At 43.5% G+C, this 119,656-nt stretch overlaps 1 protein-coding gene across 2 annotated transcripts; it reads left to right on the top strand.

Annotated features, from left to right (window-relative positions):
- Positions 1-37,576: 37,576 nt before the first annotated feature.
- On the top strand, positions 37,577-96,381 carry pkn1b (protein kinase N1b). Of its 2 annotated transcripts, XM_060904402.1 has the most exons (23): positions 37,771-37,859; positions 55,585-55,735; positions 59,600-59,897; positions 59,989-60,134; positions 69,842-69,962; positions 72,000-72,145; positions 73,087-73,300; positions 73,459-73,626; positions 74,284-74,393; positions 74,487-74,630; positions 74,935-75,010; positions 75,501-75,630; positions 75,709-75,781; positions 78,746-78,822; positions 80,019-80,091; positions 80,206-80,297; positions 80,636-80,812; positions 83,597-83,659; positions 83,751-83,827; positions 88,264-88,406; positions 90,367-90,474; positions 94,141-94,221; positions 95,550-96,381. In XM_060904402.1, exons 2-23 carry the CDS (start codon positions 55,733-55,735, stop codon positions 95,751-95,753), a joined length of 2,724 nt encoding a protein of 907 aa, XP_060760385.1. In that variant the 5' UTR covers positions 37,771-37,859; positions 55,585-55,732; the 3' UTR covers positions 95,754-96,381. The 2 variants fall into 2 exon arrangements, with proteins under 2 accessions (XP_060760384.1, XP_060760385.1); XM_060904401.1 differs by lacking the exon at positions 55,585-55,735 and having other exon boundaries at positions 37,577-37,859.
- Positions 96,382-119,656: the final 23,275 nt, after the last annotated feature.

The raw sequence follows: 119,656 nt of genomic DNA, 5'->3' as shown, positions 1-119,656 counted from the left end.
ACTCTGGCTCCTGGTCGTCCTGTTTGCTGATCCTAAAGGAATGTTACATGTAGACCTTCAAATAAGGCTCCACACACAATCTGTCATCAGCCTGAATGAATCTTCTTTTGCCTCCTGGTAGTGGTTTGGAGGTCTCTCTGTCTCTTTCCCCCCACCCTCTCTTTTTTACTCTCTTTCATCCATTTTCTCCATAAAAGCTCTGCACATCAGTTTCAGTTTGTTGCCTTACCCTCATTCACCACAGTTTTAGTCATTTCACACCTACCTTGTGGTACAAATCAATAGACCAGCACCGGATCGTGTTGCACCTTGTGTCAAAATAATTCAGGTTTACCTCTGACTGCTACAAAGCACTGACAGTGGAGACCCCTTTCATAGATGTTCAATAAATGTCTCCTTATAGAAAACTATGCCATGGGTGGCATGGTGGTGCAGTATTTAGTGCTGTTGCCTCACAGCAAGAAGGTTCCAGGTTTGAACCTCATGGTCGATGGGGGCCTTTCTGTGTGGAGTTTGCATGTTCTCCCCGTGTCTGTGTGGGTTTCCTCCGGGTGCTCCGGTTTCCCCCACAGTTACAAGACATGCAAATTAGGTAAAATACCCAGCAACTCGGGTTGTATAAGTCAGTGCATACTTAGTGCTGGTCCCAAGCCCGGATAGACTGGGGAGGGTTGCGTGAGGAAGGGCATCCGGTGTAAAATTTATGCCAAATCAAATATGTGGAACAGATCTGCTGTGGCAACCCCAAGTGAACAGAAGCAGCCGGAAGAAGAATAAGAAGAGAAAACTATGCCATATTCAAATATTACACGTTTTTAAATGTAATTATGTGGATCGTCTGCCATAAATACACTTTCACTATACAAACCATAAATTTAAGTGCCTATGATTTGCAGATGTACTATTGTCAAAGCTGCAGTGATAGAAAATTAATCAATACCACTGTGTTGTGTATATATTATTTGTCCTCAGATTGGAATGCCTGCTATTTTTGAATGTATATCTTTAAATATCCCCCACCAAGTAGCTGTACAAAGTAAGCGCCAGTTTGTCTGCAGAAAAGTGGATCCTTGTTAAAAGCAGATCCTTCGAGGACCTGTATGTTCTCTCCAAATAGAAAGATCTTCTGTTTATTAGTATAAATGTGATCCCATGTAATTCTTTTCTGGAGAAGGCAGTATTGGCCGGCTGTGATGTTAGTAATTTAGTTTGCTGAGTAAAGCTCCTGATAAAAGGCTTGAGGCTCGCATTTGGAAAGTTTTTTGATCTGATTTTGCTTTCTGTATTGGATTAAATTCCTGAAAAGGAAATTAATAGTTAGCCTTCAGGAGACAGCCCAGAACAGAAACTACTTGAAAGAACAGGCCATGTATGATGAAAGGATGAGCCAAAATATTTTAATCCGAGTACTGTAGACATTACACATTGTATAGTTATTTTTGCAACTTAGTCCATTTCTAATGAAGGACTTATAAGTACATTAGGTCAAAGGCACTGGAAAATAGTTCATTACAATCTATGTTTCATTTATAGTGAAGATTTACTTGCAGATACTTGACCATGATGAAATGGTTATTTATTAGATGAGCAGGTTGAACAATCATGGTTTTGTCCTGTAGAATTATTTATTTTGAAGTCATGCAGTGCTGCTTGACCATATTCCTCTCTCCATGGTCTGTATCAGTCTTTCACATTTTATTTCTCCTTCTTTTCCCTTTGGTCAACCCCTCTCTCTGTGATATGCTTCTGTATCAGTAACCAATATTGCAAGTGCTCTTGACTGTTCCACAGGGTACAATAACCCTCCGCTACCAAGCCGTCAGGAAGTAAAGTATAGTAACCTGCCATCACTTTCTCCAGAGGTCAACGGCAATCAATACCTCACTCTGGCGCAAAATCCGCATCAGCAATATATGCCTCTTATGCCCTGTCCTCAGCAGAAGCAGCCTACCAGTTGGGTGGTAGAACTGATCAGACTTCCTTCTGCTTGTCCACCACAAGCCCCACGAGCAGGTCAGCTGAGGCGCCTGGAGCAGCACCAGCTCCACCTCCGCCAGATCCTGCAGCGACAGGAGCAGGACAGACAAAAGCGTCTATGGCTGGAGGGAGAGAGACAGCGACAGGAGTTCCAGAAGCAGCTGGAGAGGCAAAGAACACTGCGGCAGTGGCAGAAGCAAGAAAGGCAGAGAATGGAACGGCAGAAGCAGTTGGAGAGGCAACATCAGGAGCTGCTGCAGCTTCAGCTTCTTCAGGAGCATAGGCAGCGGCGGCAGCTCCTGCAGTGGCAGCTTGAGCTAGAGCAGCGGCTTAAAAGGCAGCAAAAAGTGCAGTCAACCAAGCGGATTTCCTCCTCACATGGACTCTGCACCATCTATGAAGTTATGGAAACCAGTGAGGACGAAGATGTTGAGAGGAACAATGCTTCAGTGAGAAAAGAGTTGGGAGGGCAGGAGAAACCAACCAAGCTTCCTCTTCGTCGAACAAATGGAAACCTCCTCCAACCACCTCAGCATGAGCATGACTGGAATGCCAGGATGGTCATGGTGCAGAAATTGATCAACCAGGCCTTGCTGCTTGAAGGTGAGGATGGCTGTCCACCACTGCTTTACCTGCCTGGGCAAGGAGGGGGCACCCTCAGCCCTCTGGAGAGTAGCTCCTGGCCCCAGATCCTGCAACAACTTAGCTATGCCTCAGCCACCATCACCTCTGTTAGTAGCTACTCCCCCACAACAGGAAGCTCACCACAGGGTAACTGGACCATCGTTGAGCTTGAGACGTACCACTGAGCTGAGAAATTAGCTCAGAGCTTCTAAATTGAGAACACCATATCACTGTAGTTCTTTTTATGTTTGTCTTTGTGCATTGCCCAATGTGCTTCTCGTACAGTCTCAATGTATTTATAATAATGATACGATGGCAATTCAGGTACCATATGATTCTGACTGTAGCTTATTGATGAGCCCCATCATTCCCATTTGTCAGTGGTAAAAGACTATGACAGGACAACAGCTGAGCCAATATTATTTCACTGCATTTACATGGAAGTGTGTGTAAGTAATGCCTGTACAGCAGTGGTAAACAACTCAGTGTCACTGATGGGTTTAAAAAAAAAAACATACAAGCCTGACTCTCCAGCTAACAGTGGCGCTTTCTTCAGAAACTGACCCTGATGAAGGCAAGAGGTCAATTAATACATACTGTGCATGTAAAAATGAGCTCAACTGTCTATTTGGGGAAGCCATGGCCTAATGGTCAGAGAAGCAGGTTTGGGACCAAAAGTCAAGTTTATTTTTATAGCGCTTTTAACAATAGACATTGTCGCAATGCAGCTTTACAGAATTTTAATGACTTTAAACATGAGCTAATTTTATCCCTAATCTATCCCCAATGAGCAGGCCTGTGGCGATAGTGGCAAGGAAAACTCCCTCAGATGACATAAGGAAGAAACCTCGAGAGGAACCAGACTCAAAAGGGGACCCATCCTCATTTGGGTGATAACAGACATGATTATAACATTTTTAACAGTTTTAACATGAAGTCTGTTTTGTTGAAGTTATAAACTCTTCACTGATGGAAACTTGAGTGCAAAACTGTAAGTTAGCAAGTCAACTGTAGTCCTCAGCCATAAAAGCATTACTGTAAGTATCCAGAGCATCTCTCAAGTGTGACTTTCAACTGTCCACATGGGGCCGTCCTCCACACGAGCGATGTGATGAGACTGCAGCCAGACGTAGGGCATCAGGATGGATCAGGCAGGTCCGAGGAGCAGAAGAGGTCAGCATCTCGATCTCAGGATTGACAAAACAAAAGGTTACCAGTTCGATTCCCTAGACCAGCAGGAATGGTTGAAGTGCCCTTGAGCAAGGCACTGAACCCCCAACTGCTCCCCAGACTGATCTGGGTACATTGTACGTCACTCTGGATAAGAGTGTCTGATGAATGCCTGTAACATAACATTTGGCATCCTACTGGTTATTATTATTATTGTTGTTGTTATTACATCTGATGTATTACCAACCCATAGACTGTGTCAAGATTTGAGCTCAGGAAGCACAAACATCTACACCTCACAACTAATCAACATATAAAACTCCAGAATTTAATGTGTGAACTTGTGTAGGAAAAAGCACATGAATTCATAATACTGTATGTGAATAATGTGAGTGGTGTCTGCTAGTGTTTGTGCCTCCTCTGAAAAGGCGCTTACTATATTTTGAAAAAATGCACTACCTTTCTAGTTTGTTTTTTAAAATTGTTGCACTCATGGTTGAACGGGATCATTAGTTTTGTGAGATCTCTGAGTATATTGAGCCTATTGTATCTGGTTTGTAAGAAAAGACATGGACACTGAAGGCTTATGAGCATTTCAGACACAATGACTGCGCTAATGACTGTGGGGTGAAGAAAACAAGATGCTATGGATGCACTCTCTCTCTCTCTCTCTCTTAGAAAAGGGGGATTTCTGTTCTATGTCCTTTCCCAACATTCCACAACCATTACCTCATTTCCTGGGTCCTTTTGCCTCAATAGGTTTCCCGGGGTTACCGATGATGTCATGGCAACAGTCTGAAAGACACAAGAGATGGAAACAAAGCCTCAGAAAGAGAGAATGGGCTGCAGACTAGGGGCTGATCCCAAATCAAACCCTACACCCCAAAAGCCCTTCAGCTAGGTCCGAGCAGGCTGGCTAGGTAGAGACCAAAGTTACTCATTAGTTTATGTTCAGCCTTCTGATCTAACTATTTGGTTTCTGTGTAGACTTTTGTACAGTTTTAGTAAAAATACCAAACTTAGAGTGCTTTTTGGAAAAAAAATTGCATGAATTCATAACTCATTTTTGAGAGAAGTTACAAAAAAATTTTATTGCATGTTAAGTGTTTTCCTGATTGTTCTAACATCATTTAAATGTCTACAAACCATCCTTTGCATAAAAATTACATCTATTCACAATGAGGAACATAGGAAGGTGCATTTCAACATGTCTCCTGGGAATTCAAGTCAACTAATGTGACATCAAGTTATAACATGATCAATAAAAACACACCCTACACGGGCCTACTTTATCACTTACCTTATAGCAGCAATAAACAATCCCTGACCAGCCTTTCTTTATTCTCTTTCTTGAAGCTAATAAGGCAGCAAACAACCAAAACAAATTTGTCAGGTTACTGTGGAACCAGTGAACTGTTTCATAAAACAAAGCATTGACACACTGGAGACTCTTTCAAGAAACATTAAATAAATCCAGAATTCAACAGAGCATAATTCCCTGATAGGAATTTCAGTCTACACCCCCAGTTTACTCTTAAAAGTTATTTAAAGTTGATAGAACATGTTCATCTTCTGTTTCTTATGTCGGATACGTTATTAGGCAACGTGTCTTTCTGCATGTTTGATATACTAGAAGAAGACAGACAAAATTTTAGGTTTTGCTCAGTTTATGTTTTGTGATACTTCCTTTGTTCTGATGGACCCTATTCAAGCTGTGCAGCACAAAGACACCAAGCCCTTTTTCTGCATTTCTCCTGTCATAGTCCTGCCACCTACAGGCTGAATAGGGTAATGACAGAACATCACATCCCTGAGCTCAGGTTTGCGGGTACAAATCAGAACTCTCAGATGCCTGGTCCTGGAGTATTCCCTGTCCTGTACATTGCAGTGTTTTTTCCTTCTCTCTGCTTGGTAATTCACTGATTGGTTAAATTCGGTGTGTTAGAGCAGGGGGTTCTCCAGGACCAGGGTTGGGAACCTGTGCCCATACTGCAGGTATTGTTTTAACACATCTTTCCCCTCACCATTTCCCCTTAATCGTATCTCCATCACTACTTTAATGCAATATGGTACCCAATCCTTGTCTTGAAGAAGCCCCACCCCCACCCCTTGCTGTCCTTTTTAGTCTTTTTCTGGAGCAACTTTCTTTGTTGGCCCACTTGGAGCAAACAGTTCAGCATTGCTATAAGACAGGTCAATATATGGTTGAACCCCCCCCCCCAAAAAAAAAGATTCAAAAGTTTTTCTGATAGAATGTTTAACATGCTAAACAACATACTAAAAATCTAGTTGATTCTGACCCGGGGAAATGGGTCATTTTCAAGATGGCATTCAAGATGTCTGCCACAAATTTAAAATGGCTGTAAAAGAAAAAACACCAAGTGAGTGAGCGACAGTTCTGTGGGTGGAAACAAATGCCTTGTTGATAAGAGAGCTCAGAGGAAAATGGCCAGATTGGTTCGAGCTTTTTTGCCAGGAAGGATATAGTAAATCATATAATCACTCTTTACAACCATGGTGAGCAGAAAGCATCTCAGCATACAACAGTAGAAGAACACATTGGGTTCCACTCCTGCAGCCAAGAATAGGGATCTTAGAATCAAGAATGGACTATTAAAGTGGCCAGTGAGTGTGTATTTATAAGGTATCAATTGAAAAAACATTTGTATCAATTATTTTAGGGTTATGGGATTATTTTTGGATACTGACCTGTCTGGATAGACATCAGGAACGAAAGCTATCAAGAAATCATTTCAAATTTTATCACTGAAAATAGCTAAGGAAGAAATAAAAAGTGAAATGGTTTATACCATAGATATAAATGTTTGCATGTGTAATTGGAGCTATACAATAATAAAATACAAATATGTTCACTTGAGTTTGTTGTTAAAATTCGCTTTTATTAATTCAATCTTCCTAAAATTACTTCATTCATTTATTCTTCTCACAAAACGTACAAATTCCCAATAAAATCACTTCACCTACTGTACATTAAACTCACTGCCATGGTCAGGTGAGCTGTGATGTGCACTTCCTCTCACTTCCTGTGACAGAAAACAGACAAGGGTGTGTTGAAAACAGTGTGGGGAAGCATTCTGTATTTAACACCACATTAATAGCCCTCTAGACACACAGTTATTCAGTATATTCAGGATCAAATACTGATTATTCATCTATCTGAGAGTTTAAATACAGAGACTGTGATACTGGTAGCACAATACAGGCAAAAGCTATGAAAAGAAAATATGCAGAATGTAGGTCTGTATATTATAGATGGAGTTTTTTTTTCCTGTAGAAATTTAAATCCAGGTTAATTGTTTAACTGTAGCACAGTAATTTATAGGCATATTTTCAAACATGGTATAAATGCTGTTTCTGCAATCTCTCTCTCTCTCTCTCTCTCTCTGGTTGGTCTGCTTTGCTTTTATTAGGGCCCGAGCCCGAATGGGCGAAGGCCCTATTGCTCTTGTAAGAGTTCACTATTCTTCTTCTTCTTCTTTATTTTTCTCCGCTGTTGGGCCATTTTCGGGGCGCTTGCCATGGGCGAAAACGCACGAAATTTGGCACCAGTTCCGAGAATTGCCACCGCTACTCAGAACCAGAAGCCCAAACTTGGCCGGGGCTCAGGGCCTCTATAGCGTCCCCTAAGTCGTTGTGATTTTGGCCTCCCGCATTAAGGTGCCTGGTTGCCATGTAGTTTGTTGTAGTGGCATGCCATTTGGTACGCATATGTATCTCACTAAGCCGGACAAAAATGTAATGCCAATGCATTAGCCACGACCAACAGGAAGTGAGGTAATTTCACTTTTGTGCGAAATGCATGGCCACGAAGAGGGCGCAACTCCTCCTAGACCGTTCATAGGAATGTCACCAAAATTGATACACATCATCTACAGACATGGCTGACAAAAGTTACTAAATACGTTTCACGTAGGATAAACCGTTCAGAAGTTATACGTCAATCAATTTTCAGTGCTCAATTTTACATGCTTAAAAATTCATAACAAATCTTCTAATTGCTCAACACTGCTCATACTTCACACACAAATCACTCATTGGGCTTCTGACATGTTACCCAATTTCTGTGATGTTTTGCCACTGGGGGTGCTATTTTTGGGCAAAAAATCCAATCTTTCCTCAAATTTGGTCAAACTTCACGGCCACCCTCTTACTACCTCCCATGTCATGTATACCACATTTTGGGAATTTTCGTCCATGGGGGGCGCTGTTTTTGGCCGACGCAATTGCTCCAAAACGGGTTTTTGGTACATAATTCCATAATGCTTTTCCTTCACACCACTACCTTGTGATAGTACGTTGCTGTTGTAGACACTTATTTTTCCAACTCATAATCGCTCATGTACAGCATAGCGCCACCTACTGACATGGGAAAAACCAAAAAATTTATTCTTCACACATCTATATCTCATCTTCTATTTACTCAATTGTCATCAAACTTCATACGCAAACTCTTCATAGCTCACCTGACATATACGCCAACTTTTGTGCACTTTCGCCCCTGGGGGTGCTGGTTATGGCAAAAATGATATTGCAGCTTCTGATTTGTCAAACTTGGCAAGCAAACTCTTTACAAGACCCTTATTGGGGCGCTTGCCATGGTCGACAACGCATGAAATTTGGCTCCTTTTTCTTAGACTGCCACCGCAGGCGGGCCTCAGGGCCTCTATAGCGCCCCCTAACGTGTTGTGATTTTTGCCTCTCGCATTAAGGTGCCTGCTTGGCATATAGTTTCTAGTTATTATTATTATTATTAGGGCCCGAGCACCGTACAGTGCGAGACCCTATTGTTTTTGAAGGATTATTATTATTATTATTATTATTATTATTAGGCCCCGAGCACCGTTCAGTGCGAGACCCTATTGTTGCCATGTGTCCAATTCTGTGCTTTGTCGCCATTGTGGGAGTAATGTCTCTTGCCGAAGAAGCTGTGGAAGGTATTTCGCGGGGACGCATGCCCCGCCCCCCTTGGCCGCTGGCGCGAGGGCCCGTCAAGGCCGCTTGCGGCTTTAATTCCAGATTACTCCTCAATTTTTAGTGAACAGACTGATACAGGGACTGACTGGATGCTGAATTTCTGAACTTTCCACTTCTGCAGTTTGCCCAGGACTTGTTACACTTCTATACTTTAACTACTGATCATTTTCTGAGAAGTAAATTATAGCTGTAATTGTGTGATTATTTGGGTTTGGATTGCATTACTTGAGTAATCATACCACTATGGATCATGCACATGAATTTTTTTTTAAAGAAAGTATTAAAAGTGGCCCTTAGATGGAGCTCTTACCTAATCAATATTATCATAAAACCACACTATGAACAAATTGTCAGTGTGATTAGCCCTGAGTATGGGGACCCTGTTGTGATAAACAGTGTTAGGGTATAACACTACAGTCCTCATCAGCTTCCCTGTACGGTTTCAGCTCTCCCTGTTCTTTAACTTACACAATTCGGTTCTAAAACCTTGTGAAAAAGCGGCGTGTAGGCTGTAGACTCATGTTCAGTTCCACTGATCACATGCACGCAGATACATCATGGTGCGTGACGTCATCTTACAGAGAGATGACGTGAGTTTTTAGGGCAAAGAGGGACACTTCTTTAAACGATATGGTATAAAGAATGTCACTTTATTAACAGTGTAATAGAACAAACAAACAAACATAATTACAATTTAACTGGCATCAAATCCAATGATAAAAGTAGAACAGTTTTCCAACAAGTCACTTTTGGTTTTTTTACAGTACAGCCAATTCCTTACAGGTGAGGGGCAATAAGCTACCAACAGAAGAGTCCAACTTTCTGTTTCTATTTCATTTTACTGGGTTCCCACTGGCTCCTGAGTAACCTGCAATAATGTCTGACATGCTGGGGATAAATTTCATGCATTTACAATGGAGTGGGGCCAAATACCACACAAGGCCTAATACCCCACAGGGTCTCATGCCCCACAGGACCGAATACCCCACAGGGTCTAATGCCCCACAGGGTCTAATGCCCCACAGGGCCTAATACCCCACAGGACCGAATACCCCACAGGGCCTAATGCCCCCCTTTGCTCTAAATATGCTAGAACAAACCCACTGTAATAGGTAGAGGGGACACAGAGCCACAATGGGTAGAAAACAGGGGAAGAGAACACTGAGGGGTGGATGCACATAAAAAAACACAGAATATCTCATTTGTTTCCTGCTGCAGAATTATTACTACTACTACTACTAATAATAATAATAGGGCAGCACGGTGGTGTAGTGGTTAGCACTGTCACCTCACAGCAAGAAGGTTCTGGGTTCAAGCCCAGTGGCCAACGAGGGCCTTTCTGTGTGGAGTTTGCATGTTCTCCCTGTGTCTGTGTGGGTTTCCTCCAGGTGCTCCGGTTTCCCCCACAGTCCAAAGACATACAGGTTAAGTTAATTGGTGTCTCTAAATTGACCGTAGGTGTGAATGTGAGTGTGAATGGTTGTTTGTCTCTATGTGTCAGCCCTGTGATGACCTGGCAACTTGTCCAGGGTGTACCCTGCCTCTTGCCCATAGTCAGCTGTGATAAGCTCCAGCTTGCCTGCCACCCTGTACAGGATAAGCAGCTACAGATAATGGATGGATGGATGGATAATAATAATAAGCCATGGCCTAATGGTTAGAGAAGTAACTTTGGGACCAAAAGGTTGCTGGTTCAATTCTCTGGACCAGCAGGCATGGCTGAAGTGACCTTGAGCAAGGTACCTAACCCCCAACTGCTCCACAGGCTGCTTTGGGTATGCTGTGTCACTCTGGATAAGAGCGTCTGCTAAATGCCTGTAATGTAATATAATAATAATTCTAAAGGCACTCAGTAGAGTCCATACCTCCACCAAGCCACATATTCAGATTTACATTAAAATCTATTCTGTTGTTCTTTGGCCCATGGCTCACCTTCCCTCCAAATTTTATCAAAATCTGTTCACTACTTTTTGAGTTGACAGTAAACAAACAAACAGAGGTGAAAACAACATCCTCCAACTGAATTGGCATGCTCTATTAATATCAATGCTGAAGTCTCATCTCATCTCATTATCTCTAGCCGCTTTATCCTGTTCTACAGGGTCGCAGGCAAGCTGGAGCCTATCCCAGCTGACTACGGGTGAAAGGCGGGGTACACCCTGGACAAGTCGCCAGGTCATCACAGGCAATGCTGAAATGATTTGGTTAAAATATCTGCAACACTAAAGAAAGATGTCTGTGAAGATTCTCATTCATCCAGGTCATAGTAAACTGTGGGTGGTACAAGAGAGCAACTGGACTTGTTTGAAGATTCTTGAAAACATTTCACCTCTCATCTGAAAGGCTTCCTCAGTTCTGTCTAACTAATAGGGAGTATCAAGTATTTATCCTCTCATGGATCATAATAGAATCAGAATCAGAATTCTGATGGCTGCATAGTAGGTGGCTGATAAAAGATGTCTTAGACCCCCACCTCTGTTCAGTGATGGCCGTTCCAGGTTGACAAAAAAAAAAGAACGATCATCTTTGGCTAAAATGTCTGCCAGTTTTCTGGAAGTCCTCTCATACTCCTGCACCAGTCGAAGGGATCTCATCCCAAAGTGCATAGAAACATGTCTGTGAAGATTCTCAGTCATCCAGGTCATAGTAAACTGTGGGTGGTAGAAGAGAGCAACTGGACTTGTTTGAAGATTCTTGAAAATGTTTCACCTCTCATCCGAAAGGCTAAGATGATTCTCAGTCATCCAGGTCAGTTTACTATGACCTGGATGACTAAGAATCTTCACAGACATGTTTCTATGCACTTTGGGATGAGATCCCTTCGACTGATACGGGAGTATGAGAGGACTTCCAGAAAACTGGCAGACATTTTAGCCAAAGATGATCGTTCTTTTTTTTTTTTGTCAACCTGGAACGGCCATCACTGAACAGAGGTGGGGGTCTAAGACATCTTTTATCAGCCACCTACAATGCAGCCATCAGAATTTTGATTCTGATTCTATTATGATCCATGAGAGGATAAATACTTGATACTCCCTATTAGTCAGACAGAACTGAGGAAGCCTTTCGGATGAGAGGTGAAACGTTTTCAAGAATCTTCAAACAAGTCCAGTTGTTCTCTTCTACCACCCACAGTTTACTAAAGAAAGATTTACATTGATATGAGAGGAGTAGGCCTAATAGACCTATCACAGTCAAGGTCAGATTTGGGATGGCCAATGGGGTGGCAAGCTTTATTTAAAGGGGTGATGAGGCCACCCTGTGTCATCCATGTGGCCACACAGTTGTATGGAAGTTAGAACAGAGACATATCTTCATGAATCACATATTTTTTATTATTATTATTATTATTATTATTATTATTATTATTATTATTATTATTATTATTATTATTATCAGCTTTGATGTGACTAAATAAAACTCAGGATGCTGTTTGGGCCAGAAATAAGATTTGCTTCAGCAGCAATACTACAGCCACCAGATAACTCTACTACATGAGAGTATCTGTGGACTAATACCATAATATTTCTACAGTAACAGTGATAGTAGGTGTTATATTTATTCACACAGTCTGCCTCAGTGGTGTAGTCCTACTGTCTCCAAGATGACAGAGCAAAGATACAATAACATTCCAGCATGTGGCCTTGCATAATTCATAATCCAGTACAAGCATTGCATCCTTGACTCATTTGACAAACATGCATGATTACTAGACAGCCACACAAACACTATATTATGATTAAAATGGAATTTCCATGGATTAGACAAATATTTGGTGTAGCTGGTGATAATATCCTTGGTTGTGGACTTTATATAGAAAGTATAATAGACAAGACAAGAAGCCTTTATTTATCACATGTACAATCAAGCACAGACTTAAGCACAGTGAAATTCTTCCTCTGCATTTAACCCATCGGAAGCAGTGCACACACACATGCATACACAAGTGAGCAGTGAGCACACACACATACCCAGAGCAGTGGGCAGCTATGCTACAGTGCCTGGGGAGAAGTTGGGGGTTAGGTGCCTTGCTCAAGGTCACTTCAGCCCAACCTTCAGGCCATAACCTAATCGCATGTCTTTGGACTGTGGGAGAAACCAGAGCACCCGGAGGAAACCCACACAGAAACTAGCCACTACAGCACCATGCTGCCTAATAACACTGATGTGATATGTGATATGATTTGCAGAAGAATCGGTTCTTTATGAATGATTCTTTTACTCTTTGAAGTGAGTTGGGTGATTAATTAACACTAACAGCTGTATTCATAAATCAATCAATCAATTAATTAATGCATAGATAGATATCTAGATAGATAGCTCAAACAGGGTGGCACAGTGGTGTAGTGGTTAGCACTGTCGCCTCACAGCAAGAAGGTCCTGGGTTCGAGCCCAGCGGCCAACGAGGGCCTTTCTGTGTGGAGTTTGCATGTTGTCCACGTGGGTTTCCTCTGGGTGCTCCGGTTTCCCCCAAAGACATGCAGGTTAGGCTAATTGATGGCTCTAAATTGACTGTGAAGGTGTGTGAATGTTTTTTTGTGTCTATGTGTCAGCCCTGCGATGACCTGGCGACTTGTCCAGGGTGTACCCCACCTCTTGCCCATAGTCAGCTGGGATAGGCTCCAGCTTGCCTGCGACCCTGTAGAACAGGATAAGCGGCTGCAGATAATGGATGGATGGATAGATCAAACAGCACTGTCCCAAACCCCATGAATCGATTCAGTGAAGTGAATCATTCTGAGTGTCCAACTCAGCTGCATTAGCTTTGCTTGATTCCAGAAATTATAGAGTCGACTCTGAATCGGATTCCAATTTCGATTCCTCGGCTCCAAAACACAGCCCATATAAAACAATCAGTTCTAATAGTGTCCATTTATACACTGTTATTATCAATGACAAAGGGGTTTTGTTGACTTGTTTATTAACACCCTGGGGAAACCATGGCCTAATGGTTAGAGAAGCAGCTTTGGGACCAAAAGGTTGCTGGTTCGATTCCCTTGAGCAAGGCACCCAACCGCACCAGCAAGAGTGGTGGTGTACCTTGTTTCTGATTAGCCAAAGAAAGCACAACTTTATTCATCACACACTTGTGAAATTCCTCTCTGCATTTAACCCATCTGAAGCAGTGAACACACATGTGAGCAATGAGCACATACCCAGAGCAGTGAGCAGCCATGCTAACAGTTCCTGGTTTGGGGAGCAGTTGGGAGTTCAGTGCCTCGCTCAAGGGCACCTCAGCCCAAGAAGAAGAAAGAAGAAACCTTTATTTGTCACATGCATACTTCAAGCACAGTGAAATTCATCCTCTGCATTTAACCCATCTGAAGCAGTGAACACACGCACACATACCCAGAGCAGTGGGCAGCCACACCATAGCACCCAGGGAGCAGTCAGGGGTTCGGTACCTTGCTCAAGGGCACCTCAGCCCAAGACTGCCCCATGGTGACAGTGCTAACCACTACACCACTGTGTTTGCCCTGTTTGATCTATCTATCTAGATATCTATCTATGATCGATTGATTTATGAATACAGCTGTTTGTATTTCTTTGGCTAATCAGAAACAAGGTACACCACCACTCTTGCTGGAGCGGTTGGAGGTTAGGTGCCATGCTCAAGGGAATCGAACCAGCAACCTTTTGGTCCCAAGGCTGTCCTATATTAACCTAACTGCACGTCTTTGAACTGTGGAGGAATCCCGGAGGAAACCCACGCAGTCTTGGGGAGAACATGCAAACTCTGCACAGAAAGGCCCCCGCCTGCCCGGCCGCTGGGCTCGCTTACACCACTGTGCTGCTGATGAATATATATATATATATATATATATCATCTCATCTCATTATCTCTAGCCGCTTTATCCTCTTCTACAGGGTCGCAGGCAAGCTGGAGCCTATCCCAGCTGACTATGGGCGAAAGGTGGGGTACACCCTGGACAAGTCGCCAGGTCATCACAGGGCTGACACATAGACACAGACAACCATTCACACTCACACCTACGGTCAATTTAGAGTCACCAGTTAACCTAACCTGCATGTCTTTGGACTGTGGGGGAAACTGGAGCAAACCCACGGGGAGAACATGCAAACTCTGCATAGAAAGGCCCTTGCCGGCCACGGGGCTCGAACCTGGACCTTCTTGCTGTGAGGTGACAGTGCTAACCACTACACCACCGTGCTGCTGATGAATATATATATATATATATATATATATATATATATATTACCGTTCAAAAGTTTGGGGTCACTTTGAAATTTCCTTATTTTTGAAAGAAAAGCACTGTTCTTTTCAATGAAGATCACTTTAAACTAATCAGAAATACACTCTATATATTGCTAATGTGGTAAATGACTATTCTAGCTAAATTCTACTAAATGTCTGGTTTTTGGTGCAATATCTCCATAGGTGTATATATGGGGCGCCCAGGCCCATTTCCAGCAACTCTCACTCCAGTGTTCTAATGGTACAATGTGTTTGCTCATTGCCTCAGAAGGCTAATGGATGATTAGAAAACCCTTGTACAATCATGTTAGCACAGCTGAAAACAGTTGAGCTCTTTAGAGAAGCTATAAAACTGACCTTCCTTTGAGCAGATTGAGTTTCTGGAGCATCACATTTGTGGGGTCGATTAAATGCTCAAAATGGCCAGAAAAATGTCTCGACTATATTTTCTATTTATTTTACAACTTATGGTGGTAAATAAAAGGGTGACTTTTCATGGAAAACACAAAATTGTCTGGGTGACCCCAAACTTTTGAACAGTAGTATATATATATATATATATATATATATATATATATATATATATATATATATATATATAATAACTCTTGGTTTAGTGAGTAATGATTTGTTTGGTTTGTGGTGTGTGGTGAAAAGTAGGCTGAGAAGGCTGAATGAGAATCATACTGAATCGACTCGCGTGGCTTGGAGTCGACTCTTCATTCCTGAAATGAGGGAATCGACTCTTTTTTGGGATCGACTCCGAGCCCGAGGCGTCAGCGCGCGCGGACAGTAGTATCTCCGGTGGCTGTGTGGCTCAGTGTTCCGGCAGCAGCAGCAGTTTGTCCGAATCCTTTTCTAATTTATTCCTCCTGTGGGGCAAAAACCCTGAATAATCTCTACCACAACTCAATAGCAGAGGTGGGCTGATTTAGTGCCGGTTCCGGACGTAGTCATGGAGACCCTGGAGACCGCGACGGCTGGTGACGCTTTAACCCCGAAACCCTGTTCAGACTGAACAAGAGCGTCCAGGGGTTTTATTATTTATTTGCATTATTATTGTTCATGTTATTTTGTTGCTTTGTCGCTCTTCTCTCGTCAGAATGACACCTTGTAGACCTTTCATGAAGCTCCCTTTCATCTTTCAGCATGTTTATGATTGTAACACGATACAGAAGGTAGTGTTTCACCTGCTCCGGGTTAAAGCAGGACTCCATTAGTTACAAACCTGCTGAAATTGTTCACTTCAGGACACCTGAGATGGCTAACGTCATGGACTCAGCTCAGGTAAGCTGCAGAATGACATTTAGGACTCCTTTATTCCTGTAAACACACATTCTATAAAGCTGCTTCCAGTGAAATACTGGGTATGTTTATTCTGTCAGAAACAGGGGGGCAGTAGGAGTCCATTCCTGACCCTCATGGTACAATCTACAGTGCAAAAACTAGCCATCCTAATATAAGGAAAATCATAAATTTGAGAACATTTAGACTGTAATCAAGTGAAATAATCTGCCAGTGCAGTAAGATAATTACACTTGGTAAGACATCTTAGAATAAGTTGGTTGCAATCTAGAACTAGGTTTAATAATCTCAAAATTGGTGTCTTGTTTTCTTCTAATAAGAAATGCTAGATCGTTTCAACTATTTTCAAGATATTTTCACTTGCTAAGATATCATACACTAATGTACTCTAACCCCTAGGGCTCATTATTGGATCTCAAGGTGTACCTTTTTTAGGGCCAGAAAGGTACTGTACATATGTTACCAAACAGTATAGCCTATAAATGGTACAAATAAGTACTCAGTAACAATCCATTGTACCCCTAAAGGTACAATAATGTACTTTATTGTCTGAAAGTGTACCTCAGACAGTTATAATCTCAGGAATAAAGGTACCAAACTGTACTAGTCCTTGTTGCTGCCTTATGATGTCATCAAGCGTACATTCTCTCTACATTTAGATCATTTCTTAGGACATAACCAAACCTTGAGGACCACATACACCATCCTAGGCAACAGACACACACTAAAAGTACACAACATGATGCTTACTACCCCAGTGCCAAGTACCTTTATTTCCGAGAGCCTGTCTTTGGTCATTTTCTCAAAGCTACCATGTTTTATTTAAAGCAGAGTATTGTATGATTGAGTATAGTAACTAATTTTTATGTTTCATTTTGCATTAACCTTGACTCCTTGTCCTGTTTTGACATCGTTACGGTTGTGTGCAAGATCGAAATAATGTCAGTCTGTCAGCTGGACATGACCCTGTACCTGAATGGCATGTGTTCAAGTGTTCAGTCATTCCTTTCAACAACATACCAATATGTCTACCAACACTCGGGCTGTGTCTCAAATTACGCTTTGGCCTTGGACATGCTACAGCTTGTGATGGGTTTGCGAATACTTGGCGATGAAAAATTGGTAGCATGGCCACCAATCGTGCAATGCACGGCGAATGTTTTCTGAGTTTCACGAGTTGTTTTTTGGTGAGTCTCCACCTTGTGAGTGGCCAAAAATGTTGTATGTGTTGAAATTTGGTGGCGATGTTTTCGTCGGCAGACAAAGCAACGAATACTCACAGATGGGTTTAGGAATACTTCCCGAAGCTCGTGGAACCTTCGCTGAGCCTCTTGAGATGTATTTATCTTGAATCCATATCCCTGATGCTCATGGGGGCCTTGAAGTATAGCCCAGCCTTTGCTGAGACTTGAAAAGTGCATTTACATTCAGCGATCCTTCTCCGAGGTTCATAATTGGTTGGGTGAAGGGGTCATGAATATTCAGCAAATGTTTGGCAATGGTTAGACAATGCATTTGTGATCATTGCAGATTGGTTGGCGTTGATGTCGCACATTGTTGAACTCTATTGAGCAAGGCATCAGCGATCATTCTCCTCCCAGAAGCCGATACGTATGTACAACACACTCCACCATGCCTCCTAGGAAAAATGCCAGGTAGATCTCCTCAAAAGAAAAGGTCTAAGTGTTTGCCTGCTGTGTGACCACAACTTTTAGCTCACCTGTACAAAGTACACACCGCCACCAAAACGCCTCATTTTCATCGATAACCCATTGCAAAGCATCGCAAGCTGTAATGTGACCATAGCATTATGCCTTATTTATTAATTTATTCGGACTATTTTTAAAGTCACAGCTTTACCTTTGACTGTTACAAAGCATTGGCGCTGACTTTGACACTGGATACTCCTTCCATAAATGGTAAATAAATGTCTCCTTACAGAAAACGTTACCACACATGCTAAATAATAACGTTGCTATATATATTTAGGCATTGTATGAAAGCAGAGCTCCCGATGAGTATAAAATTTGTTAGTAAATAATCCCACGTTATTTATTAAAAAGCAAATTAAAAATAGGCACTGGATAAAAACCAGTCTATCTTATGGAAATAAAGATACAAATTTTGTTGTCTGGTGGTCAAGTGTTTATGAGATACGTTGCCTTGCACTTACACTCGGGTTCCCTGTGGTGTATGAACATATGTACAGACGTTGTACGGTTGCAAAAACCATCAAAAATCAGGTCAATGCCATACCATATTTTCTTAAGTATGGAGCGCTGTTCTGTTAAAATGACTGGTTTATTATTAGCCTTAGATCATGTAGCTCATCTTTCCTACAGCTCATCCCTGTGAATGAGCTGTTACTATAGAAACCATATAATATTAGTACGAAGTATTCATGTATGTAGTTGTCACTGTTGTCAGAGCTGCTGTTATCGAAAATTAATCAACACCATCTGACCAATCGGAATCGAGAATTCAAAATCACCATGGTACTGTATAAGAGGGAATTAAACATTTCCTCCACGGCTGTTTATATCTGTTATCAGATCTATAGCTCGTCTGCTCTTTAGCAGTGAGTGGCAGAGTCGATCATAAAGAATAGATGATGTACGCTGCAGATCTGCATTTTATCCCTCGGTTGTGGTTCATTGGATGCATTAAACTTGCTGTGTAAAATCAATTTCCCTGCACTGGATGAAATAAACATCTGATCCTGAGGAGAATGAAAGTGCACACAGCACTGTAAAGATGGAGGTCCTGCTCCACTGACAGAAGTGTTGTGACAGTCAATGCTGGCTGTTTACAAATCCAGAGGTGTCCAAGGACAGTGTGGTTGTACTGTAACTGTGTCTGGATGGCTGGAGTGTTTTTATAGGGGTCTGCTGAAGTGAGAGAAAGGACAATGTTGCACTAATGGCACCCAAACACATTAGTATTTTGTAAAATATTTTGCAGTCCTAAGTGCTGGAGATACAGTCATCGGTACTAACTCATTGACACTTGGCTCCTGAGTGTAGGTTGAGTTCATGTATGAATCTTATTTATATCATGTTTGGCAATAATACACTATAACTGCACTTTGTAGCTAAGTTGTAACTGTCTGACACGTGGAATGCTGGACACTTTTTGTTCTCTTTAGTACAAATGGTGGAGCCTGTAACTCGGGGGGTTGTTTGGGGTTCCATTTAATGAAAAAAGTTACAGGTTCGATTTAAGACACATCCATAGTAAGAGATAATCACATCTGTAGTACATAGTGTAACCCAGACAGTAGTGTTGTAGTCAAGACCACCTAAAATGAGACCAAGTCATGACTGGGACCAGAATGTATCGAGACAGAGACAAGACCAAGACTTCGAGTGGTTGAGCTCAAGTCAAGACCAAGACCAAGGCAGGGCGAGACTGAGTCAAGACCAAGACTTTGAGGGGTCGAAATCTAGTCAAGACCAAGACCAAAGTGTATCAGGATGGAGACAAGACCAAGACTTTTAGGGGTCGAAATCAAGTCAAGACCAAAGCAGGGCAAGACCGAGTCAAGACCGAGACTTTGAGGGGTTGAGATCAAGTCAAGACCAAGACCAAAGTGTATTGAGATGGAGACAAGACCAAGACTTTGAGGGGTCAAAATCAAGTCAAGACCAAGGCAGGGCAAGACCGAGTCAAGATCAAGACTTTAAGGGGTTGAGATCAAGCCAAGACCAAGGCAGGGTGAGACCGAGTCAAGCCCAGAGGGATGGGAAGAAGAGGGGTGACAGCTGTTAAAAGTAGTGAAAATTTCAAATTAGCATTGAGTCATGTTATTGGTCACATTTGAAGCAGGAAATTTTACATCCAATCACAGTAACAATATTCACAAATAAATCAGACAATTTAGTGAAATCCCTACAGTTGTGGTCTTGACCAGTCTTGAAATAAAATCCTGAGTCCTCTATGTCTGATTCTGAGACAAGACCAAGTAAAAATGCGGTCGATTCTGAGACGAAACCAAGACCTTCAAAAAGTGATTTTGAGACCGGTCTCGAGTACTACAACACTACCAGACAGCATAGATACCTTAATGACCTCATTTGCTAATCAGACATAAACTCATCAGGTTTGAGACAGCGCTGTCTCTAGCCATATTACTTTACATATCTATTGTTGCTCTGTAACAGAGAAATTTTGTTTCCTCCCTGCAGCTTTCCTCTCAAGATGAATCTGTAGTTTTTTTTAACTTTTTGAGGCATCATCTAGCTACGTAAAACATGACTGATTACAACATGTCTCAAGCTAAGAACATTGGCTAACAGTGATTCAAAGTGGTGCAATGTTGAAAAGTTTATGGTTTTCACAAACATGTGATGTAGTAAACAAGATTCAGAGATTCATCCGTCCGTGTCAAGCATTTCTGTTTTACACATTGTTGTCTACCTGCATGGAGGAAAATGTGAGACAGAGAATGTATGGAAAGATACCAGACACCACACACAGGCGTTGTTCTACAGACAGTGTGTGTGAGATCAGGTAAGGTAGATGCAACATTTTTCATCATGTCCTTGAGCAGCTCTTGAAACCTCACTGCTGTAAGAGCCTTCACCAGGAAATCAGGAATTCCTATAAACCCTAGATTCCTCAAATTAATTTATTCTCATGCAAAGTGCGAAAGCACGCTCTGATGTTTTTCAGTGTGATGGTGTGTTAGAATATTACAGGAGTGCAAAAGCTTCATTCTCGACACGTTCACTTTCATCTCTACTTCTGATTGCTCTCTCTCTCTCTCTTACTGTTTCTTTCTCTGTTTCTCCTTTTCCCTTCTTTGTATGTGTAAAACACACACTCTGGTCTACTACCGAATAAAAGATCAAACAGTGCTTTTCTCTGTCTCTTATTTTCCATCATTTTCTCCCTCACTCATCCGGTCCCACACTCTTTTTTTTTTTTTTTTTCTCTCCCTGCACTCATTCATTTTTCATATCTCTCTCTCTCTCTCTCTAAGAACCCTGTCATTACCCACGCTGCACCTGCTCCATCTCATGCTGCCTTTCTGCTTTTTACTAAATGACTCCGTATCGATCCGCATGAGTGAAATGTGCATGCCGTGTTTTTCCTCAGAGCGTTCCCACCATCCGCCCCTCGGCTCCGGATTCATTATAAATCCACACGCCTGCTGTCCAGGAGTGCTCTCTCTTTCATTAACATGCACGGCTGTCATCACCGTCATCCAGGGATTAACCAGATTAGTTGCATCCAACATGCTGTGTCCTGGATCACTCTTACCTCCACCACAGGGGGATTAATTTTTCTTGCCTGGAACATTCATAGTTTTTTTTTTTTAAACAACAGTAAGAGGGGCTTAGCTGTTTTGGAGGTTGTCTATCAAACAAGGAGGAAGGGGAAGTAAACAAGAAGTATCCATAGGTGAAGACACATTTTGGAACATTGAAAATTTGGAAGGTCCAGTGGTGTAGATAAATGACTAACATGACTGAATGGCAATCGCATGGATATAAAGAATAAACACAACAATTTGAAGTTTTGTTTAATTGTTGTGCTTCACGTTACAACGTTTCACCACAACTCATGCTATGGACTCTGAAATAAAGGACTGTGCAAGACTGCTTTTTAAATCCCACTCAAACCCAATGTACAAGATGTCTGAGCAATCTCACTGTACCTGTCGGTAATACACTTCTAACAAACATAGCTAGCTCTAGCTACCAAAAATTAGTAATTTAAAGGAGAACTGAAGTCATTTTTAAACTTGCTTTATTTCTTAATTAGTATTTTATTCAATTACGTTTTCGGTTTTAGTAACCTTATATCGTGACTCGTATTGGCAACTAATTGCAATTAAATATCATACTTATCGGCCTATTCGGTTTTTAGCCATGTTGAATTTAGTTTGCTTGGTCCACGGCAAGCATTGCTTATCCGCGCGATCTTCACAAGACTTGTATGAGACTTCGAAACGTGAAGTGTCAGCCAGGTGTCGGTGCCGCCATTTTGAAAACTGTTTTCCAAACGAAATATTGCACAAAAATGAGCTTAAATGACGATTACTGCCTACTGTTTTCAAACTTTCCTGATTGCTATCAAAACAAATAAAACTTCCGGCTTGATTACATCAGCATTCGAAAGAGGGCGCGCACGTCTTTTGACAACGTTGGCAGATGTTGGTGACTTTGATTTCCGCTGTACATTTTACTTCCGTCCTACGATGTCTCACACAGGTCTCAACGAATCTCATTCGTTGGCCCATTGCTTTGCCATATGGTCTGATATATTACATAGCATATTTCAAACACTCATAACTTGCTATAGCAGTGACAAAATAGCAGTCAAAAATGCATTCCTATATTTAATAAAATGAGATAAATAGAATTTTGATAATAAAAAATTTGCCTTCCGTTCTCCTTTAAGCTGTAAACTCGGGATAAAGCGGTTACTGAAGATGAACGAATTAATGCAATAAATGATGAAAGCATCATATCTGACCTTCTCTATTAAAGTATTAAAGTAAAAACTACTGCCATATATCCTGATACACAACACTACTCTGAACAGGTGAGACACAGAAAATAAACAAACCCTGCTCTGTTCTGACATCTTTAGCTTAAACAGTCTGTTTTTGTCATCACCCAGGAACGGGTACATGAGAATGGCAAAAAAAAAAAAAAAACAAGAACATTTTTATGACTTCTCAAACCCTCTCTAGCTAGTCTCTGGTTCAATGTTCTGCCTTCAACTAAATAATTGATATAGCAGTGTGTGGTTTGATCAACTGTAGCACAAGATCTTCTACAAAAGCTTGAAGCACAATATCTATGGATACTTTCATACATCGATCAATTCTGCAGTACCTTTTTTTTTTTTTTGAGTGCTTATTTTGGTGAAATTCTTTGACCAGTGTCCGAGAGTCTCAACCTTATTTATCTTGTCACAGCAGTAGAATCAAAGCCACAAACATTACATGATATTACATGTCATTTAGCAGACGCATCTCTTATCCAGAGCGATGTACAATGAGCGCAAAAGTCAGTGCTGAACTTCTAGATAAGAAAGTTTTAGTGCCAACTGAATAAGTGACAACAATCCTCAGTGTAATATTCTGTTGAAATATCAATACTCAAACAGCCAAGGAAACCAACCAACCATACAAAGTAAAACTAAATAGAGAACTCAAACAGCTAACCCCAGGTTAGACAGTCAGGGTTGGTCTAGACCAAAACACAGTTACACAGTGGGCAGGGAGGAAAGCAAGAGGTGCAGCCTGAAGAGGCGAGTCTTCAGTCTGTGCTTGAAGGTGGTCAGGGAGTCAGCAATTCTGACCTCATTTGGAGGGTCATTCCACCAACAGGGACCAGGTCTTGAGTGGGCTGGGCAGGAGCAGAGAGGAGGAGGGGCCAAGCGACCAATAGTAGTGGAGTGTAGGGGTGGATCAGACTCTGGAGGTGTGTTGGCTCTAACCCCTTGACAGCTTGGTAAGCTAGCACCAATGTCTTAAATTTGGTGGTTCCTACCTCTTAATATGTCACTACTGGCCAATCACTGGAAAAAGTGGGCATCATAATCTGATGTTTCACATTCAGATATTGAAATTTCCCAACTGCATCTCATGGTCCTAATTTGCCATTTTATCTAGATCTACAAAGTCAAGGTCATGGAGACAACCACCACCCATCCACCTGCTCTCTTTTTACCACTGATCTTAATCCACAGGGGAGCCATGGCCTAATGGTTACAGAAGCAGATTTGGGAACCAAAAGGTTACTGGTTTGATTCCCTGGACCAGCAGAAATGGCTGAAGTGCTCTTGAGCAAAGCACCTAACCCCCAGCTGCTCCTCTGTGTGTGTTGTACTGTATGTTGTTCTGGGTAAGAGCATCTACTAAATGCCTGCAATATAATGTAAAAATCTTGAGCATTCATTATTTATTCACATATTAGCTACATTATATTTTTAGACATTGTGTTTTAGTACTTTAAAATGGTTTCTTAATTTTTTTTCTTCCAGAGCTGTATGTTTAGTGAGGGTAATGTCTGTCTTGTGGACTACAGCTTGCACTACAAAGCCTGGATAGATGTTAGTGCAAGTTTTCAACCTGGTGAGAACTGTACGGACTCTATATGTCCTAATTCTCCATGATTGTGTTTAGGGAGTCTCAGACAGAGATGTCAATCAAGCATGCTTGTTAGAATATTAGGCCACACCCACACAAAGTGTCAAAAATGGTTTTATTACATTTCTTCTTCCTCCTCCTCCAGCACTGTCACCAGGTCAGGGTCCATAGTTTTATACAGGATGCCCTTCCTGTCACAACCCTCCCATTTCTGGGCTTGCGAAACAACCATTCACACCTATGGGCAATTTAGAGTAGCCAGTTAGCCTAACTGCATGTCTTTGGACTGTAGGGGAAACCAAAACCAGAGCAAGCCCACACAGACACAGGGAGAACATGCAAACTCCACATAGAAAGGCCCTGGTTGGCCACTGGGCTCAAACCCAGAACCTTCTTGCTGTGAGGCAACAGTGCTAACCACTACACCAGCATGCCGCCCTTTTATCACATTTCTGTCTTGGTATTTTTTCCCCATTCAGACTTTATTTGAATGATTAATAACTTGCTATCATACTGAACATGAATATTTCACACGCTTTTCCCTGGTAGCTGTCATTCAGAGAGAAGAACCCTGTCTCAAATATCCTCCACTTACAGTAGTGCCTGGTGTAACTTGGTCATTACCCATCACTTAATTACACTCTTGTCTGGATGTATCACAATAAACACTGACATACAAGATCATAAGCATTGTCCGCTGAGCTGACTGGGTCATGTGACCAATAGGATGTGATGTCAGAATTCACTCAGTCTGTTTAAATTGACATTGAGCCTTCGTTTGATATTCATGACCTATCATTGCTTTAATCGACTGGAATTAGACATGAATTAGACATGAACTTGTTTGTTTAACAGGATAAGCAGCGAGTATCTTTATGGATCCTGACATCAGATTTATAATAAAGTGAGATAACATTCCAGCAGAGTTAAATCTCTGAGCCCCAGAGTGTTATGGAGCTTACAAGCATCACATCAGCTCTGTCATTAATGCAGGTTGGAGTTATTGGATCGTTGGATGAGTTTGATTGGGTCCAAACCTGAGAGCCACTTGGTCAGGGAGCTCACATGAGAAGAAAAAAACGAAAGTAACTCATAACTCGAGAGAACAAACCACCATACTGATGCAGTATGGTGCATCGGACCTGGGATCCGCACTTTATTCCCAGAACTGCCTGGATTCTTCACGGCATGGATTTCACAAGGAAACATTCCTTTGAGGTTCTGGTCCATGTTGGCATCACTGCATTACATGATTGCTGCAGATTTATCAGCTGCACATTTGTACAGTAATGCATGAGATGCTTTTCTTCTCACCACAGTTAAGAGTGGTTAATTGAGTTACCATGGAGAACCAGCATGGTCATCAACCGCCTGCAGACCTGCTGCTCACTGGATGTCTTTTGTGTAAACTCTACAGATGGTGTGAAAATCCTAGGAGATCAGGAGTTTCTGAGCTCCTGGACATGGACATGACAATAGCCTGTAGTATTTGCTCTAGATAGATATATTCACCAGCCACTTGGGTATTAGGAACACCCATCCATCCACCTACAAATCAAGAGCTTCAGTTAATGTTCACAGTGTTCAAACATCAGAATGGGAAAAATTGCGATCTCAAAGTGTGACTTTCTTTCACTGTGGCATGGGTGTTGGTTTGAGCCAGATGGACTAGTTTGAGTATTTCAGAAACTGCTGACCTGGGGTTTTCACACACAACAGTCTCTAGAGTTTACACAGAATGGTGCCAAAAACAAAAAACATTGAGTGAGTGAGTGAGCGACAGTTCTGTGGGTAGAAAGTAAACAAACGCCTTGTTGATAAGAGAGGTCAGAGGAAAATGGACAGATTGGTTCAAGCTTTTTTGCCAGGAAGGATAGGCTATAGTAACTCATATAATCACTCTTTACGACCGTGGTGAGCAGAAAAGCATCTCAGCATGCAACAGAGAGAGGAGAACACATTGGGTTCCACTCCTGCAGCCAAGAACAGAGATCTTTGAATGAAGAACAAGTTCCTATTAAAGTAGCTGGTGAGTGTATAATCAGGGATTATGGATATAGATTATCGATGAGATTTGATTGATATTCTCGTCTCCTCCTGGAGTGGATTTGATCTTGGATTTGTCAGTCTGCCGTACAGCTCGAGCGTTTGTGCAGGAGCGTGTTATTAGTGAGTCTGTTCTAGTTGACAGTAAATGTGTTTTTAAGCTTCACAGCCTGGCTCTTTGATCAGGCTGAATTTTCTTTGGCTTTTCCCCCCTGCTCATGCTGAAAAGACCTTTATCCACGCCGAGACTCAATCCTCATTCTGCCTCAAGAACCCGGCAAGCGCTCCAGTGCCTCTTCAATCCAGTGTGTGTGATAATACAAGCTAACCGCTAGTACTTCTGCATGTTAATGTGCACACATGCTGATAGGCATAGCTCCATCAAAATGAAAACCCAGTGCTGATGATTGCTGCAAACACACACACACACACACGCTTGAGCTGATAGAACTATGTTTAATCGTCATCTCCAGCAGAGCTCCCTTCATCCCAGCATTCGTAATCATATTTAATCTGCTTTCGACGTCCATTAAAATCATCGGGTTATTTTTAAATTTCTGTGACCTCAGCCGGTTGGGAAACAGAAAGACAGATGGAGAGAGAGAGAGAGAGAGAGAAATCCAGTCATGCCATAATTACACTCTCGGAAAATATAAACCATCACCTGAAATTTAGCGTTAACTTATTTCCAAACAATGTACATGAAGACAGAACAAAGAAATAGCCTCACTGAGGCTGGCCGTCATACCGGCCACTGTTGTGTATGAGTTTGAAATCTGATGAATCCTGTGGGAGGAGTAGCAATTTTCGTGAAATTGCACATGACCCCTGTGTAGCTGCGTCCATGGCAGGTGGCGCCACCTGGTGAACAACTCTTGTTGGAATATGTCTTCAGAGTCTTCTGGGTGAGTTTCAGCTAAAACGTCCCAGCAGTTTACGAAGAGTAGCGTTTAATGTGACGAGTCACCCAAAAATTCCAGACGCCCATAAAATCGTAAATATGACAAGTGGCGCCACCATCTTGACAACTTTTATTACATACCAACCTGGGGAACATTTGATATGAATTTGATCAAAATCTGATCACTCCTGTAAAAGGAGTAGCGATATTTGTAAATTGTAGGCGGACGACAACGACGACGGACGGACGAAGCATGATCGCATAAACTCATACAGTCTGGCCCACGGCCCGATGAGCTAATAAGAAAATATGTTAAGATATTGTGATATATCTGAAAAACATCCTAGTGTCTGTTACATCGTTTAATTCAGCCATTGTACTGTTAAAGGGGTCATATTATTAAAAAAACTTTTTTTTTTAGGGTTTGTGGACACACATTTGAGTATCTGGAGCCAAAAAGCATGAGCTTCAACAAGCCATTCAGATTTGGCTCCTCTGTCACAAAAGGAGCTCATTAGAATGATCCCGCCTCCTCATCTGAATATTGTATCTCGAACTGCCTTTCCGAATGAATATTCATGAGGAAAGTGCTACCTGATTGACTCGTGGAAGAGGGGTGGGGTGTCATTTAATCAGCTGTTTTGAACAGGGCTGTTTTGACAGGATGCGAAGGAGCTGTGGTGTTTTATCCTTGTGGTATTTTGACCAAAACATGTCACAGACATTTCATTAAAACCTCAGGGAACTTGTGGAAAAGGGGTATAAAATGTCACCTTTAATGCTTAGCACTAAATCCTTCAATCTGTAGGTCAGGGCAGTATGTTCATCATATGAAATGAATACAAAATACTTTTCTGAGATATTGTGAAAGAATAAGATAGCTTTTTATTTTAACTATCTGACTACTAAAGGAAGGCTCTCTCTCTCTTTTTCTCTCTCTCTCTCTCTCACTCGCTCTGTCTGTTCACCTATACAAATCGACATGGCTGGATGCACATACTCCATACTTTGCACATGGATTGGTGACACCCCAGAGGGGCCCAAGACAACATTTTCGATTTTCCAAAACATGGGATTAGTGCTAATCCAACACACTCCTCATTTCCCGTGGGCTAAATGCTTGCGCTAACACACTGTGCTAATCCCAGACACTACTGTTTCCCATAGGCTACATGCTCACACTAACACACCGCATGCAGCCTCAGCAGGGAATTCCCTCCCCCATTCGCCCAAGAGTTTCAATTGTACAGGACCTCGCAATCAGCGCTCCTCACCGGCGACTTCCGCTAGGACTGAGTGTACGTCACTGAGGAGACATGGGGAGCAATTTACGTCATTTTGACAGAACAGAATGAAAACAGATCTAACGTGTCCACTCAACTCTCCACTGGGCCCTCTAGACCTGCGTTATACAAAGGTATTTGACGTTCCAACACAGCCCCTGTGAAGAGCACCAGTCAGAGGAAATCAGGTTCATGGGCCATAACCACTAGTTACAAACTAATCCAAATCTTTCACTTTTTCTTCTCCTTTTAAATATATATTTTTTGAGAAGCATCATTACACTGAGCAGTTTCACAGGTTTTCACAATTTCTCAGAGAATTCCAACATGTTCAGGCTTTCAGTCATAGTAACGATGCAGACATGTCTCACTTGTCCTTTCTCTTTTACTTTCCATCTCTCTCTGTTTATCCCCACACTCTTCCAGTCTCTGCCCATATTTCTGAAAGCTCAGTAATCCTCCAGTTATCTCTGCGCTAAAGCTGGAGCTCTGCTTTGCTGCTTTCCTGGCTGCCTCTTTCATCTCTCAGCTAAAGTTCTTCCTGTTTTAGAAAGTCCAGACCCTTTTCACTTCTGCCACTTCACGTTTGGGGAAAGTAAACTGTGTGTTATGTAGTTATATATTTAAGGACGAAGATAGAGCTGAGTGTGAAACAAGGCCAGTGTAGAATGCCTGAGCTCAAGCTTTTTGTTTTTTTCCAGGTGTTTCTCCTGAGTGGCCTGTTTGAGAAGCCGTGTTTAGAAACAGAATTGCATCTTGTGAATCAGTGTCTCAGAAAGCTGTGTGTTGATATCTCCAAAGATGTATGTAAGGATACAGTTTGAGACATCTGAAGGAAGGATACATCATGGCATCACTAAAATATCCACTTATGAGCCAAAAAAAGTCCATTTTGCGAGATGGATGAATACCTGAGTACCTTTGAGAAATACATATTTTTTTCACCTCAACACATTTTCTCTCCAATGTAGTTTCCCGTCCAACAGTCAGCTCTGTCCTGTCAGACAGACGCATCAAGCTAACCACGTCTCATTCTGCTTCACACTCAAAGGAAAGCACTATCCACCCTCTTCCACTTACATGCGCTAACAGATGCCCAAGATCTTCTACAAGTCGCTGTGATTGACAGGGGAGAGAGAGTATGCCTGTCCTACCCAGAAAGTACAGACAGTTGGATCCCAACAATGGATAGCTGTGACATGAATCCTTTTTTCTTCTTTCATGGAATGAATATTCTGTAAATAAACCAACAAACAACAACAACAAAAAAACAATGACAAATTGCTCTCTTTCAGTGTCGCCATTTATTGACATGCTGGCTGACATTCAAGATGATGGGATACGGATAAGAATACATGTACACTGCCTTTAACCATCACTGTTCCATTCAGACGTGACTCAATGCAATATAAGGATGTGCAAATAGTGTTGTCGTCGAGTCACTAAACCTCGAGTCCGAGTCCAGTCTCGAGTCCCCAGTGTTTAAGTCTAAGTCATTAAAGAAAATTTTGAGTCCAAGTCGAATCCACTATTGAGCCGAGTTGAGTCCGAGAACAAGACTCCAAGTGCACCATTTGATGGTGGCTGTTGCTGCCTTTATGTGAAAGCGTCTCTGCTGCTGTGTTGGACTAACTTTACTGCTCGACTGCCCCATTTTAGTTAACAGGCTACAGATAAAAAGCTTGTTCATCACTCAGCAAGCCCCGCCCACTATCAACAGCGCAATGAACATAGCGTGTCACTTCCTTTCAGAGCCGGCCCGTGGCATAGGCAATATAGGCAAATGCTAAGGGCGCTGCGTCCATCCAGGGGCGCAGAAACGGGGGGAGAAAAATTATGACTTCCACTATTCTGAAAACGAGTCAGCATTATAATGTCTTAGCCTAATTTAATTGTACAGCAAAGCATGTAGTCAGGGTGCAATTTGTCAAAAAAAAGCGGGGTGGGGTGTGGTGGTGGTTGTTAATCATGAAACAATAAGCGCTCAACAGTGGTTCACCCTGTCTATAGTGTGTCTTCGGGCGTGCAAGTGCGCATCCGCGGCTATTCTCTGTTTTGGCCATGTAATCATAGCCGGCGATTGCTATAGATAGTTTTCACATGACGTCACAGAGTCGGGGATTCCCTGGTGGCGGCCATCTTGGAGGGCCAGCTTACCGCACGGGTCACTGAGCACACATTGTAGCGCGCGAGTTACATTCATTTATATATTATTTACATTTATAGTTACATTACTACTATTTAAAGCTAGCAATGGTGCACACCTGTTGTATTCACGGCTGTCGTAATAGGTCAGATGATGAAGTCAAGCGGAGCTTTTATGGAATTCCCACTGTACGGGAAACCGCAAGGATTATCAGCCTTCCAAACACAGCAAAGTCTGCTCCGATCATTTTATAAGTGGTAAGTTGTTTAAATAAACAATCAATTGTGTTTAAGTTTGTTTTTGGAAACCAAAACATCATGTGAACAATCACATGAGAATGCCTAACTGGAACCGCTGAGTGTACGTTTACATTGTAATGTACACTTAATATCGCTCGTTTGTCACGTTTCTATTTGAAACTTGTCACTTCACTCACGCAAGGGTCATTTTTGAAAAACATTTTAGGTCTATTCTGTATGATTTGATTTGTGTTTGGGATGCAAACAGCGCGCCTTTTGGCGGATGCCGCCTGAATCGTGCAGATCCGTTTTTTTTTAGGGGGGGCGTTGGAGTGTCTGATTATAATTTCAAAGTAAATTCTGTATTAAAATTACTAAATAAGCAAATCCGTTACAGTCCATGAAACAGGAAGTATAAGGATGAGAAAAAAACAGTTTAAATCGGGAAGCTGCGCACATTTGTGCAGCCTGAGCGGTGTGCAGGACTGCGCAAATGTGCGCAGCTTCCCGATTTAAACTGTTTTTTTTTTTTTTTGTTCTGCGCGATTCAGGCGGCATCCGCCAAAAGGCGCGCTGTGAATATATAAAGTTGTATATATCAGACAGCCTTTAAAGTTTGATGAAGTCAGTTTCAGGCTTTGGAGCAGGCTTTGGCAGTTTCAGGCTTTGGCAGCCCTGCATAGTCACTTGAAAATGCATCTTTGTCCACTTCGTAGGGGTCAATTCCCCCAATCAAGGCCAGTTTGGCTGCATACCGTTGTCGTGAGATGTCGTCTAATGTATCTATATACTTCTGTTTGCTTGATTTTGCCGACATTGATCTTTATTTTAGAAAACTGACTATATAACTTCATAAATTCGTCCGATATTAACGTAGCCAGTAGTGGCGATGGTCCGTTTTGTTTGCCACCCATCATGGCGGCTGGGGGGCGTTCCCTGGAATGCCGTGACGTCAGTGAAAACTATCTATAGGCGACCTAGGCAATTGCCTAGAGCGCAAAGTGTGCCCAGGGGCACCAAGGGCGACCAAAACCCCACCAAAAAGGAGGGATGGAGTTATTGAATGGAGATGTTACCAAGTGCATCAGTGGTGTACAGTGTTTTCAACCACTGTGCTGCCGAACTCTAGTACCGCGGAACACTAGTGTGCCGTGAGAGATCACCAAGTGTACCGTGGAAAATTATAGAATGACTGTATATTGTAAATATTGGCAACAGCGTTTTAGTTTCAGTCAACATTTTCTATTGGTGATGTGCCTTGAGATTTTTTCATTGAAAAAAGTGCACCCTGGCTCAAAAAGGTTGAAAAACAAGTGTAGCCTACGCAGTAGTGGTCGGTGATTTCCTTATGCCTACTAAAAATGCACAATGATAGCTTATAAGGGGGGCGGGGGGAGCGGTGCTCATCGGGGAATGAGAATGGCTATCCACTGCAAAAAGTAGCCCAGACTACAAGTGCTTAAATGAAGAAATCCAAACTCTCGGGTGCGCAAGGGTGCAAACGAAGGCTACAGGAAGAAACAAATAGAGCCAAGTCTGATCTAATCTCTCATATCAACCATTATAGTGGCAAATTAATATTTTAGACGTCTGAATCAATGTCTGCCTAGCTAACTAGATGCAAACAGCAATAGACTTTAATAACAAAGTACCCATAATAGCACTTTTGTTTGAAAATACAGCCCATTGATGTCCTAACAGGGTGCTTAAGCTTGCACAATTTAGAATTGTAGAATTTTTTATTCATTTAATTTGTTAATTCTTCAGAGATGACTTAACTTTTAATAGCAAAAAAGAAACTAAAAATAATTTCTTGTTTATTGTCCATGCACTACACTTTGAACAGGGTGCGGAAGAGTTTTTGCCCATTATATGGAGATATGTATTGAATTTGTGTGGTCATTTTACTTTGTGACACTTTATGTTAATAATGATAACAATAATAACAATAATGAAAAAGATAAAAATGACTTCTTGTTTATTGTCCATGCACCGTACATTGTTTAATAGTAATAGAATAGAGTGATTAGATTAAAGTGTTATTTAGATGTTATTAGAGGGGTTTTTTTCTTGGGGGGGGGGGCGCCAAAACTCAATCTTGCCTAGGGCAGCCAAAGACCTAGAGCCGGCCCTGCTTCCTTTTCTGGGTGGAGTCTTACCAAATGACAATTGAAGTTAGTGGTTGTCCCCGTCGTCTCCTCGATAGTTCTTCTACATATGGAACACATAGCAGGGCATTTTTTCCCACTGCATGAGAAGTCTGTATAAGCAAAGCGGACAATCCTAGCGGCGTTCTCTCCAGGCCATTATCATCCTAGCGCCATTAACGTTAGTTTGTTCCTGAACATGATGTACGAACAGGTGAATGTGCATTCTTTTGCATGAAATTAGTATAAAAATTCTCATCTCATCTCATCATCTCTAGCCGCTTTATCCTTCTACAGGGTCGCAGGCAAGCTGGAGCCTATCCCAGCTGACTACGGGCGAAAGGCGGGGTACACCCTGGACAAGTCGCCAGGTCATCACAGGGCTGACACATAGACACAGACAACCATTCACACTCACATTCACACCTACGGTCAATTTAGAGTCACCGGTTAACCTAACCTGCATGTCTTTGGACTGTGGGGGAAACCGGAGCACCTGGAAGAAACCCACGCGGACACGGGGAGAACATGCAAACTCCACACAGAAAGGCCCTCGCCGGCCCCGGGGCTCGAACCCAGGACCTTCTTGCTGTGAGGCGACAGCACTAACCACTACACCACCGTGCCGCCCAGAGATAAATATCTTATGCCAAATTATTATGGCATGTTAAAAAAAAAATAAAGAAAAAAATTCATCATAAAGAAAAAAATCCATCCGAGTCCTCGTCTCCAATTTACGAGTCTGAATGCAGTTAATGCACAAGTCTGAGTCTGAGTCATCAATGCTCAAGTCCAAGTCAAATCATGAGTCCTTAAAATTAGGGCACGATTCAGACTCGAGTACTACAAGCCTAAAGCTGAGCAAGCTGGGCTTGAACATTAGTAGGTCACATGACCATAATGTTTTCTAGAATCGCATAATTGTTTACCTTAAACCTCCAGATTGTTTTTTTTTTTTAATTCATATATATATTTTATTGTCCTGCTGATACTTGGTTTTGGTTTGGTTTCACTTTGGTTTTAGATAGAAAAAAAAAAAGCGAGCACTTCCTGGAGTGTCTTTATACACAAGAAAAAGCACACAGTGTAGCACAGCTATAATGCCGTCTTTACCAGCATCTCACTGTAGCTTCATAAGTGAATAACAATGAATAATGAGCTCAAAGTACAGACTTTCAGCTTTAATCTGAAGATATATACATCCAAATCAGGTGAAGGGTGTAGGAATTACAGCAGTTGTTATATGTGGTCCTTCTCTTTTTAAGGACAAACTAACAATCAATTAAATTCTCTTGCACAAAATTAGTATAAAAATTAATGTCGATATAAATATCTTATGCCAAATTATTATGGCATGTTATAAAAAATAAAGAAAAAATCCGAGTCCTCGTCTCCAATTTACAAGTCCGAATGCAGTTAGTGCATGAGTCCAAGTCCCAGTCATCAGTGCTCAAGTCCAAATCAAGTCACGAATCCTTAAAATTAGGGCACGAGTCGGACTTGAGTACTACAAGCCTGTGTGCAATAAACACTTGGATATTCAGTATGTAAAGGCGATGTGAGGAAACATGCTTCGTCTCCTACTCTTGCATCATCACCTTCGTCTCCCCACACTGTGATACTTAATTAACTTTTCTCTCGTCCTGCCTTACATAAGCTTATCAGATTTCTGCAGACTAAATGCTGAGAAGCTGCGATATCAAAGGAGAATTATTACTCAAAATAATTTAGCAGGGCGGCACGGTGGTGTAGTGGTTAGCGCCGTCACCTCACAGCAAGAAGGTTCTGGGTTTGAGCCCAGCGGCCGGCAAGGTCCTTTCTGTGTGGAGTTTGCATGTTCTCCCCGTGTCTGTGTGGGTTTCCTCCGGGTGCTCCGGTTTCCCCCACAGTCCAAAGACATGCAGGTTAGGATAATTGGTGGCTCTAAATTGACTGTAGGTGTGAATGTGAGTGTGAATGGTTGTGTGTCTTTGTGTGTCAGCCCTGCGATGACCTGGCGATGTCCAGGGTGTACCCTGCCTCTCACCCATAGTCAGCTGGGATAGGCTCCAGCTCACCCATGACCCTGCACAGGATAAGCGGTTACAGATAATGGATGGATGATTCATACTCAGGATTAATTTATCATGCAGTGTGAGCTGTGAAGGACCGTAAGGATTGAATTAGTGGCTTAAAGATCAAGTCAGAAAGTTTAATGGCTGCCTCAGGGCTTGCTCTGAAATTTTCATTTTCATTATATGTTCTCATGTATCAGGCGTTTTTATATTATCCAAAGCGACTTGCAGCTAAGACAGAATCCAGTTCAAGTCTGTGGGTGTTTTATAAGGTTCATCTCACGTACAGGTCACGTTGTAGGATCCCTGTAGGTTTATAAACTCTCCTGTAGTCTGTACAGGACCACCAGGATCCTGAAGGCTACAGGATGATAACAGACACAGACACACACACACACACACACACACACTGCTCATGGAAAAATTACACGCTCTACCATCACCACCCAAATCACTGCTGCCTTCACACTGGGGTAGAATTTCACACAGAAATATTACTGGATAACTGATAAAGGTGACAGCCAATCACAGGGCTCAGAGCAACAAAAAAAAAAAAAAAAAAAAAGAGATAAAAGACTGACTACAGAAACAGCAGTCCTGTGCAAAAGTTTTAGGCACGTGTAAAGAAACGCTGTCGACCAAAAATGGCTTAAAATTAATGAAATGAAATGTTTCAACATTTAAAAAATGCTATAAACAGTAAGCAGTAAGCCATAATAAATGAAACAAAGTCAATATTTGGTGTGAGACGACCCTTTGCTGTAAAAAAAAAAATCCGGCTCAGGTCCAGTGAGTGCAGTTTTATGCGGAAATGAGCTGTAGGTTTTACTGAACATCTTACAGAACCAGCCACAGTGCTTCTGGACACTTTGACTGACACACTCACTTCTTCATTTTGCACCCAAACCCACCAGCCTTCATTATGTTTTCTTTTATAATCTGAAAAGTGCTCTCTTATGGAATATGCTGCTCAGATACAAACACTTTTTTTCTGTGCTGTAAAACGAATGTTTGGAACTCTGAAAAGTTTTTGTAATGTTGCGACTCAGTAATGTAGAAATCATGAAATAGAAATCTATCACAAAGTTTGGGTGCCTAAGACTTTTGCACAGTACTGTATGTGCGACAGCTTGTTTTAGCTTGAAACATCTCGGATTATCAGGTTTGGATAAATGATAAATCCATTAACTATCCCTCCAAACCAGTGAAAGATCCCATGTGCTGCCCAGACCCCATGGAATCCTTACTAATGGGGCTAAAAAGTGGTCGCTAACGTAACGCCATGCTCGCAGTCCCGTGCAGTCAGTGATCAGCGTTTACCATCATCACATGTTATCGTGTATAAGGGCTTGTTTTAAAGCCTCTGTGTGTCAGGCCACGTCACTGAACTGTGCCAGGAGGATGATTTTACAGACTGATACTGAAACTGAAGGCAGATGTGAGAGTGATACACGACAGATGTTTAAAGAGTCAAAAAAAGAGTGAGCAAATGAAATGAATGAAGCACAGGAGGAAAATAGGAAATAAACAGACAACAGCAGTAGCTGGGGGGAGGAAGGAGGAGAGAGAGAGAGAGTCACAGAAAGACAGAGAGAGGGAGGAAGAAAAAGGAGAGAGAGAGAGGAAGGTGAAAAAGAGAGAGAAGAAGAGAAAGAGAGGGAGGGAGAGAAAGAGAGGGAGGGAGAGAGAGTCACAGAGGGAGAGAGAGAGGGAGAGAAAGAGAGGGAGGTAGAGAGAGGAAGAGAGACAGAGTCACAAAGAGAGAGGGAGGGAGAGAGACAGAGAGAGGGAGGGAGAGAATGAGAGAGAGAGAGTGAAAGGGTGTGAGACAGAGAGAGTGTAGAGGTGTGTATTGTGTTTTCTCGTTCTGGCTGAGACAACCTGGAGCTATTTATAACTGCACCTCAACCTACATGCATTAAAACTTCAACACACACACACACACACACACACACACACACACATTTCCACTGACTTGTGTATTATTGCAGGCTATAATAATATAATAATGCTAAATCCATACTTGTTAACCTTAGTGTAGAGAATAATTATTTTTTGAATAAATGAAATGAAATGTAAGTCCATGTGGATGAAACATTCGACGATTAAACTGTCATAAATTTTTGCCCCCACTGGGACGTTATTATTCGTCCGTCTTTCAAGTTAACAGCAGGAAGTGATGCGGTTAGTAAGAGCTCTGGCTTCTGAAATCACTTGCTTACATTTTGTGTGTGTGTGTGTGTGTGTGCTGAGAGTGTGTGTGTGTGTGTGTGTGTGTGTGTGTGTGTGTGTGGTCAGGCAGACATGCAAGCTGGCAAAGACCTTCCTCTAGTTCACATATGAGCAGGAAATTGGGGCGGTGACATCTATCTCTGTCTGCTCTGCTCCTTTGTGTGTCTGTCTTTTTCTTTTGCTAGGCGGAAGTGAGTGCAGATTCAGACGAGAGAGAGAGAGAGAGAGAGAGGGTTTGTTGAGTCGAGTTGAGTCGAGTCAAGGAGGTTAGAGGAGAGTTACGCTCCAGGAGGGTGAGGGGTGATTTAGAGAAGGAGCAGCAGGAGGTGATGGCGAGTGAAGGAGCACTGAGTGAGAGTTTGGAGGAGCACAAAGGAGACGCCTCCTTCGTCCCTGACACCGCCGAGAACGAGACTCAGGTACGGACTCACTGGTGTCGAGAATCTCTCTCTCTCTCTCGATATATTGATATGCTTCTGATATCATGATAAGTTCACATCATCATCACTACTTTTATAACCCTGACCTTTTTCATCAGAAATACACTTCAGCACTCGTTTATTTTCCTTCCTTTTCCTACATTATTAAATTATTATTGTGCCCTTGAAAGAATAAAATGTTCACCATTTTTTTTTCAAAAACAAGGTGCATTCCTGGCAAAATATCATGATATCACAATAAAATATGCTGCACATCATAAACTCGGACCTTTTTAGGCTACACGGCACCCAGCGTACGTCATTCTAAGTCACTCCTCATGCTGTGTTTTGAGTCAGGTGTGTATTAGGGACATTGTAATGGTCTTGTAGAACTGTGTGTGTGTGTTTGTGTGCCTGTGTGTGTGTTTCCTCATTCAGCCTGTGTGGGCGTGTCTTCTGTGTGGTTGGTGTTCTGCAAAGTGCAATGTGCTGCAGTTTAACACTTTGACCTGGATCAGCATAGATGCCATGTGATCGTAAGAAAGTTCCAGTAAAGTACAGAAAATCCCCCATGGGGTAACTTTTTAAACTGCGAAGGCTAGAGCACCTGACAGTTTGGTCACTTCAGTGTCATACTGTTACATGAAATATTCAGCAGTTTGCCAGCTATCCATCCATCCATTATCTGTAGCCGCTTATCCTGTGCAGGGTCGCGGGCGAGCTGGAGCCTATACCAGCTGACTATGGGCGAGAAGCGGGATACACCCTGGACAAGTCGCCAGATCATCGCAGGGCTGACACATAGACACACACAACCATTCACACTCACATTCACACCTACGGTCAATTTAGAGCCACCAATTAACCCTAACCTGTATGTCTTTGGACTGTGGGGGAAACCGGAGCACCCAGACGAGGAAACTCAGACAGACACAGGGAGAAAATGCAAACTCCACACAGAAAGGCCCTCGCCGGCCACTGGGCTCGAACCTAGAGCCTTCTTGCTGTGAGGCAACAGTGCCAACCACTATGCCACCATGCTGCCCAATTTGCCAGTTATTTATTTATTTATTTATTTATTTATTACAGAATGACGTGCTTTTATCCATTTACAGTTGCATTCAGTGTCCTTGAAACAAATCCTTGTTATCACGTAAATTACAGCAGACATTCCCTTAAGTTACCCCTTGACACTGGAGACACTTTAACATCCATAGTGTCCATTTTGCAGGTCACTGAGAATGAACTGTTACTATAGAAATGATGGCATTTGTGAAGCATGATCAGGGCACAGTGCAACATCTAGAACACTGTTGGCCATCTGCTACATCCCAACATACGGTAGCTCCAGCTGTCTTGATTCTGTCTTGCCCCTGGACCCAGTTAGATCAGGACGAGAGAGTGAGACTGACGGCTGGAGAGAGGCAACTGTTCCTCACTCTAATCCAAGTCACACACAAGTCATGACTTCAAATTCAAGTCCTGTGGTGATGGGCAAGTGGCGAAGTAGCAGGTGTGGAAACACTGGAAGCTGTAGTTACGAACCTGCACACGGACAACCCAGAGTGTAGGGTTGCTCGCTGCTGGAATGAAGCAGCAGCAGAGTTCAGCAGCCCCCTGGGTATCTGAGCAGCCCTGTTTAGGATTCGCTCTGCTCATATGCATGGAGGAAGGGGCTAGAAAAGGTGCCTGCTTCACCTCACTCTGGCCAGCACACCATGGTTGGCAGGGATCCCACTCAATGGTCAAAATACAACTAAAAGATAGTGAAGGTACTCAATCTTGGCATATGGAATGTGCGCACTCTACTGGGGGCTGGACTTTCCAGTGTTAACACCCTTCTGCAGAAAGCCCAAGCCAGATGGACCGGCCATCGGGGGGGGGGGGGACAGAAGAAACGCTTCAAGGACAATCTCAAAATGTCCCTCAAAACCCTAGAAATCGATCTCAACTCCTGGGAGTCTCTTGCTTAGGATCATCCAGCATGGCGACCAAAGCTCACCAGTGGCACAAATGCAAAAGAGATGAAATGCATCACCGAGGCCCAGAAGAAACGAGTTGCACGGAAGGCTTGAACTATCACCACCCTCAATACTGTACCTACCCATGTGTGCCCGACATGTGAGTGTACCTTCAAAGCCCAGATTGGCCTCATCAGTCACCCCTGGACCCATAACTACCACCCACCAAATTGAAGTCATGATCATCTTCGACCCTGAAGGACAAATATCATCATCATCATCATCATAAAAACGATGTCAATGATGTATTATGGGGCTTCGCATCCAGGAGGTTTGTGGTGACTTTGCAGAGGCTTGTGAGACTGTGATGAAAATGTTAATGACTTGTTACACTAAATTTACAAGCGAAAAATGAAATGAATTCAAACTGATAATACTGTAGCATTTTCCTGAAACCTCATAAATAAAAAGCGAGAGACGTTTGTTGAATTAGTTATAGTTCATGTCAGGAGGTACGAGTTCTTAGTATGTACAAGTTAACCGTAAATTACTATAAGCGAGCACAATCATTCTTTGTGGATAAAAGCGTCTTCATCTGCAGAATGTCTTCAAATCACTTCAAATGGACGGACATGTTATGAGTAAAAGAAACATCTGAGCACAAATCAGACAACAAAATCCGATTTCCAAAGAGTAACATGTTCTCGAAGTACGGGGAGGAATAGTTCATGTTTGGATTTATGTGCATGGACAGTGAGTTACAAGACCAAACCCCCAAAGCCTTTCCTAAGTGTGTGGTATGCTTGAAGCAGGTTTTGGATGATTTTTTTTTTTTTTTTAATTGGAAGCAGATCATGAAGACATGCCTGTAAAACAAAACAAGGTAAAGCTGCATAGCCTAAAGCAGCACCAGATGATGTAAATGAGTAAAACAAACATTTCAACAACCTTGAAAGCTAAAGATTCAAAAAAGATTCTAAAGATTCACTTCATGTTGAGCTGCTTAACATCTCCAGGGGTACTGGAGCGAAATGATTTAGATAGAACCGGTTCAGGTGTTTAAAAGAAGAAGGAAAAAAGATTGAGAACCCTGGTTATATTAGAAAGTTCCTTTAAAGGATTAATGATCCATATTTAGTGATTTTATGTATATTAAAAACAAAAAAAATTCTAAAAGATTCTAGTGCGTGTTTGTGGAGCAGCGATGCTTCAGATCGATCACTGAACAGGAATGATGGATCATTAGGTGATACCAAACGTCACTGAGGTGCCAAAACTTTTCGCTTTTCTTGACTGTTTTGAATATTTCAACCAACAGGTGGTTGTGACGGTACGTCTCTCTCTCTCTCTCATCTCACTCTCTTTTTCTTCCTCTCTCTCACTCTCTTGCTTGCTCTCTCTCTCACTCTCTCTCTCACTCTCTCATGCACTCTGTCTCTCTCTCACTTGCTCTCTCTCATCTCTCTCTTTCTCTCACTAGTTTTCTCTCTCACTCTCTCACTTGCTCTCTCTCTGTCTCTCTCATTTGCTCTCTCTCCATGTCTCTCTCTTGCTCTCTCTCTTTTTCTCTCTCTCTCTCTCTCTCTCTCTCTCTCTTTTTTTCCATTACACAAAGCAAACATTATTGATAGTACACTATACCCCATACCACAGAGAGGGGTGTGTGTGTGTGTGTGTGTGTGTGTGTGTGTGTGTGAGACTCTCTTGTACCTGAGTATGATTGCTGAATTCTTACCTGCCCAGACACCAGGGTCCCATTCAAACACAATAAATGTTTGTAATATCAGCTAGCGTCATCGACGAGCCGCACTTCCTCTGTAGATCAGGTTTGTTATTATTATCATTATCAGAGGTGCAGGAGAAGGAAAGATCAATGTAACTCTACTGATGATCAGGTTGTTTGACTTCGCTGCAGCTTTTGAGGCAGAAAATTACCAGCTGCATCTGCACTCATAGTTAAAGTAGGACATCACATGACATACTTCTAAATGTCCCAAACATATCCGATACTTTTTTACACTGATATTTTTAGTCATGATGGATTATACAGTACATTTTCATCATGGTGTAAATCTCCTCACATTCGTGACTCATTTTTTTCACCACCACTTTGTCCTCCATGTTTGTTTTTTTCACTTGTTCCTCATTGATTGTCAGGAGGTTAAAAAAAACAACAACATTCATTGTAACTCAGCACTTTCCCCAAGCTGCTCTGGGAAAAACTGGGTTGTGGTGGTATGAAAAAAAAAATGTGGAAACAGCCTTAAATTCCAGGAAACAGGTCACTGACTAGTCTGAGAATAGATCACTCTTTAGTTAGTTACTGGCTTACATTTAGCCATAATAAATCTATATAACAAAGTCAGTATTTGGTGTGAGACGGCCCTTTGCTTTTAAAAAAAAAAGTAGTCTCGGGTCCAACGAGTGCAGTTTGATAAGGAAATGAGCTGTAGGTTTTACTGAGCATCTTACAGAACCTTCTGGACACTTTGACTGTCACACTCACTTCTTCATTTTTCACTAAAATTTTGCCAGTAGCCTTCATTATGTTTTCTTTTTTAATCTGAAAAGTGTTCTCTTATGGAATATGCTACTCAGATACAAACATTTTTTTTTTCTGTGCTGGAAAACAAACGTTTGGAACTCTAAAATGTTTTTGTAATTTTTTGACCCAATAATTTAGAAGTCGTAAAATAGAAATCTGTAACATATTTTGGATGAAAAAAAAGGGGTGGGGTGCCAAGACTTTTTCACACAGTGTGTGAAAGTGTGCCAACTTTAGCAGTAGACAAAGTTTTCAGTGACAAATCACCTGTCTGGGCTTTGCTCTGTGTGTGTGTGTGTGTGTGTGTGTGTGTGTGTGTGTGTGTGTGTGTGTTTATTTGCAATAGTTATGTTCTAAGTTTAGAAGTTCATCCTTCTAACCCCTGTGCTGTGTCATCTGCTCACAATCACACTCTTTAAAAGGGAAGTCACAGTTAAAGGCACAGTTTACCTAAATTACTCATCAGACCATAAATAACAATGTGTGTGTGTGTGCGCGCCTCTGTATCTCCGTCAGCAATAATTAACAATCTCAACGGAAGCTGAAGCGAGAAATCACGTCCCATACAGTATCGCTGAAGTGAAATGAGTTCACATTACAAAGCGATTACTCTCGTAGAAGCAGCCTTTTTCTGTAGGGGTTCCTCAGAACGTGCAGAACACGCAGGCCAGATCTCCTGAATAAAATCAGATTTTATTCTTTTATTTGTCAGTTTGTTCGTGATTTGTTAATGTTCTTTTTTTGTGACCAGGTTTTAATAAGCGGTTTGTAATTTTTAGAGCCTTTAGAGTGTCTTACCCTTTCCACTGAACTATTTCCACCCTGTTTATTAACCTCAATGCTGAAACTGTGTCTGCTTTGTGAGTTTACAGAAATGTCTTCTTCTTCTTACTGTTAGGGATGAAGATAATTATCATGTCAGCGGTGCACAAGTCACTGAGGATGAGCAGATTTTGTCTCTGCGCTACTCATTTTTTATTTGCACAAGTAGGTTCAACAACCAGAATAGAAAACTCGATAGATACTGTGACTAAAGTCAAAGTAATTTGCGCTAGCTGTTACAAACCGGGACGTCTGGTCACCGTACCCTATAGTTCCTGAATGGTAAGAGATACAGAATGATGCTTAGTGAGGAAAAGTTGCACCCTGCTACCCTGAACAAAATAAAACAAAAAAAGCCCACTGATTGAAAAAATAATGAAAATTGACAGAGTTATAAGTGATTTTTTTTTTTAAATCCCATTTTTCATGGACCATTCCGGATCAGTGATCCAGATCAGCACCAAAAGTCATAGCAACATAATTCAGCCCAGAGGTATTCTTCATGTGAAATTTGATGATGATTGGTTGAAAATTGAGGGAGGAATAACGTCCTAAATAATGTTATGATAATAATAATATCCATCCATAGCCACTTATCCTGTCCTACAGGGTTGCAGGCAAGCTGGAGCCTATCCCAGCTGACTATCGGTGAGAGGCGGGGTTCACCCTGGACAAGTCACCAGGTTATCACAGGGCTGACACATAGACACAGACAACCATTCACACTCAGATTCACACCTACGGTCAATTTAGAGCTACCAATTAGCCTAACCTGCATGCCTTTGGACTGTGGGGGAAACCGGAGCACCCGGAGGAAACCCACGCCGACACAGGGAGAACATGCAAACTCCACACAGAAAGGCCCTCGCCGGCTGCTGGGCTTGAACCCGGACCTTCTTGCTGTGAGGTGACAGTGCTAACCACTACACCACCGTGCCACCATAATAATCTCATCTCATTATCTCTAGCCGCTTTATCCTTCTACAGGGTCGCAGGCAAGCTGGAGCCTATCCCAGCTGACTACGGGCGAAAGGCGGGGTACACCCTGGACAAGTCGCCAGGTCATCGCAGGGCTGACACATAGACACAGACAACCATTCACACTCACATTCACACCTACGGTCAATTTAGAGTCACCAGTTAACCTAACCTGCATGTCTTTGGACTGTGGGGGAAACCGGAGCACCCGGAGGAAACCCACGCGGACACGGGGAGAACATGCAAACTCCACACAGAAAGGCCCTCGCCAGCCCCAGGGCTCGAACCCAGGACCTTCTTGCTGTGAGGCGACAGCGCTAACCACTACACCACCGTGCCGCCACCATAATAATAATAATAATAATAATAATAAATAGAAGAAGAAGAATGAAGTAAAAAGATCCTGAGTGAGAGTAACAATTTGTGCCACTGCTGCTAGCAGAAATAAAAAGAAAAAAACCTCCTTACTGATGGCTGCAAAGCAAAAGATTTCATTTGGAGGCTCTCGATTGGTGCAACAGAATAGCCTTATCTGGAGTAGAAGCAAAACTGGATGTGCTGTCTGGGTGGGAGGAGCAACCTCTCTCCCCTGTCAATCAGAGCGATATTAGACAGCTGTGAGCTCACATTATGTGGAAGAGGGCAGATAGCTCTGTTATGATTTGGGACATTTTTTTGGTCTCTAGAATCCATCAGGGACTCTTTTGGTTTTTAGTTTGCTGTACCATGTGCCTTGTATTTATTTTGTTATCCATGTGCTCCTGACCCCCCTTATCCCATTCTGCCTGCTTTCCTACCATTTTTCTATACACACCTGTAACTCTTTATCAGCGTATTATGTGATTAATTACAGGGATGGATCCAGCCCAAGAATCTGACAGATGCATATTTGCAGAAATATTTTCACTAATTTTACCAGATCACTGTGGATTTTCACAGGGGCGTAGAGCACGCCGAGCCCTTTCCGAAGAGGGCAGGGCAAGTCCTAGCCCTGCCAAGCTTTATATGCACCTCCCTCTCCCCGAGACCTTTCGAAACAGCCCAGGTACGGTCAGCTATGACTGCAACTTGGCCCATTATTCACAGCAAATTTTGAATTTCTACCTCTTTCTGGAGCATTTTATTGGTTTGACCTAGATTCTTTGTCTCGGGTCACGCGATACAAAGCATCATGAGAATACAGATAATTAGGTCAGGTAAGCATCACCACTTACCACAGGTGGTCGGATACTGAACTATTGGTCTGTTGGTTGAGCGTAGTTATAGCCTATGTAGCCAGCTAGCGGTAAAGTAAACAAACACCCCATGATCGATGCCAAGTGGTGCACATATATTTGTCACTGATGCATGTGCATCAATCGCATCAGTTTGGATCCGTCCCTGAATTATTTTGTGTATTTATACCTGGTCCTCTGTAGTTGTCTTTGCTAAGTCTTTGTGTGTACTCGTGAGAATCTCAAGTTCTTTAACTCTTGGTAAAGGTCTGATTTTCTGCCTGTTTTGATGGATTACACTTTTTGGATTTGTCCCTTTGGACCGTTGCTGTCTTTGCCTGAACTTTGTTTTTGACTTTGGACAGTTGTCCATTGCTCTTGTGGATTTTTCTTCTGGATTTGTCTGCCTTGTTCAAGGATTTTTGTGTTTGTGTTGGGATCTTCTGAGCCTTTTAACGTGTTAATAAACCCAACTTTGGAACTTTACCTCTGCATCTGATCCACTTCCTTAGCTCACTGGGATTGTAATCCAGTGGCTCGAGTTCAGTCCACAGCCTAAGAATCTCCTTCCTCCATGTGGTGCAGCTTGAGCAGCACGTTTGAAAAGATGCGTTTCCTTGGTTTCATGCGTTTTGGAGGAAACGTGTGAGTTGTTGGATGATCAGGGAGAGCTGAAATGACTTGCTAGCTTTTTGTCAAGAGCATAAAGAGGATGGGATAATAATCATACTCGTAACTTGTAGTCCTTATTAATACATTTAACTCCCTGACTCGCCATATATTCTTACATTAAAAAAAAATTTTTTTTTTTAGCTGAGGCAGTTATGTTTCCAGGCAACTGAAACATGGAACTTGCTAATAAATGGTCTCATGGCTCTATGGTCAGGATATAATTGCTACTTAATTACTTACTTAAGGTGGCCTCAGCCGAGCTGCATGCCTTGAGGACCAGTCTCTGTGGTCGGACATGCAGATGGTGAGCTGGGCATTGTTGGCCACCCCAACATCCCTCATGAGTGTATCGATTAGTGTAGTCGCTGGACGACCAGGATACCGCGATCCATGCGTGGGCTCCCACAAAATGAGTTGACTTGCAGGGAGCTCATTGTGCCTGAGGCAGTACCCACCAGGCCAAGCCTCCTCCAGGCCACCTTGTTGGAGATCCTTGGGAGGTCACCATAGAGCTCTTTGTTGGAAATGTGGTCCTGCCAACTGATGTTTAAGGTAACATACAGCATGCAGGTGTATGAGCCATCCAGTGACTTCTGTAGGGAGATTTTCAGGGCCCAGCACTCTACCATACAGGTGTATGGATTCCACCATTACACAGAACAGCTTGATCTTGAGTTCTCATGAAATGGTGGATTTCCAGACAGCTCTCATAATTGCTATATTGACTCATTAATTGCTGCAATACGCAAACAGGATCTAAAATCGCTCTGTTGTGTGTGTTCTGAACTAGAAAGCAGATTGCGCGCACACACACACACACACACACACACACACACACACACACACACACGCGTGTCTGGATTTCATGGGACTGGTCATGGAGAAATGGGAAGTTTCCAGTGATGTATATATAATCTGATCAATCTGATAATGTCCTGGACATGGGGATTTTACACAGAGAACTGGTTTTGTAAATCCACACATTATTGAATGATGAGCTTGTCTGACAGCGTATTAGGGACATTATAGGTTAAAAAAAATGGAGCTGACTGAGAGGGTGATCTCATCTCATCTCATCTCATTATCTCTAGCCGCTTTATCCTTCTACAGGGTCGCAGGCAAGCTGGAGCCTATCCCAGCTGACTACGGGCGAAAGGCGGGGTACACCCTGGACAAGTCGCCAGGTCATCACAGGGCTGACACATAGACACAGACAACCATTCACACTCACATTCACACCTACGGTCAATTTAGAGTCACCAGTCAACCTAACCTGCATGTCTTTGGACTGTGGGGGAAACCGGAGCACCCGGAGGAAACCCACGCGGACACGGGGAGAACATGCAAACTCCACACAGAAAGGCCCTCGCCGGCCCCGGGGCTCGAACCCAGGACCTTCTTGCTGTGAGGCGACAGCGCTAACCACTACACCACCGTGCCACCCTTGAGAGGGTGATATTCCAGAAAAAAAAAAGAATTTCTGAGATTAAAATGAGAAATTTATGAGAAAAAAACTGATAAAAAACCAGAGAAAAACCGAGACTAAGAGACGAATACATTTTCAACTACATTTCCCAGAATGGGCGGCACGGTGGTGTAGTGGTTAGCGCTGTCACCTTACAGCAAGAAGGTCCGGGTTTGAGCCCTGTGGCCGGCGAGGGCCTTTCTGTGCGGAGTTTGCATGTTCTCCCCGTGTCCGCGTGGGTTTCCTCCGGGTGCTCCGGTTTCCCCCACAGTCCAAAGACATGCAGGTTAGGTTAACTGGTGACTCTAAATTGACCGTAGGTGTGAATGTGAGTGTGAATGGTTGTCTGTGTCTATGTGTCGGCCCTGTGATGACCTGGCGACTTGTCCAGGGTGTACCCCGCCTTTCGCCCGTAGTCAGCTGGGATAGGCTGCAGTTTGCCTGTGACCCTGTAACACAGGATAAAGTGGCTAGAGATAATGAGATGAGATTTCCCAGATTGGCCAGCATGATGGTGTAGTGGCTAGCACTGTCGCCTCACAGCAAGAAAGTCCTGGGTTTGAGCTCAGCGGCCGGTGAGGGCCTTTCTGTGTGGAGTTTGCATGTTCTCCCCGTGTCTGTGTGGGTTTCCTCCCGGTGCTCCGGTTTCCCCCACAGTCCAAGGACATGCAGGTTAGGATACTTGGTGGCTCTAAATTGACCGTAGGTGTGAATGTGAGTGTGAATGGTTGTTTGTCTCTGTGTCAGCCCTGCGATGACCTGGCAACTTGTCCAGGGTGTACCCCGCCTCTCGCCCATAGTCAGCTGGGATAGGATCCATCTTGCCTCCAACCCTGTAGAATGGGTAGATAAGTGGCTACAGATAATGGATGGATAGATTTCCCAGAATGCATTACAGCCAGGAAGCACATGACTGATTGTTTGCTGTGTTTCCTAAATGCAACTTGAGACGAATTTATAAAGCTCACACCTTTGTTTATCTGTGTCCTTTTTTTGTCTTCGCTGTTTATAAATGTTTAATTATTATGCGAGAGCAGTTTCCTGTTACTTTCAGTGTATGGATTCTTCTCATCTGCCCAAAACTCTGTCACTTTGAAACGGAGCTGAGAGTTGCAGGAAATACAGTCATTCCTTCTCGATTACACAGAATAAAAGATTATTATACATACAGGACACTTTTTGATGGAATAAAAATGTACTCTATTCCCTTCTTGTGGGTTTCATTAATTTGGTTTGATAGCATGCAATATTGTTAGCATATCGCTAACAATATTGGACAGATCATGGACAGATGATGCGTGATTGCATAAGCTCACCCAGCCTGGCCTACAGCTGGATGAGCTAAAAACTCCAAAATTCTACATGTATTATGTCACTCTACCCAATGGAGAATGAGTGCTGAATATGGTTTACGATATTACACGGTTGTCAAGACAACATGACGTCACACGTCGGAGATGTAAAACTTCTGTGTTAGCGAGCGACTGGGACAATTTGTAAACAAACATGGCCGCCAAGTGTGCTTTGTTAAATACGGAAGATTTTGAGAGAATTTTGAAAGAGAAAGATGCGTTGAACACCCGAAAGGAATGTGTATGTATAATAATAATAATAATAATAATAATAATAGTAGTAATAATATTGGCTGGCATTGAGTGGTATCTCCGATATATTCCATTCAGCTAGCATGATACTGAACGAGTCGATGACAAGTTGAATATTGTGCTAGCTGAATGGAATATATCTGATATACCAGGAAAAAAAGCCAGCCAATATTATTTAAAGAAAGCAATAAGATATTTTCAACTACATTTCTCAGAATGCACTGCAGTCAGGAAGTATGAGAGGTTTTTCTGTCACAAATTTATGACTTTGTAATCTCAGAATTTTGGAGTTTTTAGCTCATCCAGCTGTAGGCCAGGCTGGGTGAGCTTATGCAATCACGCATCATCTGTCCATCATCTGTCCACAATTTACAAAAATCACTACTCCTCCTACAGGATTGATCAGATTTCAATCAAACTCACATCAAATGTTCCCCAGGTTGGTATGTATAAAAGTTGTCAAGACGATGGCACCACCTATCATATTTATGATTTTTTGGGCGTCTGAAAATTTTAGGTGACTTGTCACATTAAACTCTACTCTTCGTAAATTGCTGGGACATTTTCGCTGAAACTCACCCAGAAGACTCTAAAGACATATTCCAACAAGAATTGTTCACCAGGTGGCGCCACCTGCCATGGCTGCAGCTACACAGGGGTCAAATACAATTTCACAAAAATCACTACTCCTCCTGGGGGCGTCGTGGCTCAGGTGGTTAAGGCGCCATACCATGAATGCGGGCGACCCGGGTTCGATTCCGGCCCGAGGTCATTTCCCGATCCTTTCCCGTCTCTCTCTCTCCCGCTCATTTCCTGTCTCTACACTGTCCTATCCAATAAAGGTGCAAAAAGCCCAAAAAAATATCTTAAAAAAAAAAATCACTACTCCTCCTGCAGGATTGATCGGATTTCAAACTCTCACACAACATTCAGTGGCCGGTATCTACTCCAGCCTCATTGAAGATATTTTTTTCTTGGAAATTTTCGACATTAATTTCAGAAATTCAGAGGGATTTTTTCAGAATATTATCCCCCACCCCCACCCCAGTCCATTTGAAGAGTTTGGTTCCAAATCACGATAAACGCTAAATTTGAAAAATTGAAACTCCCGCCACCAGACCATCAGCAATTATCATATCTTACTCGTACCATATTCAGTTTTTGGCAAAACACAATATCTGCCATTGATTTACACACTGCATTATGGCACCATCACCGATTTTTCTCAAAACCAGACATATCCACTTCGCCAATCAGAGGCTGCCATTGGTGTGAGGTCTTCTAAGATGGCTGTGCCCATGAAGTAGGAAATCGCTTCGGCACTTCTCACATTTATTGGACAGTTTCACGCTGAATTATGAATAATTTCGATAAAATAATCTATAAGATAAAATAATCTGTCATGAAAGAACACGGTTAAATGCACTTTAAATAGAAAGGGATATGTAACATTTTGGGGAAAAATGCCGTGGTGTGGATATGTAGTGACTTGCCAAAAAAAAAATTACTTGGTTCAGTTAAAAGCTGTTAACTAGTTCTGGATTTCATTTTTGAAGTTTATTATCATTAAGGAGTTAGTCAATACATTTTAAAACAAGATACAGTGTTTTTTCTTTTATCACTTCCTATAATCAGAAAAAGTGATTTTTCTCGAAACAATGGAATTGGATATACCTCATCATAGGATTGTGTGGCTTTTTAAAAATTTGTATTTATTATTATTATTTTTTTAGAATGATCCAGTGTGTTAGTGCTGTCACTTTGTGCTTAGTAAAAGTGTTGAGTGATATCTGAGTGGTTGTAAAGGACGTGTCCCTGAGGGACTGAATCAGCTTCTGCTGCGTAATCAGCTCTGCACTTCATTGATTTTTGCTTAATAAACCCTCTGTGAGCCTCTAATGAAGTTCAGAGACAAACTAACTGCTGGCCTATTGAGCACATTATTGTGTGTGTATGTGTGTGTTCATCCATCCATATTCATCCATACCACATCCACCGATTAGCAGGTGTTGGAGCATTTTCTGATTCTGATCTGATTTAATGCCTCTATCATCCTGTTAGCATCGATCTGAGTCAGAAGCCTTTCTTGCGTTGCAGGATGCAGAAATCTGACTCTGGTTCAGTGAGGAACCTCGCTCCACTGGACAGTGCATTAACTTTTAATCCTACAGCACAATTAGTTCAACTTAATAGTACTAATACTACTAACTTGAGTACTATTCGGTTTCTGATCCTACGGTATGTCTGACCCTATAGTTAGTTAGTTCCTCAAGCCCTGGGATGGGCAAAGGGCCACAAGTTCTCTCCATCTTTCTCTGTCGGCTGCAATAGACTTTACTGAACTCCATTGAATGTTACGTCTGTTGAGATCTTCTTTAAATGTGTCTCTCCATGTCTTTTTTGGACATCCTCTCGGGCGTTTTCCACCTCTTGGAATTAGGGTATTAGGCAGAAAAAGAAATTTACCAGTCAAAAATAATATTTTATATAATCCTGATAAGTGCCGCAGGTGCGAAGACGAGCGCCGCAGGCGCGAAGTCCCTCTAGGGGGGTCTGGGGGCATGCCCCCCCAGAAAATTTTTGAAATTTAGACTTCATTTCCTGCATTCTAGGACATTTTCAGGGTGAAATGGCGTGTAATTTTTGATCAGAAATATTGCATATTTTTACTTTGTATTTTTTTCAGTTTCACTCCTGAATGTATCAGATGTATGTATGGTGTTTGATTTGGTAACAAAAGTGAAAAGAAAATAAACAACAATGAATTGTATATAATCTTTTGATCTAGTTACAGTATTTAATAAAAAAAAAACCCAACAGTATTCTATTTTACCATACCCCAATGAACCCCCCTTGTTAATCAATGTATCACACATACCTTTTCTGTCTTTTTGTGGAAAAACGAATCAGTTTTTGTCACATTCAATTTGGGGCGTTTGTTGGGATTCATCTTGATCCAGAAGAGTGAGTCAGCAAAAAAAAATGCGGTTCTCCTGCCAAGAAAGAGGAAACTACAACGCAGGGTGTTTGGCAATTTTCGACCAATCAGAATTCGCGATTTATTCAGTCCGCATGTTACAAGATTCAGTGCGGGCCAAAATGGCGGAAACGATGAAATATTCTGATTTTTCATTTCAAGTTTTCAGTATTTTTCGTATTAAACTGTGTTTCTTACGATTTGTAAATGATGGCGGAACCACACACGGACTGGCCATCGGGAGTAGCGGGAGTTTTCCCAGTGGGCCGGTGGTTCAGTGTGGGCCAGCGGAGAAAAAAAAACAAAAAAAAACAGTTGCGCGCTGGCCTTTAATATGATAAGCAATGTTAACAGTTTCTTTAACAAACTGTTAACATTGCTTATCATATTAAAGGCCAGCGCGCAACTGTTTTTTTTTTTTTTTTCTCCGCCGGCCCACGCTGAACCACCAGCCCACCGGGAAAACTCCCGCTACTCCCGATGGCCAGTCCGTGTGTGGGCGGAACATAACTGGATTTATCGGATGACATGTGGGAGTATTCATGTGCGAAAATTTTCGGCATTATCGTCCGTTTCAGTATCCGTCTGTGTGTATACTTGCCCGTTGAAATCGGCAATTGCCCGTCAAATTTACGGGTGGACGGGTCTCTGCCTAATACCTTACTTGGAATCCAGATGAATGCAGTTTTCGATGGTCTGCTGTCTGGAAGTCTTAAAATACAGCCAGCAAAGTGTAGTCTCTGTTCTGTAACAATGGTATACAGGTCCCTCGTGTTTGCACGCCTAAGAACTACTTCATTGGTGATGTGGTCTATCCAGTGTATACCTAGAACTTTTTGAAGGCACCTTCTATGAAACACATTTAACTGCTGAACCATTTTCGCTGTCATTTTCCAAGTGTCACTAGCATAGATTGCTGTAGGTACGACTATTGTAAGATACACTCTAACTCTGGTAGAGATACCAAATGATCTGGAGGACCACACTGACTGTACTCGGCTAAAAGTTGTGGTTGCTTTACCAGGTCGGCACTTTAGGTCTATCTCTGCCTTTTGAAAAGTTACTCCCTAGATATGAACTGGTCTACGTCTTCAACTGGTGTTCCATTTATTAATACAGGCATGTCTTCATCATTTGTACAGATCTTCTGGACTTTTGTTTTTTCTGCACTGATGCGAAGACCAACCTTCTCTGCATTTTCCTTTAGGCTATTAGTCTGATCCTGTAGCTGTAGTAATTATGATCGATATGCTGTAATCAGACAGAAAGGCATGTTATCACAGAGTGCACATGGTCATTACACCAAACGTTCCATGTGAAGTGCCTACACCTCATATTGTTATTGTTTCTAAGCACTGGTTGTAGGTTGATTAGTGTTGTCGTTGAGTCACTAAACCTCGAGTCCAAGTCCACTCTCGAGTCCCCAGTGTTCAAGTCCAAGTCATTAAAGAAAATTTCGAGTCCGCGTTGAGTCCACTATTGATCCGAGTCGAGTCAGAGAACAAGACTCCAAGTGTACCATTTGATGGTGGCTGTTGCTGCCTTTATGTGAAACTGTCTCTGCTACTGTGTTGGACTAACGTTACTGCTTGACTGCCCCATTTTAGTGAATAGGCTACAGATAAAAAGCTTGTTCATCGCTCAGCAAGCCACGCCCACTATCAAAACGGCAAATAACATGAGAGAGGATTAACACTAGCTAGTTCATCACTCAGGCTACGTTTACATTAGACCGTATCTGTCTTGTTTTCTTCGCGGATGCACTGTCCGTATACATTAAACCGCCTGGAAACGCTGGGAAACGGGAATCCGCCAGCGTCCACGTATTCAATCCAGATCGTGTCAGCTCCGGTGCTGTGTAAACATTCAGAATACGTGAATACGCTGTGCTGAGCTCTAGCTGGCGTCTCATTGGACAACGTCACTGTGACATCCACCTTCCTGATTCGCTGGCGTTGGTCATGTGACGCGACTGCTGAAAAACGGCGCGGACTTCCGCCTTGTATCACCTTTCATTAAAGAGTATAAAAGTATGAAAATACTGCAAATACTGATGCAAATACTGCCCATTGTGTAGTTATGATTGTCTTTAGGCTTGCCATCCTTCCACTTGCAAGTGGTAAGTGATATGCGCTGGGATCACACACACAGCGGCTCAGTCCCGAATCACAGCTTGTTCACTTCACTCGCGTGTTCTGTGAGCTGCGCAAGGCCGGAGTGCGCACCCTTTAGAGGGCACTCGCTGTTCAGGGCGGAGTGATTTGGAGCGCAGGATGCCTGCAGAGCCGAGCGTATCCGTGTATTGGTATTGCTGTGTGCACGCAAATCGTGTATTGGTGTTGCTGTGTGCACACTAATCGTTTTAAAAACGTTAATCTGATGATCCGCTGATACGGTCTAATGTAAACATGGGCTCAGTAAGCCCTGCTATTAACGGAGCAATGAACATAGTGTGTCACTTCCTTCTCTGGGTGGAGTCTTACCAAATGACGATTGAAATTCGAGGTTGTCCCCGTCGTCTCCTCGATAGTTCTACATATGGAACACACAGCAGTGCATTTTTTCCCACTGCACGAGAAGTCTGTATAAGCAAAGCAGACAATCCTAGCGGCGTTCTCTCCAGGCATTTTAGCGCAATTAACGTTAGTTTGTTCCTTAACATGACGTATGAACAGGTGAATGTGCATTCTCTTGCACGAAATTAGTAGAAAAATTAATGTAGAGATAAATATCTTATGCTAAATTATTATAGCATGTTACAGAAATATAGAAAAAAATCTATCCGAGTCCTCGTCTCCAAGTTACGAGTCCGAATGCAGTTAATGAACAAGTCTAAGTCCGAGTCATCAGTGCTAAAGTCCAAGTCAAATCATGAGTCCTTAAAATTAGGGCATGAGTTGGACTCGAGTACTACAAGCCTGAAGCTGAACAAGCTGGGCTTGAACATTAGCAGGTCACGTGACTATAAAATTTTCTAGAATCGCATAATTGTTTACCTTAAACCTCCAGATTGTTTTTTTTTTAATTCATGTATATTTTATTGTCCTGCTGATACTTGGTTTTGGTTTGGTTTCACTTTGGTTTTAGATAGAAAAAAAAAAGCGAGCACTTCCTGGAGTGTCTTTATACACAAGAAAAAGCATACAGTGTAGCACAGCTATAATGCCGTCTTTACCAGCATCTCACTGTAGCTTCATAAGTGAATAACAATGAATAATGAGCTCAAAGTGCAGACTTTCAGCTTTAATCTGAAGATATATACATCCAAATCAGGTGAAGGGTGTAGGAATTATAGCAGTTGTTATATGTGGTCCTTCTCTTTTTAAGGACAAACTAACAATCAATTAAATTGTCATTTTTAACACTGTAAATCCTTTACCTGAAGTCTGAAACCCACAGACATCACCAGACACTGTGTTTCTTCGCTTGTGATACTCTGCCAGGTTTTCTTCACTTCCTGCTTGTTCTTGTGCCGTTTTTTCTTCAGTTGTTCCTTCAGGAAGTGAAGTGCAGCTCTGGTGGATTCAGCTCAGGTGATTGACGTGACCTTTGCAGAACTTTCCACTTCTTCACCATAAAAAAAGTCTTGGGTTGCTCTTGCTCGAAGTGTGTTTCAGGTCATCATCATCATCATCATGGTGGGTTCATCTGCAGTGTGAGCAGATAGCTGTAATAATAATCATAATAATAATAAAGTCCAAAATTGACAAGTCTCAGGAAGAATCCCTGTGTAGACTGTGCAGGGGGAAGGATGAAACAGTGAACCATCTTCTAAGTGAATGCCCCAAGCTAGCACAGTCGGAGTACAAACGTCGACATGATAATGTAGCCAAGGCCATCCACTGGGATCTGTGTAAGCAATATGATATGAAATGCAAGGAGAAATGGTACGGACACAATCCCGAGCCAGTTATAGAGAACAGCCATGCGAAGGTATTGTGGGATTTTACGATCCAGACGGATAAGAGACTCCCGCACAACAGACCCGATATTGTGGTGGTAGACAAGGACGAGAAAGTGTGTCACATCATTGATGTTGCTTGCCCAGGTGATAGTAGGATTGCATTGAAGGAGGATGAGATCGAGAAGTATCATGATCTGGCTATAGAGATCAAGACGCTGTGGAAGATGAAGAAAGTTGTTATCAGCCCAATTGTTATAGGAGCGCTGGGTAGCTTCACCAACAGAAGGATATTTGAGCAACATCCATGTAGGGTTGAAACCCTTTACTATGCTTGGATCAGCAAGGATCCTCTGTAGGGCCCTGGATTACTGTGGCTACTTGGTGTGGCCAACACAGGACTCACCAGTACATACATACTGTGAAGGAAATCAATAATAATAATCTCATCTCATTATCTCTAGCCGCTTTATCCTGTTCTACAGGGTCGCAGGCAAGCTGGAGCCTATCCCAGCTGACTACGGGCGAAAGGTGGGGTACACCCTGGGCAAGTTGCCAGGTCATCACAGGGCTGACACATAGACACAGACAACCATTCACACTCACATTCACACCTACGGTCAATTTAGAGTCACCAGTTAACCTAACCTGCATGTCTTTGGACTGTGGGGGAAACCGGAGCACCCGGAGGAAACCCACGTGGAGAACATGCAAACTCCGCACAGAAAGGCCCTCGCTGGCCACGGGGCTCGAACCCGGACCTTCTTGCTGTGAGGCGACAGCGCTAACCACTACACCACTGTGCCGCCCATAATAATAATAATAATAATATAAAGCTCTACACATGTCACAATTCTGTAGAAATGTAGAACTGTACAAGCTGTTTTTTAAAAATGTTTTTGGTAAACTCTGTTTTTGGTCTTCCTGTTTTTGAGGCTTGCTTAGTTTACATCTTGTGGTAAACCCTCAATGTTCATTCTGGTGAAGTGAAGTGACGTCTTCTTTTGATTGTTGACTTTGATACCTACGTGTGTCATGAAAGGGGTTTTTCTTCCCTAGGGAAAGAATCCACTGAATTGAAACTTAAATATTGTCAAATTCAAGCTGAAAGTCTGCATTCATGCCACAAATTCAGAACACATTGCAGCCTAAAAACATGGCCACCACAGACTACAATTCCCAACAACCATATTCACTCTCACACTCACTGACTGCATTCACATGGACTCAATCACAGCCACACTCTCTATAAGCATACTCATCACACTAAGGACTTTCCGAAGTAATGCTCAGTGTTGATTAGACCAAATCACAGCTTATATTCTCATCTTGTTTCCCTGGGTTTTTGAATTTGCTTTCTTCCTGCTTTTATCCCTCTTGTATTTTGCCCTGCTCATGCTGCCTGCTGATCGCCTGACTCTTGCCTGCTTTTAATGACTCTTTTGCCTCACATTTTGGATTTTGTCTGCCTCTCTTCAATAAACTCTAAACTGCATTTACTGCATCCATCAGTTGTGTGCTTCTTGGAATTAAATTTTAATCCCAATATTTTCTAACAGATAACTAAGTAAGGGATAACATACATCGAGCTGGTCATTATTGTTAAATAAACCCTGACAGAGTGATGCAGGACCCTGATGTGAAGCTGAGGGCTCTTGAATCACCCTGAATAATAACTGTATAATAATAACTGTGCATTATCCCACTTATTACAGCTATTTACTCAAGAAATCAATAATTTGACACAAAATATTGATTTACAAAATTATTTTATTGCTTCTGCTAATGAAATGGTTCATAACAGTGAGCTGTTATACAGAAATAACAGACCATACAGTGCTATGACTGACCAATCAGAATAGAGTATGCAAATGAGCCGTGTTATGGAATAACTTTCTCAATGTCGTAATATTGGTGGATCTGATTGCATATAATTTATTACCTGGGATTGTTCCCTGTGGAGCTGAGAATGGCCATGCTTGGAATATTTTTTATTGCCTTTTTCTCATGATAACGAGAAAATTATTGCGATATCTCAAGGTAACAAATACTGTTTTTTGTAATAACAAGTTAATTATTTATTCATTATTAGTAATATTTGTTAAATGTAAATGTATTTATTTATTTATTTGTTTATTTATTTATTACTGACACAGCCGTTCTCAGCATCCATAGTTCCCTCACCATCCTGCCTTTTTTCTCTCATGAATAAAACAGCTTGTCACTTTATTGAGAAACCAGAAAGTCTTTCCCATGTCAGAAGACTTATGCCGCTTTTCCACTACAAACGCGGCTGAGTCGGGCTGAGCCGTGCCGTGCTGAGTTGGGCTGAGTCGAGCTGAGTGGGGCTGTTGGAGTTGCATTTCGACTACAACCGCGCTGAACCGTGCTGGCTGGAAGTGGGTGGACACATTGGGTGGAGTTAGCGAAAGTGGGTGGACGTCACGTGATGTCGTTAAGCAGCGCAAACAGTGATATCAGTGATCTTTTAAGCGGTAGTCTCATGATCCGAATAGTAAACAATAAACATGGAGGACATGGAGTCGTTAGTGTTGCTGGTCTTGGTGCTGTGGCTTGTTGTCACCGACAACGCCAACAGATACTGGCAAGAGCGTATAGATGAGGCGAGGCGCATAAGGCTTCATAATTCTCGTAATTCGTAATTCTTCTCCTTCCGGGTTTGCGGTGTTTACAGATCCCAGCGCGCTCGCGGGGCGTGTGTGGGCATGTGAGGACACTCCTCCTCACCAATCAGTGCACAGGGGAGTGTCTGCTCACGCCCCCAGCCTCACTCGGCTCGCTTTGGCTCGCTTCAGCCCCACTCCAAAACCGTGCGAGTTTTAGGGGCTAAGCAGGGCTGAAGCGAGCCGAGTCGTGCTGTTTTTTGGTAGTCGAAACGCGAGCCGCGTTGGGCTGAAGTGAGCTGAAAAAGGGTAGTGGAAAAGGGCCATTACTGCACATTTCAAAGCCGTACTGCAATATAAACATGACATAAATGTCTCCTTACAGAACGTTTCACCAGATCAGCCGTCTTAACCCCCTCTCTCTCTCTCCCCCCCTCTTGCTCCCCCCTCTCTCTCTCCCCTTCCCCCTTCCCTCTCTCTCTTTCTCCCCCTCTCTCTTTCTCCCCCCTCTCTCCCTCTCCCTTTCTCTCTCTCCCTTTCTCCCGCTCTTTCTCCCCTCTCTCTCTCCCTCTCCCCCCTTTCTCCCCTCTCTCTTTCTCCCCCTCTCTCCCTTTCCCTCTCTCTCTCTCCCCCTCTCTCTCCATCTATCTCCCACTCTCCATCTCTCTCCCTCCCCCTCCCTATCTCTCTCCTATGTGTATTTACAGTAATGTGTATTTTGCTGTAATGCACTCAGCCTGTGTGTTTGTTCTGTCTGTAGTAATGCATTGAAAATCAATGTTAACTTCTCCAGTTAGTGTTCAGTTGCTGACTCGGGTCTTTGGTTTTGCTGCTGTGGGTTTGTGCTGTATATTTAATGCTCACAGCATTTCACACTCTAGCTATGACAGGAGGCGCTTCACTGACTGACAGGATCAGCGTGTGTTCTACACTGTTGATCTCATGTGTCTCTCTCTGTCTCTCTCTCTCTCTTTCAGGTAGACCCGGGCAGTTCGGTCCTAGAGCAGCTGGGTTTAGACCCGAACTCGGATTTCTCAGACTCTGGTGTGCAGCAGCGTCTGGAGGAGCAGCGTGAGAGAATCCGCCGAGAAATCCGTAAAGAGCTGAAGATCAAAGAGGGAGCAGAGAACCTACGACGTGCCATTAGTGACAAACGCAATGCACACCAGGTGGAGAACCAGTTACGCTCCTCCAAACGCAGACTGGATGCACTACACACACAGCTGCAAGAACTTGACGCACACATCATGGTGAAGGGGCCCGATGACAGCAAGGGTGAGGATGTGAAGTTCACATACACAGCATAACACATGATTCATCACTCTATCACTCTATCAGAGCCTCATACAGTGCGTTTGACCCCCAGATGACCTCCCGCATCTGGGCACAATGGGTCGATCATCAGCCAATCAGGAGCGCATCATGGCTCTGGAACGGCAGCTCAACATTGAGCTGAAGGTCAAACAGGGAGCAGAGAACATGATCCCCATCTATGCCAACGGAGCCACCAAGGTAACAGAGATACTATCAATGTTCCAGTTCATCCTAAAGGTGCCCACTGAGGTGGAGTTCACTCAGGGCTCTGTGCACGACACTCTAACCTGAACACACCATCATTGCCCCTTTTCCACCAAAGCAGTTCCAGGGCTGGTTCGGGGCCAGTGCTTAGTTTGGAACTGGGTTTTCTGTTTCCACTGACAAAGAACTGGCTCTGGGGCCAGAAAAACTGGTTCCAGGCTAGCACCAACTCTCTGCTGGGCCAGAGGAAAGAACTGCTTACATCAGTGGGGGGCGGAGTTGTTAAGACCAACAACAATAGCAAGACTGCGAAAGGTCACCATTTTTAAGCGACGAGAAGCAGCAGCTGTACAAACGCAAAGTCATCCATTATTGTTGTTGTTGCTGCTTCTTCTTCTCCGTGTTGTTGCTGCTTCGATGTTCGTGCCAAGGTTTATGCAACTGCAGCGACATAACTGACGTATACAGCGACGTAACTGACGTATACAGCGACGTAAAGACGTGGCTCCCCTTAGCACCCCAAGCTATGGAAAAGCAAACTGGTTCTCAGCTGGCTCGCAAGTTGAATGAGTTGTGAACCAGCACCAGCACTGGCCCCGAACCAGCCCTGGAACTGATTTGGTGGAAAAGGGGTACGTGTCTTCATGGAGCTCACTTTGTGCACAGTCATGTACAGGTTCCAGTGAAGGAGAATTATAATCCTACAGCATACAAAGGCATTCGAGACAATTGTGGTAACCGTTTGGGGAAGAACCACATGTAGGTGTGAAGATCAGGTGTCCACATAGTTTCAGCAATATAACGTACATACAACACACATGGCATGGTTACACAAATCTCTCAGCTCTAAATATACAGAGGTGACTTTTAATAAATTCCTTAGCAAAGGAAACTAGCCAGAAAGTGTTTTATTTGAAAGTCAGAAAAAAACCAGACTCCAGTAGAAGTCTTTTAGAAAGAGTAAGCGTTTTACTTATTAAAACATTTTTACGGCACCTTTTTTTTGCATTTAATTTTCTTACATCAAGCAGCACAAATCTCATATAGTAAAAAAGTGTGTTTCTGTCAACTTATATTAAATGAGTGAAAGTAGAATTAAGTGAATGTTAATGTTAAGAATTCAGGAGACGAGCTCACAGTTTTAAGCTATTCTTAAAGTATCCTAAACGTTTATGAAATGCTGAATTTCAGTGTATTTACTTAAAAATTTTTAGAGTATAACTTTAAGTGACTTTCCATGACTTCTATACTACTAAAGGAAGGCTGTTTGTCTCTGTGTCTGTCTGTCTGTCTGTTCACCTATGCAAATTGACACAGCTGGACTCACATACTCCATACTTGGATTGGTGAGGGGCCCAAGACAACATTTTCGATTTTCCCAAACATGGGATTAGTGCTAATCCAACGCACTATTCATTTCCCATAGACTACATGCTCACGCTAACATGCTGCACACACTAACACACTCCCCGCCCCCACTCACCTGAGAGTTTTGATTGTACAGGACCTCGCAGTCAGCACTCCTCGCCAGAGACTTCCGCTAGGGCCGAGCCTGCATCCCCTCAGTGACAGGCAATAACTGCTACATCTCCCCTCTCCCATGGTCTTAAAGATAATGACATGCTGTTAAAAAGAACACTTAAGATGTCACTTTGTTAAAGTTACTAAATTTAACATGCACTTAAATGTGGCGGCACGGTGGTGTAGTGGTTAGCGCTTTCGCCTCACAGCAAGAAGGTCCGGGTTCGAGCCCTGTTGCCGGCGAGGGCCTTTCTGTGCGGAGTTTGCATGTTCTCTGCGTGGGTTTCCTCCGGGTGCTCCGGTTTCTTCCGGGTGCTCCAGTTTCCCCCACAGTCAAAAGACATGCAGGTTAGGTTAACTGGTGACTCTAAATTGACCGTGAGTGTGAATGGTTGTCTGTGTCTATGTGTCAGCCCTGTGATGACCTGGCGACTTGTCCAGGGTGTACCCCGCCTTTCGCCCGTAGTCAGCTGGGATAGGCTCCAGCTTGCCTGCGACCCTGTAGAACAGGATAAAGCGGCTAGACAGGGCCGGCTCTAGGTCTTTGGCTGCCCTAGGTGAGATTGAGTTTTGCCGCCCCCCCCCAAAGAAAAAAAACCCTCTTATAACATCTAAATAACACTTTAATCTAATCACTCTATTCTGTTACTATTAAACAATGTACGGTGCATGGACAATAAACAAGAAGTCATTTTTATCTTTTTCATTATTGTTATTATTGTTATCATTATTAACATAAAGTGTCACAAAGTAAAATGACCACACAAATTCAATACATATCTCCATATAATGGGCAAAAACTCTTCCGCACCCTGTTCAAAGTATAGTGCATGGACAATAAACAAGAAATTATTTTTAGTTTCTTTTTTGCTATTAAAAGTTAAGTCATCTCTGAAGAATTAACAAATTAAATGAATAAAAAATTCTACATTTCTAAATTGTGCAAACTTAAGCACCCTGTTAGGACATCAATGGGCTGTATTTTCAAACAAAAGTGCTATTATGGGTACTTTGTTATTGAAGTCTATTGCTGTTTGCATCTAGTTAGCTAGGCAGACATTGATTCAGGCGTCTAAAATATTAATTTGCCACTATAATGGTTGATATGAGAGATTAGATCAGACTTACGACTTTGCTCTATTTGTTTCTTCCTGTAGCCTTCGTTTGCGCCCTTGCGCACCCGAGAGTTTGGATTTCTTCATTTAAGCACTTGTAGTCTGGGCTACTTTTTGCAGTGGATAGCCATTCTCATTCCCCGATGAACACCGCTCCCCCCGCCCCCCTTATAACCTATCATTGTGCATTTTTAGTAGGCATAAGGAAATCACCGACCACTGCTGCGTAGGCTACACTTGTTTTTCAACCTTTTTGAGCCAGGGCACACTTTTTTCAATGAAAAAATCTCAAGGCACATCACCAATAGAAAATGTTGACTGAAACTAAAATGCTGTTGCCAATATTTACAATATGCAGTCATTCTATAATTTTCCATGGTACACTTGGTGATCTCTCACGGCACACTAGTGTTCCGCGGTACTAGAGTTCGGCAGCACAGTGGTTGAAAACACTGTACACCACTGATGCACTTGGTAACATCTCCATTCAATAACTCCATCCCTCCTTTTTGGTGGGGTTTTGGTCACCCTTGGCGCCCCTGGGCACACTTTGCACTTAGGCTATTACATGGCCAAAACAGAGAATAGCCGCGGATGCATACTTGCACGCCCGAAGACACACTATAGACAGGGCGAACCACTGTTGAGCGCTTATTGTTTCATGATTAACAACCACCACCACACCCCACCCCACCCCGCTTTTTTTGACAAATCGCACCCTGACTACATGCTTTGCTGTACAATTAAATTAGGCTAAGACATTATAATGCTGACTCGTTTTCAGAATAGTGGAAGTCATAATTTTTCTCCCCCCGTTTCTGCGCCCCTGGATGGACGCAGCGCCCTTAGCATTTGCCTATATTGCCTATGCCACGGGCCGGCTCTGCGGCTAGAGATAATGAGATGAGACTTAAATGTGTCATGACTACTTTTAAAAATACCAATAAAGGGTCTTAAAGTTACTAGTGTATTTATTCCATCCATCCATTATCTGTAGCCACTTATCCTGTTCTACAGGGTCGCAGGCAAGCTGGAGCCTATCCCAGCTGACTATGGGTGAGAGGTGGGGTTCACCCTGGACAAGTCGCCAGGTCATCACAGGGCGACACACAGAGACGACCATTCACACTCACATTCACACCTACGGTCAATTTAGAGCCACCAATTACAGGGCTCGAAATTCGCGGTGGTCCGGTCGCCCGAGGCGACTTAATTTGTCATTTGGCGAGTAATTCCTGTCACTAGGCAGCCCGGCTGGTTCGTTGAAAATAAAAAAGATATATGAAGAGAAGATTCAGACACACCGTCAACTAAAGCCGCCACATATTAAGCGCGTGCCGTGTCTGTGTTCATCGATGTGTTTATTGGCAGGACGGTCAGGCTGTCGATTTTTTCACTACTGCGCAAGCTTATAACAGACATCCGTGTCCCGGAAGTTTCCGGAGTCTCCCGGATATTGAGGTATTTCAACCACGTGACCAAGTCATGTGACGCAGCCATTTTGGACGGCATGCTTAAATCGTTCAGTGCAAGGCGGTATGAGATGGTGGAGACCTTTGCACATTTTAACAAGAAAGTAAGCTGTGATTCGTGTTAAATTGGATCTGTCTTTTATCACAAACACTGTACCCAGCCTTGGTATGGAGCCCTGTTTATTTATTTCTGTGTCCCGTTTCTTTCTAGCCTCTGTTATTGCGTTTTATGTCTGATGTCTGCTACATGCAACCCTAGACAAATTAACACTGCCTTGTTTCACTGCTCAGATGGGTTAACAAACACTGACCCATTTACTTTTTGCTATATATTTTATCAAAATTGCGTTAACTGATAAACTAACCTGAAATGAAATGATCACTGCAAAGTCTGGAGTACTCTGTTGGCTCCCAATCCTGTCTCTTCACAGCTGCAATCCATTTGGCCCTCTTGTCTGGGTCAGTAGGAAACCGGTAGTGATGTGTCGCTCGCGAATGATCCGGTTCAAAGAGCCGGCTCTTTGAAGTGAACGACGGGAGCCGGCTCTTCGGTGGGAGCCGAGTTGGGGAGCCGAATTAGTTTTTTGTCCTTAGGTGCCTCAGAGAGTTTGAGACTTTCACAAAAAAAGTTGCTGTCCGATTGCGTCTTTGTGTTGTCTATTACCATTCAAAGGAAAAAAAGTAGCATGGTGTACGCCTACTTTTTTTGGTTGAGGGGGTTGATGTCATTCACAGCTGCGAAAATACGAAAATTAGTGTAATGCTTAAAGCTGTGGAGCGCAGGGGAGAGGAGTCTGTGAGGCACCTGAGGAGGGGAAAATCAGCTGTGTATTTTATATTGGTAATATAACAGAGTTTGGGCGGCACGGTGGTGTAGTGGTTAGCGCTGTCGCCTCACAGCAAGAAGGTCCGGGTTCGAGCCCCGTGGCCGGCGAGGGCCTTTCTGTGCGGAGTTTGCATGTTCTCCCCGTGTCCGCGTGGGTTTCCTCCGGGTGCTCCGGTTTCCCCCACAGTCCAAAGACATGCAGGTTAGGTTAACTGGTGACTCTAAATTGAGCGTAGGTGTGAATGTGAGTGTGAATGGTTGTCTGTGTCTATGTGTCAGCCCTGTGATGACCTGGCGACTTGTCCAGGGTGTACCCCGCCTTTCGCCGGTAGTCAGCTGGGATAGGCTCCAGCTTGCCTGCGACCCTGTAGAACAGGATAAAGCGGCTAGAGATGATGAGATGAGATGAGATGAGATAACAGAGTTTTGCATTATGTTTGTGAGAAAATAATTTATTAATTGGTATGTAAGTTTTATTTCTATAGCTAGAACATTGTTACACTGCTATACTTTACAAAGCTTTACAATGGCTACAAAAACTAAAAAATAAAATGGAAAACATCCTATTGATAAAATATAAATAATAATGTAATTAATTAACTAGTTAATTGCAGCAATTAAATCAAAAATAAAATCTCAGGAGCCGTTTGGGAGCCGAAAGAGCCGGCTCCCGAAAAAGAGCCGAAATTCCCATCACTAGAAACGGGTAAAAGGAGCGTCCTGCACGCTGTCCCTGTCTGTTGTGGCAGCCCACAGCACAACAAGCAAACACCATGGTTATTTATAGAGTGCTTACTGACAAATTAATCTATTCTAGGTGTCTGTAACACGTTTTTTTTTCAAGCTGGTTCTCCCTCTCTGTCTGCAGCGTTAGTATGTAGCTTGACGTTCAAAATGGCGGACACCGGGGCGTCACGTGACCCTGTGACGTCAGGTGAAATACCTCAATTGATAGCGGCTCCCTGATGCCCGCAAATTGGAGAATATCTCCCAGAATCTAGAGCAAGCGCGTGCACGCGAAACATTAATGTCTGCATCGCGCATACAGTATGACGGAGTGCACGAGGGAGCGCAAGCGAGACTGTGTGTGCGCCAGTTCATTTAGCGTATGCTCGACAAAGAGCATCCTGATTGGTTTACAGACATCCCAACCTGCAGACCGGGGGAAAAAAGTCCAATATATTATTATTTGTTGATATTATATTACGGTGCTCTGTGTTGTTCTCATTTATGTATTTAACAACAGTATCATACTCCGGTTCTTGAAATAAATGCACATTAGTCATGAACAATGGTAACTACTCTCTTTTGTGTTATTTTTGACAGAAGTAAAATCAGGGGTGAAAGTAAGCCGGGCCGGTCCGGCGTACCACTAAAAGATTTGGCCGTACCGGAAAGAAAAATATACTGTCTCTGAAAAAAAAAAAAAGCACTTTCAGCATAACAACACACCTGCTAACGTCAATTTACCAAAAGCAACACGTTTTCCTCAATATACATTGCATATAACTGGTTCTGACCTGTCTCTGAATTCTGTCTGAAGTGAATTCCTTCCGTGTTTCACTCGACGGACAGCGGTGCGAGAGAGTGTGCGGAGCCACTGCTTAACCATACTGCGCCAACGTGCGCAGCTGCTATCCAAAGTGTTTTAGTAGACAGAATGTCCAAAATGAAAAGTTAGTTTTCAACTGTTCAGCAAAAAAAAAAAAAAATTATTAAAACGATTGTGTTGCTGAAATGATGTTTGCAATTTATTTATAATCAAAAACTGATACAGGTGGATGAAAGAGTGTGATAAAAAAAGTACTATACTAGTACTACTGAGTGATAAGAAGTCCTAGTGAACGCTTGATAAGTAGACAATAATAAATAATTAGGTGTATTTTTCAGTGCTCGCTGCGTGCACTATGACTCAAAATAATAGTAAAGGCAAAAAATAAAAGTTACTTTCACCCCTGAGTAAAATTCATACATGAACAAATTTTGGCGAGTTGATTTTCTGTTTGGCTAGTTACTTTGGAAGGTAACTAGTCCGGCTGGCTGGTGAAAAAATATCCAAATTTCGAGCCCTGAATTAGCTGAAGCGGCACAGTGGTGTAGTGGTTAGTGCTGTCGCCTCACAGCAAGAAGGTCCGGGTTTGATCCCCGTGGCCGGTGAGGGCCTTTCTGTGCAGAGTTTGCATGTTCTCCCCGTGTCTGCATGGGTTTCCTCCGGGTACTCTGGTTTCCCCCAAAGACATGCAGGTTAGGTTAACTGGTGACTCTAAGGCTACGTTCACACTGCAGGCTGAAGTGACTCAAATCCGATCTTTTCGCCCATATGTGACCTGTATCCGATCTTTTATTGACAATATGAACGACACAGATCCGATTTTTTCAAATCCGACCCAGGCCGTTTGGATATGTGGTCCTAATTCCGATTCCTATCCGCTCTTTTCATATGCGACTTCAGTCTGAACCGCCAGGTCGCATTCATCCGACTTACACGTCATCAACAAGCCACAAACGTCACTATTCTGCGCTGAAGTAGGCGGCGGGTCTCTCAAAAAAGTTACAACAACATGGCGCATCATCACGGGCGCAGATAGAGGGTGGGACGAGTCAGATTTAAATTCACCTCGTTCGGTCCCCCCCACTTATAGGGAGGAAAAAACGTCTATGCTGTCTTTCTTTGCATAAGGCAAACCTCACGGAAAAATCAAAAGACTAATTACCATTCGGTTTATTGAGGTGCACGGCAGTGTATACATAGTTGCAACAACTCACATAAAACAAAACAAAGACTGATATTCGGTTGGTTGAGCTGCGCAGACTGCACAGGTTGCGAGCTCGAGCTTGGTTGCTATGGTTACTAACAACAAGTTTGACAGGCATATCGGGGTTGGGGTTGGTTTGCTGGCAGCTTTGTCCCCCCCCAGTTTTTTGTCTCTCCCAGTTCAAAAAACGTATCTGCGCCCGTGCGCATGACATCAATGTGAGGGACGCTTCGGGCTGTGAAGGTTCTGAATCTTCTCAATGGAAGGACGCAGAGGTTAGGGAGCTGATTTCCATTTGGGGGGATGCAGCTATTCAAGCTAGATTGGATGAGTCATACCGCAACCGGGCGGTTTTACTTCCGTAAACACTGGCCATGCTCACTGCGTGTGACATCGTCGTATCCTGCAATGCGCATGCGGAACACTTTTAGGTCGCTTTTCGTTCATACTGAGGATCATATACAAGTCGCATATATTTGTTAATGTGAACGACCTCACAAAAAAATCGGATTTCACAAAAAAATCGGAATTGAGCATTAAGCCTTGCAGTGTGAACGTAGCGTTAATTGACCATAGGTGTGAGTGTGAATGGTTGTCTGTGTGTCAGCCCTGTGATGACCTGGTGACTTGTCCAGGGTGTACCCCACCTTTCGCCCGTAGTCAGCTGGGATAGGCTCCAGCTTGCCTGCGAACCTGTAGAACAGGATAAAGCGGCTAGAGATAATGAGATGAGAATGAGAAGAACCTGCATGCCTTTGGATTGTGGGGGAAACCGGAGCACATGCAAACTCCACACAGAAAGGCCCTCGCCGGCCGCTGGGCTCGAACCCAGGACCTTCTTGCTGTGAGGCAACAGTGCTAACCACTACACCACCGTGATGCCCCTAGTGGGTTTAATGAATTGAAAAAGTTCAGTAAAGGAACTTAAATTTGAGGAACTTAAAAAAGAGTAAGGATAAGGGGAGGAGTGAGGATAAGGGGAGGAGTGAGGATACGGGGAGGTGTAAGGGTAATGGGAGGAATAAGGATAAGGGGAGGAGTAAGGATTGGATGATTTGGAATGATGCTTTGATTTAAAAGGCAACACTTAAATGAATATCCATAAAGCGATTATTATTCCTTATAATGAATGATTATTGAAAAAGGACATAATAATTTAAAAGGTTAATGAGGTGATCTGTCTCTAACTCTGATACGTTTAAAGCATCGTTCACACATGACTCTAACCCGAGGCCCACTCCAGATTCTGAACAGACTTGGTGACATATCACTCCTCTAAATCCAATCGTGTCGCATCTTAGCAGATTCAGTGCTCTTGTCAAATATCGCCCTGAAAAATCGTACGGTATCGTGTCATCTGGAAGCCTGAGGTTCACATCCCTGTCAATAGCAACCTGATAAACCCTGCTGACTGAGCTGCTGTCTCACACCACATTCTCTAACGAGTGCAGTCCCACATTAATGCGTCTTTGTACAATCGAGGACATTGTTGAAACCTGCTAACTGTCTCACTCACAGATCTGGGACGCCTCCAACATGGTGTGTTTGGTGCAAAGAGAGTGCAGGGGCTCTGGTTGCGAGTCCTTAGCTCTCTCTGCTGTTCCACTTTCCCAAAATTACACCACCACACGATACCGCTTTTTATGTCCAATCACCAATGTGGGCAGCTGGACTTCCTGTTTTACAGCATCGTTATCTGTCCATCTGTGTGTGTGTGTGTGTGTGTGTGTATGAGCTGAGACTCTACACAGGCTGAGTGCAGTAATGGTGTGTGTCAAATCAGGCTCAGACAGCAGTTTCTCTGTCTCACACCATCTCTTCCTTCCTGTCACATGCTGCTTTCGAAGTGTGTGTGTGTGTGTGTGTGCGCTAAAAGCTGCGACGCTGAACTGCTCTTCCTGCTCCAGCACCCCAGATGAACCTCATGGAGGATGTGATAAGGAGGTGATGATGTGAGACAGGTGTGTGAGAGCAGGAGTGTGACCTGCTGTCTGTATGGTGTCTCCCTCAGGACAAGAAGCTGCTGCAGGCCACACAGCAGATGCTGCAGGACAGCAAGACCAAGATTGACATCATCCGCATGCAGATCCACAAAGCCAAGCAGGCCACGGAGCACACGGCCGACACACAGGGTACAAATCTACCGCACCTGTCTCACCACATCTACACTACTGCACCTGTCTCACAACATCTACACTATTGCGCCTATCTCACAACCTCAACACGACTGCACCCGTCTCACCACTTCAACATGACTGCACCTGTCTCACCACATCTACACTACTGCGCCTGTCTCACCACATCTACACTATTGCGCCTATCTCACAACCTCAACACGACTGCACCCGTCTCACCACTTCAACATGACTGCACCTGTCTCACCACATCTACACTACTGCGCCTGTCTCACAACATCTACACTATTGCGCCTATCTCACAACCTCAACACGACTGCACCCGTCTCACCACTTCAACATGACTGCACCTGTCTCACCACATCTACACTATTGCGCCTGTCTCACCACATCTACACTATTGCGCCTATCTCACAACCTCAACACGACTGCACCCGTCTCACCACTTCAACATGACTGCACCTGTCTCACCATATCTACAGTACCATGCCTGTCTCACAACCTCAACACAACTGCACCTGTCTCACCATATCTACACTACCGAGCGTGTCTCACAACCTCAACACGACCACACCTGTCTCACCACTTCAACATGACTGCACCTGTCTCACCACGTCTACACTACCACACCTGTTTCACTACCTCAACATGACCGCACCTGTCTCACCACTTCAACATGCCTGCACCTGTCTCACTACCTGAACACAACTGCACCTGTCTCACCACCTTGACACGACTGCACCTGTCTCACCACATCTACACTACCACACCTGTCTCACCACCTTGACATAACTGCACCTGTCTCACCACATCTACACTACTGCACCTATCTCACCACATCTCCACTCCCACACCTGTCTCACCACATCTACATTCCTCTATCTGTCTCACCACCTCTACACTACTGCACCTGTCTTCCCACCATTACATGACCGCACCTGTCTCTCCACCTCTACACTCCCACACCTGACTCACCACACCTACACTCCCACACCTGTCTTAGCACTTCTATACTCCTGCACCTGTCTCACCACTTTTACACTCCCATACCTGTCTCACTCTGACCTTTCAGCATTAAAAACTGACTAAACAGCTGTAACGTGATTCTAAAATGATGAACACGGTGCTATTAACATTCACTCAGGATTATTTTCCTGAAGAGGTCTACTGATCTGTATTTTAGTTTAGGATCAAATCTGTATAGCATGAATACAATGAGAAAGAAGATGGAAAGAGCAAAGGACACACACACACATACACACACACACACACACACACACACACACACACACACACATAGAGGGAGAGAGAGAGAGTTAAACTGAAGAGTCACGCTTTAATGGACTTTAATGGGCTTTCTCTGCTCCCTGCCTGGTAAGAAAAAAAAAAAATGAAGTGGAGCATCAGTGAGATCAGATTGTGTAGATCAGACTGGGTAGATCAGGTTGGGTAAATCCACAGCACCATCCACAGGACAAATACAACCACCTACAAACACACAGGCACTTTATAGTCTTATGATGAGTAAGCGCGGGCGGCACGGTGGTGTAGTGGTTAGCGCTGTCGCCTCACAGCAAGAAGGCCCTGGGTTTGAGCCCCGGGGCCGGCGAGGGCCTTTCTGTGCGGAGTTTGCATGTTCTCCCCGTGTCCGCATGGGTTTCCTCCGGGTGCTCCGGTTTCCCCCACAGTCCAAAGACATGCAGGTTAGGTTAACTGGTGACTGTAAATTGACCGTAGGTGTGAATGTGAGTGTGAATGGTTGTCTGTGTCTATGTGTCAGCCCTGTGATGACCTGGCGACTTGTCCAGGGTGTACCCCGCCTTTCGCCCATAGTCAGCTGGGATAGGCTCCAGCTTGCCTGCGACCCTGTAGAAGGATAAAGCGGCTAGAGATAATGAGATGAGATGAGTAAGCGCAGTATGAGGTCAGGTTATGTACCACAGTCCTGGTGTCATCTCTACTCACTGCTTTCCTGAATGCTGTGTGCTCCAGTTCCGTTTTGTGAACTAACTCTCTCTCTCTCTCTCTCTGTAGGTAAGCCAGATCTATGTGGTGTGGAGTTGAGGATTGAGGAGTTGTGGCATCACTATCGTGTGGAGCATGCCATGGCTGAAGGAGCCAAGAACATGCTGAGACTGCTGGGAGCAGGAAAAGCTCAGGACAAGAAAGCTATCACAGAGGTAAGAACACACACGTTGCTAAGCTGTCAGTTTGTTCATTATACCTATATTAGCAATTGAATCACTATTAAGTGTGATATAGTGTAGGTGTGATGTACAGCACACCCAGAGCAGCCTGGGGAGCAGTTGGGGGTTAGGTATCTTGCTCAAGGGCACTTCAGCCATTCTTGGTGGTCCAGGGAATCAAACTGGCAATCTTTTGGTCCTGAAGCGGCTTCTCTAACCATTAGGCTATGGCTTCCCTCATGATTGTCAGCCATCTGTTACTGTACACAGCGCATCAGCTCCATCTATCAAGAGGACGAAACAAAGCTGATGTTTATTTATTTTCACAGCATTGTGTTGCAATTCTAAGTGTTTAGATGTAGGATTTGTACCGACTCATCATTGGTGCCGCCTGATGAACTGATGAACTGATTCCATTCTGTCATTAATTGAAACATGTCAGTGAATATATTACTTCTCGAAGACTTGGTAACAGAATAGTGTGGCATCGAGTTGTATGAGTCAGTAGTTGTGGTTGTAACAGGAAGGGTGTAAGAATCCATGTGAAGGAAGGTTTTTACAAAATCTGAAAAATATCCAAGATCAATAAACATTCACATATCCGAACAGGAGTCTGAAACTGGACGAGGGTCAAATCTCAGAGCTAGCAATCATGAAATACAAGACTCAGCACTTTCGCAAATGTAGGCAAGACTTCACGAGGGCTGAATGCTGAACAGTGCTTTATGGCGCCTGCAAACAGGAAGCTGGGTTGTGTGTAAAGGAAATGATTCGTTCTGGGGGAGGGGGTACTCTGGAGGCATGGAGGTGGATGTCATGGTAGTGTTTTAGATTCATTGATTTTCTGTTATATTTTGACATCATGTCCTTGTGCCCTGAAGAATGATTTCTGAAAATCTCTCTCTATTGTTCTCTCTCTCCCGCACTCCCCTCAGGCTCAGGGCAGGCTGATGGAGGCATCTCAGAGGCTGGATTTGTTGAAGGAGTCTCTGGAGCTGAGGCTGCGCGAGTTGCCGGAGGATCATCCGAAAGCATGTCTCATTAAAGAGGAACTCATCCTGGCATCATCCTCTGCGTTCAGTGGCCGAAACAGCACCCCTTATGTACACAACCAGTACAGCACGCTCAGCAAACCGTCCCCACTCACAGGTACACACACTACGGAGTGTCCTCTACACCTTATTTTCAGGTTTCTTCTTTCTTTATCTTCTCGCTCCTTCATACACACATCAGTATATCCTCCCTTTCCTTATGTATTTACTTTTTTTTTGTGTGTGTGTGTGTGTGTGTGTGTGTGTGTGTGGTAGGCACTCTGCAGGTGCACTTGTTGGGGTGTGTCAGTGTGTTGGACATGGTCCCTGGCCGCAGCAGGAGCTCAGCGGTGGTGTTGCCCAATTTCAGCCCCAGTGATGGACGATCCTTCAAACTCAGCAGCCTGAGCCTCAAAATGCCCAGCAAGACAGAGGAGCTCTCGTGTAAGCGTCTGTGTGTGTAGCTTTTAATGAGACCTGGCAACCCTGCACACTAGTGCACATCAACTCATTTGGCCAGAGTGTATCAATGGTTCATAAGCCATGCTTAATTTTAATTTTGTTGGTTCGTTCCCTTCAATCGAATACGGAGCAACACATTCTGGAACGTATTCATCATATCGTATCTGATCAAATTTGAATTTTGTTTACCATTACATCCCAAATTATGAGTGTGTTTTTACAGCGAGGTCATCATCACTCTCCAGCCAGGCAGCGCTGAATTTGGCTCGGACCACGACGTGTGTGTGTGTGTGTGTGTGTGTGTCCATGTCCACACTAAAGGAGGCACACACGCTAAAATGTCCGGTGTCTGGTGTCGCTGGCCGTGGTGCTGATCTCGAGCCCAATCCCAATCACATTATTCACTAAACGTACACAGGAACTGAACTCGGCAGAACAGTGTTAGAATATATAACGGCCAAAACATATGAACATGCAGACTTTAAATAAAAATCAACAGGAGTCAATAGTGAGATCAGGAGCACCTCGTGTCAAAGCCCAGAGTCTCACAGCTTATAAACAGTAAAGCTTTAGTGTGATTACTGTGTGTGATTGTGTAGATGTGTACTGATTGGTGTGTGTGTGTGTGTGTGTCTTCAGCTGAGGTGAGTGCAGTGTTAAAGGTGGAGAACACTGTAGTGGGTCAGACGAGCTGGAGGACGGTGGGAGAGCAGGCCTGGGACCAGAGCTTCACCATTGAACTAGAGAGGGTGTGTGTGTTGAATTGTGTGTCTGCTCGTATATATTAGTGTGAGTGTTTGCCGTTCAAACTATTTGTGTATCATTGTGTGTGTGTATCCCAGTCCAGAGAGATGGAGATCGCAGTGTACTGGAGGGATTATCGTTCTCTTTGTGCACTCAAATATCTCAAACTGGAGGATTTTCTGGACAATGAGAGACACAGGATACACCTAGAGCTGGAGCCACAGGGTTTAATGTTAGCTGAGGTATGCACACGCACGCACACACACACACACACACACACACCATGCACACAGAGAGAGACGGTATACAGCTGGATATCCTGCTGACTTGGATAATCCTACTGATTCTCTCTGCATGTGGATGCCATGGCCTAATGGTTAGAGAAGCAGCTTTGGGACCCAAAGGTTGCTGGTTCAATTCCCTAGACCAGCAGGAATGGCTGAAGTGCCCTTGAGCAAGGCACTGAACCCCCAAGCTGCTCTGGGTGTGTTGTATGTTACTCCAGATAAGAGCATCTGCTAAATGCCTGTAATGTTGTGTGTCCAGGTGACGTTCTTTAACCCTGTAATAGAGAGAGGCCCCCGACTCCAAAGGCAAAAGAAGATCTTCTCCAAACAGCAGGGTGAGAAAGAGAACACACTGGAGTTCAGTGGGACAATGATGTGCACACACACTTATTTCCTTCACTTCAGACAGACACTGTATCTACTGTCCTCACATTTAAACTGCTCAATGCAGCATCTTGCCCTCATAGTTCGGTAGTTAACAAACCAGGGAGAACTTTCTGGAAGGAGTCTCCAGTGTCAGCACCTTGTAGATGAAATTTTTGCATTTTCTGACGCAGGAAAGTCTAAAGACGGAGGATGTTGATTTCGCTGCTTTCTGTTTTCTTGATAAAATGCTTGATAAGGGAAGACAGCCACGAGGGAACATGATGCTGATCAAGAGAACTCGTTCCTTTAACGTTCCACGGCAGTTCATGTCACTGTGAACAGATAAAAAAACCTCTGACATGTCCTTGATTAATGAGTGTAAATGGCGCTGCTGATAATTATGTGGTAGAAGAGGAATAAAGGTGTGAGTAGGAGGAGTCAGTGTCAGTGTGGTTTCAGGTAAAGCGTTCCTGAAGGCAAAGCAGATGAATGTGGACATCGCCACCTGGGTGCGCCTGCTGAAGAACGCCATCCCAAGCAGCACCTCGAGCAACAGCTACTCACACAACTCACACACACACCACACAGGGTGAGCGCTTACACACACACACACACTGCTAGCAAATGGATTTATTGGTATTTCACTATACTTGTGTTTGTGTTGCAGACTAATCCCAGAAGATAAGGCAGGCGTGGAGAGTACATCTCCACCACAATCATCTGAGAGCCAGAGGAGAGAGGTCTCTCTCACACACACACACACACACACACACACACACACACACACACACACACACACAGAGATGGGAAATAGGATATTTATTGTCCTCTGACTGAATGATATGTCAGAAAGAAGAAAAGAGAGAAAAGTGTGTGTGTGTGTGTGTGTGTGTGTGTGTGTGTGTGTGTGTGTGTGTGTGTAGACTTGATGCCCTTTTGTTGAACCAGCAGTGGGATGTAAGGTAATATCAGTGCACAGGGCCTGCGGGAAAGAGAAGACACAGAGAGAGAGAGAGAGAGAGAGGTTCAATGAACCCTGTTTCCCTGCAGCTTTAATTTGATTAGCTGCCAATCAGCAACACTTTAAGCAAAATTAAAAATGATCGCCCTGTCCTGAGAGAAAGAGAAAGTGAGAGAGAGAGGACTAAAGGAGAGAGAGGATGGTGAGAAGATGAAAAACAGATGGTGCTGTCAGGGGGTTTCTGAGATTAATTATGAGATTACAGGATTAATTATATAATGATGAAAAATAATTATGATATTTTCGTACGAAACTAATTAACAGAAAAAGGAGGTGGGGCCAAATGTCAGGGAGGGAGGAGCTACACAGAAAAACAGAGAGAGAGAGAGATATTTTTTGGCATAAATGTACAAATCATTGAATGTGTGTTTGTGTTTATTGTACTGTAATTAGTATTTTGGTTTGAAACGGACATTATGGTGTTTGCCTACTGTAAGTCTAACTCTTCCTTCATCTCTGTCTCTCTTTCTCTCTCTGCCTGTCTGTCTTTCTGTTCCTCTGTCTCTTTTTCTTTCTGTCTCACTCTCTTCCTTTGTCTCCTCCCTCATTTGACGTTCTCTGTCTCTCTCAGTCTCTGTCTCGCTCTGTGGGTGTGTTCTAAACTGTTACAGACAGGTGCCTCGTGAGGCAGAACTTTCGACTGAAGGCATTTTGTACAAACGTTTGTTTCGATCAACCTTTTTATAGGACAGCAGTTACAGTAACGTGTGACATTAGCAGGCTGGAACTAAACTTGTTCCTTTTGAGCAAGCTGGCAAGTAGTAGCCTTATAAATCATATCAAAATTAATTCCTTACAGTCACAGGTCTAGAAGTGTCACACCCGCACGCGTTGGCTAACTCTCGCGTGCACTGCGACCTGATTCACGTGCGCACGCTGCGAATGAATCACACCTGCACAGGATTAAGGCACAATCAGTGCGCCTATATACGGACTTGGAATGCACTCTCAGTTTGCGAAGTATTGTGTTCTGGACACATTACTGAGCCTTTGTTTTCTGATTGTTTCTCCTGGTTTCCTGATCCCTGATTTCTTGTTCCTCATTTTGATCCTGCCTTGTCTACGATATTCTGTTTGTGCCTCGCTCGAACAATTGCCTGTTTCACCGTTCTCAATTTATGCTCACCGATTTGGATTGTTTGCCTGATTGTCTTTTCTATAATAAACATCTGCGGCACTTATAGCCATCTCCAACTATCTCTGACAATAAGCTAGTGAAGTGTTTACTTATGGGTCACTTTTCAAAAATCAAAGCAAAAAAAAAAACAAACCAAAATTTCCTTTATACATTCGTAATGAAATTAGTTTTCTGCAAAGCTTCATCTGGCATGTTTTTATTCTGTTGCTTGGAGGGACTGCCGCACAGATTTATGGGTAATAGGCGGTAGAGTTGTAGTACTCAAGACCGGTCTCAAGACCACTTTTTGAAGGTCTTGGTCTCATTTCGGAATCAAGCGCATTTTTACTCAGAATCAGATATAGAGGACTCGGGATTTTATTTCAAGACTGGTCAAGACCACAACTGTGGGGATTTCACCAAATTCTCTCATCTCATCTCATTATCTGTAGCCACTTTATCCTGTTCTACAGGGTCGCAGGCAAGCTGGAGCCTATCCCAGCTGACTACGGGCGAAAGGCGGGGTACACCCTGGACAAGTCGCCAGGTCATCACAGGGCTGACACATAGACACAGACAACCATTCACACTCACATTCACACCTACGGTCAATTTAGAGTCACCAGTTAACCTAACCTGCATGTCTTTGGACTGTGGGGGAAACCAGAGCACCTGGAGGAAACCCACGCAGACACGGGGAGAACATGCAAACTCCGCACAGAAAGGCCCTCGCCAGCCACGGGGCTTGAACCTGGACCTTCTTGCTGTGAGGCGACAGCGCTAACCACTACACCACCGTGCCGCCCATTTCACCAAATTGTCTGATTTATTTGTTAATATTCTTACTGTGATTGAAATTTTACATCCATGCTTCAGATGCAACCAATAACATGACTCAATGCTAATTTGAAAATTTTGTTCCTTTCTTCAGCCATGACCCCTCTCCCACCCCCCTTCACACATTGTTCTGGTCTTAGTCTTGACTTGTTCTCGCCCTGCCTTGGTTTTGGCCTTGACTCTGTCTTGCCCTGTCTTGGTCTTGACTTGGTCTTCCTCTGCCTCGGTCCTGGTCTTGGCTCAGTCTCGCTCTGCCTTGGTCTTGGTCTTGACTCGGTCTCGCTCTGCTTCGGTTTTGGTCTTGACTTGATCTCAATCCCTCAAAGTCTTGGTTTTCTCTTGGTCTTGATACACTCTGGTCTTGGTCATGACTTGGTCTTGGTTTAGGTGGACTTCACTACAACACTAAGAGGCAGTATTGCGGATACGTCAATATTGCCTTGAACTGGCGCAGTTAGAAGACAGGAAAGGAGACTTCGATCCGTGATGCCTCACTGTTTTATTAGACATCCTCCTGAGGCAGCATTTTCCCTGTTTCAAACATACCCTGAGTCTCTAGCTGTCATTCTGTCTGTCTTTCTTTCTCACTTTGTCTCTCTCCCCCTCTCTGTTTGCTTCCTTTATTAAAATAGCTTTATTGGCATGAATTAATGATAAGGTCAGGAAGCAAAAGTTAACAATTTTAATGATAATATTTTTTTCCTCTCTCTGTCTCTCTCTCTCTCTCAGATCTCAGAAGCAGTCTCTCCCCCTGATGTAGCTCCAGAGCGGTCGGGTAGGCGTGGCTCTCACAGTTCCCAGCGCAGGTGCACCTCCTACTGTCACACCATATGGAGTTCACTGAACCAGGCCAACATGCAGCACAACACACACTCACACGCTCACACAAATGTTCACACACAGTATGGCCCTCTCTCACACACCCCCACACAATATGTGCTTCCTGCCCTTTATCTGGAAGTGTTTCACACACTCCGCTGGACACAGCTCAAACCGGACTTACAACATCACAACTCACTATCATAATCCATCCATCCATCCATTATCTGTAGCTGCTTATCCTGTGCAGGGTCGCAGGCAAGATGGATCCTATCCCAGCTGACTATGGGTGAGAAGCGGGGTTCACCCTGGACAAGTCACCAGGTCATCACAGGGCTGACACACAGAGACAAACAACCATTCACACTCACATTCACACCTACGGTCAATTTAGAGACACCAATTATCCTAACTTGCATGTCTTTGGACTGTGGGGGAAACCGGAGCACCCGGAGGAAACCCACACAGACATGGGGAGAACATGCAAACTCCACACAGAAAGGCCCTCGTCAGTCACTGTGCTTGAACCCAGAACCTTCTTGCTGTGAGGCAACAGTGCTAACCACTACACCACCATAGTGGTGGTATCGCCTCACACCATCACCACCACCACTATAATAATATAATCGTATATTTAACTAGTGACAATCTGATATGAAAATGTGACGGACACACAGCCCCTGTCACTCAGCACGCTGTTATCTCACCTCTGACACGGTGCTTCAGTTCACACTGCTCAGAGATCAGGATCTGAAAATGACAAGAAAATCAGCTCATTGTTAGTTTTAATCAGTTTCACTTCTGATACTGAAGGCTGTATTCGACTCATATTAAAAGTAAAAGTCTTTGAGCAATAAGCTGAAGGATTCCGTATAAAACCTCTTGATGATTAGTGGCTGAAAACTGAATAGGATGGGAAATCGAATCGTGAACCCAATATTGTGAATTGAATCAACTTGAAACACTAAACACTGTCTCCAAATTGAACACAGATGATTTACGAGCTGTTGTTATGAATTTACAATAATGATCACTGAGCAGTACAGCAGGAGCTGATCCTGTATCAGTGCTCAGGTACAGTGTGTGTGTGTGTGTGAGTGAATGTGTATTTGTTCAGACATGTTTGTTAATGTGTGTGTGTGTGTGTGTGTGTGTGTGTGTGTGTGTGTGTGTGTGTGTATAGGCCCAGCAGAGGGCCGCTCTGTCTGCAGGATTTCCGGCTCATTGCTGTGTTGGGAAGAGGGCATTTTGGCAAGGTACACACCATACACACACACACACACACACACACACACACACACACACACACACACGTCTGCATGACCACAAACACAAATGTGTGTCATGTCTGCGTGGTGTTTGTGTCTCAGGTGCTGCTGTCTGAGCACAAGAACTCCAAGACGCTGTTCGCCATTAAAGCGCTGAAGAAGGGAGATGTTATCGCCCGAGACGAGGTGGAGAGGTACAGCTCACTGCCACTTTACCCACAATGCACTGCTCTCAGTCACCTACACACCTTCACACAATAACTAGCGTCTACCACACTGCTGTCTGTCTCTCTCTTTCTCTCTGTCTGCCTGTCTCTGCCTGTCTGTCTGTCTGTCTCTCTCTCTCTCTCTCTCTCTCTGGCTGTCTGTCTGTCTCTCTCTCTCTGTTCATCTCTCTCTCTGTCTGTCTCTCTCTCTGTTCATCTCTCTCTCTCTCTCTCTCTCTTACTGCCTGTCTCTTTCTGTCTCTCTTTGTCTCTTTCTTTCTGTTGGTCTGTCTGTCTGCCTCTCTCTCTCTCTCTCCCTCCCTCAGTTTGCTGTGTGAGAAGCGGATCTTTGAGACAGTGACCGGATCCCACCACCCGTTCTTGGTGAATCTGTTTGCGTGCTTCCAGACGCCAGAGCACGTGTGTTTTGTCATGGAGTACACGGCCGGGGGAGACCTCATGATGCACATCCACGCTGACGTCTTCTCCGAGCCGCGCTCCGTGTAAGTGTGTGTGTGTGTGTGTGTGTGTACACCCAGGTCCATAAATATTTGGACATTGATGCAGTTATTGTTATTGTAAGTTTCTACCACAGTGTCCAGGAGTTGAAATTAAGTAATGAGCTCAAAGTGCAGCCTTTCAGCTTTAATATTTAGTATTTACATCTAAACCAGGTTATCAGTGGAGGGATTACAGCGCTGTTGTGTGTTCTGGGACCCACAGACATCACCAGACACTGGGTTTCTTCGCTGGTGATACTCTGCCAGGTTTTATTCACTTCCTGCTTGTTCTTGTGGCGTTTTGTCTTCAGTTGTTCCTTCAGGAAGTGAAGTGCAGCTCTGGTGGATTCAGCTCAGGTGATTGACGCGGCCTTTGCAGAACTTTCCACTTCTTCACTTTAAAAAAGTCTTGGGTTGCTCTTGCTCGAAGTGTGTTTCAGGTCATCATCATCGTGGTGGGTTCATCTGCAGTGTGAGCAGATAGCTGTAATAATAATAATGTAAAGCTTTACACACTTCACAATTCTTTTGTCAGTAGTCACATGATCAATAAACCCAAGAGAAGCAGCTCCGCTGGCAGCCATGTACGCCCACGCTATCAGACGAGCTGGTCTAATTCAGATCATCAACAGTTCCTTCTCTTCTCCATTCTCTTCTCTTCACATCATCCTAATCTTTGTCTTCCAGAACTGTAGAACTGTACAGGCTGTTTTTTTTTAAATGTTTTTAGTCTTCCTGTTTTGAGACTTGCATGGTTTACATCTTGTGGTAAACCCTCAGTGTTCACTCTGGTGAAGTGATGTCTTCTCTTAATTGTTGACTTTGACCCTGATACACCCATCTCCTGGACGGTGTTCTTCACCTGGATAACTGAGTGAGAATTCTTCTGCCATCCACCACAGTTGTTTTCCGTTGTCTTCCAGGGCTTTTGGTGTCCCTGAGCTCACCAGTGCATTATTCCTTTTTAAGAATGTACTAAATTATTGATTGGGCCACACCTAATGTTTTTTGTGATCTCTCTGTTGGGTTTGTTTTGGTTTTCCAGCCGATTGAGGCAGCTGTTCAGACTTCATACTGAGAGTTAACAGCAACGGAATCTATGGGCCCAGTCCCACAACACTGATAACTATATATCTATACCTATCACTCCAACTCTGACTATCCCTCAGCCTGAATTTAGTTCCAGTCCAGGGCAGAAACACCACAACTATAATCCCCACGATAATATTGCTTGGTCCTGATATTCAGGGAAATAAACGCATGCAACTTAGGAATAGTCATGGAAGTTTTTTTCAAGTAGTAGCACATTATCCCAGGTCATACTGTACAGCTTGGACTCCAAAACAACCCATGTACACACTCTGGTGGTTGATAAAATACCGATAGGTCACGGATTATGGAAATATAAAAAAAAAGGATACAAAACACGGAGTGGTTACAGATTTTAATACGGATGCAGCATGGATGCTAATAATTTACAGATTGGCCATGGACATTTCAGTATATTACAGATTGGTTACCGATTTCATACAGATGATGCATCACAGATAAAAAATTAAGAAGTCCGAAACAATTAATGTTTGGACTGCCGAAGTTCATAATTTAAATATCTTACCTGAATTTATATGTTTACTTTATTAATTTACTATTGATATTTCATGGAAATTAATCACATATACGTGAATAAAAGATGCGTGCTTTGTATTATATTTTTTTATTTTCTGTGAATCCGTATTCCATGACTTCATGATGCAACAAAGATGTACAAAGATGCCCGGGGAAAAATAGCATGTGCTCAGACAACGTCACATGTAAACAATTACATGATTTGTCAGATGTTTAATCAGATCAGGTCCAGGCCTGGAAAAATGGCTCCAGAAGCAATCTCAGCGATACGGATAAACCCAGACCTGGGCTATAGTTATCGTTATCGGTCTGGTGTGAGCACCGACCACATAAACTGCAGGGGACTGATTTATTTGTAGTTATCATTGTAGTTATAGTTATTGGTATTGTGGGACCGGGCCTGAAATTTTAAAGCTGCACCTGAAATCAACTCCATACTTTTTATCCGCTTATGTACTTGTGAGTGAAATAATGAGGGAATAACGCACACCTGGGTATAGAACAGCTGAGCATCCAATTGTCCCAGTAATTTTGGTCATTTTTAATATCCGCATATTACAGCTGTAAAGTTAAAAAAATATATATTGTGGTAGACACCTAAAATAATAATTTTGTTGGTGGGTGGCACAGTGGTGTAGTGGTTAGCGCTGTCACCTCACAGCAAGAAGGTCCGGGTTCGAGCCCCGTGGCCGGCGAGGGCCTTTCTGTGCGGAGTTTGCATGTTCTCCCCGTGTCCGTGTGGGTTTCCTCCGGGTGCTCCAGTTTCCCCCCACAGTCCAAAGACATGCAGGTTAGGTTAACTGGTGACTCTAAATTGACCGTAGGTGTGAGTGTGAATTGTTGTCTGTGTCTATGTGTCAGCCCTGTGATGACCTGGCGACTTGTCCAGGGTGTACCCCGCCTTTCGTCCGTAGTCAGCTGGGATAGGCTCCAGCTTGCCTGCGACCCTGTAGAAGGATAAAGCGGCTAGAGACGATGAGATGAATTTTGTTGGTGTGTGTATGTTACCTGTTTTTCAGCAGTCAGGTGCACAGTGATGAGTGGTGGTATTTGTATTTGTGTCGTATGTGGTATTTATTTTATTCTTGGTTGTTGCTCATGTCTTGATATGTTGTGTTTGTCTTTGGTCTATGCGTGTGTGTGTGTGTGTGTGTCCTTCAGGTTCTATGCTGCTTGTGTGGTTTTGGGCCTACAATTTCTTCATGACAATAAGATTGTGTACAGGTAAGAAGGGATAAGTATTACTTCGAGAGAACACACACACACAACACACATACAGTCAGAAAAATAAAAGGTCATGTGGTTTCTTTAACAGGGATCTGAAGCTGGATAACTTGCTGTTGGACACTGAAGGCTTTGTGAAAATTGCTGACTTTGGCCTCTGCAAAGAGGGTGTGTACACACTGCTCTAACAACACAAGCTGCTTCTTGTGTTTTTGTGTTGTTTGAGCTTTCTGCCCAATCACAGCTTACAGACAAGTTTCCTGACAGTGTGTTAATTTGTCCTGGCTCTATGAATATACAGCAGTGCGTAGTGAACAGTAGGTGTGCACCCACGTAATCTATGTGAAAGAAAAATAATCAACAATGAGATGGCATGATCAACAATGAGATGGCATGATAACAGTGGAATTACTGTTACTGCTCTAAAGTTGGTTATTTTCCTATTACAGCCAATCCCAGAGTGCTTTGTTCCTCTTATACAACAGCAATTTGCTAATACTAACTATTTTTTTTATTAGAGAGTGACACATACTTTTGATCCATTGATACTTACAACCCCAAGTCCAAAAAAGTTGGGATGCTGTGTAAATTGTGAATAAAAACCAAATGCAATAATTTGCAAATCACAGAAACCCTATATTTCATTGAAAATAGTACAGAGACAACATATCAAATGTTGAAACTGAGAAATTGTAATTGTTTTTTTGAAAAATAGATGCTCATTTGAATTTGATGTCAGCAACACAATTCAGAAAAGTTGGGACGGGGCATGTTTATCACTGTGTTGCATCACCTCTACTTTTAACAACACTCTGTAAGCGTTTGGGAACTGAGGAGACCAGTTGTTGTAGTTTTGAAAGAGAAATGTTGTTCCATTCTTGCCTGATATACCATTTCAGTTGCTCAACAGTTCGGGGTCTTCTTTGTCATAGTTTGCCCTTCAGAATGCACCAAATGTTTTAAATGGGAGACAGGCCTGGACTGCAGGCAGGCCAGTTTAGCACCTGGACTCTTTTATTGCAGGCAGGCAAGTTTAGCACCCAGACTCTTTTACTGCAGGCAGGCCAGTTTCGCACCCATACTCTCTTACTGCAGGCAGGCCAATTTAGCACCTGGACTCTCTTACTGCAGGCAGGCCAGTTTAGTATCCATACTTTCTTACTGCAGGCAAGTCAGTTTAGCACCTGGGCTCTTACTGCAGGCAAGCCAGTTTAGCACCCATACTCTCTTACTGCAAACAGGCCAATCTAGTACCTGTACTCTCTCACTGCAGGCAGGCCAGTTTAGCACCAGTACTCTCTTACTGCAGACAGACCTGTTTATCACCTGGACTCTTTTACTGCAGGCAGGCCAGTTTAGCACCCAGACTCTTTCAAACCCTCATGGCTCCATAGTAATATGCGCAGAAAGTGATTTGGCATTGTCTTTGCTGAAAGAAGGAAGGCCTTCCCTGAAAAAGATTTTGTCTGGATGGCAGCATATTGCTCTGAAATGTGTTTATATCATTCAGTATTAATGATGCCTTCCCAGATGTACAAGCTACCCATGTCATGTGCACTAATGCCCCTTCATAATGCCCCCTCATACTGTGCACTGATAACAAACCGGATGGTCCCTCTCCTCTTTAGCCTGGAGAACATGGTGTCCATGATTTCTAAAAAGAATTTCTACTTTTGATTCATCAGACCTTGGGACAGTTTTGAATGAACCCTTTATTATCACTGTACCAGCGAAATTGACCATCAACCTGTCCTTACATACATACATACACATAATTGACAGAGAGGGAGTAGACAGGACAGGAAGACAGGGATAAAAGAAAAAACACAGTAGTAACATGAGGAGAGGGGAGGAGAAAAAAAGCAACCCCCACACTATACTCCTGGAGGAGTACAGTGTGGGAACATTAAAAAAACCTCAGCACATAAGCACAAAATAACACAAGTACACTTTACAACATGAAAACTCGGGACTTGAGGGGGGGTGATCAGGGGTGGGGGGTAAAAAAGGGGGGGTAGGGGGAGGGGAGGAGGTAGAGGTAACCCAGTGCAGCAAGCAGCCGTCTGCTCCTGCAGTCATGATGGCGCTGGTCACGCACCCACCTGTCACACTGGGGCTGAAGCAGCGACCGCAGGAAGAGGGGGGAGGAATACGAGAGAGTCTAACAGCAGTGTTCTCCAGGGGAACAGTGCTGGCTAAGGGAAACGAAAATAGATAAGATTGGAATTTGTTTGGTCTTGGCGAGCAGACACATTCTTTTTGCACGCCTACTCCGTATGTCCACTTTGTCCATTTTGGTCTCCAAAATGATCCAATTTCCATTGCAAAGCCAAAAGCTTCTCCATGATGTTATCCACGTTGCGGTTCAAGTTCTGAATAGTCACAGTCTGAGTGCCGACAGCTCTGCCCACCGCTTCAATCATGTCGGGCAGCTTCATGGGGCTTTGAACAGCTGTCACCGTTTTCTGATTTCCTCGAAAAACCAGGGCAATGCCTAATCCAATCAGCAAAAGTCCTGTAATCATGGTTCCGAATAGGTAGATGTCTTCAATGTCATCCACAGAAAGAACCACCAGGCACACGACCCGCCACCACTCCCATGCAGCCATCGTGTAGCCGGCTGCGAATGTTCCAGCAGGACAGGCTGGTTCCCCCAAACCCCGGCTTCTCGTCGAGAAGATTGTGTCAATTGCGTGACGAGACCAGTTTATCAATTCCATGGTTTTTAGTTCGGAAAGCAGTGCGGAGAGAGTCTCTCAAAAATATAGACACTAGACAGACAAGACCGCAGAAGCAGGAAAGATAAGGGAAGGGAGAGGGAGAGAATGCGACCACCTTCCGCGAGAGCACGGAGAGAAAAAAAAAAACCTTCGCCTCAGTCCATCTTCCACTTCGCCTCAGTCCATCGTAAAAGAGCTCGGGCCCAGAGAAGGTGGCGGTGTTTCTGGATATTATTTATATCTGGTTTTAACTTGCATTTGTGGATGCAGTAATGAAGTGTTTTCACAGACGATGGTTTTCTGAAGTGTTCCTGAGCCCATACAGTGATTTCCACTACAGACACCTGTCTGATTTTAATGCAGTGTCTCCTGAGGGCCTGAAGATCACAGGCATCCAATGTCAGTTTTTAGCCTTGTCTCTTGCATACAGAGATTTCTCCAGATTCTCTGAATCTTTTAATGATATTATGGACCATAAATGATGCGATCCCCAAATTCTTTACAGTTTTACATTGAGGAACGTTACTCTTATACTGTTGCACTGTTTGCCCATGCAGTCTTTCACAGAGCGGTGAACCCCTCCCCATCTTTACTTCTGAGAGACTCTGCCTCTCTGGGATACTTTTTTTTTTATACCTAATCATGTTACTGACCTGTTGCCAATTAACCTAATTAGTTTTTTTTTTTTTGCATTACACAACTTTTTCAGTCTTTTGTTGCCCCGTCCCAACTTTTCTGAAACATGTTGCTGACATCAAATTCAAAATGAGCATGTATTAGCTTATTGTACTGCACAAAAAATGTGTTTGTGTAACAACATTAGCACTTACGTTTCACAGAGTACATTCACAGATAACAAGAATCAGCATCAAGAGAATAAACCGGATTTTAAGCACAAGAGAAAGAACAGGATAATCTAATAATTCCACAGTATTATTCATTACTGTATCATCTGTATATTAACAGGTTAATGTGTATATTAATACAATTTAGTATAAATATGCAGGTGATTATAGGAAATCGTGCACACTGATTGGTTGAGAGATTCAGACTATTCTTCGGTAATCACCTCGAGCGATTCGGCAAAATGGCGGCCAATCACTTCGTCACCGTAAGTGAGGAAGAATTACAAATGATGTAAGAAAATGCTGCTCCTAAAAGCACTAAAGATGCTCCGAAGTTTGGTCTAAAACTATTCAAAGGTAAGGTGGAACTGGGATTTATTTTCTCATCTCATTATCTCTAGCTGCTTTATCCTTCTACAGGGTCGCAGGCAAGCTGGAGCCTATCCCAGCTGACTACGGGCGAAAGGCAGGGTACACCCTGGACAAGTCGCCAGGTCATCACAGGGCTGACACATAGACACAGACAACCATTCACACTCACATTCACACCAACGGTCAATTTAGAGTCACCAGTTAACCTAACCTGCATGTCTTTGGACTGTGGGGGAAACCGGAGCACCCGGAGGAAACCCACGCGGACACGGGGAGAACATGCAAACTCCACACAGAAAGGCCCTCGCCGGCCCCGGGGCTCGAACCCAGGGATTTATTTTATCGATTTCAAAACAAAGTATTTTATGTGACTTGGTGTAGATAAGTGATACAAGTCTGCATTGCGCCATTATTACATTTACATGCCACTTTTGAAGTTTGAAATAAATAATTTATGTATTTTTAAAAATAATTACCTGTGTATTTATGCTCAAACAATTATCTGCCTCAGGCTCAGGGAATATCGACCCCAACTTCATCTCGATTATTATTCACCGATATTCACTTCATCTTCAGTGAATAATTATTAAATATGGATGGCATTTTCTTATCATGTTTTAGTTCCTTGTACCTTCTGCTACATCTCTCTCTCTCTCTCTCTCTCTAGGGATGGGCTATGGGGACAGGACCAGTACGTTCTGTGGTACTCCAGAGTTTTTGGCCCCAGAGGTTCTGACTGACACGTCCTACACTCGAGCAGTGGACTGGTGGGGACTTGGGGTGCTCATCTATGAGATGCTTGTTGGAGAGGTGTGTATGTGTGTGTTTTTGGTTATCCTGACTGTCACAAGAGTTCATCAAGTGCTTTGTGCTTGGTGAGTTCACCTACACATCACCTACCTCACAGACTCCTTCTATTTTGGCATCAAAACTATTTTCAAGATTTAACCTTGTAAAACGTATCTCCTTATATTACATAGACACGAGTGTTTTACTGGGAAATACGAGCTCCATCCGGGACATGGAGAACCAAAACCATGACATAAATCTTGTCATTCATGAGGAAATCGATGAATCATTTTGATAAATTTGGGGACTTTTTGTTTGTGAATGTGTCGATATAATAAAAAGAAAATCACACATTGGCTTGAAGATATGAAGTTTATCTTCTTATGTTGAAAAACTCACATTTTTCATACGAAAAAAATCATTGTGGCTCTGAGTGACATTTAAATAATATTGGCTGTTTTTTTTTCATGATCTATCAGATATATTCCATTCAGCTTACATGATATTGAACAAGTCAAACACGAGTAGCTGAATGGAATATACCTGATAGATCACGAAAAAAATCCAGCCAATATTATTAGTACTATTATTATTATTATTATTATTATTATTATTATTATTATTATACATTCATTTCGGGTGTTCAACGCAACTCTCTCTTTCAAAATTCTCTCAAAATCTTCTGTATTTAACGAAGCAAACCTGGCAGCCATGTTTGTTTACAAATTGTCACAATTGCTCACTAGCACAGAAGTTTTACGTCTCTGACGTGTGACATGTTGTCTTGACAACCATGCAATATCGTAAACCATATTCAACGCTCATTCTCCATTGGGTAGAGTGACATAATACACGTAAGCGATATGCTAACAATATTGCATGCTATCAAACCAAATGAATGAAACCCGGTAGAAGGGAATAAAACACATTTTTATTTCATTGAAAAAGTGTCCTGTATGTATAATAATTCCCAATATTTCACTCCGATGACATCACTCCCAGTGTTTTCCCAGTGACGAGACGCGTGCTGTCAAAATGGCGAATCGATTCAACATTAAAATCCTTTTGATTAACTTGAGTATTTTTTGTGGATGTGTCAATATAATATAAATAACATTACATGGTAGCACAAAGATATGAAGTTTATCTTCTCATGTTAAAAATATATTCACCACTCAAAGATAAACATATCTTTGCACCACCATGTAATATCCTCTAGATATATGATTGGTGAAACCCTTATACCGCTTTTATACAGCCTCTGTTATTGTTTTGTCAGCTCTTGCTGGTCGAGCACCTCCATCCTGCTCTGAATGCCTGACAGGCTGTGCTCCAAATCAAGTCTAAAACAATTAAGTAGTGAACATTCTTAGAATATAGAGAGTATCAAGTTAAACCCATTGCCTTGAGTCGGTATTTTAATATTTATAAGACGTTATCCTCAGTGCAGCGACCGAGACTCAGTAGACAGATGAGGTGCTTTACAGAGTTTCTATTCTGCATTCGTGACTGAAATAAATTCAAAACTGTCGTTTGATACCACAGTGCTGTTTAACACTTGACTGTGATTGGTCAGAAGAACATTAACGTTTCTATAGTAACAGCGACTCGTATGGTAGATGCTCCATGTAAATGGATTGAGAGATTATTTATCATTTAGGGAAGGAGTCTTCAGTGTCAGAGTATAACAGGGACTTGTTTCATGGACGTTCTGTAATGTAACTGTAAATAGATAAAAAAAAGATCATTCTTTATGAAGTAAAATTTGGAGTCATTGAAAATATTGCTGTGGTATCAGAGGAATAAAAACACTTCAGGACATGCTGTTATTGGAAAATAAGCAACAGTTACTCTGCTTCATCACACCGTCCGGCTGTTCGTTATCTTCCTGTAACAGCGTGCTGGAATGTGATGTAGATTTGGCCAGGAGTGTTATTAACACACATTAAACCCTGTCGTCTGTCTGTGTGTGTGTGTGTAGTCTCCATTCCCAGGTGATGATGAGGAGGAGGTGTTTGACAGTATTGTCAACGATGAAGTACGTTACCCACGATTCCTTTCCACAGAGGCCATTAGTTTAATGAGACGGGTGAGCGTCCTATTACTTCCTCTCTCTCTCTTGCTGTCTGTCTGTCTCTGTTCCTCTCTCTCTTTCTCTCAGTCTGTCTCTCTCTGTCTGTCACTCTCTGTTCCTGTCTCTCTCCTCGCTCTCTGTCTCTCTCTGTCTGCCTGTCTCTGTCTGTCTGTCTCTCTCTCTGTCTCTATCTGTTCCTCTGTCTCTTTCTCTCACTCTCTGTCTCTCTCTGTTCCTCTCCCTCCTTCTCTCTCTATGTCCCTCTCTCTCTGTCCGTTTGTCTCTCTCTCTCTCTTACTCTCTATCTGTCTGTCTCTCTCTTTTTCTCTTGTTCCTTGGATAAAAATTGACTAACATATCAAAACCAACTGTCGTGTGAAAAATACACTCCTCAAGTAAGAACAACAAAAAAAGAACACCCAGGCTTACAAAACGCTGCTCAAACACCAGCTAAGAATTCGGAAAGGGCGTGGCCTAATATTCTGACACACATGCCTGTTTGACGTCCCTCTGTCCGAGACTCCCAGTGTGTGACTTCACTCAAGCAGAACTAATCTTCTATTTATCAGCCCGTCCGGTGATAGTAGGCTGCACTCACCACGTTAGCATTCCTACACTGATTTCTGAGGATGTAGCTTACATAAGCTATATTTAAGATTCGCCCCGCCCACTTCACTAGTGGAGGAATTCAACGAGTGGTGAAGTTTAATCTGGACATCGGAGATCCACCAGTTTTTCTTGCAGGCCACAAGATCCACATTAACACTAAGACTAACACTGACCGCTAATGTAGCAGCAGTGTGGTTTTAATGTGTTCGATATTCAACAAGATTTCAGTTTTACATTAAAACAAACACTTTTGGTCGATTTTATATTCTGCTGTGACTCCTAGTCTGGAAAATGTCATATATCTCTTATTGGATTGTGCCTTCTTCTTTAATGAGACCAGCATATAGGGACTGCATCATTCCTGTATAATTACAGTGAGGTAAATAGCTGTGGTGTGGTGTTGTAGGATTAGTGGTGAGGGTTGGTTTAACACCACTGAGCCGCTGAACCTTTCCCTTTCACTTCCCTCTCGCCTCGCTGGATCGGCTGCCTGCACCAGGACTATGTTTTAGGTCACTGGCTCGGGGATTAGTGCCTCACATTCTGGGATCTTTTTCCACAGAGTAGTCTTCATACAAACCTGATTCCAAAAAAGTTGGGAAAAAGTACAAATTGTAAATAAAAATGGAATGCAATGATGTGGAAGTTTCAAAATTCCATATTTTATTCAGAATAGAACATAGATGACATATCAAATGTTTAAACTGAGAAAATGTATCATTTAAAGAGAAAAATTAGGTGATTTTAAATTTCATGACAACAACACATCTCAAAAAAGTTGGGACAAGGCGATGTTTACCACTGTGAGACATCCCCTTTTCTCTTTACAACAGTCTGTAAACGTCTGGGGACTGAGGAGACAAGTTGCTCAAGTTTAGGGATAGGAATGTTAACCCATTCTTGTCTAATGTAAGATTCTAGTTGCTCAACTGTCTTAGGTCTTTTTTGTCGTGTTTTCCGTTTTATGATGCGCCAAATGTTTTCTATGGGTGAAAGATCTGGACTGCAGGCTGGCCAGTTCAGTACCCGGACCCTTCTTCTATGCAGCCATGATGCTGTAATTGATGCAGTATGTGGTTTGGCATTGTCATGTTGGAAAATGCAAGGTTTTCCCTGAAAGAGACGTCGTCTGGATGGGAGCATATGTTGCTCTAGAACCTGGATATACCTTTCAGCATTGATGGTGTCTTTCCAGATGTGTAAGCTGCCCATGCAACATGCACTAATGCAACCCCATACCATCAGAGATGCAGGCTTCTGAACTGAGCGCTGATAACAACTTGGGTCGTCCTTCTCCTCTTTAGTCCGAATGACACGGCGTCCCTGATTTCCATAAAGAACTTCAAATTTTGATTCGTCTGACCACAGAACAGTTTTTCACTTTGCCACAGTCCATTTTAAATGAGCCTTGGCCCAGAGAAGACGTCTGCGCTTCTGGATCATGTTTAGATACGGCTTCTTCTTTGAACTATAGAGTTTTAGCTGGCAACGGCGGCTGGCACCGTGAATTGTGTTCACAGATAATGTTCTCTGGAAATATTCCTGAGCCCATTTTGAGATTTCCAATACAGAAGCATGCCTGTATGTGATGCAGTGCCACCTAAGGGCCCGAAGACCACGGGCACCCAGTATGGTTTTCCGGCCTTGACCCTTACGCACAGAGATTCTTCCAGATTCTCTGAATCTTTTGATGATATTATGCACTGTAGATGATGATATGTTCAAACTCTTTGCAATTTTACACTGTCGAACTCCTTTCTGATATTGCTCCACTATTTGTCGGCGCAGAATTAGGGGGATTGGTGATCCTCTTCCCATCTTTACTTCTGAGAGCCGCTGCCACTCCAAGATGCTCTTTTTATACCCAGTCATGTTAATGACCTATTGCCAATTGACCTAATGAGTTGCAATTTGGTCCTCCAGCTGTTCCTTTTTTGTACCTTTAACTTTTCCAGCCTCTTATTGCCCCTGTCCCAACTTTTTTGAGATGTGTTGCTGTCATGAAATTTCAAATGAACCAATATTTGTCATGAAATTTCAAAATGTCTCACTTTCAACATTTGATATGTTGTCTATGTTCTATTGTGAATACAATATCAGTTTTTGAGATTTGTAAATTATTGCATTCTGTTTTTATTTACAATTTGTACTTTGTCCCAAATTTTTTAGAATCGGGGTTGTATTTTAATCCACAAACTGAGAGCATAAGGCAACCAAAATGAACGTGACATTAGTGTGTGATTCATGAGGCCAGAGTGTGTGCGCGCACGCACGCACACACACATACACACTCTCTCTCTCTCTCTCATTTATATCTCTGTGAGATCATTCTGTTTATTCTTCAAATATTATACCGAATGAGATTAATCCAAACCTCAATATAACCTCAACCTCATGACAACTTAGACCTAATGTGTTCCGTTTCAGGAACCGAAAGCTCTAAAGCTCTAATAAATATGCATAATACGTTTATATACAGTTTACACATGGTCTCTGGGCTGGGTGCAAAAAGTTTGAGAATCTCTGGTAAAGTGCACTTTGCAAATTAAACAATGTAAAGTGATCGAGTTAATTGTGTTTCTGTAATAAATGAATAAATACGAGAAATATCATTGTCCTTGTGGGTGGCACGGTGTTGTAGTGGTTAGCGCTGTCGTCTCACAACAAGAAGGTCCTGGGTTCGAGCCCCGGGGCCGGCGAGGGCCTTTCTGTGCGGAGTTTGCATGTTCTCCCCGTGTCCGCGTGGGTTTCCTCCGGGTGCTCCGGTTTCCCCCACAGTCCAAAGACATGCAGGTTAGGTTAACTGGTGACTCTAAATTGACCGTAGGTGTGAATGTGAGTGTGAATGGTTGTCTGTGTCTATGTGTCAGCCCTGTGATGACCTGGCGACTTGTCCAGGGTGTACCCCGCCTTTCGCCCGTAGTCAGCTGGGATAGGCTCCAGCTTGCCTGCGACCCTGTAGAAGGATAAAGCGGCTAGAGATAATGAGATCATTGTCCTTGTTCTCCTTGTTATCATTTGCTGGTTGGTTCGTTGATTTGATTGACTTTTTTTTTCTCTTCTGATTGACAGCTGCTAAGGAGGAACCCCGAGAGGAGGCTGGGCTCCAGTGAAAGAGATGCAGAAGATGTGAAGAAGCAACCGTTCTTCAGGGTGAGAAAACACCTTCACTCTCAAAGTGTAATCAAACACCAGACTGTAGATTCACTGCTCTCTCACAGAGCAGGAACTTATCCCATACTGAAAAGACACGTGCACGTTGTTGCAGCCGGATGGTTTTTTTCTAACACTAAAATATTCACCTGAAAATATAAAACCTGCAGTTTTAATCATTTTCATCACTTCCAGCTTGTATGTGTGTCATATAGAATTCAGTGAATAAAACGACTCTAACGTTACATTCCCAGCAGGGTTCAATGGCCTGAATTTGCATATTAAATCCTGATTGGTTATTCAGTTTTATGATATAATAACACGCCTGTCATGTGTTTGTCACATGTTTGATACAAACTCATACTTTCAATAGATATTTTTATCCCTTTCTTCACTCTTTCCCTTTACTTTTCACACGTGAAAATGATTTACTTTAAGGATCGTTATAATGTTTGGGAGACGTTAAAGAGGACAAAGTCAGAGTCGAAAACAAATATAACAGTATAGTGAAAATATAAAGTCTAGAAAATGTGGACTGTACCTGAGAGGACTCGTTTTTATTTTTATTCTCAGACTAATTTTAGTTACTAGTTTTGTTTGTTTTTACTCGTTATCATTGTCACTATTTTAACAAAAAAAGGATTCCATGTATGTCAAGTCAAGTTTATTTGTATAGCGCTTTTAACAATAAACATTGTTGCAAAGCAGCTTTACAGAATTTGAACGACTTAAAACATGAGCTAATTTTATCCCTAATCGATCCCCAATGAGCAAGCCTGTGGCGACGGTGGCAAGGAAAAACTCCCTCAGACGACATGAGGAAGAAACCTCGAGAGGAGCCAGACTCAAAAGGGAACCCATCCTCATTTGGGCAACAACAGACAGCATGACTATAACATTAACAGTCCTAACAGAGATTCCATATATTTTTCTTGGTTGTAATTTGAACAGGTTTAGTTCTGTAAGCAGGTGGAAGTGCAACAGAAACTGAATAGAAAGAAACTAAATGTGAAAAAAGCACAAACACATTTATTCATCTTTGTTTTTTCAGTCAGATTTCAAGGTTTCATACTGCAGTGATTCTAATCAAGAAAACACTCAATAACTTACACACAACTCTCTCTCACTCTCTTTCTATTTGTCTCTCTCTCTCTCTCTGTCTCTCCCCATCTGTCTGTCTCGCTCTCTCTCCCCCTGTCTGTCTCTCTCTCTCTGTCTCCCCCTCTCTCTCCCTGCCTCTCTCTCTCTCACACACTCCCTTTCTGTCTGTCTCTCTCTCTTGCGCGCGCTCTCTCTCTCTCTCTCTCTCTCTCTCTCTCTCTCTTTAGGATATGGACTGGGAGGCCCTGCTGCAGAGGAAGGTGGTCCCTCCCTTCGTGCCCTTGTTAGGAGGGAAGGAGGATGTCAGTAACTTTGACGCTGAGTTCACAGGGGAAGCACCCAAACTCACTCCACCTCGCGAGCCCAGGACCCTGTCACGCAGAGACCAGAACTATTTCAAAGACTTCGACTACGTCTCTGACCTGTGCTAGGGTACGGCGAACACGGACCGAACGCAGACCACATACTGTGAGTGGGAGAGTTGGACTGTGTTCCAATCCTCCGTGGATCCAGCCTTCCAGATGCTCCCTTCTCTCTGTGTAAGGCTGCAAAATAAGGGCGGATCAAGTCAGTGACTCAGAAACATGAAGGAGCGAAACATCATGTCACGAGTGCCTCAGTGTGTCACACTGCGGGGTCCGGACAAGTCATGAGAGGAGTTCAGGTGAACATCATGAAGATCACTCAAACTATTCAGGTATACAGGAGAAGAGAGCTGCATGAGGATCCATTCATCCCCAGTGTCCCCAGCGTCCCCCGTCTCTCCCCAGTAGAGTTCACTGGACCACACTGAGCAGAAATGTCAGATATTCAACTGTGAATTTCTAAACCCCACTCTGTTCTGTCTCTCAGGACGTCCATTTTGTACAAACACAAGGTCAAACGTCTTCATTTCACTAAAAGTCCTGTTCCATTTCTTCTACTTAAAAAGCTGCTGACTAACTAAAGGTTCTCCTCACAAGCAGCTTATTTACTACAAATATAAACAAAACAAGATCATACATGTAGGAGCATTATTTGTGGAACCATATACACATTAAAATCACTCCTTTTTCTATAGTGTGTTTACTGAATCGAGGTTCTTCATGTCATTTGTGCTATTTAAACTAAAGTCCTCAGATTAATTACATTTACAGCTTAGAGGGTCAGTTCAGTGGCTGTGGAGAATTAAAGTGTTACAGAATTAGTGTAGGACTGTCGCAAAAGAACAAGACCATCATCATCATGACGAGAGGATTTCTCAAACTCTCCATTCTGACTCTTGCTCTCCATCCATCTCGATCTTCCATCAAGGTTGGTGAGTCTTCAACTAATCCCCCGGCATCACCTGCTAACTGATCACTGCATGTCTTCTTCAGGCAACCAGCTGGTCTTTGACCATACAAGGCTCTCCAGAGAAAGACATCACTTCTCAGCACAATCTCATCTTTGCTACGCCATGAAAGACCACCTAGGTGTATACTATAGTCTTCATTCTCGAAGAACACACATGACTCTTGGAAGGTTTCCATAGAGCTCTTCAATTGTAGGGTGTGTTCTCCAGTCAACAGACATGCAGTGATCAGCTCTTGGCATTCTTTTGTACATTTCTTCTCAAGCTTTTTCTAGTTGGTGGGTCAGAGTCTGTGATGTAGAGCACGGATTCAACAGTCGATCTAAAGAACTCCAGTTTCGATGAACAGAGACAGAAATGGACTGAACATGAACACAGGATATGCGTTCAGACCTGAGGAATGTTTTCTGTTTTCTGAACTTCCTGTTGGAGGACGTCCACACTGCAGGAACTGAGGATCTTAGAATGCCGTTTTGAAGGACCTTTTCAGGGTAGCTCCTAGTTCAGGGCAGGTTCTCTTCCTGCACAAGAGGAACCATGAGTGATGTAAATGTCTTCAATTGGTTGAACATGAGCCAATGGAGCACCAGCAACCGCCATAAAAAAAAAAATCTGTCTTAAATCTTCTAAAATCTGTCTAAAATCTTCTTCTTCTTTCAGCTGTTCCCATTAGGGATAATGTCCCCCCATCTCCTCCTGTCCTCCATATCTTCTTCTATCACACCAACTGTCTTCATGTCCTCCTTCACCTCATCCATAATCTCATCTTTGCTCTTCTGCTTTTCCTTCTACCTGACAACTTCATCTCCAGCATTCTTTTCCCAATATACCCTGGATCTCTCCTCTGTATGTGGCCAAACCAACTCAGTCTCACCTCTCTCACTTTGTCTCCAAGCCGTCCTACATGTCCTGTCCCTCTAATATACCTTCTTGTTTCTCATTCTGTCCAACTTGGTCACTCACAGTGAACATCTCAGCATCTTCAACTCTGTTACCTCCAGTTCAGCCTCCTGCTTTTTGTCAACATTAAAAGAAAAAAAAAACCCAGAGAAATGGACCGACAGTGAAGTCCAGATTTTATTGAGAGTATACACGATGGAGGAAATACAGCATCATTTTGACGTGTCTAAGCACAATATAAAAATCTTCACTAGCATTTCCTGCTAACTTCATGCTAGCTAGCTGAGCCAGATTACATCACTTAAGCATTCCTATTGATGATGCAAATACAAACAGGAAAAAACAAGCCCTTGAAGGAATGTAGTTTTCGGGGGACGTCCCTAGTGGGAACTTCCTCTCAATAAATCCTGAACAAGCTTTATGATGATGAAAAGTTGTATCAGTCTCTCCAGGTTTCCTCGCCAGTTAATTAGCCAATCAGCAGCTGATCAAGCTTTCAAACCTCTTGATAGGTTTCCTCACCGTGACTAACTCTTAGATCAGACATGATGAGTGTTGGATTAGAAACAGGACCCAGACGCTGATCATCATAAAAATACAGTGATCTTTTGTTCTGCTTGTAGCATGACCATGAAAACATATATCAACTTTCATCTAAAGGAATTTGTACAAACATCGCTTTTTTTCTCTGCTTTGAAAATCCCATCCTGCTCCAAGGCAGCTTCAGGAGAAGTGAAGTCTGCTCTGGACAGTAAAACGTGTTGTTTGTCTGTGGAATGCATTCATAAATGCTGGGAAGCCATGGCCTAATTGTTAGAGAAGCAGCTTTGGGACCAAAAGGTTGCAGGTTCCATTCCCTGGAGTAGCAGGAATAGCAGAACTGCCCCCCAGACTATTCTGGGTATGTTGTATGTCGCTCTGGATAACAGCATCTTGTAAATGCCATTAATGTATTGTAATGTTGCAGTTTTGAATTGCTGCTGTGTGAAAACAAAACCCCACATCTAGAAGAAGATGCTGTGTGTTATGGTCATCCTTGCTCTTGTTCTTCTGCAGTTCTCCGTGTAGTAGCAGCATGTGGTCAAACATGTCTCCGTTTCCTGTTTCATCCACAACTCGGCTCGTCCTTCCTCTCATCTCTGCTGTCACACTGTCATCTACTCAAGCTCAGTGCTGTGATACACACACACACACACACACATATAAACACCACAGGAGGGAGCCAGAACACACTTTATCTCATAACATTAACATTGTTCAGATGTGAACCTGACAAGTACAGGGACTGTGATCAGAGTATGTGTTGGCAAAATCCGCACCTTCACTTTCTTTGTAAAATAAAATGTGAGTTTTATGTGATTTGAATTTCATCTGTCAGTCAGCTGTGATGTAACCTCATCTGGATCATGAGGTTTAAATAAATAAATAAATAAATAAATAAATAAATAGCAAAGTCTTTGTCTAATTTAATCAATGCAATGCTCAAGGAATACACACACACACACACACACACACATTTATAAACCGCAGTCCTAAAGTTAGCAAGTCAACTGTAGTCCTCAGACATAAATGTATTACTGTAAGTGTCCAGAGCCATCTTCCAAGTGCGACTCTTGACTGTCCATATGGTCCCATCCTCCACAGGAGCAATGATATGAGGCTTCAGCCAGATGTAGGGCATCAGGATGGATCAGGCAGGTCTGAGGAGCAGAAGAGGTCAGCACCATTGATGTCTCGGGATTGATATGTAACTCAACAGAGAGGGACAGACAGAGGGAAGAGTTGGGGGGGGCACAGGTTGTTAGGTATGCCCAATATCACCTAAAGAGTAAGAACAGGATACGCTTTGCGCTGAGTGCAAGCAGGGACTCCGGCAAGACTAACTCTGACAGCATAACTAAAAGGGGAGAGCCAGAAGGTAACACAGACATGTGGGAGCCCTGGGACATAAAGCAGCAGTGACTACACTGTCAACAAACCCAAGTGAGCAAGTGGGGGGGGGGGGGGACAGCATCCATACATCCCAGTTTACCAGAACACTCTATGCCTGAGGACCATCCAGATCTACTCTTTTACCTCATAAAACTATTAACAAAAGGCTTGATTAAACAGATATGTTTTCAGCCTAGACTTCAACACTGCTCCATCATGTCGAAAGGAGTCAGCTGAGGTGGTTCGGGCATCTGATTAGGATGCCTCCTGGGCACCTTCCTTTGGAGGTTTTCCAGGCACATCCAACTGGGAGGAGACCTCGGGGTAGACCCAGAACACACTGGAGAGATTATATATCTCATCTGGCCTGGGAGCGCCTTGGGATCCCCCAGGAGGAACTGGGCAGCGTTGCTGGGGTGAATGATGTCTGGAATACTCTGCTTAGCCTGCTGCCACCACAACCCAACTTTGGATAAGCAGAAGAAAATGGATGGATGGAATTTCATATGGGCCCAGCGATGACCTGGTGACTTGTCCAAGGTGTACCCTGCCTCTCACCCATAATCAGCTGGAATAGGCTCCAGCTTGCCTGCGACCCTGTACAGGATAAGCGGCTATAGATAATGGATGGATGGAATTTCATATGACTTTGCAGTCAGCACCTTTAAACACTATTGCATCTGTGCTAGCATTAATAGCAATACAGCTCTGACCAACTGTCAGGGTGCAGGCACTTACATATGCAGGCGTAGGGGAGAGCAGGTGCATTGCAAACTGTAGTCTGAATCCAAATCACAAAGCAGAAGGCATGGTCAGGGTCGGGCAAGGGTCGGTTGATTTGCTAACAGAATGTCAGAGGGCAGGCGAGTAGTTGTAGTCAGGAATAAAAGTAAGCAAAAGTCAAAGCATTAGTCATCAGGCAGAATAATAAGAAGGCTCGGTATGATCAGGTATGGGGACACAGAACAATACTTTGCACAGAGGTGAGTGTTTGCAGAGCTTAAGTAGAGCAGTAATTTGTCATGCGGAACAGGTGCGCTTGTAGAATTCAGGAGAAGCGGGGTGCTGTGGCATTTGGAAGATGTAGTCCGGAGCAGCCATGTTTGGATGCCGGTCTGACCATTGATCTTCTGCATTGTTACTGACACCAACAAGGCACTGGAATCCCTCTGGACATTATGAATATTTCAATATGAAAATATTCAATGTGTTTTGGGCTGGACTTTTATTTTAACTATGTTGTGCTATAGCACAACATAGTTAAAATAAAAGTCCAGCCCAAAACACATTGAATATTTTCATATTGAAATATTCATAATGTCCAGAGGGATTCCAGTGCCTTGTTGGTGTCAGTAACAATGCAGAAGATCAATGGTCGGACCGGCATCCAAACATGGCTGCTCCGGACTACATCTTGGCATGGTAGTGTAGTGGTTAGCACTGCTGCCTCATAGCAAGAAGGTTCTGGGTCCAAGCCCAGCGGCCGACGGGGGCCTTTCTGTGCGGAGTTTGCAAGTTCTCCCCGTGTCTGCAGGGGTTTCCTCTGGGTGCTCCGGTTTCCCCCACAGTCCAAAAACATTCAGGTTAGGTTAACTGGTGACTCTAAATTGACCGTAGGTGTGAATGTGAGTTTGAATGGTTGTTTGTCTCTGTGTGTCAGCCCTGCGATGATCTGGTGACTTGTCCAGGGTGTACCCCGTCTCTCACCCATATGGCCCTTTTCCACTACCCTTTTTCAGCTCGCTTCAGCTCACTTCAGCCCGACACGGCTCGCGTTTCGACTACCAAAAACCAGCACGACTCAGCTCGCTTCAGCCCTGCTTAGCCCCTAAAACTCGCACGGTTTTGGAGTGGGGCTGAAGCGAGCCAAACCGAGCTGAGTGAGGCTGGGGGCGTGAGCAGACACTCCCCTGTGCGCTGATTGGTGAGGAGGAGTGTCCTCACATGCCCACACACGCCCCGCGAGCACACTGGGATCTGTAAACACCGCAAACCCGGAAGGAGAAGAATTACGAATTACGAGAATTTCTGAAGCCTTATGCGCCTCGCCTCATCTATACGCTCTTGCCAGTATCTGTCCGCGTTGTCGGTGACAACAAGCCACAGCACCAAGACCAGCAACACTAACGACTTCATGTCCTCCATGTTTATTGTTTACTATTCGGGTCGTGAGACTACCGCTTAAAAGCTCACTGATGTCACTGTTTGCGCTGCTTAACGACATCACCTGACGTCCACCCACTTTCGCTAACTCCACCCAATGTGTCCACCCACTTCCAGCCAGCACGGTTTAGCGCGGTTGTAGTCGAAATGCATCTCCAACAGCCCCACTCAGCTTCGACTCAGCACGGCACGGCTCAGCCCGACTCAGCCGCGTTTGTAGTGGAAAAGCGGCAATAGTCAGCTGGGATAGGATCCAGCTTGTCCACGACCCTGCACAGAATAAGCGGTTATGGATAATGGACGGATGTTATGCTATGCTATGTTCCTGCTAACTCACTAAAACAGGTTGTGTGTTCAATTTCCCAGGTTGCTTTTAAAATATGGATTTCAACTTTATAAAGCAGTTTATTTATTTAGAAACAGCTCCTGAGCCGAACAGCGGTTAAACTATCTGCTGTAACTTTCTCATATCTGTTAGCGACATTAGCCTTGGAGATTCCATGTGGCGCTAAACGAGCACACCATGTACTTTAACTCCACTAAGTGAAAGTGTACATGAATTTTGTTGTTGTTGTTGTTAAACTATGTTTCATCATACAGCTCGAAATGCTACCTGTGTTGTTTTCCTTTTTATGACCACGTGCTTCTTATTCAGTAGTAATCAAAGGAAAGAGGAGCGTTCGAGAGGTTTGGAGCCCTGATGTGTCTGATTATCACTGCGATGCAGGACGCAAGCTTGTAGCGATGGAGAGATGAGGGAGTGATGTAAAACGAAGGAAACATGTCAGGATGTCCTCCTCAGCAGAACAAACTTGGCACTTGTTCTCGCTGCGCTTCACTCTTCAAACTCAATTACAGATATAATTTGTGAGTCTGTATTTTTACCACTTTACCCTCCAGTGCTGGCAAATGCGCCGCTGCCACATTACACGCAACAGGTGCTGCATTTATTCCAACCGTTTCCACTTGTTTCATTTTATGAAATGCGGTACAACTAAATAATGCATATTAGATTTTTTTTATTATTATTATTGGTAAAATCTTTTGGTTCAGGTCTGACTCAAAACATAACCTTTTTAATACCTTCTCTTGGGAAAAAAATTCACCTGATTGCATACATGTCAACCTTTAGTTACCCATGCCCTTACAAAATCTGTACTTTTCCCTTACATACACCCAGGAGCCCTTATACACAAGAAAAAATTCCAATATATAATCCAAAGCACTGATTTTTTTATTCCACATTATACACTCCTATTGTAATAGGCATATTTATCACACTGCATCAAGTTAAAGGGATCAAATAAGCATGTACTGAATAAAAAGACATTTTAGATCCCAGAGAAAACAACTGAATTAAAAAGGACTATATGTACAGTCAAGTAAACAATTATCTACTTGAGAGAATGACTGAACTATAAACTTAATTATTTAATATACAATGTATCAGTAATACCAGAATTATTGATGTAAATTTTGCAAATAAAATGTATTAATATTAAATACAGTAGTTCATAAAAATTACGCAAGGTTCTATTTGGCAAGTGTTGACATCACTGATAATATTACATTCCACCAAAGAAAATTACTTGAAATATAACAGCAGTACTAAGTAGGTATGTTAATTAAAATTGTAGGTTACATGTAATAAATTATATATAATCATGTCAAACAGTAAATGAAGGTTAGTAAAAGTTCCATTTGAGAAAAAAGTGTTGACACCACAAACAGTGTTAGATCCAACTAAAGATGACTGAACCACATCATGTATATTATGCAAACAAGGATAAGTGAAAATATTAATAAATTATGACGTTAAATTGAAAATCTTCCCAGTAATTTATAATAAGAATTTAAATCTTATTCCTTTTTGGAGCGTTCTTTGTTGTACAAAGATGTTGCAGATTTGGCACTCGCTATAATATCACTGCTTGGGTGGCAGTTGTAGCTCCTCATCACACTTCATTTTAATTTGCAGATATGCAGTTAATGTGTCTGCAGCCAGATTTTTTCTGTACTCTGTATGAATTTTCCTAACCAATGAAAAAGCCCTCTCACTATCTGCATTGCTATGTGGGAGGCACAGCAAAGCAGTAAAAAGTTGTTTCAGCATTGGAAACCTGGCAACACCCAGAGCAGTTTTTACATCCAAGACCATTCCCCAATATACATCTATCATTTTCCTGGTCAATAAAAGAAAATCAGAGCACGGCAAACATGTAGATGGTGTTAAATTGCTTCCGTCCCCTACTACACATTTTAGAGACAGGTTACCAATGGTAGTTACCACCATTACTCTTCATTCAATACTTTTCCAGTTTACTGACGACTGATGGTAGTAACGAGTGTTGGTCATCTGTGTCTACTGTCTATCAGCAATTAAAATGTTTAAGGAAGCGAAACCAGAAATTGTCGGGTAACTACAGTTGCCGTTGTATAAACAGTGACTTCCAGTATCACCTTCCTAAATTATCATGATAATGGAGGAAGCTTTCCTACATGCAAACAGTAAAAATTAAAATAAATAAATAAATAAAAAACCCACAAATGCTTACCTGTGCAGTCTTTGAATTGAGAAACTTTTTTTTTCTGCTAGTTGTGAAAAATGGTCTGCCACAGTTGGGTGGATGTTGTGTTCCATGAGAAATTGGCAGAACATAACTTCTGCAGCCATCACAGAAGTCTGAGCAGTCCGAGCCAATGTACTTAAATGACCGAGAAAACCACGTGCAACTATAAAACCACATAAATCGAAAATAGTTCCGTTTCATTGGGCATGCGCATTTGAAAAAATAAATGGTGGATGCTAAGAAAATTTTCTGGGAGTAACGGAAAAAATCTCTGATACAAAACGTAATTTTCCCATATGAAAATCAGTGTATGCCGTATTAGCCAAAAAATGGCATTTTCCCGTACAAAATACAGGGAAACCGTATAACTTGATATGTATTTGTAATGCATATATGCAAATCATAGGGCATTTGTAAAACATTTTGGCAGCTTTCTAACACCATAAGATTTCCCTTCTGTTACCCTTTCAGTGTTATATTTATTTTTATAAATATTTTATTAGAACAGTCAGTTCTTGAAGTTGATGTGTTGGAAGCAGGAAAAATGGGCAAGCGTAAGGATCTGAGTGACTTTGACAAACTGTGATGACTGAGTCTGTCTGAGTATCTCGAAAATGCCACATCTTGTGGGGTGTTCCCGGTCTGCAGTGGTTAGTACCAAACAAAAGTGGTCCAAGGAGCCAAAGGACAACTGGTGAACCGGCGACAGGGTCATAGGTGTCGAAGGCTCATTGATTCGCATCATAGCCCATATGGTCCAATCCCACAGAAGAGCTACTGGAGCACAAACTGCTGAAAAACTTCATGCTGACTAAAACAGAAAGGCGTTAGCGTTAACATTTTCAGCAGTTTTCCATCCGGGACATGGAGAACTAAAACTGTGACATAAATCTCTATATGTCACTCATGAAGAAATCGATGAATTGTTTTGATAAATTTTGGGACTTGATAAACTTCATATCTTCACACAATCATGTAATGTCCTCACTATGGCCCAATCCCAATTCTAATTTCTACTCCTCCCCCTCCCCCTTCCCCTTGGCCCTTCCCCTTGAAACTGAGCTACAAGGGATAGGGCTTGAAATTCAACCCCTACGTATTGGGATAGCCCTTCAACGATCGCATACGTCATCGCGTACCTCCGTCAGCGTTTACGTTAGCAAAACGCGACCAAATGCGTCATTGGCTGCGACCAGCCGCTACAGTCAGAGCCAGAACCAGAGATCTCTGCTGGCAGGGTGTGATTTGTTAACTAACACCACTGAATGGGATATCTTTGGCGCTTCGTGCACCACATCCGACAGAATGAGGTGTCAGAACACTCATGTAAACAATAAAAGCGAGAATAACAGAACAAAACGTACGCAGTCAAGCAACCGAAAACAATACTCACTCCCAAAGCTTTTTAGCAGCAGCTTGGATTTCAGAAATCGCTGCTCATTCTCAGCTCGAAAGCGAATCAAGCGGCGTGTTTCCTCTGGATAACAACTTAAAACACGTAAATAATGGAGAAAATACATTTATGACAATCTTTCGCCGCGGGAACCGCCATCTTTCTGAAATCCACATGAAATCTCGCTGAAATCCGCATGGCATTGTGGGAAATCACTCAAACCCCTTCGTTCGGAGTCAGCTCCAGGAAAATCTCCGTTTGGAGGGGTACAGAAGCCCTACCCCTTCCCCTACCCCTCCGCGTTAACTGGGATTGGGATACCCCTACCCCTTCACGTGAACGCGCAAAATGGAGGGGAAGGGCCAAGGGGTTGGTCCAAGGGGTGAAATGGGATTCGGCCTATATCTGTGTTTTTACCAAAATCTCTCTGTATATTTTGTTAGTAAAGGCATCTACTTGCTGTGTGTTTTTGTGTTTGTATTTCAGCTGATGCTGCCTCTTGGTCAGTCTGTTTGAAACACACGATCTTAATGCATGCAATCAGACTGAAAGGTCAGAGCTGTGGTCTGAAATGTCTGATGAGCCACATAGATCTAAATGCTCTGACTTCTGCAGACAGCTGATTTAAACGATTTAATAGGAATTAAATGATATTCAAATCAAAAAATCAAAGTCCATATGGCGCATAATGGGATATAATAAACAGGGCTTTGAACCGGAATTTTTTTCCTATTGGTTCGTTCCGAACAGAAACGGAATTTTAACGTTTCCGGTTTTGGGTTCCACCATTAAATAGACGTTCCCGAACCGGTTAGAACAAAAAGATTTCGTTCCCAGAACGGTTAATTACGTTCCCTGTCAGCTGTTTAACAAATGGCTATAAAATTATCTCTCTGTCTCATCCAGCTTAAGCCAAATGTAGGCTAATTCTATTACAACCTTCATTAAATAAGACAAGAAATAATTCAAAACAATTATTATTTCAAATGTTGGTGATTTGGATTCTCAGTATGTCTTCCCATCTACACAAACAGAAAAAGTGCCAAAAATGAAAGATAATTCGTTTAGTGTGTTACCAAAGGCTAGTCAGGCCCTATAGAGGGCTACTGCATGACGTCACCGCGCCGCGAGATTTTGTTAGGCGCCATATTGGAAGACCAAGTACACATCTATGCAAGTACATACATTCATAAAACAAACTACACCTGAAATGTAGCCAGGGCCGGTTCTGCCCTAATCTGGACCCGGGTGCAACATCGCGCAACCCCCCCCCCCCCCCCCCCCCCCCCCAAAAAAAAAAAACACCAGTCTAAATCAGGACAACCATCACATAACTATAACTATAAACATTTTATATCAACTATTTTAACTAAATGGGCTATAATAAATAAGCCTGCAGGCAGCCACGGCGGGCTGCCTCAGAAAACTAACCATTTGTCCTACCTTAAAACTCGTTTTGCATTTTCTGCCTCCTTTTTTGTATTTTCAACCCTCCGTTTATTTTCTTTCCTTTTCTGAAAACCCAATTTGTGTCCAGACATTTTGTTCTGCTACCAACGAACTAACTCGTCAGGTCTCGTCTCTCGAGCCCGCGATGATTCCCGTGGGAAGGGCAACAACTGATACATTTTTACAAACAGCCATTAGGGAGGTTGCATCGTTCAGGCTCTTCTTTGCTCAGACACTCAGTAATGCACTTACTCACTAGCAGTCCACCTTCCCGCTCTCTCCATTCAGTCAGCGAACGTCACACAGGAAGTGAACCCCAGCGGGTCATAGAAACTTGCGCAGGAGAAGAATGACTATTTGTAGGCTACAGAAACTTTGAAGAACGAAATAAAAACCGGTATTAACCGGTTACCATTATTTTTAATAAGCGTTTCTGTTCCGGAACATAAAAAATAATAAAGTTTCTGGTTTCGTTTCTGTTCCATGTGAAATAGAAAAAGTTCCCGGTTTTCGTTTTCGTTCCTTGAACCGGTTCAAAGCCCTGATAATAAATGATATTAGTGGGTCTAAAATAGCAGCATACAGATCTCCTTGACAGACAAACAGACAGACATACAAAGAGTGTGAGAGAGACAGAGAGAGTGTATGAGAGAGAGAGAGAGGGAGACAGACAGAGAGTGAGAGAGAAGAGGGAGACAGACAGAGAGAGAGACAGACAGACAGAGAGAGAGAGACAGACAATGAGAGAGAAAAAGACAGACAGACAGACAGAGACAGAGTGTGAGAGAGAGACAGAGAGAGAGACAGAGTGAGAGAGACAGGGAGAGAGACAGAGAGAGTGAGAGAGACAGGGAGACAGACAGAGTGAAAGAGAGAGACAGAGAGAGAGAGAGAGAGAGAGAGACAGAGAGAGAGACAAACAGACAGACAGAGCAACAGACAGAAAGAGAGACAGACAGACAGAGAGAAAGAGACACAGACAATGAGAGAGAGAAAGACAGACAGACAGAGTGTGAGAGAGAGAGACAGAGAGAGAGACAGAGTGAGAGAGACAGGGAGACAGACAGAGACAGAGAGAGACAGACAGAGTGAGAGAGACAGGGAGACAGACAGAGCAAAAGAGAGAGACAGAGACAGACAGACAGAAAGAGAGAGACAGACAGACAGAGAGAGACAATGAGAGAGAAAAAGACAGAGAGAGAGACAGGGAGACAGACATAGACAGAGAGAGAGAGACAGAGTGAGAGAGACAGAGTGAAAGAGAGAGAGACAGAGAAAGAGAGACAGACAGAGAGAGAGACAAACAGACAGAGCAACAGACAGACAGACAGACAGACAGACAGACAATGAGAGCGAAAAAGACAGACAGAGAGTGAGACAGGGAGACAGACAGAAACAGAGAGCGAGACAGAGAGTGAGAGAGACAGGGAGACAGACAGAGAGTGTGAGAGAGACAGATAGAGAGAGACAGACAGACAGAGCAACAGACAGAAAGAAAGACAGACAGAGAGAGAGAGACAATGAGAGAGAAAAAGACAGACAGACAGAGAGAGAGATTAGAGAGTGATGGTGGAATATATGACATGAGAACAAATTAATAACTTAAAAAAAACCATGGCTCTAAAATTTTATTTATTTATTTATTTATTTGTTGGTTTGTCCTGCAATGACCTGGCAACATGTCCAGGGTGTACCCCGCCTCTCGCCCATAGTCAGCTGGGATAGGCTCCAGCTCACCCACGACCCTGCACAGGATAAGCAGCTACAGATAATGTTTGTTTGTTTAACAATTTATTAAATGTCCAATTCATACTCAAAGTCACAATTTATTAAAATGACAGAGAATTTCCCCCAAAAAGTTTTTTAAAAAATGTTTTGTCACTGTAATTATCAGTCTGTTTTCATCATTCCATCACCGTTCTTTCTCTTTTATTTCTTTTTTTTAAAGGGAAACTCAATTGTACATACGAAGTGAAGTGAAAATGCATGAACGAGGAAGAAAATTAACATTAAAGAAAAAACGAAAGTATAAAAATGGGTGTCTGGTGATGGACAGGGTAAAGGACTGTATAAGAGGGACACTGGATCGGGTATACAGCAAGCTACACAGGCTGTCCGGTTAGAACAGGAATTAATGGATGTCCACTCACGAGAAACCGTGTAAACCGTGGTTTTACTAGAAAACAGAATAAAATACAAATACAACAAGACATGAGCAATAATATACACACAAGCAATAATGTAAATAATGACAATGATATAAATACAAATACACATCGCATTAAATATATATTAACGCAAATGAATAATAACTATATACAATGTAATACAAATGTAAAACACACAAATGAATACTATATAAGTAAAACAATGTAAAGCCCAATGAATGCTATTTACACCCCATAATAAATAACACAACACACTAGATACTGACTATATACACGATATGTACACAATATGTACAATGTGTACAACGTACACGGAGGATGAGGATAGCTGCCTACAGCAGCTATCATTACCAAGGTGCGTGGTGCAACTGCTTACAGCGAGTCACACCCGCATGAAGACACAGAGTGTGTCGGCTGAATGAAGGGGAGCGTGGCTCCTTTAAGCGCTGCCCCGCGCTGTATTGCGCATAGAAGGTTAGAATATGTGGCGCGATTATGAACTGTACATACCACCACTACACTCCCAACACGGCAATGGCTAATAATGAAATGTGCTCCCGTAACAAACCGTGGTCGAGAAAACAAGCGCTATCATTACATGGCTACTGAACAGAACAGAACAAACACGTAAGAAAATAGACAGACACAGGATGAGAGAAAAGGAGAAGAAATACTCGCTAGCCTTACCGCCACATGTAACAGTTACAGATAACGAGTACACACATAACACAGTAGCTACGCAACAATAAACAACTTACATTCAAGGACGCACGGAATGCTCACACGGCACAAATGATGGACGTTGGATCCTGACACGTCCGCGATAGAAAGACAGAAAGCAAGAAAGAGATGAAACCGAGAAAGAAAGAGAGAAACGGATCCAAATATTCACTGATGAGAAGCAGGTGTTGCATGGAGTCCCCGTCTGATGTGTGCGGTGTTTTCCTCGATGTTTGTGCGCATCTTATATAGTCCACGCAGCACAGTGTGATGGACAGTGGCGCCAGGGTGTCTGAAGTTGGCGTGTGATGGACAGTGGCGCCAGGGTGTCTGAAGTTGGCATGTTGTAACATGCCCTGACAACTAACGAGTTGGGAGCCACTATGTCTGACAAGGGTGCCTGTTTACTACTTTTAAAGGTCAAAATAATTAAGACCTGGCACCGCAATTCTGAACAGCCGCCCCCAACTTTGTGGAACAAAGTTGTGTCCATGATGTCAGGCAGAGGTGTCCTGAGGGAGTGAAGGGAGTCTCACCAGGCGTGAGACTGGGCGTGTGTAGGTCCGGTCCTTGACCTGCACCTGTGCAGTACGTACCCTGCCATCTGCTCCAGGGATGACAGCAGTGACCTTGCCCACAGGCCACAGGGCACGTGGGAGTTGAGGGTCGACAATCATCACGATGCTGTCAACGATGAGGTCCTCCCGGTCTCGTTGCCACTTGGAGCGGGTTTGAAGAGAGGGCAGGTAGTTCCTGATGAACTTAGCCCAGAATTGGTCCGCAAGGGCCTGGCACTGTCTCCACCTGCGCCTGCTCAGGATGTCGGAGTCGGTGTAGACCACTTGTGGTATGGAGGGGTCGTGCCGCCCCATCAGCAGCATGTTTGGAGTGATGGGATCTGGATCTGCGATGTCTGACGAGGTGTAACCCAAGGGCTTGGAGTTGATGATGCTTTCCACCTCGATCAGCACTGTCCTCAACACCTCCTCAGTGACTGTCTGTGCATCGAGTGTAGTGTGTAGGGCAGCTTTGATGGAACGGATCTCCCGTTCCCAGGAACCACCGAAGTGCGGAGCATGTGGAGGATTGAACTTGAAGTCAATCTGTTGACTGGCTAAGTGGGACTGTAGCTCTGGGCTGAGGGCTTTGAACGTCTCCTGCAGTTCAGACTGACCCCCTCTGAAATTGGTGCCTTGGTCGGAGAGCAGCTCATGTGGCTTCCCTCGGCGTGCGATGAAGCGCCGCAGGGCCATCAAGAAAGCATCAGTGTCCATGCTGGTGAGGAGGTCTAGATGCACTGCATGGATTGTCAGGCACTTGAAAACGATGCCCCACCGTTTCTCAGTGCGTCGGCCGATTTTGATGAGGTACGGCCCGAAACAATCCATTCCAGTGGAATAGAAGGCTGGCTTGTGCAAGCGCAGACTTGATGGTGGCAAGTCAGCCATTCTGGGGATCACTGGTGTGCCTCGCCACTTCTGACACTCTGGACAGCTGTGCTGATGTTTCTTGACAGCCGCTCTCCCACGCACGATCCAGTACCGCCGGCGCAGCTCAGCAAACACTCGCTCTGGTCCTGGGTGCGCCAGGTGGCTGTCGAAGTCTCGGATGATGAGCTGTGTGATGGGGTGCTGAGGGTCAAGCAGGATGGGGTGTAGAGTCTCCTCCTCAACCATGTCACACCTGCGCAGACGACCTCCGACCCGGATCAGCTGTGTCTCAGCGTCGTACTCCGGGGACAATGTGAGGATCCTGCTGTCAGTGGAGACTGGCTTCCCCGCTGAGAGCAGGGTGAGGTCTTCGGGGAAGGAGTCACTCTGTGCCTTCCTGAGGAGTGCCATCTCCGCTTGCCTGTAGTCCTCAGCTGTGATGGCGGATGTGGCCGCCCCGTGACGCGCTCTGACTGTGGCCTCCAGCAGCTCTGGATATTGACTGAAGTTCCCTGCATCAGGCAACGCAGGGTCAGAGGTCACGGTGATGTGGCCGCAGAACTGGGACTTCCGCAGCTCGGTGGCGTCCTGCAGCAGCTCCACTGATGGTGACGGTGCACTGATGAACAGGCACGCTGGGGTGGAAGACCGACGCTTGACAGCCTTGGCGGGGCCTTGAAGTGTCCACCCAAGGCGTGTCTTCAGGGCAATGGGTCCACCTGGTGGGCCTATGTGCACAGGCTCGATGGGGATGAGGAGGTCTGGGTAGTCCGACCCAATGAGGAGCAGCGGACGGGCCTGAGTAAAAGAGTGAAGAGGCAGCCCCCTGAGGTGGCGGTAGGTCTTTTGGAGAGCCTCAACTGGGTGTGAATGAGGGGACAGTCCCAGTTCGGGTGATGTGAAAGCCCGCTGTATCTTGTACCGCTGCTGCGGTTGACTGAGGGATGACACAGAGAAGGACACTGACCTCCCTGGCACCGTTCTGATGTCATGACGGATGGTGCGGAGGGCCAGGTTCTCACTCTGTCCTTTGAGGCCAAGCTGCTGCGCTGCTTGGGGGAGGAGCATGGTGCGCTCTGACCCGTCATCGAGGATGGCGTAGGTCTCCATCTTCTTGCCCCCGTAATGAAGGAGCACCTTCACCATCTTCAGCAGCACACAACTACCTCTCCGTGCTGGGTCGAGGTAGTAGGTGGATGGCTGGCTGGGTGAAGACAGTGTCGCAGTCTCCGGCCTGCTTTGTGCATTCACCTCATGCAGTACCTCGAGGTGCAGGCGATTGCACTTCGGGCACCGTGCCTTGAGGTAGCACTGAGCTGCTTGATGGTCGCGTCCACACCTCCAGCACTTCTTCCCGGTCTTGATCCACTGGAGCCTCGGTTCCAGTGACATACTCTTGAACGCAGTGCACTGGTTGAAGTAGTGCTCCGTGCTGTTGCAGAAGGGGCAGTACTTCTTTGGAGGCTCCACCTTGGCGGGTGTGCGTGGAGCTGACTTTGATGGCTGCTGAGCTGACTTGGTTGGGGGGTCTACCAGCAGGACCGTGGTGGAGCGTGTGGCTGCCGGCTGCTTGCCTCTGGTGCTCCGCTGCCGCTCTGCCTGGGTCGCTGTTGCCTTTGGCGGGTCGTTGGTCTCGTCCAGCTGCACACCAACCTCGTGCTGTAACCATGCGGCGAAGTCCAGGAGTGTGGGGACAGGCACACGGTCTGGGTCGATGTACCGCCTGAAGGCAGTACGCAGCTCGTGAGGCAGCTTGGGCAGCAACCGAGACACATGCGAACCACACCGTAGCTCAAGCTGTTCCTGGGTCCCCATCTTATCCAGCATCCCCACCAAGGACTGCACCTTCAGGGCGAAGTTCCTGAAGCCTCTCTGGTCACCGCTCCTGACAGGGGGCTCAGCCAGGACCTGGTTGATCTGCCTGAGTGCCAGTTTGCGGGGCTGCCCAAAGAGCTTCGTGAGGGCTGCCATCGTATCACTGTAGGGATAGCTACTGTGGCAGTAAGCATCCGCTACCAGGACAGCATCCTCTAGCTTCAGGTGGTCCAGCAGGATCTGATATTTGAAGCGCTCTGTCGCGTCGGGTGGTAGGACGTTGTCGAGCGCCAGCTGCATCCTGTTGAACTGCCGTGGGTCGTCCTCGGTGAACGCTGGGATTCTCATCTTGGGCCCGCGGTAGGTCAGCTCCTGAGGGGGAAGAGATGTCAGTCGCTGTGGGACAGGTGACAGCCTGTGATGATCTGGTGCCACTGCCCTCTGACCGGCCGACACCGGTGATGACGTCCGCTGTCTCTGAGCAGACGAAGGGCGCCATGGGCTGAATGGCGCTGAGTACTGTGGGGTGGCAGGAAAGGGTGAGGACGACGTGAATGAGTGACCCCGTGGCAGATTCATGCTCCTCAGGTGCTCTGTCAGCTCTGCCGTCAGTAGTGTTGGCAGATGGGGAGCTCCTCCGTGTGGCGGTGTGGACGTCGCTGCCTCAGCTCCTGCGATGTGTGGCCGAGGTAGAGGTGACGACTGCTCTGCCACCGGGGCGCGGCGATGTCCACTGGTTGAGTCAGCAGGGCTGTATGTTCTGTCATGCTGCAGTGGTGATGATGAGACTGCGGGGGGGGTTCCAGGCGTGACGGCTGGAACCTGGATGGCCCTCGCTGGAGTGCGTGGAGGTGATGCATAGTGTTGTTGTTGCAACAGGTACTGCACATCCCGCTGCAGCTGCCGATTGTCCTCCCGTATCTGCTGAAGGGCGAGGAGGATAGCTGCTGACGTGTCCAGGGGAGTCTGCCCAGCAGGGGGAGTGTGTGATGGCTCCCGGGGCCTGCTGTCTCCCACATGGGAAGAATCATCCTGGGTGTGTGCGCCGTCCTGTGGCAGCCGTCGCTGAGCCTGGGTCACCACGTAGTCATCCAGGTGCCTGGGGTGGTGGTGCTCACGGCGAGGACGGGCACTGCCATCATGAGTGGACATCCTGACTGTGTAGAATGCTGTATCCGGCTCGAAGGACCATATAAAAATGGGTGTCCGGTGATGGACAGGGTAAAGGACTGTATAAGGGGGACACTGGATCGGGTATACAGCAAGCTACACAGGCTGTCCGGTTAGAACAGGAATTAATGGATGTCCACTCACGAGAAACCGTGTAAACCGTGGTTTTACTAGAAAACAGAATAAAATACAAATACAACAAGACATGAGCAATAATATACACACAAGCAATAATGTAAATAATGACAATGATATAAATACAAATACACATCGCATTAAATATATATTAACGCAAATGAATAATAACTATATACAATGTAATACAAATGTAAAACACACAAATGAATACTATATAAGTAAAACAATGTAAAGCCCAATGAATGCTATTTACACCCCATAATAAATAACACAACACACTAGATACTGACTATATACACGATATGTACACAATATGTACAATGTGTACAACGTACACGGGGGATGAGGATAGCTGCCTACAGCAGCTATCATTACCAAGGTGCGTGGTGCAACTGCTTACAGCGAGTCACACCCGCATGAAGACACAGAGTGTGTCGGCTGAATGAAGGGGAGCATGGCTCCTTTAAGCGCTGCCCCGCGCTGTATTGCGCATAGAAGGTTAGAATATGTGGCGCGGTTATGAACTGTACATACCACCACTACACTCCCAACACGGCAATGGCTAATAATGAAATGTGCTCCCGTAACAAACCGTGGTCGAGAAAACAAGCGCTATCATTACATGGCTACTGAACAGAACAGAACAAACACGTAAGAAAATAGACAGACACAGGATGAGAGAAAAGGAGAAGAAATACTCGCTAGCCTTACCGCCACATGTAACAGTTACAGATAACGAGTACACACATAACACAGTAGCTACGCAACAATAAACAACTTACATTCAAGGACGCACGGAATGCTCACACGGCACAAATGATGGACGTTGGATCCTGACACGTCCGCGATAGAAAGACAGAAAGCAAGAAAGAGATGAAACCGAGAAAGAAAGAGAGAAACGGATCCAAATATTCACTGATGAGAAGCAGGTGTTGCATGGAGTCCCCGTCTGATGTGTGCGGTGTTTTCCTCGATGTTTGTGCGCATCTTATATAGTCCACGCAGCACAGTGTGATGGACAGTGGCGCCAGGGTGTCTGAAGTTGGCGTGTGATGGACAGTGGCGCCAGGGTGTCTGAAGTTGGCGTGTGATGGACAGTGGCGCCAGGGTGTCTGAAGTTGGCATGTTGTAACATGCCCTGACAACTAACGAGTTGGGAGCCACTATGTCTGACAAGGGTGCCTGTTTACTACTTTTAAAGGTCAAAATAATTAAGACCTGGCACCGCAATTCTGAACAGAAAGAGTTAGAAAGTGTACGTTAAACTTTTACACCTTTTTCACTGCATCAGTTTGCACTTGCACAGAGGTTTCAGAAAGGAGGCCTTGCGTATGTTCTTAAAGGGGCGACTCACTCTACCCAGAATCCTCTGCTCCAAGCAGCGAGTCACCATTTTCACAGTCATGGATCCTCCACTGTTTGAAAATCAATCTGCAACCACACGGCCACATCCTCAACTCATAGATCATGAATTGTAACATGAAACTGAAGATATTTTTGTCAAAGTCATGATATTTTAAATTCTTTCGACTGATCCATTCCATTTCCGTATGGCTATTCTGTTGTAACGGACCAGAACTGGCTTTGAGTCGGCTCACAGATGGCCACGAAGGAAAGAAAATATCAGGTACATTTGATTCAAAACTCCATACATGACACGGAGATGAAGAAAAAGTTCGAGATGGGTTGCAAAGGGGTCACGAACAGTGAACTTACAGAGGTTTTGCCGCACAGAAAGCTAGCGGAGTTTTAGTTACATGATTTCAGACAAAAACAATGAAAAGGATTCTGGGAAAGGAGAGTTGACCCCTTTAATATAGATACATTGATAAAAAAAATCAAAGCTTTAGCACATATGTACCTCTTAATTAGGCATGGCCATTCTACTCTGATCTTTTATTATTCCTGGCATCACACTCAGCAAATAACTGAAAGTAATATCGCCACCTGCTGCATATTCCTGGTAATTACACCGCCGATCTCCACAACTGATACAGACCCAGTCTGAATCCATCAGGCCAGAGTGTCACTGTACTGTGCTGATCCTGGTTCCGAGGTGTTCTTCACTAAACATGCCACCCTGAAGATTGTGATTTTTCACCAAGTTTCCATTTGGCTCAGTGGAAGCTGCTGAATTTATGAGTTGATTTTTTGAACAGGCTCTTTTTAGCTGTTTAACAATTTCTCACAGCACAATAGTGTTTGAAATCATCTTATCAGACATTTTCAAGCATATACTCACCAGCCATTTTATTAGGAACACCCATCCATGCACCTGCTGTTTATGCAATTCTCTAATCAGCCGATCCCTTCATGCAGATACAAATCAAGAGCTTCAGTTAATGTTCACAATGTTCAAACATCAGAATGGGAAAAACTGTGACCTGAAAGTGAAGTGTGACTTTCTTTCACTGTGATATGGGTGTTGGTTTGAACCAGATGGACTGGTTTGAGTATTTCGGAAACTGCTGATCTCCTGGGGTTTTCACATACAACAGTCTCTAGAGTTTACACAGAATGGTGTGAAAAGCAAAAAACCAAAAGGCACATGAGGGTATGTCCCACACCGCCTGCACTGCTTCACAGAGCACTGCACAACCCCAATGTTAAAAAGAGCAACGAGCTCACTGCAGTCCATAGTGAGCAGCACAGGCATCACCCATAGCGGACCAAGGCCTGAGGAAACTGACGCCCAAAACTGGGTCTGGAGCTACACCACAACCTGCGGACAAAACATCCAAACAAAGAACAAACATCAAACCATACAAACACACAAAAAAAGGGAAAAAAATAAAATAAAATGCTTGGGTGAGAAGCAGTAGCCAAAATGTGCACAACGTACTCTCAAACGGAAATTATTTAAGATTTATGATTTAAAAATGACAGATGTTTATTCATTGTAGAACCTAATTTAGATATGTTGCAAATTTTGATGAACATTTTCATCATTAAGACTTACGATAATTTTGTATTCAACAGGTAAAAAAGGACAGACAGCTGTTCACACTCACGTTTACACCTACGGTCAGGTCAGAGTAGCCAGGTGACGTAATACACACACACACCTTCACTCACATACTCAAGCAAGCTTTTGTTCCTTTGTTTCCTCAGAATTCTACTCACCTATTTCATGTTAGAAAGCTCCAACAAAACACGTAATTACAAAATTGCTCTAAAAGTACGTCTAAAAATCATTTGAAAGGGTTATCTTTTATACTTAATGAGCCCGAGCACCTTAAGTGTTTCCAACCAGAAGTAACACTCCAGTGGATGAGAGCACTACCATCAGCCTTCATCAGCTGAACTGGCAGAAGCCCAGATGAATGATTTACTGACTTGTTCACACACACACACTTGATCTTTCAAAAGCTCTTACAGCCAACAGAACACGAGAAATATTGATAACAATCCGTACATAATACTTCAGATTCAATCAGTTTCAATTTCTGCAAATGTGTATGCAAAGTGAGTTCAAAAGCCATGCCCATAATTTAGTATGAGATCAGTTCAAGTAAAAATTACTTCTCAGTAAACGTTTTTCTACTTTTGTGATCACTTTGATTCAAGCGCTAAATAATTTGTACAGTTAAAGGACACCACCAGAAGGAAAACAAAACAAAACAAAGGGACACAGAGACAACACATAGAGAAACAGCACACAGGAGCCTGGAGCTGTGATGCAGCAACGTGACCTTCTGTATCACCATACTGCCAGACCATTACACTCAATCATACAACCCCAATTCCAAAAAAAAGTTGGGATGCTGTGTAAAGTGTAAATATAAACAGAATGTGAAGATTTGCAAATCATGGAAACCCTATATTTCATTGAAAATAGTACAAAGACAACATATCAAATGTTGAACCTGAGAAATTTTATTGTTTTTTGAAAAATATTTTTTGAAAAAACATTTGGGAACCGGGGTGGCATGGTGGTGTAGTGGTTAGCGCTGTCGCCTCACAGCAAGAAGGTACTGGGTTCGAGCCCCGGGGCTGGCGAGGGCCTTTCTGTGTGGAGTTTGCATGTTCTCCCCGTGTCCGCGTGGGTTTCCTCCGGGTGCTCCGGTTTCCCCCACAGTCCAAAGACATGCAGGTTAGGTTAACTGGTGACTCTAAATTGACCGTAGGTGTGAATGTGAATGGTTGTCTGTGTCTATGTGTCAGCCCTGTGATGACCTGGCGACTTGTCCAGGGTGTACCCCGCCTTTCGCCCGTAGTCAGCTGGGATAGGCTCCAGCTTGCCTGCGACCCTGTAGAAGGATAAAGCGGCTAGAGATGATGAGATGAGATGAGATTTGGGAACCGAGGAGATCAGCTGCTGTAGTTTTGAAAAAGAAATGTTGTCCCATTCTTGCCTGATATACAATTTCAGTTGCTCAACAGTTCAGGGTCTCCTTTGTCATATTTTGTGCTTCATAATGCACTAAATGTTTTAAATGGGAGACAGGTCTGGACTGCAGGCAGGCCAGTTTAGCACTTGGACTCTTTTACTACAGATTAGAAGCCATGCAGTTCTAATATATGCAGAAAGCATTTTGGCATTGTCTTGCTGAAAGAAGGAAGGACTTCCCTGAAAAAGATTTTGTCTGGATGGCAGCATATTTCTCTGAAATGTGTTTATATCATTCAGCATTAATGATGCCTTCCCAGATGTAGAAGCTACCCATGTCATGTGCACTAATGCCCCCTCATACTATCACAGATGCTGGCTTTTGAACTGTGCACTGATAACAAGCCGGATGGTCCCTCTCCTCTTTAGACTGGAGGACATGGTGTCCATGATTTCTAAAAAGAATTTCTACTTTTGATTCATCAGACCTCAGGACAGTTTTCCACTTTGCCTCAGTCCATCGTAAAAGAGCTCGAGTCCAGAGAAGGTGGCGGTGTTTCTGGATATTATTTATATCTGGTTTTAACTTGCATTTGTGGATGCAGTAATTAAGTTTTTTCACAGATGATGGTTCTCTGAAGTGTTCCTGAGCCCATACAGTGATTTCCACTACAGACACGCGTCTGCTTTTAATGAAGTGTCTCCTGAGGGCCTGAAGATCACAGGCATCCAATGTCAGTTTTTAGCCTTGTCTCTTGCATACAGAGATTTCTCCAGATTCTCTGAATCTTTTAATGATATTATGGACCATAAATGATGTGAT

The sequence above is a fragment of the Neoarius graeffei genome, chromosome 22 (assembly GCF_027579695.1).
Source record: "Neoarius graeffei isolate fNeoGra1 chromosome 22, fNeoGra1.pri, whole genome shotgun sequence".
NCBI classification, from domain to species: Eukaryota; Metazoa; Chordata; class Actinopteri; order Siluriformes; family Ariidae; genus Neoarius; species Neoarius graeffei.
The sequence above is the reverse complement of the archived record's forward strand: the minus strand, read 5'-3'. Positions and strand labels throughout refer to the sequence as shown.

What these genes read in the sequence shown, in the direction of transcription:
- pkn1b (XM_060904401.1), top strand. Translation starts at nt 37,770, where the DNA reads ATGGCGAGTGAAGGAGCACTGAGTGAGAGTTTGGAGGAGCACAAAGGA. An exon ending in TCTCACAGTTCCCAGCGCAG is followed by an intron (nt 78,823 to 80,018) that starts GTGCACCTCCTA and finishes GTGTGTGTATAG; the next exon opens with GCCCAGCAGAGGGCCGCTCT. An exon ending in GACAATAAGATTGTGTACAG is followed by an intron (nt 83,660 to 83,750) that starts GTAAGAAGGGAT and finishes TTTCTTTAACAG; the next exon opens with GGATCTGAAGCTGGATAACT.